At 35.7% G+C, this 119,174-nt stretch overlaps 8 protein-coding genes and 1 long non-coding RNA gene across 14 annotated transcripts; 7 read left to right on the top strand and 2 right to left on the bottom strand.

The window, feature by feature from the left end:
* The first annotated feature begins 15,299 nt into the window (after positions 1-15,299).
* On the top strand, positions 15,300-35,636 carry LOC135141492 (uncharacterized). Of its 3 annotated transcripts, XM_064072629.1 has the most exons (5): positions 15,300-15,505; positions 24,805-24,997; positions 32,482-32,918; positions 33,656-34,471; positions 34,530-35,636. In XM_064072629.1, exons 1-5 carry the CDS (start codon positions 15,410-15,412, stop codon positions 35,202-35,204), a joined length of 2,217 nt encoding a protein of 738 aa, XP_063928699.1. In that variant the 5' UTR covers positions 15,300-15,409; the 3' UTR covers positions 35,205-35,636. The 3 variants fall into 3 exon arrangements, with proteins under 3 accessions (XP_063928699.1, XP_063928700.1, XP_063928701.1); XM_064072630.1 differs by lacking the exon at positions 24,805-24,997 and having other exon boundaries at positions 15,431-15,505; XM_064072631.1 differs by lacking the exons at positions 15,300-15,505; positions 24,805-24,997 and adding an exon at positions 25,204-25,494.
* A 9,463-nt stretch (positions 35,637-45,099) lies between these two features.
* LOC135141661 (insulin-like growth factor-binding protein complex acid labile subunit) lies at positions 45,100-49,418 on the top strand. The gene is made up of 2 exons (XM_064072961.1): positions 45,100-45,437; positions 47,269-49,418. The coding sequence occupies exons 1-2, from the start codon at positions 45,276-45,278 to the stop codon at positions 49,138-49,140; spliced, it is 2,034 nt and encodes a 677-aa protein (XP_063929031.1). The 5' UTR covers positions 45,100-45,275; the 3' UTR covers positions 49,141-49,418.
* Positions 49,419-62,582: 13,164 nt separating this feature from the next.
* Positions 62,583-66,210, bottom strand: LOC135141663 (protein windpipe). Of its 2 annotated transcripts, none has more exons than XM_064072963.1 (2): positions 65,839-66,210; positions 62,583-64,902 (listed from the first exon to the last, which is right to left on the bottom strand). In XM_064072963.1, the coding sequence occupies exon 2, from the start codon at positions 64,887-64,889 to the stop codon at positions 63,276-63,278; it is 1,614 nt and encodes a 537-aa protein (XP_063929033.1). In that variant the 5' UTR covers positions 64,890-64,902; positions 65,839-66,210; the 3' UTR covers positions 62,583-63,275. The 2 variants fall into 2 exon arrangements, with proteins under 2 accessions (XP_063929033.1, XP_063929034.1); XM_064072964.1 differs by lacking the exon at positions 65,839-66,210 and adding an exon at positions 65,159-65,258.
* Positions 66,211-66,304: 94 nt separating this feature from the next.
* LOC135141662 (leucine-rich repeat-containing protein 15-like) lies at positions 66,305-68,965 on the top strand. The gene is made up of 2 exons (XM_064072962.1): positions 66,305-66,413; positions 66,725-68,965. Exon 2 carries the CDS (start codon positions 66,725-66,727, stop codon positions 68,747-68,749), a length of 2,025 nt encoding a protein of 674 aa, XP_063929032.1. The 5' UTR covers positions 66,305-66,413; the 3' UTR covers positions 68,750-68,965.
* A 245-nt stretch (positions 68,966-69,210) lies between these two features.
* LOC135141798 (uncharacterized) lies at positions 69,211-74,593 on the top strand. Its single transcript, XR_010282421.1, has 3 exons — positions 69,211-69,525; positions 69,579-69,672; positions 69,989-74,593. It is a non-coding gene; the product is annotated as an uncharacterized LOC135141798 (long non-coding RNA).
* Positions 74,594-74,888: 295 nt separating this feature from the next.
* LOC135141797 (probable hydroxyacid-oxoacid transhydrogenase, mitochondrial) lies at positions 74,889-77,581 on the top strand. Its single transcript, XM_064073249.1, has 7 exons — positions 74,889-75,435; positions 75,488-75,563; positions 75,790-76,195; positions 76,245-76,581; positions 76,626-76,784; positions 76,835-77,108; positions 77,336-77,581. The coding sequence occupies exons 1-7, from the start codon at positions 75,383-75,385 to the stop codon at positions 77,417-77,419; spliced, it is 1,389 nt and encodes a 462-aa protein (XP_063929319.1). The 5' UTR covers positions 74,889-75,382; the 3' UTR covers positions 77,420-77,581.
* On the bottom strand, positions 77,190-97,125 carry LOC135141796 (arfGAP with SH3 domain, ANK repeat and PH domain-containing protein). 3 transcript variants are annotated; one of them, XM_064073247.1, is made up of 15 exons: positions 96,744-97,125; positions 86,665-86,737; positions 83,750-84,141; positions 83,517-83,602; positions 83,309-83,468; positions 82,972-83,245; positions 82,694-82,921; positions 82,422-82,644; positions 82,191-82,371; positions 81,842-82,141; positions 79,840-79,959; positions 79,609-79,789; positions 79,350-79,556; positions 79,096-79,271; positions 77,190-78,674 (listed from the first exon to the last, which is right to left on the bottom strand). In XM_064073247.1, exons 1-15 carry the CDS (start codon positions 96,867-96,869, stop codon positions 78,366-78,368), a joined length of 3,036 nt encoding a protein of 1,011 aa, XP_063929317.1. In that variant the 5' UTR covers positions 96,870-97,125; the 3' UTR covers positions 77,190-78,365. The 3 variants fall into 3 exon arrangements, with proteins under 3 accessions (XP_063929317.1, XP_063929316.1, XP_063929318.1); XM_064073246.1 differs by having other exon boundaries at positions 79,096-79,295; XM_064073248.1 differs by lacking the exon at positions 96,744-97,125 and adding an exon at positions 87,247-87,269 and having other exon boundaries at positions 79,096-79,295.
* A 477-nt stretch (positions 97,126-97,602) lies between these two features.
* LOC135141536 (biogenesis of lysosome-related organelles complex 1 subunit 5) lies at positions 97,603-99,413 on the top strand. Its single transcript, XM_064072719.1, has 4 exons — positions 97,603-97,650; positions 97,703-97,785; positions 97,837-98,025; positions 99,252-99,413. Exons 1-4 carry the CDS (start codon positions 97,620-97,622, stop codon positions 99,411-99,413), a joined length of 465 nt encoding a protein of 154 aa, XP_063928789.1. The 5' UTR covers positions 97,603-97,619.
* Positions 99,414-99,417: 4 nt separating this feature from the next.
* LOC135141535 (uncharacterized protein) lies at positions 99,418-100,395 on the top strand. Its single transcript, XM_064072718.1, has 2 exons — positions 99,418-99,964; positions 100,014-100,395. Exons 1-2 carry the CDS (start codon positions 99,418-99,420, stop codon positions 100,265-100,267), a joined length of 801 nt encoding a protein of 266 aa, XP_063928788.1. The 3' UTR covers positions 100,268-100,395.
* Positions 100,396-119,174: the final 18,779 nt, after the last annotated feature.

Here is a 119,174-nt window from a genome sequence, read left to right on the forward strand (position 1 = left end):
ATACAAGCAAATCATCGAAGCATTACGACAGAGAAGATCAAATCATTAGTGTTGCAGCAGATCCCATTTTATTTGTGTGGTGTGCAAATAACGACCACATTTAATTTGTAACATTTAGTAACACAGTTCGGCCACATTCCACTTCCTCTGTTTACTTTACTGTTAAAAGGTATCTTAACTAATGATCTCATATTAATTTTCTAATACTCTTGCGACAGAAGAACAAAAATAGTCAAGGAAGTATGCGTAAACATGGTAATCCGGAAAATGTAAGACCACATTTCAGAAACATGTTGTCAGTAATCAAATAAAAAATGCCTCGCAGTTGGTCATGAAATTCTGAATTTGTATTCTAAATAAGGTAAATAAGGTAATATGAGGGGGGGGCTACATTCGTTGCCGTGTAGACTACTTTCGGGTAATCGCTTTATCGCCCAAGTGCTAATGGCAGCACATTTGGGCGGTTTGAGGTCCCTTATGTCCACTTGATTAAAAACTTGCGACCCTTCATAACTGGATTAGTAAGATATTAGTAGATACCGAGATATCGATATCAAAACTTGTGGAGGGTGTCGTCTTTTTTTGTAGCATTTCTGAGAGTGCAATCTATTTTGAGTTTCCGACGGACGACTGCCTTCCGTGTCTTTATTATTTGGTATTTATAATAAATTAATCTCCTTATATTTTAAGGTGGAAAGACGTAAGTGTAACTCAGTCATGTGGAAGCAACGTTGCGCAATGTCGGTTGAAAAGTGCTAAAAGTGTGACGGTATTTTACCGAGAGTTTTAATCCGGGATCAGGTGTTTTATAAATATCCGTGAGTGGCTTAGTACAAAATTGATGTACCTTTTACTCCTCCCGAATGATCAAATTGTGTAGAATTTTATTGGAAATGGAAGGATTAAAGCGGCCTAACTAGCTAACGCGCGTTGATCTGGTTAAGTATATTTTAATTTGGATACGTGATGAAGGTAAGCGGGGAGCTACATGTCTTTCTGGAATTAGCCAAATGTGTTTTCGCATATTAGACATAATACAACGCTGAGCCGAATTAATTCTCTCTCCCTTGCGGTGCCGAAGCATAGCAAAAGCATTAGCATGATCATACCTTGTCTCGAGATTCGATCTTAACCCGATGCGTGTCGCTCTACATCTTAGACGTGGTTCAAACGGCTGCCGCAAGAGGATTATCGGATGCAGATCAGGACCGAACCGCGAAGAAGTTGCAGTGCGCACCGCTATCCATCAGCGTCATCTTGGCACAATTATACAAATAATAAATATTTATCATGTCCTTTATCCTCTTACTTCTGTTCCGGTTCTTCCTTCCTGTTGCTTTTCCTCCTCATTACGCCTAATCCGGGCTTGCACTGCGTCGTCCGAAAGGTCCTTTAGGTCTGACCTAAAGACAGGCGGGCGTGGACCAGGAGCGCCGAGTTAGTAAGAATGCAGAGAATGTAGTTACTTATCTGAGATATGCGAGTGTAATATCGATTTTAGGTTAGGTAAACATCTGGATTTGTGCTGATGGAGGTGATGATGGCATTTGCCGGTTGATGGGGAATTGATGAGTTAATTGCGTCAAAGCGTTGGTCGCGTGGATAATTGTGGTAAACGGACGCCTCTGAGGGCGTATTTTCGACTTGGTGTATAGGAAGTGAGAAGGGTGTAGTAATTTATTAAATCGCGCGTATGAAATATCTGGTCGGAGGTTGGTTGGTGTTTTTGGTGGCTCAAGTCTTTATTCTGAGACGGCAAGCTTAAATATGGCAGCAATTATTCTAAATACAGTATTAAAACCTTTTAGATGGCTATTCTTTCCAGGCCACGACGCCAGTAATGCTGGCATGATGCTTGAAAATAGAGCAAATACAAAAGATTGGCTTTATTCTGTCGGACTGGAGGACGAAGTGGGTTGATGAGGATGAACGATAAAGGCTCCTCGTTGAACAGGTGGTGATTTGGGCCCGCGCCCGTTTTGCATAACAATTGCCGGTTAAGTAGACTCTATCATCACGTTTTCTTTTTAGGTTATTTACGAAGGAATATTAGAAAGCACTAAAGCTGTCACAATGAAAACGACATTTTAATCCTCTGAGTCGAGCCTAAATCTTACGACCGCAAAATAAATGAATTTTAAGAAATTACTTTCTCTTTCTTCTATCTCGAGGTTATTTCTCGTATACATTAAAGTTTTAAGCTTCAGAATAGCTTAAAATAAAGCCGGAATAAAAGCTAAGAGTCAAATAGCAAATGCCATAAATTACGACAGTGGAGCCGATGCAATGACCGAACTCGCAGCGGTAAATCCACCGCCTAATGAGGTCTAGTTGACTTTTACCGAGTGTTAAGGGAGTAGAGAATCTTGTGATTCTTGTCGTAAATCAAATTGTGCACAGTGACAGTCGATACCGCATGCATGATGCCAAACATAGTCGCCGATATGGAATATATATGAGCAGTTTATTTCAGAACGCGGATCCAGATAATCTGGAAGCAATACACATTTGCATTTTTGATATATTATTGTCCTCGTCCTCGCCATCGTCCGTCGTTGGCTCGTTGGCAGCAACCAGCAGACGCCGCACTTCCAGACTACACCGTTCCCTGAGGCATTCATTCGACTTGTGCTTTGAAGGGATTATTTAATTGCTACCACGCGAATTTCCTTAATACGATAGTTAGACATGCCGCATAAAGGAGTTCCTCTTACCCTTACTTTGGAACCATTAACATCTAATATTTCCGGAACAGAGGCGAATTAGTCGATCGATCTTCCTATTATAACGTCGAACCAATACCGATTCTTGACTCTTACAGTAAATCGACCACTTCGTGGTTTCAATCTCCTCCTATCACAACATAATACGTTCTTTAACTTCAAAGCAGTTCAAATAATCACTGATAAACCCTACTAATGATTTGCTTGCGTATCAGAAAAATCTCTGTCGCAAGGAGCAAAAAGCGTAAACGAAGATTCTTTCAAAGAACTAATTGCTAAGATTTCAGTTCACTGCACGTTATGTACAATCCGATTTTACTCGGCAAAAAAAATATATTCATACCTAAAAAGAAACCCTAATCCTCTGATTCGTTTTAATAATAAATAATTACCTATTTGATCTTTCACAGAACATTTTAAAACACCCTCCCTTCTTCGCTCATCACGACTAAGTTTAAAAAGAGTGAACTCCCATTTAACGGCTTACTAATTATCAAGATAAATATTCTCTGTATTGTCCCAATACTACCCTAAGCCCCTTTCCTTCGCATCAAAGCAATATCTTCGAACAAATATTCCCCAACGCAGGTGAATGCTACAAACGCTCCGACGCAAAATCATTCGCTTTCGCAAAAATCAACACCTTAACACAATATAAAACCTACAACTCCATTCAATACCAATATTTATACCTCACAAACAAACAATCACACATCTAACGAATCATTATTTTTGACCTTTCAGATGTTTACCGGAAACACAAATTTTGCGACGTTTTTATCAAAGTATTTTATTTATATTTTAGAAACTAACTAACTTCTTTCCATGTGTCTCCGTCATTCGCTTTCCTTCTCTCTCACACAAAATGTTATATATCATATCTCTAAGTCTTAAAAAAGTGTGTATTCAACCAAAAGGATTCTTGAACTACTACACACTCATGTCTCATGGATTATATGACCATCATAACATCCACTGTTTCCAGAACCATCATCAGGCGTGTATTTTCGAATGTTTAGCCAAAAGGTGGGTCGGAATCGGCATTATATATGTGGTTATTGAAACCTGAAATCAATGGATTTTGACATCAAGGACTCAACTGACGTCCGTAGGAAAGAATGGCACCGTGTTATTGTGTGACCGTTGCTCTCGTGTGTGTTTTATCATTCGATCTATCTCCTGCAATGCTAACCTAACTAATAACATTTCCAATTTTGTTATATCAATAATTCCACGATGTTAATATCGAACTGGAACAAATCAAGTTGTGCTATCTTCAAGCAACTTTGTAGGTGTTAAATTTGTTGATGACAGCAAGACTGTAGTGCTTAGCAACTTCAGTAAATCCACGATCTTACGTCTTCAGTCATTTAAACTGAACCCTAACTTAATGATACTTCGTTTCAATCTTGACTATCTAGTTCAGTTATTTTTTTAGTCCCAGTGAGCAAGTGGAGGTTATTACAGAATCTAATGCTTTAGTTATTGGAGGCACGTCCTCCCTAAATATCTTATTTGCAAGATGCCATAATACATTTTAGAGATACTGGGGAAGAGTACATTTGTTGGTCGAATTGTATCTTGTAACCTATAACAATATTTCAAACATTTAGCGGTTTGTACATTGTACGCCGTGGTAGATTTTGTGGGATCGATTTGATTTGTAGTTTTGAAATATTATTGCCTCTGTGTGGTTCTTGTAAGCCGCGGCTCGGCTATGCTCCCTACAACACACTTGTCTGCTCCCTGGATGTATTTATAATATTAAAGTAATATTTTTCGGGGCAAGCTTTTACCGCCACAAAGTTATATCTAGTATATTAATTATTTCAGTAAAAGCTTTAGTGATGCTTCCACTGAGACCTACACCTGGCCGTAGCTTGATATGGTCAATATCAATTTGTGGTAATTGAATTATGGTATATTTACGAGAACGTCGGATGATGAAAAGCGAAAGGGGTCGCGATATCCCTAAATACACAAACATGTATAAACATCGATTCGCTTCTTTGGAAGACATAAATCATTGAAATTGCCGTTTTCCAAATCCTAACGGTCTATTTACTTAAGACATCATCCAGTATAGATAATATATTTCATTTAATTGACTTCGTCTTTATAAATGCCCTTCATCCGCGCTGCCGCAATTATGAATCGATAGCGAATCGTGAATTTCGTCTTTTCACGTTCCCGTTTTTCCCTTTTTCTTTTACATGGGGTTCTGATTTCTACAACTATTATTTCTCGCGTGTAATGCGTATTGCATATGACCACGATCTATAAGTGGGACTAGTAATGACGACGACCCGACATTAAACGTTTAGCCTTTTTTTAGATCCCGTGAAGACAAGTCTTCGTATACGACTACTTTCAACAGTTTTTACACGATGGACACGTATTATCAGTATTACTTTTGTTCTTCTAACTTTATACAGGTATCATCAGTCCGTCAAGTATCTTAGAGATGGCGCTGGTAACTTTTTATATTCAAATATTTAGAAGTATGTCGCAAATTTAGATTCTGTTAACTAACGAAAGTACATTGATTTTGCATTAAACATTAAGATGGTCTTTAACATGAGTGATACTACAGAAATTTTTCAGTAAAATTCAGTTTGATGTCACTAGAACGTTTAGAATAAACAAGAATAAAATCACACATATACCTATGCATTATTTCTAGATACAGATATACAAGACGTCACATTTTTTTAAATAAAAGTCCTCAGCAAAAATAATCCACAGTGTGGCACCCTACATATGTGACACAAAGTTAAGATATATGAGTACAAGAGATCAAAGCTTGAGCTTCACAAGGGGTAGACAACGTTTGACGACTATAATAACGTCATCGATATTGTTTTTAATGGAAACACTAGTTTCTTATACTTAAGTATATTAAAAAAAACCTGGATTATCAAAATATCAGATGTTTACAACTTTGCGCAATCTAGCCATGCTCTAAAATCTGAAACACTTGGTATATTGTGTAAATAGAACAATTACAATCATCTTTACGGAAAGTTGTGTCTAGCTGTTCTGAGTTTGAGTTGACCTGAAATTAACTTGACAGTGCGTCAGTGAATTTAGCACAGACATACGATTTCCCGTTCACGGCTGACTAGATTACAATGTGTAATACTAATACGTGTCTTGATCACACTTTATTTCATCTGCATTGTTTAAATATTCGACATTAATAATTATCAATGATTTGAGATAATAAATGTGGCTACCAGAAAATTTGTAGTCGAGTCGGCTTATAAGTCACATTTGTTAAAAAAAATATTTCTTTTGTTATAATCCAGAACCATTTTCTTTTTTTAGTGATCTTATTTGATACTAAGTTTCTTATTAGGGAAACCATTTTACAATGTCGTAATCCGCTCCCAGCGCCTTGTTGGAGCAAATTTTTTGATGAATTTGAACGAGCGTTGCGCGATGGGGTTGCACACGCACAACAAATGAGTAAATTGAGTTTAGGAGTTTAAAGCCTTTAGGTAAGTAGTGGGTAATATACTTAGCCCACCCAGCTAATTGTTGCATAGCATATAGCGATAATAAGTCTCGCTACGGCTCTTAGACGGTCTGAATCGCTCTTTGTGAGACTTCGGACATTATTATTGAAGGCTAATGGATTTTAAGAAGGGTTGTGTCTTCGATACTCGGTGACGGAACGGCAAAGGCCAGTTAGATGCTTCCTCGTCTAACTTCCGTGTGTTATTGATATCGTCGTGATGAAAGGGCCTACCTATCGTCCCATCATCACTTTTCTATGAAGTTTATTGACATACATTTACATGTCGATAGAATGTTGAAACACGAAATGACGTACGTGTTTGTGATTAAAGTTGTACACAAAAACAGTAATCAGATATAAACGACGATAAAGACATTTAACATGACTTTACGATTAACTTAATCGCTGTCAAGTATTTAGCAAACCGAGTTCCAGATAGCTACCTGAATTATCTCGAGATGCATAGATAAAACCTAAATTCTTTTTTCATGAACAAATACTTTAATGTCGATTAAAGCCGGTTTTATTGGAGGAAATACCGCATTAACGATAGATGCATCTTAATTAATAACACTAGACACGTTTCAGGATGAAAAACGCTTTAATCGCTTTTAAATTTCTGTTGCACAATAAAATTTAATAAGATTTTAATTCAAAATAATAATAATAATAGTAATGTAACATTAAACTTAAATTATATATTTATTGTTACATTTCGGAGTCGAGAACTTAACCACTGAGCTAATAACCCAATTTTAATTTTTCATTCATCAGTAAATTATTTACTCTAGTTATTAATAACACAGATGAGATTGATCGGTGTTTGACACAATGTGTCGAGGCGTCATTATTGTTTTAGGAGATGATATTGTAGATTTCTGTCATACATTGCGACAGTTCGCATGTTATCTAGTGAGATATGGGAGGCGTGGCGATCGATAACAAAATACAGCTTATGCATATTGTAACAAACCACATAAGTGGAACAAACACCGATATCCACAACAAAAAAAGTTCAAACTATAGTCAGATCGCATGAGTGCGTCTGACGCGTATTCGCCTAGGGGACAATAACGTAGCTACACATAAAACGCAGGCAGTATCAATTTTGAAAGTAGACGCCCAAAACTGAAATGGAAATAAAAACTGACGACTTTGAGGATGATATGTATTGTACACACATAAAACAAAAGATGAGCTCAAACATAATCCCAATCTTTTTACCACATTTTTTCTTAGTCATAATCCGTTAAAGATAGCATAAGAAGATAACATTTTATGGTTTTTGTCTAGTATAAAACAAATGGTAATATTTATCAATATTTAACTTCATCTTAACTGTACATTGATCAACAAAAATATTGATACTGTTCTGTAGTTTGATAACTTTAATTTCATTCGCAATGGGAAACGTTTTATACCAATAGAATCATGATACAACTTTTTTTTCAATTTGATGCATATTTGATGCTTTTTTCGACGAATTTGACTTTTAAGGCATATTTTGTCCAAATGCCTGCCTTGCCGGCATGACAAATACTTACTAGTTAGCCGTAACGTTTCGTATGGATGCTACCTGTACTTTAGCATTGAAGGACACTTACTTAAGACCCTTTCTGTGAAAACGTTCCGGCCGTTTGGGTAATAAAATTTTATTATAGGAGTTGAAAAATACTCCGTAGATTTTATGAATTTAATCCTTATTTCCTTTACCAGACGTTCTTTTTCGGCATTTTGCGACAAAACCGCTGAAGATTTTCCAGAAAAAGGGATCATTGCACCCAACTACCTACCTTCAAATTTTTCTAATGGAAACTTTTGAGTAAAAGATCTCGCTTTTTCAAGAACCAGTTATCAATTCGTATGTGAGGTAAGAGAAGAGTTAGAAAACCCAACATGTTGTTAGTAGATGCCATAAACTTGGTGAAAGAATTTACAGAAACAAGCAAAGGCAGTAAGGGGTGATATTGGTAGCACAATGTCTCAAAAATTTGACGAAGTCTTAAATAAAAATGCAGATTTTAACCGCTTATTCTTAATTTTTTTGTGCTTATAAATCCGCTCTCCAATGATAAGCATGGTAAATTTTTGACCAAAATGTATTTGCTCATCCCCCCTAGAAAACTGATGACGTCGCCTCAAAATATTATCTTAAAAATGCGATCAGTCTAGACTTGTAATTTATCATTGCATTGATATTTTTGAAATTTGCTTAACCAAAGTGACTCAAAAAAATTAATGAATCAGTCTATTTATTTTATTGAATAAATCAACAATTGCAGAACTGAATACTTTGAAAGCTTGCAGACGTTTTAAAGTTATTGTGAACATGGTAAAGTGTTAATCAAAATCTGTTTATTCCCCCAAAAAATTGATGACGTCATCTCAAAATTTTGCCGAATAAATTCTACCAAAAGTCTGCAAAATATGATGAGTTTTTACTTGTGATTTATCACTGCATTAATATTTTTTAGATTTGTTTAAACAAAAAAATTAATAAATGAGTCAATTTATTTTATTGATTAAATCACTCCATTTTCTCAGAAAATGTTGGGAATACAATAATGTTATTTTTAGTATTACAGTGCATTAATATGATGTACATTATCCTTGTTTAATACGCTGTGACTACTTTTCTTTTGTGCTGTGACTAATATTTTCCATGTTGAAGACGTCATCACAAATTTTTTATTGGTCAAATTAAAAACGAGTCAGTTACCCCATTTTCTCGAAAATATGAAGAATACGCACGTCTTTATATAATAATGATAAAGTGAGGTCTCTAATATTCAGAAAATTTTGTTCGATTGTGTTTTGAGAAGACAAATTTATTCAAATCAAACCAATTTCTACGTGACATTCTTTCGATGCATAAACATAAATAAACGCTTGATAGTCAGATTGCTATTACCTAGTATTGAAGGATTGTTGGAGATGGGTTATTTTAAATTCAACATGGTGAGTCATCAGAATCTGACAACTGACTGTCAGTCAGTAGCGTAACATTAAATCATCATCCAATTGTTTTTGTGTTATATAACTTTAAAAAAACTTTTATTATTGTTTTTGTATTGATTTTCCTTTTTGTTTTCGTATTAAATTGTGGCTGAAGATATCGTAATCAGTCAAAATTTATAGACATTATTAATGTAAAGCAGCAGTCGTAGCTCAGTAGAGCTAGGATTATCCATTTTGTGGATACTGATAAAGTGGTGATAAAATGACGACTAGTCTGCTGCTTTCCATTACTAAACAACACGGATTAGTCTGTAACTGCGGATTATAGAAGCCATTTTAACGCTTCATTGATTCTATTGTTGTTTCCAGACGAGACTTTTAAAGAATGCACCAAAATTTTTAGGTTGTCTGAATTTTACAACTTTTGGATTAGTTTTTAATGGTTTGTTTTCTAGGTATGTTAATGTATTAAATATGACATTTCTTACCGACAAATAAAGGTGGGACTGAGATATTATGTTCATCTTATATAACCCTAAAATGTTGGGTATATCAGTTCATGTTTGTCAATAGATTCTTTATTAATTAAATTTGATATGCGGTAAAAGCTGAATTTAATGAAAATCGTAATATAAAACAGCACTGGTTTAAAGAAACAAAGAAAAAACAAAATTAACTAGCTTGTCAAAAATGATAATTTCCGTTTTGATAGTTTTGAAATTCCGAAATTGCGATTCAAAATATCACCCTGTATATATTAAAACAAAGGACGTAAAAAGAACGTGAATAAAGTATCTATAGAGTGTTATTGTCTAATTATGATTTAAAAATGTAAAAAATTAATGAATGAAATCACACACGAAACGCAAAGAGATGATAAATTCTTATATCTATTTATAGCGCAATCTAATGTATCTTCTATTTAACAAAGTAAATTATTAATATCTGAGGTAATTAAGTGTTCATTGCGAAGTATGAAGGAGGAAGATCGTACAACAGAGCTGATCATAATCCTACTTAACTGCTTTCCTTCCATATAAAATAAACGGTCTGAAAAAATGTTTAGTAACGAAGAAGATATTAAAACAGCGAAGGAGGCGATTTAAAGCGAAATCGAGTATATTTTCAGACGTGAAAGCTGAGCTTTATGTATATCGACCGATCTTCGGGCTGATTTGTGTCAAACAAACCTGTCTTTGTGGAATACGTGCAATAATAAAATTATATAGAAACGTCGGAGTTTAACGGTCCGAGGGAGGCGAAATTCGTAAAAAACACTTAAGAGTTAATCAAACATGAGGTTGCCAATGATATTGATTATCGTAAACTGTTATTGTATTAAAATGACGATTAAGCTATCAAAATACAGTTAAGGCCGATTATCGGCACTACTTCAAAAGGCTTCGTCGACAATTAAGGCTAAATCTGGAGTAGTTGTTTTGCTAATCAGTCGCTTATCTTAAATCAGATGAGGCCTAAGTAGCGAATTTACGGTTGTCTGATATAAAACACTCAAATATTTGCTTAAAGAAGATTAAGAAACGGCTGAATAAGAATCCAGTAAGATGTCAAAAAACGTATTTGTCTTCTAAATATTGGGATCTACCTGCCAAGTTAATACATTGTTTCGTAGCACGGTTTAGTTATGTAATTATTTTTGTATAAATTCCACTGTTTACTGCTCTTTATAAACATTAATCCTTATCACCAACTAAACTCACCATATTTAGTTTGGCCTTTGTTTTTTGTGAATTAAATTTATTGTAAGATTACTGATCTTATAAAAAGGTGTTAGCTCAACTGGGACTATTAATTTTGATGGATGGTTAAGGCCAGGTAAAATCTTCTAGTCCGAAACTATCTCTGGATAATCCGCTTACTGCGCCGTCGACAGGGAGGCACATTCTTGTTTCGAATCTAACCTGAACCTTGCATCCGAGCTTAAATTGATATGGCTTCAAATACGACTTCTAATAGTAGCACTCTTATAATATTTCACGTTTAATATTCAATAAAAACTTATCTGTCTACACAATTTCCAGTCAAAAATTTTAATTTAAACAACTTGAAGATAAAATATACAGCTTCACTAATATTTGTTGTACAAATAACTCGCAATCGTGGCAAGAATCAACTATTACATAAAAAAACTTGTCGCTTCTAATTTATATTCACTTCCCCGCGACACGGCACATTTACACTGCGAAACTATACATTCATTTAAAAGACCTGAATATTTTGACCAAATGATTTACTTCGTTTATCCGACATTCCTTTTACGCCTGATAGCAAAATATAACCAATTAGTTTCTTACGGCTCAGAAGCAAAAACTCGCTAAAGCAATATTTAATGTATTTTGACACAAGAACTTTAATGTGCTGCTCTAGAATATCCATCATATTTCAAATAATATTAACTACTGGGTCTTTTTACTCAGCTAACACAGAAAAATTATTAATAACGATTTGTCAGTGTTACGTGGAAAAAAATGGCTTCAGATTTAAATAAGTGAGTCTCTTGTGGCGTAAATAATCACAAAATTCCAGAAAAATTTGATACTAGTAGGTCAGGTGATATATATTGATATCGGTATCCTTGCGATAACAAATCTTGTAAGTAAAAATTTTCTTTTTTCTTCGTCCATTTTTTTAAGATCTGTCGTATTTTTTCTTCTTTGTTCTTCCTCACAAAACTTGATACACAAAAACCGTCACTCTACTTATACTAAGTACAACAAACTACACTTATTTGTAAGTGATAAAACAGATTTGAAGGGCATTTTCAGTTTTTAAAAACTTTATCGAAAGTAATCTTCTTTAATAAACAGTATGTTGACGATATCAACAACAGTGTAAGCTACCTTTACAAATTGTATTTGTGCTTCTGTTTATTGACTTTTAACAATTTCTAATTTTAGACACCAAACACTAAATACATAAATAAATCCAACAGAAGTAAAGCGACGAGCAAGGATATTTTGTCAGTGTGTTCTGATAATTTAAAAAAAAGTTATTTTGTTTCAAAAATTAAAAGAAACTTGTCACTGCATTGTTTAACCAACAAAATCTCAACTTCCGGCATAACCAACCTATCAGATACTTCGTACATCCTATATTAAAAAATACAATAAAAAATATGTACATAATTTATCATTTTACATGTGAAATGATTGTCACATTTGCATGGCATGGTGAAATTATACTTCAAAAAGTCTTACACATATTCACGAAATTATAAAACAAAATAACGAAAAAGCGAAAATAAATAATAAATAAAATAAATTTTGATAATTTCAATAACAGAAAGAAATTGGTGCATAGACGATGGACTTCGGACTCATTAAACATGGGCCGAAGATGCGGTCCGTGTCTTTAGTCACGTCTTCCGTGCGTTCGGCAGTTTTCGTTTTCATTAAATACGGTTAAGTAAGTCGCTCGTGCTAAATAAACTTGTGACTAAAAACCCGGTTATAAAACTTGTTAGTTAATATACTCTAAAAATTTTGTTGTGTGCTTGTAATCTCACCATGGCATGTTTTTAAATGGAATGACAAATTTTTTAACAACATTACTAAAGTCAATTCCTCAGTGATTTTCTGTTCATTTACACTAACCGTCATAAAAAATCATAAAAAAGTTTATTCTATTACACAGTGACTTTGATAAATAAGTTATCGATTTGAAAAAAAAAGCAAGTCAATCATTTCCACCATTCGAGCATTATTTTTACGCGAATGAAAACTTATTTTTTCTTAAAAATTTTGATAAACCAACAATGTTATTTCTTTCTCTTAGTAAAGTGGTTCTAGAAACAGGTGAAAATAGTGCAATTTCTTTTATTGCTCTAACAATGCTTTTGTAAGTGCATTTATGTCCCATTGTGAGAGCAATAAAATCAACCGTTTTTTCAAATATTTCTAGAACAACTTCAATACACAGTTTTACCACATGGGAGGTCGGAAACAAACTGACAGCGATATTGAGAAAAATTTTGTCGGTTTTGTGATGACTTGTCCGAAATTTTGAAAAGATATATAGACATAAAAAAAGAAAATAGTATCGCAGAGAATAACACCTAGCACAGAATAAAATTTAAAAAATCGTAACAATATTTACATGTATAGGAATTGGAAACTTCAAAAGATAATTATATTTACATTACATCGTAGTGTTAACATACGTATAGGGAATACCTGCACAAGCGTCAATTTATGAGTAACATAATTGACAACATTGCGTCTTCAGTGGATTATTTTGCATTAGCGTTTACCTCGAAAGTCAAGTTCAACAAAGAACGATAAAAATAGGAAAGTTTTAATTAGAACGCTAATAAACAAGACGAAACTTTTTTGAAAATTGTCAATTTCTCTCTTATAACCAAGAAGAATTTCCAAAAAATGTTTCTATATCTGAAAAAAAAATCCGTTTGTATGTATAAATCTTTTTGCTCTAGTTATTTAAGTGTTTATATGTTACCAATGCCTTTTTAAATTATTACAATAATATTTTCTCTGTTAACCTTCACTCAAAACACATTAGAAAAATATATTAGCAACAATGTTGTAAACTGTAAATTATCCAGACTGGATTAACTTGAAATACAGGAAAAATTCCTACATCTACTAGATCTACATAATTATAAACTGAACCATCATTCTATAAAAAAGGTAAATACAAATATGCAATGGTATGATTAAAATTAATAATTCCAGGTGTAATTTAATTTAATTATTATGGACTCCACGTGTTGTTATAGACAACGAAAGCGCTGGTACGCTGAACTATTACACCTAATTTACTTTAATAAGTTGCTTTTAAATTTTTATTACGAAAGACTTTTAGAGTTGTCACCTAATGTTGGGTTTTCATTACGAGTTAAGTCAGTCCGTTTCACCAAAATTCGTATGCAATTAATTAAGTTTGTTTAAATTAGCGAAATGTCAGTCTGTCAAAATAAACGAGTTATAGTTTGATGGCACCATTTTCAAAATTCGATAACACTGTGTTAATTGTTGGACGAGTTTCGTGTTCGTAAAAAAATACATTTTAGAAATCCTAAAAAGTGCGTTTAAACCGCTCGCTCTAGTAGAATTATACTTTCAATTTGGCTCGGAGACGTAATACCTTGGAGTCTAGTCAACATTTAAATTTCTTCCCATTTTGATGAAGTGTTTTCAATTTGTATTTTCTTTCTACGTTCGTGTTCTCCGAGCCGTTACCACGCTAGGTAGGTATATAGTAGTTTTTTCTTTTTTTAATATTGGTATGATTTAAACGGTCATGAATACATTATCGTTATACGATGCAGTTGGCGAATTTCGTAATGTGTCTAAGATCGGGGATTCGTATGAGCGATTTTGGAAGTGTAGGTACGTTCGAGTGGTTATCAATTTTTCAATATGCCGTGCATGTTCGTGGCATATGTAAATTGCGATTAGATAAAATTGGCACGATTGTATCTGTACGGTTGGAAGTACAGCACTCAAGTTATAAAATTATCATAGAAAAACCATAACGTTCCAAAAAGACGCAGTCCTCACATTCTCCGGAGCAGAATATTCCGGCGCATGTGGGACCCGTCGTGTGCATCACATTACAGCCGTTTATTTTATTTTATGCGGAAATCTGTAGGGATGAATAATTTGCTTGAACCCTTTGTTGCGGGTGGGACATACCTCCGTTCAGAACCGCCTATCCCGACGCTCGAACTCCGCCTACACACCTATTCATTTGAGCGTCTCGACGCTCCTCCGGCCGTGGGCGCAGGCGCCCGTCCGGCTGAAAGTTTCGAAGAAACCGGCATCCACGTCGTCGAAAAAGCGCGACGACCTGGACGCCGGGGCCGGCGGCGGGCGCCGCTTCCCGGACGTCCGCGTCGTCGAGGGCCCGTTCCGGCGCCTCGGCGCCGCGGCGGACTGGTTGGCCGGTGGGCCGGGCGCGTCATTAAGAAAAAGTGCGAGTTGATCGTTTTTTGAGGGCATAAGCCGTTTGCGCGGTGAGCGCATGCAAGGGGTGGCGCGTTTCTACCCCGTCTTAGTTCGCACCGCCGCCACTCGCGCCCGCCGACTCCGGAGCCAGTCGTTAGTCGTTGCCGGGCGTTCACGTCGACCGGCTGCCGCGTCGCTGCCGGCTCCGAGCGCTCAGTCACGTTGCCGCTCACGCTCGTCATGCTCACGCCGCTCTAATCGGTCCGCGAAAATTCGAACCTATGACGATGGACTTTCAGAGTGCCATGGAGACTTTCGCTGAAGCCTGGGTCGCCGCCAACGCCAAGGGTGCTCCACTAGCCGACGTCGCCACGCAGGTACATTCCGCCCGAGTCCAGCCGCTAATTAGCGAATTAGCGGGATCGCATGCCGACCGCCGAGGTGGATGCGTTGCCAATTAAGGGTTCTTGCGTGCACTTGCACGCGCGTAAAAACGATTATTTATTAACGTCGTTAAATTCGCGATCGCCCGCCGAATATTCGCCGCTCGTTAATCTGCCCATCCGCCGCTGAATAATCATTACGGCCCGGATTCGATCTGTTTCCCGGAATATCCCGTTAATCCCGGATTTAGCAAATGCCGGATTAGCCGAGCGGGATAAAAGTGCCGATCGGGAATCGATAAAATTGATGGCCCTCATCCTAGTACGCCCGTTTTGATGTTCGCGAAAATTACAAAAAAAAAAAAAAATTGTACCACGAGTCGGGAGCGAAATACGACTCGGGTCACTCAATATGTATCATAATTATTTTTACTTTGATTTTAATTAGGTGGTAATGGCAAACAAGTTAGAATAGGCTTAATTAAGACGTCATTGCTAGTTATTTATACATTACAATGTATGACCTGCATGTTGTATAATTTGTGAAGATATTATTCCTCATTTATTTATAATTACCAGTGCATTAACGTATTCTGCACGCTTTATTTAAAAACGATTTTTGTCAAAGCTGATTGGGAGTTATGCAAAGTGTGCGCTGTTGCGGATGGGATTTTAATTGGTTGCTGAGATACGTATGAACAAGGTTTTTTGTAATGATTATACGCTCCATTATCAGTTTGTTTTTAAATGTTTTATTAGATTATAAATCAAAAACTCGTAGGGATATATCACGAGATAAACTAACAAATTTCATACAGTAGAAGAAACTTGGCAAAAATATCACGACACTACGTACGTCCCAAATGGTGTAATAAAACTGTGATCACTACAAGTTTACAATCACATTGTTACAGCTAATCACATTAGAAATAACCTGCTCTTGCATTACCAATATCACTAACAGTATTAGGCGCCGACTAAAAAATGTTTTGTTTTGCTGTTATAATAGACATTCCCATTGTGAATTTTACCTGAATCAGGTACCTGGGAGGGACCGGACCCATAAGGTTGTCATTAAATAAAGCATTAACTTTATGACTAATAGGTTTACACTAATCGTTTTCTTTCCCTAATCTCGTAGAGCATCGGAGCCGGCGACTTCCACAATTTAAAAATACTTTACAACTGGTTTCTAAATGGTTTTCAAATAAAATTCGCCGTTATCTTCTATGGGCGATTGTAAATTTTATAATAGTAAACTTTTCCGGTTTTATTGCCTTCCTTCCTTTCCGAGGGCCGATAAGTTTCGTCCTTAATCCGGGTTGACCGGTAATGGGGATTACAGCTCACCTTGAAACTTTAAAGCTTCGACGTATACCTGCTTTTTAGATTTTTGTTTTACAACGTCTTGCATTAATTGGCAGTCAAAATACGAATCAAGTGGCCGCTTTTAAATAACTATTTATTCGATAAAGTTTACACGATAAATCCCTGCCGTGTTTGTTATCCAATATACAAAACCGTGATTTAGTAAATATTAACTGAGAGATAAAAATTGTTTTTAAGGGCCTAATCACCGCCGCGTTATTGATTATCGCGCTAATACGCTTTCGATGCGAATTTAATAACATTTTTTAACGCACCGCCCGATTTCCAGAAACACATAAGACGTGCTAGTGTCATCTTGGATGAATTCGTTACCAGCTGCTTAGATTAATAATAACTAAATCCACTTCGATAAGATAGTAAAGTACGCGCTCTGTTCGGCGCCGCGCACGAAATCGTCATAAATAAATAATAAAATTGTTCCCTGTAAGCAAACCGTTTTATTAGTATCGTGAAAGCGAGGGTGGTTTGAATAGGGTGCTACAGGTGGGAAACACAGGTAAAAACATCATGTCCTTCCGGGCGTTACACATGAAAGGTTGCACCGGTCCTCTCGTACCGGTCATTCCACGAAATTATATTTTAAAACAGGACTACCGTGTCAATTGCCTCATATTTATATCCCTTTAAACTGGTTGTACGTAGTTAATTTATTTGGGTACGTATAACGCATTAATTAGCACTGATACGTCGTCGAGACCCCGACAATAAAACACAATTGTCAGGTGTTAGCGTTGCGTTTCCGAAGCTTTCATGTCGCTTGCGACTTTTTATAAATAGCATAAACTACGAGCTTTCGTCTTCCGGTGCAGAACGATGTGAGGTCAGTTGCGGGAAGAACGGTCGTAATTTTGTGGCACATGAAAGGGTTATAGAAATGTTTTTAGTTTTTTGTTTAGAGTTTTCCTCGAAAACGGTTTTATTGTCGCCAGTCGTTTTTTTTTTAATTATTTAATATTGCAATTTGTGATCCTGCGACGTTGCATTCTCTCGGAGGAAGAATTTACGATTTTTCTTTGGGTCAATGTTGAAAACGAATAGCGCGAAAGCTATAAAAAGCTCACTGTGACAACGACTGATAATCCAGAATTTTTTTGAAATTGGAACGGATTTGTTAACATTGGTGTGGTAGTTTGAAATTATTTGTCCAAGCAATTGCGACAAACAAAGCGGCGGAAACATGAAACATGTGTTTTCGTAGTCTACGAGCTGTGAAGTGGCAAGAAAGCATGTATGTATGTAACGAGACGTTTATAAAAAGTCCCCATTACAAATACTCCTTTTAGCTATTTGGAAAGTAAACAGTGTGAAATTGTTCGTAATAGCCAAAATTTCAAAAATGTTAACAAAACAAAATTTACCTTTGAAATATTTTTTTATGAAAGTTGTGACGAAAGTCCGTACTGACAGAAGAACATCCAACAAAAAAATCTTTTAATAACTAAGTTAATTTTTTTAATTTTGAGCGGCATCTAGATCCCTTTATTCTATTAGATCGGATGCTGGCGTGTGCATAAATTACTTTCGTTTATTAAATTGCTGCAGTGGAGCCTACGTATTTTTTAATGAAGCAAATTACACTGTTTTAAATACAATGCGTGGAAAAAAATGTTTTTGCTAGAACTTCTGAATAAACTTATTTTTTGGAGTGATTTTAGTTTGGTTCGTTGCTTTTTCGATATTAAATTATTCATTTTAGTTTGTATGGGAAAATTAGAATAAAAAAATCGGATTCATTCAACACGCAAAACTGATGCCGTTTAATATGTAAGCTGTCCGTAATGCACCCATAACCGGATGTGTTAAAAAAATATAAAATTGGGCCTGGTCTCATTTTCCGTGCTTGCAACGGCGACAGACAGTGATATTTCAGTGCGCAGCACGTGCGTTTCCCCACTATTGCACTAATATTAAAAAGCAGAATTCTCAAAATTTTGATTGTTTTGTGGTAATTCTGTGTGTGCATCATTCAAAATGTCGCTAAAAAAAAATTGTATTACACGTTTCTACAGTTGCTTGTATCAAGTCAGCGTATAATTTGATTTCAGTAATCAAGAATACGAGTAATTTAATAAGTTAATTTTTCAACAAACTGATACTGTCTTCAATGTTTTGGAAAGTAAGTTCTTTTACAGATATTTTCAGAGCCAGTTGCAAACAATTTTAGGTAAATTACGCAAATTTATACGCAGTGAGCATCTTTTAACAAAATTTATGGAAAACTTGATATTGATACTTTACCGTCGAATTTGCCGAAATTCTTGATATTATATTTAATTAAATTCAAATTAGATTCATCACCTTCTCAAGTCATGAGCCACCCCGGAAACGGAACTGAATTAAAAAAATCCGTTTCTTTGAAAAATTATAAAATTGATTTTGCGATTTTTGTTTTGTGGTAACCTCTATAAAGTAAAAATCTAAAGGGAAAAAGTCCCCTCAGTAATAATAGCATGCTTAACTTCTAGTGTTTATGTTTATACTTCCAAAAACTCGACGATTAGCACGGTCAACGGATCAGAGACGACGGACAGCTCGGAAATCTTATTATTCTTTCCATTTTATTTATTTTCATAGTTATTGCCTTTTTCATTTATTTTTTACTTCATTTGTTGAAAATGTGCTATTAATTTCTCAAACTTCTGAAGCGATTACCTTCAATGTGGCTTGATATCACCATATAGGTGTTGGATGTTAATAAAAATTGGTCTATTAATTCCCTCCATGAAATCGATGACATCATTTTAATTAAACCTGGCCCCAAATGTACATAATCCTTGGCCTATTTTTAAATAATCCACCTTTGATTTTAACTATGTACTTTTCTAGAAAATTGGTTACATCACTTAGTAGTTAAATCTATTTTAAACCCATACTCTTAAATATTACTTTACTTATAATTTAATATTCCATCACCACTTACGCATATCTCAACAAAATTGATTAAAATATATTCTCACTCAAAAAATTAGGCACATCAAATATATAATTTCACGATTAGTTCATTCACTATATTCCGGAAAATGAAATAAATGTGTAAAGATTACGCCGACAGCTTGCAAAAGCCGGTATTGTTTGTGCTTCAACCGCAAGGAAGTTCGTTATAAATAACTTAGTATTTCTCTTTCTAAGCACTTTTTATTTCCCGAGCGGCAGCTAAGGAAGTATAGTACTCGAGTCCATCCAGTACGTTAAAAGTAGTCTCCCGTTTCCGTCTGTCTGTCTGGTGTTTGTATCCATTTTTATTAAACTAATCTCCGAAACTACTGGACCGATTGTTGTCAAATTTTTATCCATGTTGATGACTTCATTACAAATTTTTTATTGGTCAAATTAATAACGAGTCACCCCATTTCCTCGAAAGTGTGAAAAACACGTAATAATAATAATGATAAAATAAGAATTTTAATATTCAGAATATTTTGTTCGATTGTGGATTAATTAATAATTTTAGTTTTGTGTTTTGAGAAGACAAACGCATTTTTACGTAACGTTCTTTCGATGTATAAACATAAATAAATACTTCAGCGTCAGATTGCTCTTAGTGCTGAGGGGCAAGGGGGGTTATTTATGCCTCTCGTTTTTACTTTGTCAGCATGGTAAAGTGTTAATCAAAATTTCTCTGTTAAAAAAATTTATGACGTCATCTCAAAATTTTGCCGAATAAATTCTACCCAAAATGTGATGAGTTTTTACTTGTGACATTCATATTTTTTAATCAGGAACGGTTCACTCCATTTTCCCAGAAAATTTTAGTTTCATTGTACTTTAGGTGCGAGGACCAATTTTTTTGCTCGTATTTTAGTTTCACTTGTTGAATCTGTCGCTGCTCCTGAAAAACACTATCCTTAAACGCTGTATGTGTTTTTATATCAGAAATGCTTGTTCAAGCAATATTAGTTTTATAATGTGGAATATTATTGCAATATATTTGGTAATTAAAGTTGACCTCGACGTGCATAGGGATAATGCGCTAAATGAGACCACAAAACTATGATCTAGAGCTGTCACTATCATCAAATTATATTATTTCAGAAGTGGGCTTGCGTCAAGCTTATATTTTATAGTAATTGTTATTATATTTTCGGATAATACCTAATAATAACGCGTATTTTGGAATACAGCATCAATTTTAATCTATGTCGTTTGCAATTAATGTTGAATATTTTGCACAAATAATGTAATATTCTTCGATTATCTCAGTGCGTAATTACAATCTTTTAACCTTAGATTTTTTTTAAGTCTTAACTCTAAAACTAAACTGAACAATATTTACTTTCAAAAAAAAAATATATGGTGTGTCCATCGTATAAAAAATAAATAAAGAATTTACAAAGTTTTAAATACAACGTGAACATTTCCAATGTTCCAGAAAATTATTTTTTCAATACAGAAATACAAAATTTGAACAAGTTTTATACAAATAGATGTATGTATTTAAAAAAATTTTACATATTCAAAAAATTAAAATATAAGATAAATTTTATCGCAGATTCTTCGTTCATCGCCAACTTGTTTCCTATACAGACGACAATTTGCCAGTAGTTTTGAACAAACAATTGAAATAAAAGCATTTAGTGTTTATTCTTTCCCGCCAGAACTTTGATGACGTCATCTGATATAAATGATAATCTCTCTGAAACTGTTACAAACCTATACGTTGAGAAGTTATGATTAATATTTTTTTGAAAAATTTTTGATGTTTTTTTATTTTGAAAATATTTAGTTTGCAACCGTTGTCAAATTAGTTATGTATTTTCTATATCATTTCTAGTTTTCACGAACACATTTTTTCTGAAGTCATTAGATAGTAATTGATTCCGATTGTCAACAAACACGAATCCATTCTACAGTTCCAGTGGGCTTTGAATCTGATAGCAATTAACTAATAGAAACAAATAATCTCTATGGTATTTCACCGAACCAATAATACTCCTAATACATATTCGCTTGATTTTATCTTTTATCATCAACACAAAGCATTAAATCTGCACTTAAATCCGCTATAGTTTTTATTTTGTAGATATCATTCAGTGCATTTTATTATCATACAGATTATTGTTTGCATTACAAATAGCCACATTCTTGTAAAGTACATACATTATAGTCTAGAAAATAACATAAATTATACAAAAGAAATAAAACTTTTGTAAGGAGATGCATCTGTCGTCACAGTTCATAAACTTATGTCACTGACAAGTGGAAAGTCGAAAGTTATTGACAGCGTCGTCACGTAATTTTGCGATTTATTGACAGTTGATATGAAATCGTCCAGTTCCGAACATCACTTACATTTTTATCACAACTACGATAAAAGCTAAGTTTAATGTGAATTTGAGCGGTATCCGAAGATAGTCACATGTCACCGGCGCATAGAGTTTTGTGCATACATTTGTAAAGTTTTTAAAATTTTGATGTCTTGCTACCATTCAATAATGTTATAGAACAATATAAAACACAGAAATTGCATAAGTATGAATAATTAAGTAAGTTTTTCTCGCAACCACATTTTCTTGTTTCTTTGACGTTTCTCTCACTTTCCCGCATCCGTTTCACCAGAAGCAAGAGAAATTTTGAACGAATCCCGCCGATACAAAAATTTTCAGAATGATAGAATATTCTAGTACCACTTCCAGTTAGCCTAATTGGATAAGTATATTCCGGTCATGATGGGTATATCTTGAAGTAGAGCATTTAAGGGAGAAGTCAATTGTGATGAATGGATGGTGGTCGGCTGATGGCCGGTGCATTAATGCGGCTGAAGGCAGTGGCACATCGTTAAACTGGACGGCGCGGTGTAGTAGTAAGGAGAAGAGTGCAGGGTGCATCATAATGGGCTAGAAGATCGAAACATTGAGAGAGTACCATCACCATCGGCAGTAACCCTGTGCAGTTTCGGCAGCCACGATAGTCTGCCAGGTCGATGCTCCTATTCTGGCCCTGCATACTTACACAACTGCTGGCACTTTTTGCGCACTGTTTCGTAGAAGTTAAGCTATAGCCGTCCTGTCACTCACTCTTGTACCAAAAATGAACCAGATTCCTTACGTCTGCAATCTGATTTTCGCCACCACTACAGCGACTGTGCGCAGCAATTCTCACACCGATTCATGTATTATTTTCCAGTACAACTTTTGGTTAATATCGACTATGCAGAAAAATCATTTTTAGGTTAGAATTAGTCCGCCAACCGCGAGAATGTCTAGTTTTCCAGACTAATACACACATCGACGCTCCACCGATTAAAGGAATAATCCTAGTAATGCGATTTTCACACATACTACCGCTTAAGACGTTAGACGGTAAAGTTACACCGTCCCAATGTGGCCTGGCCTACTATGCCCGAAATTGTTATTCGTATCGATAGAATTTCATGCCACAAACTACAAACAATCGTCTTTTTTGTGTTTTCTTAGATTTTAATAACTTTCATCATAACTTCACAGACGGTTTATTCCATGATATTGTTTAATTTTTGTCCGCCAGAGAAACGTTAGGTCAGTAAAAAATTCTTTCAATTGGCAGTTAGTAGAAAAGGTCAATATCCAGACACTTCGCGTAGTCCTGACCCAAATCTAGTCAAGCATGTCGGGTGTGATTGAGGGAAAACACTGGCGTGTTGTTCAATTCCTTTTGACCTTGGCAAGGATAAAAAGATAAATGGTTTGATGGATTTTTTGGGGAAACGTGTGAGGCAAAAGTTGTTTTGTATCATAAGTGTGTGGGTTGGTTGTTTACGAGGGTCGTGTGTTCATGACTACTAATTCGGAGGAAATTAGGCTCAGGCTTGAATGCGAACCCTTCGCTGATTAATTCACTATTAGTTGCACCAATGCAGCCTGTATGCTCCCCGACGGTTGCGTATCTCGCGACATAAAACTGTCACCTTAATAACGCGTACACGTACGACACCTGTAGGTTTATAAACTGACGTTTATACAATTCTGATTCGCCGCACTAATTAAGTCTTATCTTCAACAAAAATTGTATTATTTAGGAAAGGTGAAGCGGAATAAGTTTACTATCACTATTATTATTGTTGGTTATCCACGACGGATTAGCGGATTCCATGGATTGAAGGCATTAAAACTGTTTTACTTTTTTGTGAACTGCAAAATTCTATTACCTTTTTCATTAATCTGTGGTTGATGATTCTGTTATTAAAATCTGTAACTTGTGTATATCAGATTACGTTTCTCATTTAAATTTATTTTAAGACTCGACAAGGAGACAGCACGAACTGACCCTTCACCTATTTAAAAAATACGTGGCTCAAATTGTAGTTAACGTAGGTGCAAGGTTTTCTCTTAATAATTTTGACACGGTAGAAAACAAAATGAATGTTAATTTTTTCCCAAAAATATATTGTTGCAGAAATTAAGAGAGATAGAACTGTGTTAGGCGATTACCATACCGATTGCAAGAAGTCTGATGGTTGTAATGTACATTAGAGCCGTAGAGGTTTTTGTTTTTAAATTAACGCGGATTAGAAATTGCAGGGGAGATTTATTTGAGCAAGTAATGATGGAGTGGTAGAAGTTCATGAGCTTATTTAATTCTGAAGACTGAGAATACGGCTTAAAAAACCGGCACACAAATGCTTGTTATATGCGGATTAAGGGAATTATGAGTCATGCAGATTTAGTTAGATCTTCTTAGATCTGAGTCGGCTGTTTTGTAGAAAGTGCATTGGTTAGGGGAGAAGAATGAGCGCGATAGGGTTATCGAGGCCCCTCATTTCTCTCCAGTGGTGGCTTGTCGAACGTCTGACAAATATAACGTTCAGGAATTCAGATGCTTTTTGACCCCACTTAACCCAGATTAAACGCGGTCGCAATAGACTAGTCAACCGGCCAGATTTGTACGTTGTTCATGCAAGAGTTAATCGTTTGATTTATTTGTTGTAGAGCCAGGCGTTAGCGCTGACGAGGACCTGCAAAACTCCGTCTCCTCCGAGCACGACTCCCGCCGCCACCGGCCGCTCCAGCCGGGAATCCGCGGAGCGCGTCGCCACCCCCACGCAGCCCCGCACGCCTCCGGAGAGCACCGTGTCCCCGCCGTCCGTCAAAGAGGAGTTCGACGCGGCCAAGACCTCGACAGGTAGGGGCACGCGAATTAAGCCGGACAGACGCGTACGGTGAGCATTTTCCCGTGAGACGAGTCAACGCTACCGTGGTTCGCAAAACGCAGGGACCAGCACGCGGTAGACGATCGCCAAAGGGTTCACTCGCGGGGTGGGAGAACCGTGTCTTTGATCCTGCACTTTTCTAACAGGTTGACGGTGTCTCGGCCGAAAATGTTCAGCGTACGTGGGCTAAGAATCGCCGCCGCGCTAGGCGGCTTATCCGCGCCCGGCGAGGTTACCGGCCGCCGCCCTTCGCCCCGCTCGTCGGTCGGATTGAAGCGGATTGTGCGGCGTTAAGCAGATTATCTGCTCATGATTGATGAAACGGCTGCAGCCCGGTACACCCCGACCCAAAAACATTCAGCGGTCGGATCAGGTATGCAGTCTGCCCATATGCCATACAGACACATCGACGGGATAGTAGCGAGCCGACTAGCAATGGTAGGCCAGTTAAAGCTGGATTAAGCTGAAGGTAGGGAATTAGAGGAAGCTGGGATTAGAGGGACTCTGGCCTCCTCCTGCTTCGAGACGGGAAGTAGGGGATTAAGCCCGCGCAGGATTAACATTCACGAGGGATCAAATATAAAAGAAAAATTGAAAACATAACACTCAAATTTATTACTAATGCTTCCATGCAACGTTCCATCTATTCACTCACCTACATTTACCTCACACAACGCATTTCAACACTTTTAAATCGTACGAACTCACGCTATTCATACACCACTACCTTCACAACAGTTCCTAAAACTTTACATTAGTTTACATGAATACAAACGCTCTTTCTCAATTCGCTTACGTTATTTACAAACAAAAAAATACTCCTTAAACACGACCAAAATCACCGCTGCTCGTAAAATTTTTCAACAAAATTCTTGCATCTCTTGATCACTTAAGATTACTTATAGAGCTTCCAAGCTGATTTCGTCATTGAAGTAATCCAATCTATGCGAAATGACATTACCAATCACACCATGACTATCGATAAGATAAAAATAAATAAGACCGCCTTAGTCAAACTAATCCACATTCTATAAATATAAAGTTAATCAGATTCAACTTCTTAACTTAATATAGTCAAAATGCAAAACTTGCCGAATTACCATCAAAATAAAATTACAATATTTAAATTCGAATTTTTCAATCTACAAAAATATAAATTAGAAAAAAGAAAAAATTGAGTAATATTTGAAGAAAACACAGTTGGTTGTAAGTACTACCAAGTAAATATTAATTTTTTAATTGTCAGAACTCGTTGACAATTTGAATAAAAAGCAATATACATCTATAAACGATCTAGACTGTTTCTCTCTGTCTTTTGGGGAAATATTTTCATAGCAAAGCAAGTTTCAAAACACAAACATAAGTCGGTTTTTTACGGTTATTACGGATTAAACAAGCTTAGCGTGTTGCCAATGCTTTAACAACACCTGCAAATGTCAAAAACCAATTCAGCTGCAACGTTTAGGGTATTTATTCAGCATAAAGCGGGTTTATCCCAAAATGCAGATTTAATATAGAAGAAACACAGTGATTTATCGCTGTAATGCTGAGTCGTATTTGCAATACGATAAATAATGGAGACATAGATTATTTATTACTTTATCCCATGAAAAAATCTTAACATTTCTGTACTGTCATTGTTTAAACCTCTTTATGTCACTAGAAAAGGTACAAGATTTATAACACACTTTTGATGCACATGACTCACACGTATCTTTGTTCTGGAATTTAATGTCATAATACACTAATAATAATAAAGCTTATCATTAGAATATTATTGATAATGCTAATGCGATATTCGGTTTAGTTTTGCTAATGATATAGGATATTTGTACTCAAAATGTTGAAAGCTCAGCAAACACGATTAATTGAATACACAAGATTTTTTAAGGTTCGTGTCAGAAACTGAAATTTTGACTTATACAAGTCGTCCAAGTCAAGTGCGCAAACGATTAACCATCACTGCAATTTTCAGTTGAGGAATACCCAATGATAACTAAAAATTCCAAAAACACACACATTTTCTTTACAAACTAACGACCTGTATGAGAAAAACCTGAACCCTCACTGAATAAAGAAATGTCATCGCTTACGGCAATGATAATTAATATTTCGCCAATTTAACTAATTTCCAAAGTCCGCTGCGGTTTCTCTCAGTTGTTCCAAGAATGAAACAGCGGCGTTCATTGAACACAACGGCAATCTTTTTCGGATTACGAGAAAAGCTGAAAAAGTGCGAGTGTAAAAAAGCTTTGTCTCTGTAAACACGAATGTGGTCTAATGAATAAAATTTAAGGAGCGAAGTCAGTGAAGCGTATGTTATATAAAACGTGCAGAAAGTAGTGCATTCCTGGAGAGCGACGATAACACGCACCAATGGCTAAACTTAATCCCTAGCCGAATTAATCCGTATATTATTGGGATTAGAGGAAGAAGCGAACAGGTTTGTAGTTGTATTCATAGTGGGCGCGTATGGCGTGCAGCCTCAACATATCGGCGGATTAGCGGTCCGTCTGATCCAGGCTTAGGTGTCGCCAAGGTGATCTGTCCTTTCTAGTCGCATCGCAATCTGCCAACCGGTATTATAACATCGAAACGAAATAATTAATCCCGGCTGTTGCAACGATCACATGAACGGGATATACAGGCTGAGGGACAGTGGCGGCCCGCCAGGGTAGGCAGAGCAGACCAGTAGGAGACCCTGCATACAGTTGATCTGGTTAATAGTTTGTTGTAAACAGCAACTCGGGCATTCATTGCATTTGTTAACAATAAGAAGGATACGTTAACTCCATCTTTTACGTGCGGGCCATGATCATCGTTATAGCAAAGCAAAAGCTGTAAGAATTAAGGACCATAAAGAGGATCATGCGCTTTCTATTTGGTGAAATTCCATCACAAGAAAAATTTTTGATAACTTGAGTTTGAAGCTTTTGCGAAAGCTCCGCTTTGATACCTGTTGTACAGTTTTATCCACAATAGCTAATACTGTTTCTTACGTTACCTTGTTAACTATTGTCGTACACATACTTGTATATTGTTTTCGAGCATATTCGGGCATTGTATGTTCCAGCATTGTCACGATTGTATTTTTTTAAACCCGGTGATTTTTCACAAAATGTTGGATTAAAGGCAGCAATGAAGGTCTAAATTCATTTGGCGACCCGTACACAACGCGAGCAGCCGCCACTGAGGGCTGTGGGAAGTGCACGTGGCCGGGTTTATCGGATCCAGCCTAATCCGGGCGAAAGCGATCTGCGATCGCCGGACTCGGCCGAAAGGAGACAGATGAGTGATTCGAGGAGATAAGCACGAGCCGGATTAGGACTGCATCGGCTGCATGTGCGTTGCATTCGCTCCGACTAAAACCAATGGATATTCGGCTCGAACACCGACTGGATTGAAGGGGATCAACAACGGAAACAGATAAACGTCCGGCGGGGAGCGCGGGCGGATTACCGACACTGTGATAGTGCACATCCGCCTTCGAAATGATATATTCATTAAGAATATTTCGTTGGCTTCGCCTCACATTTTCCTAAGTAGCCAATAAACGATCAAAGAAATAATTAACTTGCCTCACTTTACATTCGGTCGCGGTTGGGACGTTAACGTGATTATTAATTTATATGGCTTTTACCAAAAATCCGATTACGGACAGATTTTCTTTTGTTTCTCTTCATTTTTCAATGGGTTTCTTAAAATTAAATACCGCTGTAAGACGCTCTTCAAACGAACGCGAAGCAAAAAGCTGCCCCCAAATCTTTTATCCTAGACTTAAACCTCTCGGGAGGCAATGACTCCAAAAACTGCTTAAACAAAACTCGTATTTTAACAAGTCGAACATTTTTTATATACACATATAATGATTCCAAATTTACTGAAATCTTAACGACCAATAGACAGTAAAAATAATTCCGAATACTCATTGGAAAAATTTTTGGCGTTATCTGTAGATGGTGTGGTCTGAACTATGAATACAGTTAGTTGTCTTGTCATTATCTGCTATGTTCAAATCTCCACAGATGTTAATAATCTGTTCGATTTTCCTTTGAATAACATTTTTAGAAAAACCTATAATTTTACGCAGTTCTCAATCTCCGTGTTATCGTCGTCATTGAAATGAAAACTAAGCTAATTAATTAAATTGTTTTATTTCTTCCATTGTTTAATACTACAAATCTCAAGCATTTACATTGATTGTCCTTACATTTTTACTACATTCTTAGCTTAGACTTTGCTGCAGTTAGCATTATTTTCCTTGTTATGATGTCAACGTACACCACGAAATTGATTTTTGAAATGTAAATATTGGATACATATTTTTACTCCAATACTTGTTTTACTTTTTATGATTCTACACTCCTTTCTTAAATACGCATTGCACTTCAACTAAATTTAAATTTTGCAGCCCGCAGCGACCTTCTTCCGACACAATTTTATCGAATCTTCTACCTCTATCTGTTTCTTCATCTTCAATATCATTCATAAAATATTAATTTACTTATATTATTGCTCACATTTACTCTCGTCTTCACCATTTCATTATTAAACCCCATTGCCATACAGTTTCAGCATGTTTCTTTTATATCTTTATCCATGTTAATAATGATGTAATCCCACGTAACAGAGGAGGTCAAATAAACGTAAATTTTATGTCCATTTTGAACAAAATAAAGTCGACTCCATAGGACGCATCATTTTTGGTTCGGTATCCAGGTATTTGCAGAAAATATTCGCAAATATACTAAAGATGGATGTACAGTAGACGTACAGATGAATAGTGTAAGGACTGTGCGTCAGATGTACAGATTTATGCGGACTTTACTGGTCGTGAAATGGACGTCTGTGTACGTTGTACGTCCTTGTCACGTGGGTTCTTATTTTCCTTCTCTATTCTGTGTCATTTTACTTATTAAGATCCCGGAGAGACTCCGCCTGATGGTAGGGTTATTACTGATTTATTTTTCCCCTAAACAAAAAGATGTTTATCTAGACGAGCTTTGTACCAGACTATGGCGCTTTCGCTCAAAATAAATGATACGATTTCATGAACTCCGTAACAAGTGAAGTAGGTAACAAAGATTTTTTTTTACATAGGCGTTAACCTTTGTCTAACCAATTTCGTAAATCGTTTTTAGAGTGGTAGAGTTGCGCTCGGACGAGATTTTTTTTGACGTTTTCGTGACAGAATTATTGAAGATTTTACGCCCGATCCTAATTGATGTTTGATGGTCCACCATTCACCGCTGTGATGATTGTTCTAAAATATTCATTATACCGTTTTTTTTGCGTTTCGTATTATGACAGTTTGAAAGGTGAAAATGATTGGTGAATTTACACCTGTGCTGGCTGCGCTAGTGCGGAAATGCTATCGATAAAAGGAGTTCGTGCCATCAACAAGCGATAAACCTATATGACACTAGCGTCAGGATGCCACCTGTTGTTGATTAAAACAGGTCATGTGTCGCATGTATGTAGTTCAGTATTGGGCACGATAGACGGCAAGAGACGACGACCTAATTAATGTTATCAATGGTAGATTCTTTTTGAACTGGAGCGAATCTGTTTAAAACAGTGTGTGACTCTACTTCGAAGATGTTTCGCAATCCAAGTGGCTCCTTTAAATCCTTATCGCAAATCCAGCATGAAATCGTATTAGCGCGCTAGCAGAGCAGGGCAGAGGACTTATTGTAAACAGTATTGCGGGTTCGAAGACCCTTTCGCACTCTCTAAACTGAACTTTACAGCCCTTCCGCGCCTCCCACTGTCGACTCTTTACAAGTTGCGCGAATTAAAACTTTAGACTAACAAGACTTAAGCTAATAAGAAAATGGATAGAAATAAGCTGTTGTGTAAGACGCTTTGGCCTCAACGACGCGCGCTGTTCCGGACGTGTCGACGGACGTTAGCAGCACGTTAGGTAAATTCAGCGCTTGAGCCAGGTATGTAGAAAAAAAACACAACTTGCACAAAGGGAGTATAACAACGGATTAAAGTAAACAGTAAGAAACCTCAATCCGAAACAAGCCTGCTTTGTGAAAGCATTACGCGGAAGAAGATTTTTCGTAATCTCTAATGAGTGGCCGAACGAAATCCTGCGTGCTTGTAGGGAATATCACGTAAAAATGTGCTTATCTGAACAATAGACTAGTCGATTCTCTAGTTCACAGAGACGGAGTGAATACTTGTTGACATAATCCTGATTGCGGTGGCGGTAACTTGGCTAAACTTCGCGACAACAGCGCAATCACCGGTGCTGAAACTATATGTCGCGACGCGGCTTTCAATCGAATTTTTCAGTGCATTACTGAAGGCTGAAATGCAATTAGACAACTTGGTTAAATCTGGGCATACCGACGAAGGGTGGTTAGTGCGAGGCCTCGACGACGTTCCGTAACATAGTTATTAGAGTTGGCCTTATTATTTATAAGGTTGCATTATTGATCAGCCAGACTAGAACAAAGGACCGGAAGGCAATATGAACCCCAGTTAAGACGCTGGTCAGCCCGCCTGGATTAGAGCCGGTGGGATTAGCGACTAGTGGACTATACACAGCGCGGTAAGCCGACAGGATTAGGTCCGGGCCGGATCCTGCAGCCGGATCCCTGAGATTTAGAGCTGAGTCGTTCGCCGTTCGCCGCATCTGCATCGTAAGACCGACCAAAACACCGCCTTAATAAAACGAAAATAACACACCGACTTACAAATTAAGACCTTTAACTGTTTCATACTACCAACGTCATATAGTAGTAGCGTCCTTTGTGTGGCAGCCGTGTAAGTAAGCTCAAGTCGAGCCAACTAATCCTTAAGACGCGCGGCTAGGTCTAGGTTGCTCCAGTTAAAGCTCTGTAATATGCAGAAACCTTCTTAACCTAACAAGATTAGCATAGACAGGGCGACCAGCAGGCCTAATACCGCCTCATCTTGGTTTATTACTTGCTACCGGTGCCTTCTATTACCGCAACTTTAATTCTGACCCGGTCGATGATCACCTCTGCTAAGTGCGTTATCGAGACTTAACGCATTTCAAACGCGCACAGGAAAACCGAACAAACTTTGTCATCTTTTAAGGTGAAAAGGAAATGAAGAAATCTTTACTATACCGCTACATTAACTGTCATCTCTACCCTGCTATCAATTGATCTGTCTGTCTTTCTTATCACTGGATACTTTTCCGCTTTACACGTTCCCATTAAATTCGCTATGGCTGAGGAGATTCCGCCCTTCCAGTATCGCGCGATCATCTGCCGTGTTGCTCTGCACTCTAACTGCTTCTGCTTACGTATTTATCTCTCCATCACGCCGAACACTTTTTAACTTTGACACTGACAGCTAACGGATCATTTGCCAACTTCACCAAGATACGAATAACTTGGAAATTGTAGTCCCTATCTTCTTACACCCCGTAGTCGTTCTTTTCATTGTAAGTAATTAATTAATTATTGTGTTTCAGCTAAGTCGCTGCCCGTTCATTGTATCGTCGAAGCGATTTGTACCTTGGAAGAAAACCGTTCCTTGCAACATAATGCTTGGAGACGAAGACCTATGGTCGAAACCGATAGCTACGTTATAATTCCTGTTGGAACTCCCTTTCATAGCCTTGTGCAAGCCGCCCTGCTTCGATTAGGCTATTCCGCTGACAGTGCAGCTGCCGCGAAAGGTTCCGTTATTATCAAAAATTGGAAGGCACTTAATTTTGAGCAAATATCTGATGATCCTCTGGTAACAGTCGGTGACATATTAGGAGAATTAACCACGATAGCTACGCTCAGAATCCAAGTATTTCGAGGAAGACCTGGAACGATAACTGACATTAAGGATAAACTTCTACGTTTCCTGCTTCTGCAATCACACGGACTGCTAATCTCTTCTGGATGTCCTCTCGATGAGGTACGTATACACCGTTCGGATTTGTTTATACCTTGTTTTGCCTATGCTAAAACAGGAATCTTGCTTTTCGAAGGAGAGCGGTTATGAGGCGCGCGTCTTAAGAATTAAACGGGAATGAATGTATTAAGGGTGCAGAGAATAGCAGTAACCTCGCTTTTAATAAGATTATGTAGCATTATTTCATGGTATTAATGAGATCAAAAGCCTTCTACATCCTACAGCACAGAGTAGATCTGAGCCCCACCCTACCAACAATGTCGTTTCTCTTCTTCAATTGATAAAATACAACAAACACTTACGGTGGGGTGAGTCGTGTTTAGAACCCAGTTCTATTTATTAGGGACGGATTATAGACGTGCAGTGCTCATTCACTGAATTTAGTGGCTCCTGATCCTTGTCCACAAAGCGAGATTCTGATTCAAAAATAAGTACAACGCCAGAAAGCGCTCGGCTAACGACGGCTTATAAATCATAACACTTGCGCCTTTCATTTGAATGTAGCTGAACCTAAGATAAATCCGGGAAAACATGGCTTCGAACGTCTGCTGTTAAGTACCCTAATCTCACCCTAAAAACCCATATGCAAAGACTTGCTTAAATTTACATTTAATATAAACTCAAACATCGCTCATAATTATATCGTATTTCGTACTTACCCTTAAATCTACCACTAATATGACCAAATCTCACAATAACGACATCGTTCTTTATTTTTTTTTGCGTTTTTATTTTTTCAGATCATCCTCTCCCAAATATGTCGCACGTCACCAAATTGCCCACCGTTACCCGAAATATCCGAAGAAATTCGACGAAAATTCGACCAGTGGTGGGCAACTCAATTCAGTCCCCAATCTCCTGCGGGAAGGTCCCAGTTTGGAGGTCCGTTTCCCAGCCAATATTCTGTTCCTCCGCAGGCATCAAAAGCAACCGAACGGTCGTTGTCAGAATCTGGACACCCGGCCATGCAAACAGTTCATAATCAATTCCCCACTCAAAAAACTCGAATGCGCACTAGTTTTGATCCTGAGTTAGAATTACCTAAGCTACAACGTTGGTTTACGGAAAATCAACATCCCAGCCGCCAGCAAATACAGCAGTATGTAAAGGAGCTGAACGGTCTTGAATCTAGACGCGGCCGCAAACCTCTGGACGTCAACAATGTCGTTTATTGGTTTAAGAACGCAAGAGCTGCCCAAAAACGCGCAGAAATAAGAAACGTGACTCCCGGATTATCCTGTCACCTCGCTGTAAATGGTTACAGCAATCACAGCCCAACCAATGGCACGGGCTTTTTAATTTCTGATGGTTACTTAAACTCGGAAAGGTTGACCGATCACAGATTGAAAAATAATTTATCAGTTCGGAGGGGTCCGCAAGCTTCGCATACTTCGGACGAATTTTCGAACGCGGGATCTGATTTAGAAGATGAAGATATGAGCGAAGTTCAACCTTCTAGTCCTTCGGTGCCACTTTCGCTGACAACCACACGCAAACACGACTCCAGAGAGAACAGTCCTCGACCGTCGACTCCTCCACCTCCTCCCAACATCCAAGTCAGTATATGGATATCTTCACTAATATTTGCAATATTATTCTAGTAATTTGTTTCAGGGCGACTTATGTAAAGTCGAACCCAAAGAAGAACCGATCAACTACCACTCGCCCGGCGACCACATAAACAACAATAAAATCAACCTTTCTGATATGGAGGAGGACGATCTTGAAACAGAACATGATAATAAAAGTCATTTTGACGGGAGCAATTTGACTTCGCCGGCAAGTAGACAAATAACTCAGCGTTACTCCAATTCTCCTGATGTAGATACTTCCCTGCTGTCACGCACTCCAAGTGATGGTATAGAACGATTAGCGGCTGGTTTTCCTCTTGTGCCAAATTCTATGTTTAGTCATAGTATAATGTATATGAGTCATTATATCCCTGGTTTGTCTCACACTGCAACGTCACCTCCTGGTTCTAGCGCTTTAGGAATGTCAAATCTGACGGCAGACGAACGTCGAAAACGTAACCGTACCTTTATAGATCCTGTTACTGAAGTACCGAGATTAGAGCAGTGGTTCTCCCTCAACACCCACCCATCTCATAATTTGATATTAAAATATACTGAAGAGTTGAACTGTATGCCTTATCGCCAAAAATTTCCACGCTTAGAACCAAAGAACGTTCAGTTTTGGTTTAAAAATCGTAGAGCTAAATGCAAAAGGTTGAAGATGTCGCTTTTCGACAGTCAGACGACGGGACAATATCACCACAGCGAGCGAGATTAGAATTTTCTTTTCACTGATATTCATGGTGTGATTTCTAACCTGTACTTAGACTGGTATCCTGATTTTCGTTGAATAGGTAATCAATAAAATTTTTAATAGGGGTAAGGCAACTTGGTATAGACAATAAAACGTTTGCTCTCTTATTGTCTATCTGAAACAAGTGGACGGTCAGAAATTGACGAACCTCGTTCTTACCTGAATACTCGTTGGTTTTAAATTTTTCTTTATGTATGCAACCAGTATTACGTTGTTAGTATGCTTGTAATGGTACTTGCGCGAACGCGATTCAAAGCAGTTGCAGGTACGACCCTTTTTAAAAATTTTATAATATATGTTGAATGATAATAATTGTACCAAAGATTGTTAATAAATTTGTATTATTGTAAACGAGAAGATTCGTTTTGTTGATAATAAAGACATGATTGTACAACATGCCATGTTACTTCCTTTTCTGTATCTTAATAATTGTCGTGTTGTAGCCAGTGGCCATGTCTATGTGAACGCAGTGTATTAAAATAAATACTCCATAATGTTTTCTTTACGCAGTTTATGTTTTTTATTACCTATAAAATATGTATGTAAATAAAAATAAATTTTTCCCATAATGTGAGGTTTTATTTATTGTTATAACAATTTACCCGAAGATCGTTTTTACGCGAGGATCTAATTGAAGTTAGTTGCCGTTATCTATTTTCTATTAGATGTGAGTAGGAGATCCTGTGAAATGTGCTGTGCTATCAGAAGAGAAGCTAAAATAGAGAACAGGTTGGATGTCTTTCAGATGTTTCAATTCATTAGATCAGATAGGTGACAATGGTAGGGTGTATGACAATAAGCTCGTCATCGAGCAAGTTTCCAAGTCTCCAGGAAACTACAGGCAGCCAGTGATAATCTATGTCACAGTCTTCAGATAGCGTTGTCCGCGTACAGCCGCTGTTAGCCGGTGTAAATACCCGACCACCCCAACTTGGCATACATTCAGATTTATCTCAACATCCACACTAGCAAAGCCGTTCCGGATCAAAGTTTTCTTGACGTTGCTGTTATAATACAGGTATCAGACTACTTAACTCTAAGCATTTTTAATTGGGAAAATCGGATTGGCTTCATTATCCCTATTCAAAATATAAGACAATCTTTCGTAAGGTTGCTCAAAACGAGAAATACTGCAATAAAACAATGACACAAAGCATTATTTACTAATTCTGATTTTATGCACAAATGAATTCTTCGAGTTGTGTTCGGGTAGTACTTACATAGTATGCGAACAAATATAATTGGGATGACTTCAGGTAAGAGAGAGAATGGGTGTATCGGGATTGGCAAGCTTAAGAAGTCGTGTTTTGTGCTTGTTCTTCGCTTTGTGAGTTCACCGTAAAGCTGTAGCTGCTTTATTAAGTTGCTATAGAAACGATGAAAGAGAAAATATAAGAAAAAAATGGAAAAGTCTGAGTAACAATTATATTCTTTCGCGACGGTAAAGGGATGATCTCAGCGGGCACCATTTAAAACTCCTTTATCATGCGTTATAGTACTATTTCAACTTTCCGCCTCGGTTATGAATAATAAATACTGATATAGAGCGTAATCTCAGTCTGAGCGCCTTTAGCGAAATGCATATTCTCCAGCTCCGTCGGGGAGCAGCTACTTATCAGCTCGCTGCTAAATTAAAGATAAAAAATATACTGTCACGTCCATTCTGAGTTGGCTTATTCAATTTCCATCTCCTATCCGTGGGGCGCAAGGCGCAGGCCGGGAGATATGTGGGACTAAGATGAAGACAGGCGTACACAGCAAATCCTCGCCGCATCTCCTGATCACGTTCTTAAAGGCCCGACTTGTGATCCGATTAACTCCACGGCGCCACCGTCGCAATCTCAGTAATGATAAAAATGGCAATAAAAATTAGGGATAATGGGACGGCGAAGAGAGGGGATTCGATTCCGGCCACGATGTCACCGAGAAAGTACCAGATAAGCGGGAATAAAATTAGGCGGAGATGATCGATTATAGAAACAAGCCTCGATTTGAATTTAAAATCATTTAAGTATTGACTTTGGATAAAGCTTTTCTCGCTCTTAGAGGGCTTATCCTTGGTAAGTGGAAAGTGCGGTTCTCATCGAATCCACTTACTACTCATGCCGCGTTGTTGCGGCAAGGGCACTTCTTTATACACTATAAGTTTCTTACCCCATTACCTCGCCGCTCGGGCGCTAACTCCAAAAACGAATTTGTTTCTTCGGATTTCCACAACTGATGAAGACAAACAAAATCGTATGTGTGTGTGTGTGTGTAAATATATGTGTATATGCGAGTCTCGATGTCGTATCGTAGATGCAAGCACTGTTTGCCGCGATGCAACTGGGGTTCAATTCAAGTCCTTTACAATAGGTCGACGCTATTCAATCTGTTTAAATCACCGTGAACACCTTGGAGGTGCAAATTAATCCCGAACACGGAACAAAAATATCACTGTTTAAACTTGAATGATTTCATGTAAATGAGGCGATGAAGTTACATCAACTGGATGCGAGGGGAGTGATGACGTATCCGACGTATTTGTTCCCCATCCCTTAAACTCACGTAATGCAAGCATGTGTTAATTGAAGGTGGTAACTCTACACTCGAAACGTTTAAAAACACCCTCGCTCTCTTACAAAAGCATAAGCGCAATCAAACGTTAGTTTCGCAGCGCTGATAACCCATCCTGCACGGGCTTTATTAAATGAAATAAGACGAATGCGCCGTTATCATTGATGACTGCCGCTGAACGGACTACTTTGGCAGCTTTCATTTTTGAGAATTAATTTCCTGTCAGCATTCTTTAAAAAGGGGAGACAAGCACAGTGCATCTGAGCTAACCGCATATTGTTTGCTCTGTAGCTAATAAGAAAAACTGTAACTGCCGTTACGGGACGCAGGGATGCCTATCACAAGTATATCTGTGCCGAGAAATTTAATTAAAATTCAATCAGAACGTAACGCGCTGGCATTTATCAGAGTGTTATCTCATTGGAGCTCTGCCTAAGAAAACATTTTAAAATAGTGAATTGTCAGTATCTGCAATGCCGCCGATAAAATTATGTGTCTTAAATGGAACAAGTAAAGTATGTTTACGAGATAAAACTGCTCCTTTTGGACATTTAGTCGTTGATGTCGGGCGAATATTAGGCGCTTTCATAATTGTAACATTTTATTACCTTAATTTCCTAGCCATTGATAAGGACCATTTCAAATCACTTTGTGAGCATCCACCTGCTCGACCCACCAGACGGATTAATGTTTTTCAGGAAACGGCAAAAAGCTTCCACTTTTAAATCATTAACCTTCATTTCCGTAATCATCAGTTCAATTAAATTCTAACTATTATTATGCATGATAATTTTTAATTATCCGCTCAAGTAATTTGTCCGATCGATATCTAAATTTTAGAGACGATTTTTCTTTAAAAACTTATGACTTATAAGTAAACGTAGACGTGACGAGAGAGTAATAATTGTTGTTTCGTATTATTCGAGGTTTTGTCTGTCGTTAAGTATTAGGTTATTGGGGCAGATAGTGTGGATTTTTATGTGTATCTGTTTTCTTTGGGCAGAAGAAGTCGAGCGAAATGAAAACGGCTTGGTGCTCTTGCTTGGCACATAGGCAACTCAGATAACGTCGCGGTAGCATATAAAGCTCACATACAAAATGAAATATGCTTGTCTTTGTCGCGGGTTCGCGCTAAAAGTGATATATGCAGTGGAGTATTATTTGCGGGGAGGTTAGACTTAGCTCGGGGTATCTTTTGCTATGTTTAATGGTTATTGCCGATTGCGCACCGCCGTATATGAGAGATTAACGTAGATAGGAAATAAAATATGAGGATGCTTAGGTTGGTGGAGTCCCCGACCTAGTCTTGTGGACGGCAAAGGCAAGAGGTTGTTCGAAACGCACCTGGTTTCGGTTTTGCCTAACGTTCCTGTATCAATCCAAAGATGCATGGCCTATAGAATCTTAATTAATTTCGAAGGCGTAATCTCGACCAATTAAATGGCAATTTCTTGGCAAACATAAAGGATTTTTGCGAGGAACGGCGAGGAACGAAACGGAACCGGGAAATACCGCCATAACTCATCTATCCTATAAGATTACTGATCTTTAATCCCCTTCCTTTCCCGCTCTTCTCTCTTTAGCGAGCCGCGCACTCCTAAAAGTTGAGATTTACGGCGTTCTTGGAATTATATTGTTGGCTTGCACAGCAGCGCGCGAACGCTGAACGCCGTTGCAGTTAGCTAGGAATTATTATGATATATCTAGACGAAATCGCTACCACCTAGTAAAAGGCATCATTAGATAGAGAGCAGTGAGCAGTGCCGTGCGAGCTTATCTTAGCGCTCCGACGGGGCAGCCGGCTGGCTACGAAGAACGGCTCATGCGGCATTACGTTAGATAGGGAGGATATAAAATATGGCGTCCTTTCATGAATCTTATTAAGATATCCGTAACACCCGACGATACCGAGTTATGCGCGCCGGAGAGAGACACGCGCTCGCGAACTTATGAAGAAAGGAGTAGGTGTATAATCCTTATAGCTACACCGCTATATATCATGCCTAAGTCCTGTAAGGAAAACAGGATAGATATTTATAAGTTACGAGCCTCTCTCGCGGACTGTTTATTTAACTCAATAATCGTTTATCACAATGATCAGCGCATCCCTGTTCCATTGTGATCCGTAATCCTCACTATCGTGCGTTTGCCACACCACGCCGTTTTTAGAAAATCAAAACTTAGAGGTCACTCCAACCCAGTAGCCCGATAGATAAGGAGGCGAACCCGACGAGTTCTTCACCTCACGTATATACACCAAAGCACCAAAGCTCCCACGTCACTAATAAAACTAATTACTGTCTAATGAGGATTTATAGAAACGCTTAAGTACTAGATGTCCCATAAATCGATATAAGGCGTCTTGGAAGCGTAAGAGGCAGTCAGCTACCGATAATCCGGACATCGCATAAATATGATCAAGTGTGAAGCTGGGGCCGTAAGTAGTAAGCCCGGCTTAGAGTTTGGCGTGTCCCCGGTGAGCAGCTGAGACGACAGACGGGCGCGAAAAACGATCGCCCGCCTAACTTTACTAAGTGACTGGATATTATAAGGTATGGCAAATTAAATGACCGCCTTTTGGAAGAAAGGAATCGAGGCAACGTGTTAAAGAAAGATGAACTCTGCGCTTATTTCACTTCTGCTTTTCAATACAAGCGTTCGTTCCGTTTTTTTTTTACTCTTGAAATTCAATTTCTTTTAAAAAGTACCATATAGTGCGCATATTTTGCTTGTTATTTTTACGTCGGTTAATATTCAGTTAATGACAAAAAATTTCTCACTCTTGCTCAAATCTCGTCGAAATTCGCCTACTCTAACTAAAGCTTTAGCCACCGTTGGCGTTTCTTATTGATTGTGAATTAAGATTATGGTCTACCTAAAAAAATTAAGACGCCTGAAGACGGATGGAGGTAAATGACAAGATGATAACATGGAAGGAAAACTAAAGGAGCAGCTCGGGATTCTCGAGGAGAGGTTTTAAATTTGGATGAGCTGAGCAACAGGTTAGCTAGGGAGGCCCGGCTCAGGATCAGCACTGCGGAAAAGATTAATTTCACGAAACCGTCGCTAACGGATAGCGAGTAGTGGTCGCCGCTCTAAAGACATGTAATTGGCCATTAAGGGTTATTTTATGCTCGACACGCTGCTGAAAGTGGTGTGTATGTGGTCAGATAGGCACCCCCAACTCCTTTGCCACAACTTCTAAGTATCCGGACGTTACTCGCTACGGTTTAGACTTTGTCGGTTATAATTAGTTGAAAGCGTAGTTCTCTTTGGTGGACCTTAAGATGTATTGACGCACCAGTATTAATTCCTTCTAAGTCAACTTCTTGAATGACCACACAAACCGCTTGTGTAAATGCCGATGACGATACCAATTAGCAGTATCATTCCTTGGTTCCTCACCTGAAAGAGGTAATACAGTGCGGCCTTTTAGCATTAGATTCCCCAGAGACTCCGACGCCCTTTGCGATACGGACACACAAAGATAATACCTCCCGACCGCCGGGGTGAACTGTATCCGCCTATCCGCGCTGTTTGCGGTTCGATTGAAATCATTCGAAAGCCACTCCACTTGTCATCCGCGACGTCCCACTCCACCACGCCAGATCAGGCTCTAGATAAAGCCGTATCGAAACAAGAGATTACACGTGCACCCGCTCTGACGACGTTCGCTTAAGAGGCTCCCAGGGGCTGACATGGATCAAAATACACATAAGTATTAGACCACTGAATGAAACAATATTCTTAAGTGGACCAAACTCCCGCGTCTTCCAACTTCACCAACAATTCTCATACACCAAATCCTATAAGGCACCTCTAAAATATTCACTACCGTGACCACAGCCTCCACGCAAGCCTAATATACCGTATTGGATCGAGCTAGTAATGAAAATTGAATTGCTGTATTATCCGGCTGACTGAGTGACTCCGGCATTAAGAAAGGTCCGAGATTTAGCTCCGGTCAATATAGGATTTTAAGAATTTAAATTTGCTGATTCTGAAATACTGCAAATTGCTCCGAATATATGCTAAAACCATCTAACCAATAAATCTAAAAAATCCCTTTTCACTTCACTACACGACTTACCTACACACGTGCTAGATCAATTTTACCGAATCTTAACACATAATTAACGGCTTTGTAAACTTGCATCCCTAAAGTAGCCGAAATGACTATAATTAAATGACGTCGTTCAAGGTAACTGCCAAACAACATAAAATTAATGTTTGCTTTAATCGATGCACGTAAAAAACAAACATATCTCAGAGCAACGTCACGACATTTACTCAAACATTTTTTGTTCAAACTGAACAAAACCTTCATTGCTCTGTGACAGTTTTTACCACAATATTTATCATAAATTTTATGACGTACACCGTCTGTTTTACTCAATATATTCACAGCAGTAATGATCTTTGTAGTTGTCAAGGTAACTTTATTTTTATAAAAGCAAAAAGCGCACAAACAGAAATGACCCACTTACAGAAATGCAAAGAGTACACCTCTACTTGATATTTATTATACGTGTTACAAATGATTGCTAACAACTCGTAACCTGTTTTATAACTCGTATCAATTAAAACAAGCGATTATTTCACAAAGGTTCAAAAACTATCATTGTGAAGGTCAGTAATGTCATGACAGTAGGAGGTATACATTAAAATCAATAAATTTTAGTCAACCAGGATTGTATTGCTTTTTAGTTCAAAACCACCACTGATATGGAAAAGGAAAGTCTTAATGCTTTGTTTAGATAATTAAGCTTGATGTAGAGCAAAATCAATTGAAAAGAGAAGTACAGTACCGCACTACCATCACACCGCGTTTATCCAATTAATAATACCGTTGTTGTGCTAGAGGCTAAATGTAACCATTATTTTAATATCTTGTGGTAATGAATTATTTTATATTTCTTTTTCACAACACAACTATATATAAGACAAAAATTACCAAAAAAAAAAAAAACAAATTTCAATAGGTAGTTGGCAGGTTACGAAACGACCCCATATAAACTTCACTCAAATTAATGACCACTTTGTCATTACTTGCTATGCATGAATTAAAGAGAAATTCAAGGTTCTTTGATCAGGGTTTGCAACTATGCTATATTACGCTTAAATTAGACAAAGTGATTAATTCGTTTCACTGTTTGTTAACTGGTTTATTACCGACTATTTGCGGTGGGTAAAAAAATAGCAAAGCAGAATGTAACTATTATGTGAAATCTTTCCTAAATGAATTCATTTTCAACTATCATTTTTTATACAAATGCAAAGATCAACTATATTTTTCTTAAATGATACAGTCGTCAGAAGCTAAATTTGGTGTCTCCTGTTTTGTTCACCAGAAAACTCAGGCTTCTGATGCTTAATGTAGTCCAATGGAGAGGATACTTTGCATCCATACGTCATTACATTTTTTCCAGAAGCCAGTCGCTCAATAGTTAGAATGTCTCTTTTATGGCCACCCCAAAGCTACCGTATCATGAGCTACATCTTCACGGTGTCCAGGTATGCACTTACGTACCATGATATCTAGCATATATTTTAAGACCGACATTCTTTTGGCCAGGCTCATACTAACTTCTTATCAGCACCATTAGAAATGGCTACACACGATGATGACCCTTCGTGTCAGATTCAAAATTCGTCCTCAGTAGTAGACTATGTCTGACCGAACGACTAAGTTGCTGTCTCCAGTGATAATTATATCAGTTGTTATAATTACTGTAATTAATTACAACACCATCAATATCACTTTTTGAAAGCAATATTTTTTGTATTCATTAGTTATGGTTTCTACTCGTCGGCCACTATCTGTAATTAGTGGCAAAAACTTTGGTAATTAAACTATTTACACAAATAATTATTCGCAAAATCCATTGTTTTAATAAAACGAAAAATAACGACTCAATTTTGAGTCATATTCCATTAGTCACATCCTGGGTTGACCTTATCAGGTTTCAAGAAATTTAATTTTAGGTTGGTATCTGTGCTTGTAAATTTAATCTATTTGTTTAGATTAGATTTGTAATACAATACCAGGTGTATTGACCGCCATTAGTAATACAGCACACTACTATCAGTTTAAAAATAGCGTTCACATTTTTTATCAGATCCATTCTTTGTTTTTCTTTTATACCTAGGTGAAACAACATAATTTCTAAAATTTGCAAAAAAGTCAAAGTATGAAATCTGATCATGTTGGCAAAAACTTCTAGAATATGAAAATGTGGATCTCCCGTTACCGTTTGTTTGTCCTCTGTCCGTCGTATACCGTCTGTTGACGATTAATTTCTGAAAATTTAATGTGGAAAATACCAAACCAATTACTCTGAAATCTTGCCAATTCTTTAAGGTTATCGTAAATAGTAAATCGTTTTTAACTTTTCACACAAATGTAATAACCTTACAGCGTCGCAATAACAACTTATTTTAACATAATTAAACGAAACTGTAGGCTGGAAGTTGCTCTATAGGACTGGTTTCTCCTTTTGACATTAGCTTTATGAAGAAATATGTTTTTTATAACACACAGTCATCACTATTCATGTACACACTTCTAACGGAATTGAGGCAGTGGGTAATACTATAATATATAATAATAATATTAAAAATAATAATAATAATAATAGTTTGTGCAAATACACCTTTGTTTATGTTACATCATACACCAGTTTTTGTGTTGATAATGATCTAAACAAGTATTTTAGAATGAGAGTAATAAATAAACAACTAAAACATTCAAGTTGTAGTCCATCACATTAATTCTGCTGGGAAGACGAACGAGGCAGGAACAGCATCAATTTAGACATTTCACAAAGAAATCTCTACCAGTGCCCGATTTCAAACACATAATTTAAATCTGAATGCGCTGCATTATGCTACCTTGCAACAATTCTCGCTAAAGATGACTAACTTCAAATAAGTTACATAATAGTGAAACATAGCTTATTAAATTTTTGGAGAACGGGAATTCCATGCTTATGCAATAATATATGCTTGAAAAAAATCAAAGGAAGTTCTGCCTTACCTATAACTGATACGTTTTGAATTTGATTTTATCATGTGAGCTCACCTCCACTAATAACACAAAAATTTACCAACACTTATTTATTTATCAAAGAAGGGCCTACAGTGTTACAAATGAAAAATTGCGAAATTTATGATTGATAAAAGTTTAGTATAATAAATTGCCTAACACCTTGTAGTAACAACATTCTATGAAAAAGTAGCTTTTCCCTTATCTTTAAAACAATTCGTTATCACTGTAATCATGTTGACTCAGTTTAGATATGCTCTTCCAACCTTCATCCATACTAGAAACCTGGACTGTAGATATAGTAGAATGGTGATCAGTGCATTTAACATTTTAACAACACAAAAATTATGCATATAAACAATTAGTACTGACTTTGTGGTACCGAGCCGTAATGACTAGTGTAAAACTTAATTCCGTCTAAATTTTCCTTTAGTATGACGTTAAAGGGTGTAGTGTTGTGTACCATATATCTCCTGTCGGTTACCACCTGTTTTTACACAACTCCACAATGTGCAAGAGGATGCATTTGTTCACTAAATTTCACAGATTGTAAATATAACCACTTTGAGGAACTTCCCCAAGGACTTGATCCGAATGTAAGTACCCTCTTTTGAGTTTATTCAACCTTTTGTTCTATTTATCAAACACTAACGTTATATAAGCCATTTCGAAACGTCAAATTCAAAATAAAATTTATCTAATCACAAAAACTGAGACAGGTGAATCGTATTCTTCCTTAACCGTGTTTACAGTGTTCACAAAACTTCAACGACTTACCACTAGATGGCTTATCTGTCTTAATCTACTTTTATTAAGGATAACAGGTACTAGAACGCTGACGCAAAACTTAAATTGATGTATAAATTACTTGTATTAATGTGACTTGACGTTTTATAATAACAAAAAAATGATGTAAATTTCCTTATCAAAAATTAATAATTCACAACCTTAAAAACATTAACGTAACGATCAAGGTATAATTATTAAAAAAACTTGCAAATTAACACAAAGTCGCCAATTTAGTTTCAATAATTTTATTGAGAGTTATTAGTATGATTTTTTGTAGCAGGAAATCTTGGCATTTCGTTTCATAAATAAAACGAGATTAATTTGTTTTGATTTAGCAAAACTTAATAATAACATTGTTAACAGAACTAAGACGCCAAAATAGTAATTAATTTTTTTAGTACATACTGTATTCTACTACTATTAAACAAAAAAAAAAAACACTGTTAGAATACATTATAATAAGCATTTACGAGTAAAAACTTAATAATGACGCAAATTTTGTTTATAACTATTTTTAAACTTGAATTACGGTATCATGCAAATTTAATGAGTTACATAGTTTGGATTGTAACCTTAGTCTTACTTATCTAATTAAGAAAGATGAGTGACAAAAAGAGTTGCTTACATTACCAAATATTGTTTCCATCCTGTCAATTATATTTTGCGTGAATGATTCCCACTGGCAAACCTATTATGATGAATAGAGACGATCGTTTACAATAGATTTAACAAGGTTTTCGCTAGTAGGGCAGCCATATTTTTTTAAAAGAGTTTCAAAGTATTTAAATATAACAACAATAACACTGTGCTAACATTATACTTACTTACACTTTTGTTTTTAAAATTTATTGTATATAAGGTGTCCCTTTCTATAATCAAACTTTTTAACAAAAAAAAATGAATCATTGTTAAAGTACGTTCAATTGCTTTAAATTAAGATAATTTAAAAGCTCCACCACGCAACTGACACTTGTTGATAAAATTTAAAAACACTGCGACATAAAAATGGAATCAGAGTTGGCTACAATTTTATAACTGTCACTGGCACCGTAAATGTCATATCTAGCTAAAAAAACCAAATATAATTAAAAATAATGTTTCAATAAAAATGTAAAAACTATGAATTTTAGAAAACAAGAAAAACTCAAGGATCATTCCGGCAAAAAAAAACAGTTCTAATCTTACCTTTCGAAAATTTTTAGCAAAAACTTCAATAACAGTAAATATTTTCCGTAATTTATTTACAAATTATCTTGCTGCCAATTAACCTACACTTTTTTATGTCAAATAAAAACTGTACACATATTAATTAAAAGTTAATTTTGTTGACAACTATTTGATTAGGAATTCGAATTAATTATCATCTAAAACAGGATCTGCCATCCGAACGAAAGTTATCATCTGATATCAAGTTAATTTTTCGCCAGCTGCTTAAATGAAAGTCTCAAAATTTTCTGTGGGCTGACCAGTTTATAAATTACAATTAAAAGTAATTGTGCTTTTGCCAAAACCTCCTCACCAAGAGTGGTTTCACAATTTAATTTATCATTAATTTTTAAACTTTACGGACAAATTTATTGCGACTTTCACTCAGGCGAAATTATTTTAGGAATTATATTAATGAATTTATGTTTGCAGGTAACTGTTTTGGATCTGGCTTACAATGAATTCAAAGAGTCTCCCTCGCAGTTAAGGAATTATCCGACTCTAGTAAATTTAAATCTGTCGCATAACCAAATACAGACTCTTGGAGCAAGAGCTTTCTACAACCTAAGGAATTTGAAGCTACTGGATTTGACGCACAATATGCTCAGTAACTGGGGGGATATAGGATCAAATGCGTTTGCTTCGACGAAACAACTGACGTTTTTGGATTTTTCCCACAATCCGCTTCGAAGTTTACCCAGAGAGAAGAATCCACTACATATACCTTCTTTGGAAATACTTCGTTTGAACAATTGCTCCATCGAAAACTTAAACAGCAAAATTATCGAGAAGTTGCCAAATCTCCAAGAACTACATCTTTCGGAAAACCCCATCAAATTTCTACAAGCGGATTTTGTGTCGCACAGTTTGAAGTTCTTAGACTTGAGTAGGTGTAACCTCCAAGATATTAGCACGACAGTTTTTAGGAATCTATCGTCTTTGCAAACAATCTACATGCAGCAGAATATCAATTTGAAGAAATTTTATTGTGACTCTCCGAGTCTGCTCTATTTAGACTTGTCGGACTGCAACCTTGAGATAATTCCCAGTGGTAACCTCCCCAACGTGTACGAAGCTAACTTCCACGGAAACCACTTCCGAATGATCCCGAAATTCAGCTTCAAAAATTACACGAACCTAAAAATGTTGGACTTGTCGTACAACGCAATATCTTCAATTGAGGAAAACGCTTTCTATGGCCTCGACTACATACAGCGAATTGACTTGTCCCAAAACACTTTATCAGACCTAAATCGCGACTTATTTGATACAAACCGGGAGCTAAAATTTCTAAATATGTCTAGAAACTACTTCAGCGAACTAGAAAACCTGATCAGCGACTCGTTGGAGATTTTAGATCTGAGTTTGTGCGAAATCCACTCGATTGATTTCGACTCTTTGATCGACATGCCACGACTGAAAATCTTGAATTTGTCCAAAAACATAATTTCGCTTCTACCCAATGACTGGCAGGCTGGTAGTCTGTTAAGTCTGGACGTCAGCTTGTGTCGCATCAAAAACGTCAACAACCGTACTTTTGCGTCAATGCCGTCGCTCCGTCAGGTTAACCTCGCGGGTAACCGCCTCACCTCCGCAGCCCCCGAGGCTTTCGGGCAAGTGATTTCCATAGACATTTCGGACAACCCTTGGAGGTGCGACTGCCCCAGCCTCAAACCTCTGTACCAATGGTTGTCCAAAACCGGCAAACGCATGGACCGGCTGTACTGTCAGTCCCCCGAAATGCACGAAGGCAAGCCGTGGTTGTCAGCATGTCAGAAAGAGTGGCATCCTGAGCTAACCCGAAACGACTCGATATGGTGGTACACGACCGGCTTAATTGTCACCGTGTTTGTAATTTTATTTGTCATTCTCGCCATGCGGAGAATGTACTTGTTAAAAGAGAAACGCATCAGAGAGGCCGAAGCGGCCCGGAGGACCGAAGAGAGGGAGACCTTGCGTCGCATGCAACGCGTGCAAGCAGAAGCTCGCGAAGAAGCCAGCAGAAACGCTCCGGATCCCCGGGAACTGCAAACGCCGCCTTCGTACAATGAAGCCTTGTTATTGCCAAGATTGGACTCGTCGCATCCGAGTTTGTCGGGGAGCTTGCACAGCATCGTTTCCAAACATAGCATCACGGGCAGTAATCCTGACGTTTCGAAAAGAGGTAGACCTAGGCGAAAGCGGAGAAGAAGGAAATCGGATTCTTCCGAAGGTCAACGTGCGTCTCGGGTCGTCGTTGACTCTGACACTACTTCAGACCCTGAACGACCACAACCTCGCACAACGTTAGAAAGTGATTTTTAAATGCTCACTTGACTGATATTCAATTTATGTCTAATCGGAAAGTAGGACTTGACTGTCAGTCAAATTTAGCTAGTCTGAGTAACCGCACGCTTATCATTTCTAGCTGGGCAGGGATTATCATAATTTGTCACTTGATCGGAAAATGCGATCTTAGATGCGACTTTCAGGACAAACATCCTATATATTTATGACATAAGACAGTATTTTCTTCAACTAGACACTAACGTATCGAAAGTACAAGCTTGTAACGCAACCAATAAAAACGTTTTTAGGTTAAAGTCTACATTTTTACTTTCAATGCTGGTTACTTTTCAGAAGTCTGCAAGTTGATAGTGATCTGGGACAATTTGCTGCTTCACCTCTGCGCAATTTTTCAACATCAATCCTAACATTTCATGCCATGACTCATCGAGTTTCGTTTTCACATACGTCAGTTTCTACATCAAAATTACATATTTACCTTTTGTAACGATTTTGTAACTCAATAAAAACGCGCTTGATAAAAGTGAAACCGATCTTCAAGGAGAGCTAAGAAGCAAAGAAATCAAATATGTAAATGGGTTGATAAAAATTCCGAATAAATATTCCGCTGCCAGGTTTGACGTCACGTTCAATTGTAGGTTGTTCCCAACATTCAATATAAATAATTCCTGAAAAACAAACGCGAAAAAACTCGTTTTAAAAATCGCACGTGGGGTGTGACCGGCACGTCAGTGCTGACGAAAAAATAAAACAAATCACTAGATTCGCGAGAAACTGTTAGCAGTTAGATTAACGAAGCGTTAAATATGCAGGATAATATGGCAATCATTTTATTGATAAATCCGGAAACATAATCGTTTTACAGAAGCAAATCACTTCATTAGCCACGTGAAGTCTTGTTAGGTAAAAAGAGGAATTCGTATCAAGGTTTTTCACTGTAACGAATGGTAAAAACAATTTAGGAATTACCGCCAACTGATCAAGCGGAAAATTAGTAACGTATAGTCCACCCTTCATATTGCGGTACTAGTACTAGTTTTTAAATAACAATCGTAACAATAATAGTTGTTACTTTCAACGGAATATTTATCTACGCAGGTAATTATTTCAACGTCTGGCCATCATCATGATTATTTTGACAGAATTAAAAACAAACAATATTCACCTTCGTGAAAATGATAGTAGTTGCAATATTATTTACTAATGAATAAGCATGAATAAGCAAATTGATATCAAACGTTTTAGTACACTGGCATTCAAAATTTGTTTAAAAACGCATTTGTTATAATATTGTATACCAATGTTTTAAGCATACCAAACCAGAATGCGACATTAAAAATAAATTCAAGTTTAATTATATGGTACAATTCTCAAGAACGTCAGCCAGTTTCAATTTAATCACATTTATATATATGTATTCACGGTTCGTTAATTTTGATAGTTTCCGTTCGATATTTTTCAATCACGACTAATTAAAACAAAGTAAATAAATACATATTTGTTTTATTCTGAAATTATTAAAATACTGTTCATAATATTTTCACAATTATAATGTTGCAACAGTGCCGCCAATATATATTACCTCTACTGGGTTCGCGTCAAGTTTAATCGACTAGATAATCTTAGTTACCCAGCTGCAAAAACGTCATGATTCTACGAATATAATCACTACTAACAGTACAGGAATTGTGAATACTTCAAAAACGAGAATTAGTGTTTCAATTAAAACCCAAAAAGGACAAAATATAAAAACCACGCATACGACCAACATTCCCAATCAAACGTAAACAAATTGTTAAACGGAGACAATTATATTTAGCCATGATTTTTTTGTACCTAACCACATACTATTACTCCAACAGCTTTAACTCACTATATTGCAAACAATTACCAATCATGTTAATTTACACAATAATGTAATTAAATTAAATAGTACAATGTTGTCACCAATGAGCGGTGAAAAATATACCTTTTGAGTGAGAAACTCAGCGGTGCTTGGCATTTGACGGCGGAGCTTCAGCTATTTCCATTCAACCTTCAGTATATACTTGTTTCTTGACAAAGCCCAAGTGTTCATAACATTCCACTTTTCAGTAATTATTATTTGTGTAAGCCACGCGGATAGACTGCGACGTTTACCTGGGCGACTGCCCAACGTATATTGTGTGGCGATCACTAGTTAGTTATCACTGAAATAACTGTAGCAAAAAGCAGCCTGATTAATAATTTACGTCAACCCACCACGTATGCATACATAATTTCGGTCGCATTCGATGCTACCTAACAATGTCATTAATGCAATTTTTTAGATAACAACCCACAAATAAGTACTTATTGTTGCAGTTTTACAACGCTTTTGTGGCAAGTAAAAGTCAGTAAACCGAAAAACCGTTTCACTGCGATTATAACCTACAAGCTACGAATGTGCGTTTCTTTTATAATACTTCACTAACGCAGCAACCGACAACTTATTAGCTACAAGGTTTGGAATATCATTTTTAACAAAGTTAAAGTCACATTAATGCATACTTTTGGGGTATTTTCGTTGTCACATTTCTATTTTTCTCCACGTACGCCTTCCAAGTTAAGACTGCCTACAGTGAATTTAAATAAGACACGACGGTCGACGCAGATATGTCTGCAATTCCGGATTCCGTAATTGCACGTGAGGTACATCTGCGCAGTTTGCTATTACCCATGAAAACACGTTTCCAGTAAAATCATCCACCGGGAGACTCGGACGGTTGATGCGACCGGTGTCACTCGACTCTGGAAGCTCTTCGTAGCAAACGCGGGACTAAAAATAAACATTGCTTACGAAAATATAGTCAATAAAAATATTTTTCTTGGACAAATGGGCGTTTAACAAAAATGTCAACACAGAAATAAAAGTATGATGGATTGCCATGACGGCAAAGCAGAAACTTGTTCACATTCTTTAAATAACAATCGAGTAATTGCTTGTAAATCATTCTTCAAACACGATACAGTTGGAATCGAGAACACCAGAGCAGCGTAGTTTATCCTTTTGTTTTTTTTTTTTTTGCAGGACTGAGCTCTCATTATGCGTTATTACTTCATTTATGACATACCGCCATTAAAATCTTGCAATTCTAGGAAAACTCATCTTTCGTAAATGTCATTTTTTGTAATTCAGAGATGTGGAAGGGTCAATGTCTAGAAACTGCGGCCACATTAAAGACCTTCGTTAATATTCTGAGATTAGCTGCAAGTAGTCAGATAGAGGACAGAGCCCTTTAAATATTCAATACATAAAATCTCGATGTGCGCGTGATGTGCTTGTTATAGGAAGCACTAAATTTTTGTAATACAATATTTAAAAACGATTTTTTCGATTCAGTAATATATTCAAAAGAACAGTTGGAACGTGTTCGATGAACTTCCACAAATGGAACTAACACCAAAATAATTTCTACTTTCAAGGTCAATGCTAGAAGAAATTAAAAATATATTCAGGCAGTCTCACGACTTGGCTAAAAATAACTGCTCATGGCTACATACAAGTCGAAGATTTTAATTTATGCAAAATTATTATATAAGACGAAACTAGGCCAGAAAACTTGTTTTAGTCACGTATTGTTGTACGGTTATAAAACGGGCAATGCACTTAAAACGCCATTTTTGTAAAAAAATATCTTTTAGCCTATTTATGGTAATGTAGTTCCTACGCGATAGCATTAGTTTTATTACTTTTAAAACAGATACCGTTTTATGGTATATAAAACCCAAGCGAACAGATCCTGGTCTGTCTTTGCATTTTCTTTTCAGACTGATTAATGTCGGAACAATTAGAATTAATTAACTTACCCAGTCGGCTAATTAATTGAAGTTGATGAACCACTTTGACGAATTTTAATAACAGTTTCGCTTAACTCAAAGCAAATCTTTTCTAGATTGCAAAGTCGGACGGAACTTAATAGCTTAATCAGCGCGACGGGAACATAAAAAATACACTTAAAATATGTTTTACATGTTGATTTAGACACACAACACCAGGTTGTTTATTTTTTGTTTGAACAACTACATCGCGTCGTTTATTAGTTTTAATCCAGACTGCTTAATTAGGAAAAGGTTGTTGATACTCAGGAAACAGCTCGAACGTGGTATAGGTCAGGAGTCTTGAGCCTAATAATAATTATAACATTACGACATAAGCGTAACAATAGCGCAATGTAAATTAAATTAAATTTTGCTCACTTAGTGTGATCATATTCACAGTCAAGTCCAAGTCGATAAAAATAAATCATCGTGTAGTGAGTTTTCTTAACTAAGGTTGTCTAAAGGTTGCATTACAGCAATAGGAACCCAATTTTTGTAACTTTTTAATCAAATGAATCACAATTATTTTATCGACGGACGTTGTCGCTATCGCAAGGTCAAATGTATTAGGAGATTAGATTTTGCTTCAAGGTTCGAAGGTGTGCTATGTATAAACTGATTTCTTTAGAGAAAAACCATGTTGAGGAAATTTTGATTACTTTTTAACGTTAGTGTTCAAGGTATATTAAATAATGTTGTGGCTTTGTGTGGGCATCTATGTACAAACCGACCATGATCTACAAGCAGCATTGACATTTCTTTCACCCATAAATATTCTTGCGCAAAATTTGGGTGTTACTTTCGCGATGTTTCTCCTCTTATTTTGTTCTTTTTGACTTTGTACATTGTTAATGTTCAGCCGCTGTAAAGGCAATCCATTTTCACACTATTAACGAAAGCAAAACCTGTTTGAAAATCCAATAAAGCGGTACCTATTATGTCAGAGGTCAACAGCAAACCGTTAAATAAGATTGAAAATGAGATTTATTGTCACTCGGAGATTTTCTGTTAATAAATTTTAAATTAAAAATGCTGGATGGTTGTTATTTATAGCTTCCAAGTAGTGTTACGGTATTTTATTTACTTTATCCTGTATAGTATTACTCTGAATTGTCAGGTGCCTATTGGTATGCAAGTCAATCCTCCATGATTCACACACTGCATCAAAAAACTTTCCTGTCGACGTATTATATTACGCAATTTGTCACATTGTCATCTCGGAACATTCCGTCCATAAGCTACAATGTTCTCAAAAAATGTTGATTGTCCACTTCTCATCAATAACGTGTCAGAATAAGAAAATTTATAGACACATTCATAGCTGAGAATATAACCCAGACGTTCGCGAAGTGTAGAACTTTGACATTTGGGTTATCCAGCAGAAAATTTGCATTTTGCAAGGTGTAATCTGGGCTTTGCTAACACGAAAAAAATGCGATCGTCTGACATGAAACAGAACCCAATCATAAATATTGACTAGCACCTGGCACCACTGCATACTTTCAATAAGACACAGCAATTATTATTAATGATAATAGCCACTTAACTGACGCAATACTACTCCAAAAAACAAAAATCGATGGAAAAGTGGGACTTAAATCACGTTTATTTTTGACTGCTTTTAATGCAAATCAACTCCGAATAATGGGCCTTACGCCCACAAATAGACGTCGGTTACCATTTTTGTACACCGTTTCCAAGTGAATCACGGTTTCTTAAAAATCGCGCTCTAGTGTTGGCACAACTGATTTATGGGAAAATTATTTCGTCGTGAACTGATTCTAGTAATTAAGTCGATTTGTCTAATAAACAAGCGATAAACAGCTACTAATTAGATATTTAACACTATTTTATTAAAGTATGATTTTATTTTTACATCCGTCACGCTTTCGGTTGAGTTTAAAAAACAAATAACCCATATTTACACAAAATAAAATTTTCTGATTAATGTTAAGCGTTCGTTGTGTCTTAAAGACGACTATCGCTTAGCAAATAACCTCAAAATGGGCACAATCAACTTTCATTTCTCTGTATAACGTAAATTACAATGTTAATCTTCAAAGGAATCGTTGCGCTGAAGATTAAGCCACTTTTATAGTTGAATCACGTGCTGGAGATAACACACTTGAATAAATATTGTATTCACTTACTCGCATTTTTCGTTTTTGAGCGAGATCTCAAAATAAAATCTATTCAGGTGCTAATTAAAGCGCTCTGATCCTTCACATTTGATAATTAGATAACTTTCCTACGTGATAAAGCAACTTAAATGGTTGTAGTTAGTGACAGTCATGTGCTCGCGTTTTCGAAATTCTATGGATGAAATCCGACGTACGTCGGTGCTTTCTCCGACACATTTTGATGCAATTTTTTTGATAACGTTGTAAAGTATTGGAAGTGTCAAGGTTAACACTTTGTTATCGCAAACCCGGACCTTGTACGAAAATTTATTATAAATGCTTAAAATTACGACGGTTAAATTAGGAAATATAATTCTTTTCATTCCCCCATGTAATGACTGGAAATCGTGGGAGGCAAGCGTAAACAAGTTTTGCAAGATGCTGATACGATGCAGTTTCGAAGATTTTTGACTAATAGTTTACACAGGGTGACACATTTCCGACAATTTACTTATCAGTGTATGTACCTAGATAATTATACATGATGTGATTTAAATGGTTAAAATTAAACAGAATTTGTAAAATGGGTAACCCTTGTTATCACTTATCAGCATTACCCTATATTATCGCCAACTGGTGTATCGATAAATGTTTGATTGCACTCGTATTCTCATAACAACTTGTTCTAGATTATCTTTCTCTGCTCTTGTTAATAATCCTGTTGAATTTTGACATGTCACAATTAAATTTAAAACGAATTGTAACAATTCTCTACTTATACCAATACCAAAGTTTAATTGTGCAGATTTCAAAGAATCAAAGATAAACTGGACCTCTTAGAAATACTGCATGAGATTGTTATAATTTATCTAATCGTAAACCCAATAATAGTTAATGGCATTGAAGAAACAAGTTCAATTGCCATTAAAATATATCTGATTAAAAAATGTGACCATGTGATTTACATTGGAAAGTTTCATGACACGTAACTCAGTGCTTTTTGCTGTCAAGTACTTGGCCGAAGAGAGTGACGAAGATTCCCAAGAAAAGTGAGAAAGAAAGACCAAAAACGCCGGGCTTATTACTCAGTGCACAGCGCTGGCTTGAAATTACCCAGTAACCCATTATCACTCTCTTCTTATCAAGTTATAAATATATAGTTTATCTCGTAAAAGAATTAAAGTATAAAAATCTTAACACTAGCTTCCTATAAACGATAAAACGGTTGCTACAGTTAGAACCACATGTCAATACATTTACCCAACGAGAACGCTGTTGTAATTTAGACAATAAAGAAATTTTATAACAACCCATGGTCACTAGATAATCTCTTTTTTATAAAACGATAAAATGAAACAAAAGTGGGAGTCTTTTATATCGCCGTAATCAGAATTTACGCTTCATTAAAAAAAAGTTTGCATCATAACAATGACGTTAACAATCGTCGTATGTAGGTTGTGTATCAAATCAAACTTTTCGCTTTAAGCTAAAAACAGTGGTGTTTACTATTTTATAACAATAGGAAAAGATTAGTCGAAGGTTATTCGATAGAACTTCCCTCGCCCCCGAAGTATCCATCCACGAAAAATTATAAAATTGAATTTTGTTTTATTTAACATAAAAAGACGTTTGACCGACAAGTATCTCATACTACTATGATCCAGTCTGCTCCGAGCTAAGCGGTTGTCTCGATGCTTTTGTTGTTGTAATTGTGTTAAATTATTTGACACTACATGGAATGAGCCTTTTTGTAAATGTGCGTTTTTTGACAGAACGATGGCGAACCTATTGACTGTGAGTGTTATTTGGACCCAGTATAATTTTTAAGCGCTCCTTTCAAGCAGCAGTGCATATGTGTAACAGGGAGAGTAATCTATTGAATTAGATTTCATTTTGGTCACGCTGACATTTATTCACTTAGAGCCAGGTGACGAAATAATGTACAAAATCATTCCTAATTTATATTTACACAATCGTCGGGTTTTAGTCAGTCAAATCAAAATTTTGTCTTGTTCAAAGACGGCTGGTTCGATGATTAAAATACGCTAAAATACAAGGAAGTACAAGAGATAATTTAATGTAAACAAGCAAATACTTAACAAATATTCATTCAGAAAATCAATAAAACGGAGATAATATTTGAAATGAGAGAAGGATTAACAACAGTTACATCAAATATAACTTTTAACAAATCAAACATATGACGCAGTGGGGCTTTCTTTCCCTATGCATACTGCGTCATTCCCGTTTTCCGCTTTAGAGCGAATTTCCTTTTTAACGGTGTTTTTATTCGATTTACTGCAAGAGACAACACGTTACACACATCCGCGACACCGACAAAATTGAACGAAAATCTCAAGGCCTATTATGTTGGTTTCTGTTCAGATAGAAAAGTAAAATCAACTTTTGGTACATGAAGATGTCAAAGTAGGTGGCGAAACGTCAAATATTGGTAATAAAATTAACTTAATCACTGTGTCGTTTGATCAAGCGTTAATTTTTTACTTATAATTATGTCGTCATGTGTATTCAGTTATATACTTATAGTTCTTTTCTCACATTATCTTATTTTCCTTTTCTGAATGTTTATTTCTTAAGCATGTTAATATAGTTGGAGTTAAATCATCACGATTTCATTCCAATTCTCAACCATAGGCGCAGTAATTGAGGTGATATCACTGATAAGTGATAATGATAACACACGGGATTCGAATACGTAACGTTTTTTCCCTAAATTCATGGTAACGAAAAAATTCTTGAACTTTGTATTATTTAGTTTTAAAATATAAACCCCATTTTGACCTTGGCATTTTAAAATAATTACCATGTGATGGAAGAACTTTAGCCAAAATGCGCATAATCGAAAATTTGAACAAATATTTAAAATAAAACATTAATTTAAAAACGTTTCCGAATTAAACTGCATTGTATAACCTATTAGCAAACCGTGGAAATAAAAAAGAACTAATAATTTATTCATTCTACTTTTTCTAATTCTGTGACGCTTAATACTTCTGGTCCCAAATAAAATTATTCAGCCTTCTCTACCAAGAAAAGTATGCTAATGTAAGGTGACACAACCCATAGGCAACATAAGCACTTGCGTCAAGAACAATGCTATTGCTTGATTAAATTTAAATTATAAAGGAAGTTTATCACAATCATAATTATAACATAATTGTTACTTGGCCGTCACACGTAAAACGTAACGTCACGTTGTGTACGTTTCAACTACCAACAACAACAAAGTCAAGTTAAAAACCCTAGATTACAAACAAGAAAAATACGTTGTTTGTTCGATAAGAAAACATCTGCATTTCCGATAGAACACTGGACACGATAAATTTTCGAAGAAATGACAAAGCTACAAAGACACCGACGCTGACAGTTCACCCTAGAATCAAAACACTCGTATAAAGGATGACCTTGGGTCCTGTAAACTAAACCACAAAAAGATCTCCAGTCCGTCAAAACAATACCAAATCTCTGAAAGAAGTCTGCTTAAACCGGAAATGCCAACAACTTTTTATACTACTATTAAAAATTAGATCGAAGTTCGATGGTGACAGTCCGCTTTGAAATTTAAAACGATCAAGACAGTACGACACAGGTAATGGTAAATAGTACGTAGGTGAACCGATAAGAACGGCGATAAGAGTTATTATTTTGTGGGTTTTAACTTCTGTCGCCGAGCGATTCAATAACAGTTTACTCAAGCCCCGAAGTTTAAATCGGGTTAAAACTATGAGGAAGATATCACAGATTTTTATTTCTTGACAACACGTGATTTTTAATCAATCCGAAAGTGTTAAAAATTGCAGTCTTAATCTTATCAAACGTCAGTCGTGTCGTAGCTTAGTCTGCGCGCTCAAAATCATTACATAATACTTGAAATTGAAACTTCCTATTTAAAATTGAGTAAAGTATGTAGTTTGTGAAAAATATTTTTATCTCATTTAACAATATCTCAAGGCTACATAAACAACAGAATTTTGGAACGTAGCAGCGGAATGTTGTAATAATAGTAAAAGTGATGATACACTGGCGTCGATATTATCACTGATAATCCCAAGAAAAAGCATTAATACCATATAACACAAACTAATTACGAAAAACATGCCTCAGCGACATGACGACTGCTAAATTCGTGAAAACAAGTGCAATGTAATTTCACTACGTGTCGCATCATTGTTACAAAGAAGAATGCGCTGCAATAAAACTAATGCTTCAAATTTATGACGTCGCGTCTCAAAACCAATAGGTACGATTATCAGCTAGTGGTATCTACATTTTTCAGGGACTTACTTCTGGTCAAGGTCTAAGTGGTTTCTGTGGGTCCCGACACGTCTTACTTAGGTAAAAATTGCTCAGATTCTTTTTTTTACTAGACTCCTTCCGGTAAGCACAAGTGTCTTGTATTAATTAGTGGAGCTAATTTAGTCCATCCCACTACGGCCCATTTAAACCATACGATATGTAGGAACTGCATCACCTAATTTTAGTTTGAGTTAGAGTCGATAAAAATCCGTTGTAATTTAAAGCGACCAACAATATAAGGAGTAGCTGAAACGAATTAGTAACTTAATACTTTTAACGTAATAATTGCGTGCCGTTACGCCTCGGAGATAAAATTCTTCGTCGACAATGAACCCCAAGTACAAATTATGGTCAAATAAACAATTACAGCAACCTAAATGAAGTTTAATGATATGCCTAATTACTTCAGGGAAAGTTGTTAAAACTCCAGTCAGATAATTTTAATTATCCGGATTTTTCAATTCGCCAACATCTTGCGAATATTCCAAAAACTCGCCATCAAGCAATTACGGTGCATGAGAAGAAAGCTGTTAACTTACATGTTTTATGATTTTATAGGAATTCGCTATTAATTAAGCGGTAAATTATTTATCCTGTGGTCCATTTCGCTCAAACAAGTTATTAAATTAAATTAAACGATTAATCGGGGAAGTCTTTAACCGACCAAGATTGTAATACAGTTATCTAAAAAAGACAACATTTTCACACTATTGTTAAATATAGATACGATTTACGTAATTGTAATCACGTCATGCGATAATTCTTGTTTTACTTTTATCTGAACAACTTTCAAAATTTTATAGTAAATGTGCAGAAATGGTGTTAATCTATATATTTCTAAAATATAAATTATGTCGTGTTCGCAATGATGGATTGCTCTTTCATCAATTTAATCAGACTTTCCGTAGTAATACGATGTTTTAAGCCGTTATCTTACACGCTGACGACCATAACGTAACCTAATACACGACAGGCAAGGCAAATAAAATGCAATTTTGAATTTATACCTTGCTTTTTGCAAGGTTAGGCGAGATAACCTCTGTAAATTTCAATGAGGTCAGCAAATTATGTGTGCAGTCGTTTGAACTTCGAAAAGTGTTGACGTAAAATTTGAAATTGAAAATCAGTCTCAAGACAAATATTTAAATGCGTGCATAAAATTTGTGAAAATGTTATAACAAATAAGCAGAATGACTTCCTAATAGAAACGTCAAATATTACGTCAAGTGACTAACGATTAATGGAAGTTTTTCGAATAGTTCGCATATTTGTTGAGATGTAGTACCTATGGAGAGATTTAAAATACAAAGGTCGTTACGCCGAGGAGAGAGCTGTTACAATTATTAATAAGTATTTATAAAATATAATTAGTCACAAATCATGGTGACTCTTACTCACGTTATAAAGATCATTGAACACATTTTTAGCACAGCCTAACGTCAACTATGACCATATTTGTGCTGAAGTATTTGTGCAATTCGTAATGATTTTAATAATAATTTATTGATTCCAAATACCGTAGGAATTAAATATAATCTCTGGCATAATGAATTATTTACATACGCACATTAATGGTCAATTTACAAATATTTATAACGACGTGTAACCTAAATCCTTCTCCCTAAAACGCAACCCATTTGTCAAACGTCTACCTGACAACTTCATTTTTGCATTTACAGATTTAACTAATGTATACATTTCCGGAAATTTTTTCTACCTACGTTAATAGGTCGAGCTACAAAGTCACAACTTTCTAGTACTTAACGAGACATAACTTTTCTACCTGATCTGCTGACAGACTTACAATGTCATCCATAATACTTTAACGGTTTATGTTGTAAATTTTTGTAGCACACACTAAGCGAACCTGTGCTATAATCAATAGGATTGGTAATAATTCCCCCAATACAAATACAATTTATGGCGAAGCTTTTGATAATCACTTAGATTATGTATTATGTAAAGTGGAAAGTTCAACTTTTAAAAATGCACACTTTTTAACTTTGCGATTATGCCAGATTAATAAAACATGACGCTGCATTTGTATCGCACCGTGATCAAATTAGACTTTCAATTTTTGTAAAATTTCGTTGAAACTAAAACCAACAGGTTTTGGCAACTCGGACTACAGGTAAGTGTAATAACCACTATATTCCCTATGGAGGCCTATCACATCTGATTAAATGCAAATTATAACTCTACAACGATTAGAAAGGGTAATAAGTAGATACGCAGACAACATTCCTGTGATTTTTTTTAATAAACATTTGATTGCTACGTAGACAGAATACATTAGGGGCGATATTTTTATTGTTATCTGCGGGGTCTTCAGTTTCCTTGACGTTAGTAAACCGTAATATCAGGATCAACCCCTGCAAAGCTGTTTACAGAGGCATTTGCGAACCCCTCACTTCCTGGTATTCTTTGAGTAAATTCCGCTAGTTGCATTCATCATTACAAAACGGTATCTACGTGCGTGTTGGCCATTAACAAGAACAATCAGTGTAAATACGCTAGTCCGAGGAATAGCGATTCTGGGTACAGCTTACATAATTAGTATGATAATATATCGCGTGTGTAAATTTAAATAGACTTTGTCAATCTATCATTATATTTTTAAAATCTAAAGACAAGCAAGACCACACTGGACGCGATCTTCAAGTCCGCGATGACGGACGTATCATGAGTCAACGCACGTTCGTCTTGTTTCCTGTTTCCGAAACACTCCATTTTTCAAAACTAACATTAAGAACGAAACGTTACTAAATTTTACATTCGGGTACTGCATCGAATTGTTTAATGTCATATCTTATCTGAAAAGCTATTTGCGTCGCGTCACTCGAAACTCTAGCACTGAGTCAGCCATTGCTGTTTTATGTTCGTTGTAACCATTACTGGTACTCTTGTATGTACTACTTTAAAGGGCAAAAATTTACGACCAGACCTTGGACATCGTTAATTGAATTTATATGAGCAGTTTTTGATTATTTTAATAGGTACTAATTTTCCAAATGAAGAGAAATTGTGTCTATTGCATAAACAATGCATTAAAGGTTGTACTAAATGGAGACCTTGAAGATTATTTCTCTTATAAAGACCACAGCGTACTTGAAGATGCTTAGTGGAACACTCTTTAGTTATTCAATTACATAAATGGTGTAGGTAGCAGACTGCAAAACCCGATTTAATTTAAACGGATTTATTAAGTTGTAAAACATACAAAAACGAAATATTGTGAATATGAGTATGTTCACGCTAGACATAACATAACATAAAGATTTGATTGATTTTCTACCCTGTTCTCGATCCACGGTTTATTCGCGTAAACTAAAACAATTTCGTCAAGTGCGTCAATTTAACAAATGACAATTGTGGGTACTTTAAATTTCGCTGTTAGTTTCGACTTTTTACAATTCAAAATAAATAAGTAGAAAACAAATAAAATAAAATCACAAGTATTCGTAAACTAAACCCTAAATTAGACTAATTTAAGTTGCTAATTAAACCCAATTTCGTAACTTATCGAAACTAATGGCACTGGCAGAAAATAGAAACCTATACAGCAAAGGACCGAGTAATTACCACAAAAGTACTTTTATATTCTAGAGTAAAAGCACCAATCCTGCTACAAATGTATAATCTCTCTCCACATAAAAAATTACTTTGGTAACAATATAAATATATAAACATAAAAATAAGTAAATATACAATAGCCTATAAACAGTCGAACATGCAGTTTAAAAATCTGCGAACTCACGTAAGTATCGACTTCATGTCGAAGACTAAATAATAGGAACGACCGCGATATAAGATAATTTTTTTATCACAAACGTATTCTTCTATTAAATACTGAGGTATTCACATCACTAGTACCTTTCAATCGGAATTTACTGCAGTAGTGACAATTTCTCCATCACTGTTCACATGACGCTGCACAAGCAAAGGAGTCTTCGGAACCGAATCGGGAAGTTCTCCAGCTTTAATCGTAACTCTTTCAGGTTGCGGTGTCAACGACTCTTCTTTATCTGGTTTACGTAGTTCAACATTTTCTAAATCATCCTCGTCATTCTCGGGCGGTGATTTTACGTTGTTTTCGTCTGCGATCTTTCCATTTTGTCCATTCAACAACGGTGCGGATTCGGGTAGTTTCGAATTCAACTGCTCCACTGGTTTTTGGACTTCAGCTGACTTCCCAAGAGGTTTCATCTCCTCGCCGAAACCGTTCTCGTGCGACTTGTTGCGCTTACGATTATTCCGCTTCTTTTGATTCCTCTTCTTATTAATATAATAAACGAGCAAGAAAGATACAAACGCAATCAATAAACCGACTATAATATATACGGACTTGGAACTTGAGTTTTCAAAACTAGCCCTTTCCATTTCGCTTACGATGGTGTCGTTCGTTGGAACAGTCTCCACGTCGTTTGTTATTATGCGTTTATCCATCATTTCGTCTATCTCTACTGGTTCTTTTTCCTTTTGTGGCTCCGTTTCCGCTTCTGGTACTGGTGCTGGAGTGGTCGGTGTGGTCACTTGCTCCGGTAATATAACGTCTTCGAAGAGTATTTTCGCTTGTTCTTGCACCGAAGGTGGTGGCGAAGCGTTCTTTTCGTCGTCAAGTCCAATTGGACGAGGAGTCGAACAGTTAAAATGGCATGCTTTGGGTTTCTCTGGGATGGGTAAAATGGGTATGAAACCGCTTCCTTCGTCGCCACTGCCTTCTAGTTCGTCTTCGACATGTTCCGTGGACAACTGTTCAGCCTTAAAAAATTCTTCATCCTCTTCAGCCAGTTTGCTATATTCCTCGTGAGTATCAAAATCTTCTGCGCCGGAACCCAACTCTTGGTCACCTAGCATCGAATTCAACAAATTTTCCTTGATTAAGGAACAATTAACGGAATTTAACGATCGTCCGTGGAATTCTTTAGGAGAGTAACAAGTTAGACTCTCGGGTATAACAATGCCTCCTTTTAGCAGTTGTTCGTAGATTGCTAAATTGTCACAATCACAGTCAATGGGGTTGTCATGAAAGTGTAGGATTTCCAATTGCTTTAAACTTGACCAGTCCTTGGGGAAATTCGCGATTGAGTTGTGCGACAAATCAATGATTCGTAGGTTTTTCGGAAGCTGAGAGAAGGTGACATCTCGCAGTTGGTTGTTGCTTATGTTGAAATTCCTCAGTTTTGGCAAGTACGGGAATTGAGACGGTAGAGCAGGGATGGTGTTTCTCGACAAGTCCAAAGAATTTAGGTTTTTCAGATATTTTAACTTCAAGTCGACGTTAACTAACGAAGCATCGTTTATGTTTAAGCGCACTATTGTCGATTCTTGTTTCGGGATGAGTTTCTTGATGAATTCGTACGAAACACACGAAGTTTCCAAGTGTTCGTCTTGAATTTGGCAGGTGCACGTGTCCGGGCATGTTATGTCTACGATCGAGGCACCCCAGGCTAAATGCAATACGGTGGTGGCTATCACTATTAGCTTCATCTTGTTGGCGGTTCTGTAAGAGAAGACAATGAATTAGTTTACACGGTTTAATTATTTGCAATCAATATGTAGCACGCGCGGGTGTCATCCTACTTGTATAAAATGGTCGATAATGATGAGACAAACTTAAGTGACAATTGTCCACGGAATAATGCAGTACTTCCGCACTACTTGTCCACGCATCTTGATGAATGCACAAGGATACGAATCAAAGGCCAACAATAAAATTAAATATTGCGTAACGAAGTACTTTAGACCAAATTACGTACACAACGCAAAACCGAGACCAGCGAAGGGACGACAGCACACCGATGGTAGTTCGATATGATCGGAACGAGACCACCACCGCTTTCTAAACCAAGATTATTGGTTGCACGATGTCGTATGATTCACTCTCAAAAAGCGGGCGATATGTAGGTAGGTAGCCGCTGTAACGGTGTAATTCGCCGGTTTACTGTTTTACTACAATTTGTGGTGGTACCCTCAAGTAAAAGTAACACACCTTCAATTATATTTACCGACTATTATTTTTACACTGGAAATGTGCCATTACCTCGAATTTTAAAATACCCCGCACTTTCCAACTCAAAATAATTAATTACTACGAAAGAGAAAGTTTCATTCTTATTGCCAAATACAACTGGACGAATTGTATTATTCAAACGCCATTGTAGTGACATTCAATTCGAATAAAAAAATGCAAATTTTATCAATTGCGGACGCAAGAACTGCTCGCACTTCCAAAGTTAATTTTTTTTCTCAAAGGGAGCAGTCACTTAAAAAACAATCACGATCATAAACCATCCGAAATAAAATTTTAAAAACTTAATTTAATGGTACATTGCTTCAGCGAATTGTTTGACCTATCGGAAATAAGTTCAAGTACGATAATTGAAATTCATTTAGTCACACTACCGCGAATGAAAATTGTTTTTAAAAAAGAACTTACGCGAAATTGCAAGATGCACTCGGGAGCTGCACTAGCACTTGGTAAACTGTCTGTAACCGCTGTCCAGACCTCACTGCACTCACATGTTGGAACTTAACATAAATGTTCTTATCTTACTATCGAATTACAGTCAGTCATAAATTTAATAAATGCTTAATGAATTAGTAGTGTCTGTCTGTACTGGTCGTACGAAACTTCGTGAATGCTTAAAAATACGAGCGGCCGGATTTAAAGAGAGCGCGCGCTCAACTTTGAACGATGGTGAATACAGAGTGAGTTCACAACTAAAGAGTTCTGCGGTGGACGTGAAAATGCGTTACGCAATGACAAGTTCTGTACCCGAGTCTATAGTTAAAATTCGAAGCACTAGCACCATCTGTCAGTCAGTTCCAGTTCTAATCATAGCGATGGTGGGGATGCCTCTACCTGGTCGTTCGAAGGTACGTATGAACAGGTAGAAATTAAATCGTAAACGAAGTAGTACACTTCGATAAAGTGTTCGCTTCACAATTTCAGTGGTGGTCTCGCCCCGATTACAAGACTGAGTGACAGCGCTCGGTGCGATTACACAAAAAGTGAGTACTTTTAATAATTTTCGTTATTAACTAGATCAAATCGGAACTTCTTTGTCGTTCGCTAATTAGAAACTGTCTCAGTAAGATGCGCAACGAGAAGGTGCATCAAGGTTAGCTTAAGTTAAGTGACCAGACAACCGGGCAACATTGACAATTTTTGACTACACAATTGCTGAATTATTGTATTTCGCAGCAATTTAGTCAGCTTATCTACGTGTCAGCACAATGCATAAACGCGTTATCTTTGTTGATATAAGCGACACAGAAATACGTATTGCGAAATTGAGTCTAATTATCTTTTTTTAATTTAGATGCGAATACACCCCCTTTGTTTGCTACTAGTCGTCGCTGTCCCGGCGTTAGTGACGACTGCCACCCAAACCAGTTGCATTAGTGGTTGTAAATGTGACGTCTTGTACACAAGAAATCTGAAAATACGAGACTGTGATAGCCCACTTATTCTAACAAAAATCACCCTGAGTGATCTTCCCAAAGAGACTCCCGTGATCAGTTTTACTAACGTTAAAATCACACATATCGAAGACGATGCGTTTACTGGATTCGACGAAGTCAAAACTGTCGTTTTTGAAGATGCGAGCATCGAGTCCATTCGACCTAAAGCTTTCGAGTTGCTGCCCGAGTTGACTTCACTCACTTTTCTAAGAACTAAGTTCGCCGAAAAACCCAATTTGAGCTCACCATACTTGGAGGAACTCACTATCAACGATTGTAATTTATCGGAAGTACCAAACTTAGACAATATGCCAAATTTAAGGCTTCTGAATTTGGCAGACAACCTTATCAAAACTATCGATAAAGGTACCTTCAGTAAATCCATCAATTTGGAAAACCTGTCCTTGATAAACAATAGCATCACTGAATTGCCACAAAGTCTCTTTGTTGAAAATCCCAATTTCATCGTTCTGTACCTTGACCACAATCCTTTGACATCGTTGGATCTACTTTTCGAACCCAAATTAGAAATCTTGTCCCTCAAACACTGCAAATTAACAACATTAGATCGCCACACCACGCAAAATCTCTCTGTGCTTAACACCCTGTATTTAAGCGGGAACGAGATTTCAGTTTTACCGCTCGACGTGTTTGAACCCATGAAATACCTAAATAATCTAGATTTATCAAACAACAAAGTGGTGGAGTTGGACGATGATATCTTTTTGGAGAACTACGAACTGGATAGCTTAGTTCTAGACAACAACCAGTTTGAACGCTTGCCGAAGTTCCGCAGCAAAGAAAGCATATTCCACATTCGCACCTTTTCTTGCAAAAACTGTGGTTTGAAGTCCGTTAAAGGTTCATTTGAAGATATGGATCAACTTGTAACGCTTGACCTGTCTAACAACAAACTCAACGATATTGACGGAGTGTTCACAGAGATGAGCAACATTAAGGAAATCATTTTGTCCAATAATGAAATTACAAGCGTTGGAGTAAATTCGTTTGGAAATAATTCGGAACTGGAAACTCTTGATTTGTCTAATAATCCACTCTTGCCTCTGAACCCGGAAGTTTTCAAAGCTTTACCGTCGTTGAAGACGTTGAATGTTAGTAACTGCGGTTTGAATTTATTGTGGGCAAATCACAAAGCCGTATTTCCCTCGTTGGAGCAGTTATTCGTTGATAACAACCAACTAAATCAACTTACCGCCGATGACATGAAGATAATTCCAAAATACAAATCAATCGATGTGCAAGGTAATCCACTTCAGTGTCCAGACTTCTACAAACTGATTGAATATTTGACGGGGAACTTGATGTACCCTAAAGATACACAAATGAAAACACACGAAGACCTGCAACTTGATGCGGAAGTTATGTATAAAACTGAGCCCAAGTGGGGCAAAATTATATTGTCGGATTGTCCATTGCCAGACGATGACGAAGAAATAACCGACAACGATGATGTGGATTATGAAGACGAAGACGAAATTGATGAGAATTCAGCGTTTTATGACACCGAAAATGGTGAAGATGACGGTGTTGAAGCTTCAGTTTTGACAACTAATAGTTTGAATTTGGCAAAAGCATCCTACATTTTGTCTATTACGTCGGTATTTATTTTGACAGCACTTCTGGTTTTGTTTGTCGCTGTAGTAATCACGCTTTTGATTCTGAAGCGAAACAAGGCTTTCAACGTGCGTGGTGGCAACCTTCCACGGCTAAAGATACCGTTGTGGCATACTACACCAGGTCAAAAGAAGCACAGTGGTTCTATCTATCGACCACTATCAGAAGAACTTTCTGGCCCACGTACACCTGTCATAAATCGGTACGAATTTAAACAAACACCATCAGTTCATAATACACTACCATAATTTTACTGACTGCGATACTGTGTTTTTTAAATGTATTGTTTAGATAGTTGTTAATCTTATTGCGCTTATTGTTTATCCATACGTAGGTTTCCCGAACTACATAGATGAAAATACTATAATATACAGTCTCAGTTGCATTTAATTAACTTATGCCATACAAATCATATAATGCCCCAAATATGTAGATAATCAAACGACAATAAATTATTAAAAGGGTGTTTCTTGTTTGTAAAAGCCCCATGACTAGGTTTCCTGTAGCCAGAAAAGATAACAATTTTTGATCATCGGTGTTTCCCAATTAATGCGAAAACATTGTAGTTAAGCAAGTTTCTTAGATAGAAGTGTGTTTACCTTTTATCTATCGCATGTCATAATTACTTTATTTTTTTAAAGATAAAATTGACAGCAGACTATAAACAAAGATTGCATTAATATTTACTCTTTATAGTTTTGTTCAACTGTGTCGATCTTTTTTTATATAACAAAAAGTCGAAATTATATATAGATTTTTGACAACACTTGATGTTTTCGAATTTCAGAGTAGCCACAGGCGCCATCTTGGTTGTTGATACATCACTGTATTGCGATCAAATTTTTTATGTTTATCTTAATTATCGCCAAATTACTAGTCATTATTATGTAGATGCAAATTGCTAACATATTTAGTTTTTAACCGTGAAAAAGTATTGTCAAATTTTACTTTCACGATTCGAATATACGAAATTTGGCGCCGAAAACCAAACTCGAAATCCTCGATTGCACAACAATTTGGTCTAGTATTAAACATTACCCTTTTTACATCAAAAATTATTTATTATAAATTCCGCAGGTGTAAATTGGTGTGATAGGTTTTTTATTTCAAGAACTCAAGGAAACATCGATGACAGAATTGAATAGCGGATTTCCCAAAAAACAAATTCAAGGTAAGTGTTGCAATTTAAAGTCTGAAACTTATGTTTTATATTCGTAGTAAAATATTTAGCACGAATATATTAAATACAATGTGTATTAATTTTCCTTGTTTCCGATGTTTGCAAAAAGCGATAACATTAGTAATTCGTGATGACTCAAATACTTTCACTTTACATTGGGAAGTAATGTTCGGATTGCAGATAACTCAGTTTGTACTAAAATCAACTCTTTATGTAAAAATAAATGCAATATCATGGTTTGACATTGCACAATGATTTTATTTACAGATATATAACGAATAGCGAATTCTAATCTCACTTGTTTTAGATATAAATCAACTCATTCATCGGAAATTAACTTTATATTTAAGCGGCGCTTTAACACGTACAGGTGGGAATTGTTAATCTTGGCTGATCTAGAAAAATTAAATTTGTGGAAAGGGATGTCGGTTCGATATCCTGTATGACTAAATTTTTCATAATGGCGTAACTATCACATCGTTGCACGCCATACTATTGCTGTAAAATTTGATATTTTTAGGCAGAGTTGCACTATGCGGTTCTCGTGTGACAAACATGGTACAGATACATGTTTTATGAAAATGGCTATTCAACATATCATTAAATACGATTTTTATCACGTATCAGTATTTAGTAGTAAACCTGATACTACCTACCTGTTGAATGGAAACAGATACACCAATGTATGCACCGTACCATGAATGAAAGTAACATTATCATTCTTATTCTTGCATTAGACTTATTTGCTCTTTGATTAAGGTTACTTTTCAATAGTGATAATGATACCACAGTACCCATAACTTTTTTGACATATGCAATTGTCGCCAATATTCGTGCAAATACTTATTGCATTCTAAGCACAATGAACTTCATACAATTTTTGTCCATGGCCTTAATTAATAGAAAAGTCTTATAGGGCAACACGATAAAACTATTTATTTTGGTAGCCAATGCCCTTTACACTGATAAACAAAAGTGTAAACTTGTTTTTTAAGGGTAAACAAAAAATAAATTACGTCTGACGTTCATAAATTTCTTGTTCGTTGTAAATGTTCCTTGAGTCGAAATTCTGGGAATATTTTTCACGGGGTATATTTAAAGGTGCACCATAACAACACCATAATTGTTTGTAAGTGTAAATTATACTTATCGTACGACAATAGATAAGTACACCTTCTTTATTGGACAATATTGGCTGATATCGTAAGAGACATTGTTTTGAATCAAATTTAATCACTATTCAATTTCAAAGTTTAAGACAGCCTAGTTATGAATTTAGGGGGTGTATCTGTTAACATGTTAATACATTTATGTTCCTGTTTCCCTTTAGGTGTGAGTCTATTCAAACAGATATCTAGATCGCAATGACAAGTTCAGTTACAGGTAACAGGATAAGACAGGGATACGGAAAATTGCGTCTTGCGAGTTTTCCCGTAATCACAGAATCCAAACACGATCATGTAACACAATACGTCGCGATTAATTTTTAATCACAATAGTTGATCATGCGCTTGATCCTTTATCAGCGACACAATAGAATGAAGTGAGGAAAACAGGTAGTTAACCTAAATGGTCACGTAGCCCAAATATATCTGTAATTTTTTATGGAGTTTGACAGTTTATCGACGGCTATCTATCACATAGCTGTCATTGTATCTGGAGTTTGATCAGACAGGTTAGAATCAAAAAATATACATGCAAGAAACGATGACATTTGTTTGAACTTTTAGTCGTTCCGTATGGTCAAAACAGAGGTCAAGGATAGGTCAAACGATGCTCTTATTGTCATTCATGAAAATCTCACGATATTATCAATCTCAACAAATTTAGTGATGTATTCCGGAAGTAAAATCGAGATAATAAGTCTAAAACAAAGAAGGCGATAAATACTAATCTGTCTTCTTGGGGCATCGACTGTTTCAATAAAAATTACACATTTTAATGTCTTGTAATTGATTGAATTAATGAATAATTACTTTTACACAATAACTGCGTGAGGTGGTTTATCGTTTCACAAAAACAATTACTCTTTGATAAATTATAATAATAATAATAATAGTAATAAGTGTGCGAAATCTTTAACCTGTCTTTCTCACACACACAAATTATGTCGCATTCAAGAAACTATATCGCTTCATTATTTATTATTCAGTCAGCAACGAATTATTCCTTTTAAATTGTCTGGACGAGTGGACACATTATTAGAATAAACGAGTCCAAGGACCCGGGGCAGTCAACCTCCCAAAAATAACAAAATCGTTATCAGCAAGCAACGATTAAAAAACATTTAAATAACGGATTCCAAACAACAAATCATAAATCTACAACATAAAAAAAATCCAGTTTGGAGTGTGTTTTGCTGAAAGAACAATAATGACTCGTTAGATACAATCGTATTGTTTAATGCTTTCGTTGATATTATCAACTTTATCTTGGTTGTCTCCAGAGAAAATAATGAATTTTAAAGCCGAGTTTACGAGGATCACTTTGAGTCGTCAAGTGAAAATAATTTACCTTAAGAATTTTTGTTGCCATTGTTCGATTTTTTTCTTTTAAACGTAAATAACACAATTTATTTTTTGGCGCATTGTCATTCACAGAAATGTAAAGCAGACGAATTCTAAAGCGTATTGCTTCCAAGTAGAAAAAATATCTGTTGCTTATCTAAATCAATATGATTATAATCGAAATTTAACCGAAACTCTTATACATTGTTAAGACATACGTTTTAAGATGATTCGATGTACTCAGATCCCACGCAATACTTCTTGTATTAGTCGAAATATTGGAAAAAGCTATATTTAATGACTTTTATTTAGTACTCATATCGCAACAGTGTTTATATTAGGGACTAAATTATAAGTCACATGAGCATGACGTAAATTAATTATGATTATTTAGATAAAGTCTGACGTTGAACTATGTATATTTATTCGGCAATCTTTTTAAAAATTGTGTCTGTTAATTATCCGACTAGTAATTGTTACACTTTCTACATTCCACTTTCCCAGCCTTGCGTAGACAGAAGAGTACAAAAATACAGGTTTCCCAAACAACTACTTCAAAATTTTAAGTAATTCTTAAGACACACAATCTTTTTTATTCATTTCATACAATTGTCAAATAAATTTCACTTATAGTTTCATGATCTATCCCTATTTTAAATTTTGTATAGATGAGTTGTCAAACAAATATTTATCTAGGATCTACGTACAAATGCTAATCCAATTATCCAAAATTGATTTCATCATATTGCCAGGAATGTGGGTGACGCTATCTCGAAAAATTCTTAAATAAATCCTACTAAAACAGCTGATGGTGTTGTTTTTAAAAATTGTCACGCTTGAGAGACGAGGGAAGTTCAGTACAAATAACGTTGCAGATTAATCATGGATCGAAAGATACGATAAGACGAACATACATATTTATTTGGTGCAGCATGTCAATTCGGTCTCAAATGACGTTTGTTAATTATTAGACTATGTTGCGCTCATGCGACATCTAACTAAATTAAAAACGTAAAACCATAAAAGTGTAATTACGACATGCTTTTAGTCGGAACTTTATTATTGCTAATTAATATTTAATGCAATTTCTCACTTTGGACAAATATGCAATTACAGGTAAACGCTTCTAGTGTCTGTTTATAAATATATTCTTAGATGTAGGTATACAAGTTCTTGAATGTATTGGAATTTTAGCAGCACTGAGGAATACACCGCCATCTATACATGACAGGCGCAACTCATTTTATTTCGCGTTTTTTGAAACTGATTCGTATTCTCTCACAATTATTTGTATAAAAAAAAATACAAACGATACAGTAGCAGAAATATACCAACTTTAGTCTAAACAATTTCTTCAAAACAAGATATTTGTTAAAATTGATATTTGAAATTTATACCTATATCATGATAATCACTGTCCGGTTTTTAAATCAGAACAACTCGATTGTATAATTATCAGGTATTAGTTACAGTCAAAATAAAAGACACAGATTCGTCTCATTTCAGACAGTGTCTATCTTTAAAATGATTGTCATATCAACTTGGACGTTGTATCCTTTGTCACGTTGACGAATCTAAAGTAGATTTCCTCTCATAAATTGACGTGTCATTAATCATGAAAGTTTAAACCTTTAGCACCCTTAATCGTGGTACAGTATTAATTCTTGTGAGAGGTCTATTACTTTTCCACTACGAGTTTAAAAACTGAGTACTTATGTTTCTAAAAATAAATAAACTCTACACGATAAAGATATTCATTTATAAACATTTCAATGAACACAATGGAAATTTCGTTACATAGTTATATCCTCTAAAAGGTGAAAGTTTTGACATTTGAACAAAAAAAAAACGCAAGCAAAAATTTATGTTATTTATAATTTTCATTCTATTAGGTCTATTTTGTACATTATCCTGTGTAAGTATGAAGAGCTCTGTGTGTAACCACGATAAAGATATTTAACGCGGATCGTTGGATTGCCCTACATTGCGAATTACACTACGCCGATCTAGGGGCCCCCGAACACCCACAACCCGCATTTGCAAAAAGAAAAATACAAAAAAGCACCATATTTTCTGAGTTTCTAGTTATATCCGGCGACTTATTTATCAAAAGGGTAGAAATATTAATTTTCGCTAGTCCAGATATTTTAAGTAGAGTGTACACATTATGTAGCCATTATTTCGGCGTCTGCAATAAACAGGTATTTAAATTTTATCAAGTTGTTGGATAACATTTATAGATAATATATACAAACAAAATTAATCCTGCCAGTGTAAGTACCCTGTTTCAAAAATATTAATCGCTAAGTAATAACGTCATAAGTATTTAAATATAAATCCTGTTATGTTGTATATCGAAAAAATAGTTAATTATGTAAATCGATTTATATAAATTATATTATTGACGATTAAGTTTTTGATTTCTGCAGACTATTTTTTTTATTTAGGTATTTGACGTAGATGTCTCAATCAAATTATGTAAATGACGCATAGTTGTTAATTGTGTGTCGAGAAGGTATTCAACCACAAAAATGTTTATGCACTTCTTGCTTCCTTAAATTAAGTATCACCATGTACACATAGAACGCAATAAAACGTCTGGACAGGTAGGTACTTAGTCGACACGAATCTTATCTTTTGATACGATATGTATAGTATGGTTTCACTCAGTTTCCATTTTTAGTTTATGTGATTGAACGCTGCGATAAACAAATTGTGTTGTAAAGTCCGCATTAACGCAAATCTTTTGTTTGTAAACATTGTATTCGCAATTCTGAAACGACGTGACTCTAGAAATGTCTATTTACCAGAAGAAAAATCTGCGTGTCAAATGTTTCAACATCAGATTCAGCGGATTAAAGATCTTCTAAACAAATAAGATAATTTCGGAGCACTCAAAACATTCAAAACAATTTAAGACAATAATGATAATGTCTATGATCGTTACTCTAAATAGCAACATGTGCAATGTCACGTCATTGAATTTATTCATAAGGATGAGAACTCGGCATGGCTGGAAGAAACTGATTCCGAGATTCACAATTCAGAGTTATAAAAAATATCAACAAAGATATGAGTCCAAACTCGAGAATTATAATTAAACCTTTGGACTTGTTTATATCGTGTAGAATTGAAAGTAATTCCGAGCTGACACCATAGCGCGACGGTGTAGTGAACGATCGAACTTCCTAAAAATGGTCTCTCGACAAAAAGTTCTAAATCTGCTTTACTTAGTAACATCGAATTCGTAAGTAAAAACAACGACTAAATCCTAGGATACGACGTGGCATACTTTTCAGGTGCAAATGTCCTGCCCACGCCAACGTAGGTAGGGTACATACCGGCAGTTTGCCGTCCAAGGAGTATGCCTTCGAAGTAAGTATCCTTTATCCTTGTTAAAACAATTTAATCTCTCATGCATGAATCCAAATTATTTAATTAAAACTGACCTTCTAACGACAATTTAATAATTAATGAAGGCACACATTCACGCAAGCGGATGCAACATGCGTTGTCTAAATTTAGGCGCACGTTGCAACTCTACATCTTCGTCTACTTCAGGCGCTTAATTACCGTAATATAAACCTTTGTTTTCCGAAAGATGGTATCTAGTACTGTTCGTTACGGCGAAGGGGTCACCAGAGAAGTCGGAATGGACGTTGTCAACATGAATGCTAAAAACGTCTGCGTCATGACTGACTCCAATTTAGTTAAACTTCCTCCGGTACAAGCCACTCTAGATTCTCTAACCCGTAGTGGTGTTACGTTTCAAGTATATGACCAAAGTCGAGTCGAACCAACGGAAGAAAGTCTATTACATGCCATTGCATTTGCCAAAGGAAGCAATTTCGACGCTTACGTAGCAGTGGGAGGAGGATCTGTAATGGACACGTGTAAAGCAGCCAATTTATACGCTTCAAACCCTAACGCTGACTTTCTGGACTTCGTAAATGCACCCATAGGCAAAGCCAAACCTGTAGAAAACCCTCTCAAACCCTTAATAGCTAGTAAGTTTAATCAGTCACGCGGAATCGCGAACCTCATTGTCCATTCCAGTCCCGACAACATCAGGCACCGGTAGTGAAACAACAGGAGTTGTTATATTTGACTACAAACCCTTACATTGCAAAACTGGCATATCTTACAAAGCCCTAAGACCCACTTTAGGCATAATCGACCCACTACACACTCTAACGCTTCCAGAAAAAGTAGCCGCGTACGCGGGGTTTGATGTTTTCTGTCACGCGTTAGAATCTTTCACTGCTATTCCATTCAATGAAAGAACCCCGTGTCCGAGTAACCCTGCCGTACGACCCACCTACCAAGGCCAAAACCCCATATCAGACGTTTGGGCTCGCTTCGCACTAGACATCATCCGAAAATATTTCCAAAGGTTTGTGCCCCAGTTTTGTTGCGAAAATGACCACGTTCTTCCAGGGCTGTCTATCACCCCGACGATTTAGAAGCTAGGTCTGCAATGCATTTAGCGTCGACGATGGCCGGGGTAGGTTTTGGTAACGCTGGTGTACACTTATGCCACGGGTTGTCCTACCCCATATCAGGCAACGTCAAAACCTTCAAACCACAAGATTACAGGTATAGGCCACTATGTTTCCTCTGGTTTGCTTTAGTTTTGGTGGTTGTAGCCCTGATCACCCTATTATTCCCCACGGGTTATCAGTAGTGATGAGTGCCCCAGCGGTGTTCCAGTTCACAGCACCTGCATGTCCTGAAAGACATCTAGAAGCGGCTGAAATTCTAGGGACTGATACGCGAAACGCTAAAAGGGATGACGCCGGAAAAGTTCTTTCTGAGGTCTTGAGGGAGTATATGGACGTAATGAAAATAGAAAACGGGCTATCTGCGTTAGGTTTTGTGAAAGAAGACATTCCCGAGCTTGTGAAAGGGACATTACCACAGGTATCAGTTATAGAGACGTCATTAGTGTTCAGTAATGACTTCTTTTCCACGAAGATGCGATTACACTATAATTAAACCACAAATAATCTAATGTTTTATTCAGACAAGTAGTCTTTCTGGTGAACACTGGTTTTTTAACCTATTAAGTCTTATTCTATGTTATGCTTACTTATTAAAAAAAAGTACATTGTTACGAACTTATTAATTTAACAAAGTGACATTTTCAGAGTCGCATTACCAAGATGGCACCAAGGGAACAATCTGAAGAAGACCTGGCGAATTTATTTGAACAATCAATGATGGTATACTGAGTATTTAATAAAATTGTATTCAATACTTGACAGTATCTACAATACATTCTGGCTAATTATTAGTTACAGGAAATATATTACGTACATCAAAAGCCATTAAAATGTCAATAGCATGTTTGTGCCCAAACAATACTGTAAATAAAATACAGTTAATATAAAAAAGTAGTTTTGGTATTTTTACTAAACAATACAAAATAAAATTGTGCATAAATATTAAAATGGTAAATCAATTGAAAATGAATATTGTGCTTACCGCAAATTTGCGAAATAAATAAATATCTCATTTACCTAATAATACACATCTTAGTTATCTTATATGTACACTGGCAATTTATATATTCATAGCTATATATACTACATCTGCATAAGAACAATAGATTTTTCTTTGGTTTAAGAATTCTAACAGGCGATCACTTGTATAAATTAATTTTTCTACAAAAATATGACTTTATATACACAAACATGCTTTTATAATGTAATCAAGCAAGTGACAAATAGGTACATCAGTCAAATTTAATATTCTGAGGAACAAAACATTTCCAGGCTCACAACAATTATAAATTATATATACACTGAACCATGTAATGTCATTAAATAAATACAAATTTAATGATTAAAAAATAATAAATACAGAAATTATGGCAGAAACTAGATTGTAACTCTACACGACAAATATGGCTTACAAACAATTTTGATACAACCTTTAATACGTCGAGTCGAAACATACTCGGCCGCAAAAATTGTTTCAAGCAATTTTTACTCTTACATCAAACAGCTATAAGAGTAATTATCTCATCAAAAATCGCGGACACAAGTTTGTTATTCCGAGCCAACGTATATTAAAAAGAATCTTAAAGTTTCATAAAATATTCAACAAATTTTTGAAACACTTGTTAAACCATATACTCAATAAAATATCTTTTAAAATAATTCAAGTCAGCAACTACTAATCTGGTAGCCTGTGAACAAAACTTACAGGGAACATTCCCTTTCTTTCGGGTTCATTTTCGACCATTCCTTCCATCCAATTTTCGTCGTCAGTGTGTTCATTTATAACAATAATAATTTCTCCCTCACTAAAGGATAATTCATCGTCATTATCTGCACTGCAGTTATATAAAGCTCTACATCTCTTTAGTCCATTGCTCCCATTTGGTGTATATGGTAATCTTCCGGTCATCATTGAGCGTGGCGAGCAAAGAGATCCAGTAGAGATTGGACTAGACGATACTTTGTGAGGAGGAGAATCTGACGCCTGCAAATTTAATCAAACTTAGTTGAACTCGTCACAAAATAGGGAGTATTGTGATGGCACAAGTTAATAAAAAAGATGCAACAAAGCATAACTATGTTACGAAATTATAGTCAAACTGATTGGTTCCAGCAAATTCGTAAATCACGTTAACATAATATTAGTTCAAGCGTACAAAAAGTAATCAAAGCTAGAGAAATGTAGAGCGCACACTCAAACATGCTAGAACACGACAGCATGTTTACCATAATAGAAACATCATTCTCTTCAGCACAACTTTCCAAACGAAACTTGTATCTCCTCTGCAAACCAATCAGGCTCAAAAATATATACTCAATCGTTAGTTTTCAAGTCAAAAATACGTCATATCCCATTCTAACAGTGCACATTTACAATATTATGGTATAGGGAATATTTCACTCACCCTTCTTGGTGGCGGTATGGGATTATGACCCGACCCTGGTACATCAATATCAGACGCCATTGATGAAATACTTTCCGTTGAGCGACCGTTTGAAAGACGATTTGATGGATTAGGTGCTGGCGGTGGAGGATTCTGGGGCCTCCGCACCATTCCAAGTTTATCAGAACTCTTACAATCTGAAGATATGACTAGTTTATTTCCTAAAATCTCGCTTGAAATACAAAAACAACAAAAAGGGGACGACGAAAACTCACCTATAGGTATCACAGATCTACCTGAGCTTGAATCACTGCTCGGTGAACGCTTATGGGTATGACTTAAAGTGTGGTACCCTGCAGCTATAGGATCTGATGGTGTTCGACTATGACTACTTGGTAAAGTCCCATACTGCAGTTGCATGGAGTTTGGAGGTGGTGGTAAAGGAGCCACTCGTTTCTTTAAACTGGCATGGACTAACAATTCTTCAAAATGATCAGTCAGATTCACGAAAAATTAACCGATTTTATTTCCTACCTGGCTTTCGGGATTGTGGAGGTGGTGGAGGCGGCATTTGCCTATTGTTACTATTTGGACTACTTCCTAATTGTAGACTGTCACAAGTGGACGATCGCGAACGCAGCGTTACCGGGGAATCACCCCCGGTGTAACTCGGTGGGCGGGAACGGTTTTTCTTTTCTGGTGTTAAAGAACCATTCTAAAAACACAACACAATAAAATGCGCAAATGCACCATCGAGACACCTACTCTATCCTCTATTATTGTTTCGTCATCCGAAAAGTCTGTTGAACCATCATCATGGGACAAGTTCCAATCGATGTTGATGTTATCAAAAAAGCTTTTTTGCCTGTTGGCGGCGTTGACAAGCTGCACATAGCAAAAAAAAAAAACGAAAGTTAATGTTTCATCTGTCCTTTAATCAAGGATAGGGTAGTTTGACACATTTTCAACTAATTTACTGCATTGATGATACTAATTCGTGAATGATTTACACATCATGGGTAATCATTTGTGTCTACTCCAATTGGTCGCGCATAGTTTCTAATTTGATAGACAAATAAACAACTACAGACTTCCACGATAATTTATAACCAGTGACGAAAATTAGTATGTTTTGTTTTTGTTTTCTGCATTAATGAAACTTGTACAGTGAAAAGATGGCATTTTGAAGACGCCATTCGAATACTGTTGCCAGTATTAGTATTGTTTTGTTTTTCGTATCTAAGGCACAGGAGGTGTACCCCATACACCAGAAATGTTTACACTATAAATTCACCAACATTCATGATTAACGCGTCAGCTATCACTCCTATTGGTCAGAAAACAAGTGTCTTGAAGCTCAGTAGAGCTTCAGCGCAGGCTGTTCATGGGACTTTTAAATGATCGTTATGACCTCTATCTTCTAGTTGGTTCACAGAGCGAGTGTCCGGTGGTGGATATATCGGAAAGATCCACGGTGGTGACGCAGAACGACTGATATTCTTTGATTTGGAAACGCCGGAAGTTCAAGACGGTCCTCATGAAGGCCGAGTGGATGCTCGACCCCCACTTGAGGACCGAATTAACGCAGGAAGCCTTCAAATGACCAGGGATCCTCAACAGGTCTTCCGTCACCTGGTTGCATTGGGACCAGAAACCCTAACCCCCAGGATGAGCGGACAGAACCTGAAGCCCTTTCCTGGCCACCGTCGGGCTGCTGCCTCACGGATATTTTGCTGATCGTACACGCGACGTTTCAGGTCTCAGACTTCGGAAATTGTACGACTGCCCGACTCCCAACTGATTTGGACGTCCACCACCAGAATAACCCCCGCAGTGTGGATAACGAGATCGGGCTTATACAGGGTGCCGTCGCGGGTTCCCACTCGACGGTTAACCCTGATACCGCTACATAACGGGCTACTTTGTGACTTCGAATCCTCATCCCGTGCATCACAGGACATCCCTGTGGGACAAGGTTTCTATCCTCTGGCGACAACCCCTGCACTGCCTGGCCGGTTGGGGATTATAAGGCACCCGGACTACCGGTAGGGTTTCCGTGCGGAGCTGTACAGCTCGCACGAAGTCCTTACCGGAGCAGCCCTTAAGACCAGGTAGAATTTGCAGGATCACCAGAGGCGCTTCAGAGACCCGCCGTCATTTCACCCGCATGTAGCCTCTCCTTCCACACCTGGTCCGGGGGGACATCCACGCCGAAGCGTGGATGACCGCATCTGGGGTGTGGATGTTCAAATGTAGTCCTCACAAACTTGTTAATTAACCGGTCGGCTACTGTAAGCAAACCGCCTGTAACACTGGGGTTCTGGAACCCATAAAGGAGCCGAGGGATCAAGTACTGTCGGAGCAAGTAGTTCATTTAGTCAGGAAAAGGAGATCTCCCTGACTCTCGGGGATCAACTTTATCCCCAACGATCCGGCTACTTCTTTCAGGTCTTCAGGTAGTATAGGAGCAGTGAAACAGCTTCTAGGCTTCATACCTTAGCGGTAGAAGCCTTATGGTGGAAGGTTAGGTTGTCCGATACTTAGGAACAAATTGAAGTAACGTTCCTCAAGGTTCACATAGTAGATATGTATATGTCCAAAGTTTTCTTATGAGTGTCGCTTTTTGAATTTTAAGTCATATAACTTATGTTAAGACGTTTTTCTTATATACCATAATGGTCTACTAATTTTTTATATAATGAAAGTTCTAAAGGGACTGAATGATTCTTTTCAGGTCGCGCACCAAAAGAAATTGTAAAATAATTACCAGATCTTCGCACGTATGGTGGCCCAACTCTTGAGCAATATCCATAGGGGTTTTGTTCTGAGAATTTTTGAGGTTTGCATTAGCACCACTTCTCAAGAGAAGCTTCATACACTCTACTTTATCGTAAATGGCACAAAGATGCAAAGCCGTATTTGATCCACAATTTTCCAAACCTGGAGGGGGATTCGTTGTTTTATCAATTGCTGAACTGGACATATTCTGAATGAGAAAATCTACTATATGCAACGTCCTTCCCGCTTCGTTTAATATCGCTCGATGCAACGCCGTTTCGCCATTTTTCTATAGAAATGAAATTAATGCAAGTTTTTGACCCAACTTGAGTACCTACTGAAGAAGGTAACGGTGAGGTAAAATCGACGTTTTCCGCCCACGTTTGAAGAAGCGTCGCTAGATCACCTTTATTAACAGCTTCTTCCAATTCGTAAATTTTATCTAGTTCGTTTTCGTACATTTTTTCAGCGAATTGTTTGTCTACGTATTTTGCTCTAATAAAATTAAGTCTTTCTTCCCTGTAACCCAAAAACATGAAAAAATCCTCGTGAAGTCGCGTCATACGTACATAGAACTGGACGGTTCGAGTTTATCATTTGGTGATAACTGAGCTTCCATAATATCATTAAAACTATGATTTGTCATAAATCTGGCGAGTACCAATTGACTAGTTCCAACATTGTCGAGCGTTAAAGATTGAATCCTGGAAATATGTACACCCAAGTCCCTGTGTATGCCTGAGCACTCAATGCAAACAATAATACCGAAATTTGTTGATAACCATGTGGCGTCTAAAATGCATATTGATAAAGTTGTGATTGATTAGGGAAAATTTGTTACCATTTTGCGAGTTACAATCGCAACATCTGTCATTTCCTGGAATCTTCTGTATATAGCGTATGATAGCCTGTTGCAATTCGATTAAACTATGATTAACCTTATCACTCCCCGTTTTACCGCTATTATCAAAAGCTTTCATTAAAGCCATTTCTTTACAATTAATTAACACGGACATCCAGGCGTGTTGATCCGCTTCATCTTCCGCTTGAAAATGATAAGTCCGATTATCTAAAACAAAATTATCAAAAATACATATAATAACTTTCATTTCAACATACACGAAATTAAATCAAAGCCTCGTTTGTCGTCAGGCACTACTTTAATTTGGCAGGTGAGCAAGTTCACTTTGGTGGGTGGTTTACTTTCATCGGCGTGGCAGATTTCTAAATAACCTTCAGCTTGCACTCTACATTTTCTTTTTTGCCAAACTCGTCGCATTTTTCCTTCGGATTTCTTAAGGAGATGTCCACTTCGCGTAACCCCGTGATGCTTATCACCTTGGAGCTGGTGTAACGAATAACCTGCAGCTCCTTTATCAACCGGCAAACTTACCTAAGCGAGAACGAACCAGAAAAATAGAATAAACATCACCGCTACAGCACAGTACGCACTTACTTCCTTTTCAATACTCGGCGTTGACTTAATTAAATTTCTTAGGTCTGTCAATTTTCGTTTCTCGTCGTCCTGCACTTGCTTGATTTTCTGTAATTTAATACTAAGGTCCGCTACGTAAAATCCAAAATGTTCGATAGTTTTCAAGCCATCTTGAAAATAACTGGTGGTTGCATTAGTACCGAAAAGCGACTGTAATGTGAATACTCACTTGGTTTGAGCATGGTAATATTCGACTAAATTTTGGAGCAAATCTATACCCTTTTTTGTTTTAATTTCGTTATATTTGATTAGATACTAAAAATTCGGGGGTTAAACGTACGACGACACAGCAGATTAATGGAATCTTAAAGCTACTTAAATTAAGTAAGTCAAAGTTTTCATGCTGTCGTTCCAGTTGCTTTAAGATTCCACCTAACCTTAATACAGTTAGCCAAATCTTACTTCACACATTTGCAATTGAAATAGTCTTCGTTCTTTTTCCATTTCGTCGGCTATTTCTGCTGCTGTAATTTCTGATCTAATTAGACCCGCTTCTTTGGCTTGTTGCTTTTTCTCTTTTTCTATTTTGGCGTATTTACTATCATAATCCTTCGCCGCCTTATCAAACGGCCGCTTTAAATCACCTTTAATACCCCTCAAATCCCCCTTTAATAAATTATCTAAAGGAAACATAACAATATTATTCAAATTTTGCATCAACGTCTTCTTCAAAAGAGACAATTGATTAGTTACGACGGAAAATTTTTCGAAAGCTTCTCCGATTACATCTTCGTGATCCTTATTCCCCAATTTCTCCAGCGCTTTACTCAAATACATCTCGTTTTCTACGTGGGCTGTAACAAACGAAAGACAATAAACAAATTACGATTCAACGAACACAAGATACCTCGAAGTCTCGCGTCCAGTTATTGTTAATTGTTTATGAACACGATACTTTAATATTGATAAGCTACTACTATTGTTTTTCGTTCACCGAAAATTAGTTTTCTGGCCAATAATTTTCCTCATTACAACCCGACCACCAGCTACCTAATTGAATTATATGTCACAAGTTCAATTTAATTGTTCCTCGGTTTCGCCGGAAATGATTTCAACCTTCCAGCTTTAAATAAAGTATCCGGTTTTTGGTCATGCCGTTAATTTCTAATTTTAACTGAATTAGCTACACAAAAAATTATTGAATGGTCATTACCCCGGGCACAGCTCTGTATTATGTCGGTTACCAAGTAACCGAATTCGATATTAAAATTAAAATGAGCCGAAATAATTACTTCGTCTGGCGAAGTAAAATCTATAAAGAGATTCGCAAAATCAAACCCTACAGATTGAGGGTGCTACGTTTTAACGAACGATTTCCGGTCTATATTTGCCACAGGAACATGACAGCCGTAGTTTAGGTTAATGGCATCATAAACGTAATTGTAGACGATTTTCAAGAGAAAATCGATGAAAAGTACCAATACTGCACGAGGTCTGTGAACCACAAACCAATGACGGATTTTCCAATTTTGCAATACCCAACAATTACTTGCGGTTGCAGTTTAATGCAACGGCGTAATTATTGTGGTAATTGGGATATTCAACAGCACATAACAATCGAAGCATAATTAGATATAGGTGTGTTTGTTTACGAAGATGATCACATTCGAAGTCGGCCTTCTGGAACACTTCAGACACCGAGAATTCTATTGCGTTTTTGCTTCCAAAATCGATGAGACTGTTCTCCGCAATCAATACTACGTGAAAAGTACAATGCATTATAAATAATAAGAAGCCACGTAAGCTACCTTGAATAATGCTTGCTCATTTATATTTATGTTGTTCCAAGTATTTAGAAGAAATTATACCAACATTACATTTTCTTTTTAGCATCTACTATTTGCTAATTTCTGTTTATTTCTTCACATAGTTTACACATTTAAGCAACACGTAAATAATTAATGACCAGGTTCAAGAACGGACAAGGAGAAAATATTTCCACGAAACTATAGACGCAGGGGAAGACGGGTAAGCACGATGCGTGGAATCAAATGAAAATGGGTGAGATTTTTCTTTTTGTAGAAATATATGAATTTCCCTTCAGGGTTAAGCAGGTTCACTCAAATCTAATTCATTTTACTTATTGTATTATTTATTTAATATTGCAGTTCGTTGGTTTGGAAGATTTTTCAAGTATAAGTAATTTCCACCAGATTTCTATAGCCAAATAAATCCTGTAATGTCTTATCAAATGTTATTCAAAAAATAGTAACAGCTGCAAGACCTATAATGTCTAAAATTTTGTCGCCCCCGTGGAAATCACTTATTCCTGGAAATGTAATCTTGAATTCACCGCATAATTAAACGTGTCGGCATACTTTATCCCGTTTGAAACTGCTTCAAATCAAGGACATGGTCTTCATTCAATCTCACTGATTGATTTTTGTGCACTTTCTCTTCGTGCAATTTTTCCACTTGTACTTCCAATTCTATGTATGGCAAGAACCCATAATTTGATCGATATAAAACAAGAAACCGTTTACTTGATTGATTTTAAATGATTTGACATTTAACACATGTGTTCAGTGAGCTTACTTTATTAGACATGGCGATGGGAAATTAGATCCCATTTACTCAATTTGTTCCACTTCTTCACTATTTGCATATATTCTCATGCCCGTTTTGTGTTTCTTCCGATAACCAACCATAAACCGCAGCTGTTTATCCATCTGGCAAAAATAATGATTGTGGAATTTCATTTGCTTCTAAAAACGTCGATAGAACCGCGCTTTATACACTCGAAAAATAATTAAATGAACTGGGTTGGATTTTTTGCAATTTAACGTGGAAAAAACAAAGCTTTATTTTATATAATCGCTACTGACGTCTCATAAAAAAATGCAAAACAAAGATAATACGGTTAGTGCAGCTCGTGTTCCCATGATAAAGGGGAAAATTGATAAACACACACACTTCCTTTCAATCGAATGAGTGTGGCTCCCCAATTACATAACCAATTCTGGCACCCCGAATACCGAAATGGGATTCAAATCCTTTATTGAACGAACGTATTATTCTTTTTTGGTATGCCAAACCGGTAAGAAAACGATAAGAACAGTAAAAATAACATTTAAATCGAACAATAAATTAAGCACATTGTGTGGTTTATTCAGAATTTATAATAAACCTGTTCTGTGAATGAATATGGCGATTAACACAGCTGATTAGCTTGATATGCAATATGAACACTGTGACATTAACTCAGTTTTGTAGGACAGTGCAACGAGGACTCAAATACAAAGGTGTTGATGAACGATAATAAAATACATTGTTAGTAATAGCAAACCTGTACAAAATAAACAAACAAGTGTACTTACTGTTTCCAGATGTGTGGATGGCTTTAATAGCCTTTTTCATTTTTGTTAGTCCATCGCGGTCGTAATCCAAAGTCTGCAACACGAGAAAAACATTTTCAAAAAAATAAACGCAAAATTCATCCCACCGCTGACACCATTTTTATATTAACACATCAAAAAAAAAAAGTAAATATCACGTCGATTCTCGTTAGTACCGACGTATGAAATACAAAACGACGTTAAATGAGGCATTGTGCGAAGATTTTGGAAGACAAAGCGATCCTGTAATTAATTTATATAGACACACAAGATTTGGTAAAGCGAATTAGAACTTACTGTGGCGTACAATTACATCAATTATGTCAATCCATTTTCGAGTATCCAGTTTACAACAAGAACTTACTCTGGCACACAATTACATTAATGATATTACGTTATCCGAAGTGCCTTGTCTGCAATATATTACACGACATCCTTAATTAATCCAAAATTTTTCATTTCACACTTGGATAATGTACAAACTTTGTTATTTTCTAGTAAGCAACATTCGGAAAATTATTTTAAATTTGTAGTAAATAAGAGAAATCAATGCGAACTTCTCACCTGCTTCAATTAATACGTTCGAATTCCACTTAAACATTAAATAAACAAGCATGTTTTTGTGCTTCAAACAACACAGCATTGATAAGATTAATTTGATAAACAACAACGACGTCATCAAATTTCTGAAACGGATAAATAAATTCATTTTAGTTAATATCCTGTAATAGCGTTGCAAGATTTTTTAAAAATTTAAAACGTCGATCTCTCTGTCTGTCGTCTGTCGCAGTGTAAGAAGAAACATGTAGAACTTGTCTTTCTGAACTCAATGCGTCATACTTTGTTCACCCATACTCCGACATTGTCTTTGATAGTATTATGTTAATATAATAAGTAATAATTGCTACAAAAACATTAATGCACTGATAAAACGCAAGGTTATGTCACTGTTTCTATTGAGTTTTGCCATTGGAAAATGTTTTGATCAACATGTCAATTCCGACATGTGCAGCGTAATACTAATAATTTAAAAAAAATGGTCCAAAGTTATTTCGCTTCTGGTTTCACTTTCTTTAATAAATTGACTGGTAATTTTTTTTTGGTCACTCTGTATAAGCAAATCTAACAAATATGAATGCAATGATAAGTTACAAGTCTGCACATTTTCGAAAGAATTTTTTTAGCAAAATTTTGGGGCGGCGTCATCAATTTTTTAGGGGGGATGAGCAATTACATTTTGATCAAAAATTATTATTAATTAATTAATTATCATAACTGTAAACCATCTAGAAGATTTCAAACCAGTCGGTTTTGCATATTCCAAATTAAACTGCAAAATGTTCTTTCATAATTTTGATTTTTTTCCAAAAATCTGGATGTTTCGGGTAAAAACTCAATTCGGAGTCATAAACTACATGTAGGACTATCTTACTTTATACATTTTAAAACCCATTTACTATGTACAATTTTGAAGTGACGTCATTAAATTAGTGGTGGGGATGACTAGACAAATTTTGGTTTGCGTTTTACCATCTACATGATATTCCTAATATAAGTAGAAAATTTCACAACAATCGGTCCAGTACTTTCGGAGATTATCTGTCTAATAAAAATCCGGGACGGCAGACAGACAGACAGACAGACAGACAAATGGAAACAGGAACAGCTATTCGCCGGATGGACCCTGTTATATACAATACTCTACTGTAATTTTGACGTTTTAGTACATTTAGATGCATCAAATGATTAAAAATTTAGCGAACTTCCTTGGGTTTTGAAGCACCAGCAGTACTAAATCTCGGACATTTTCAATATTTACATTCTAGATAGTCATCTTTCCAGACGGGAATTATGAATACATGTCAGTTAATGCTCTGTTAATCCTGAACAGGTTACTGTTTTAGGAAAATTTGTACGTAACTGAGACAAATATAAATGTTTATCAATGGTTTATTATTCTGTAATAATCTGAAAACAGCTAATGTGGTTATATGAAGTCTTTAACAGATGTAAGTGGGAAACTAGTATTTTCGTGTTTTACAACGTGTGTTAAAAAAAACATACATCAATACTTCCCTTCGTTAGGGTCAATTTGGATATGAAAAACTCGACGTTTTGACTTACTATTTAATTTTTGATGTCACATGCTTGTCACGCGAGCAAAGCATGATGAAATAATATTTAAAAAATTGGTCTAAAGAGTTTAGACAGTACTTCCCTCGCTGTCGGGAACGTGACGACTGCAAGCCTATTATGTCTTTTTTGTATTACATTTTTATAATTCTTGATTTAATCAATAAAATCAATTGACTCAGTCATTAATTTTTTTCAGACACCCTGTATAAGCAAATCTAAAAAATATTATTGCAGTGATAAATCACATGTAGAGACTCATCATTCTTTACACATTTAAGCATTTTTTTAGCAAAATTTTGTGGTGGCGTCATCAAATTTTTAGGGGGATCATACATTTCGATTTAAAATTTTACCATGCTTATGATAAATTTAAAAGATCTCCAAGATTTCAAAACATTCGGTTTGGTAGTTCCTGATTAAATCAATAAAATGCATTCTCACTTTCATTAATTGTTTGAGTCACCCTGTATATGCAAATCCAAAAAATATGAATGGAGTGATATATCACAAGTACAGACGCATCATATTTTGTACATTTTAGATAGGATTTATTCGGCAAACTTTTGAGCTGACGTCATCAAGTTTTTGGAGGGGATAACCAAATATATTTTGACTAAAGATTTATGATGCTCTTTAGAGCCTTAAAACATCTGCAACATTTCAAAACATTCGGGTTAGCAGATTCAAAATTAAATTGCAAAATGTTGTTTTATAATTTTGGTTTTTGTTCCAAAAATCTGGACGTTTCGGGTAAAAACTGAATTCGGAGTCGTAAACTACATGTGTAGGACTACGTTATTTTATACAATTTAAGACCCATTTACTATGTACAATTTTGAAGTGACGTCATCGCATTAGTGGTGGGAATGATTAGACAAATTTTGGTTAGCGTTTTACCATCTACATGATATTCCTAATATAAGTACAAAATTTCACAACAATCGGTCCAGTACTTTCGGAGATTATCTGTCTAATAAAAATCCGGGACGGCAGACAGACAGACAGACAGACAGACAGACAGACAGACAAATGGAAACAGGAACAGCTATTCGCCGGATGGACCCTGTTATATACAATACTCTACTGTAATTTTGACGTTTTAGTACATTTAGATGCATCAAATGATCAAAAATTTAGCGAACTTCCTTCGGTTTTGAAGCACCAGCAGTACTAAATCTCGGACATTTTCAATATTTACATTCTAGATAGTCATCTTTCCATACGGGAATTATGAATACATGTCAGTTAATGCTCTGTTAATCCTGAACAGGTTACTGTTTTAGAAAAATTTGTAAAAAAAGTGTTACGTAACTGAGACAAATATAAATGCTTATCAATGGTTTATTATTCTGCAATAATCTGAAAATAGCTAATGTGGTTATATAAAGTCTTAAACAGATGTAAGTGGGAAACCAGTATTTTCGTGTTTTACAACTTGTGTTAAAAAAAACATACATCAATACTTCCCTTCGTCAGGTCAATTTGGATATGAAAAACTCGACGTTTTGATTTACTATTTAATTTTTGATGTCACATGCTTGTCACGCGGGCAAAGCATGATGGAATAATATTTAAAAAAAATGACGTTATTTAGAACGAACTTCCATCGCCTTTGAAGTACACTACAACACCAGACAATAGGCAGACAGACAAACAAACGGACGCAAATGCCTATAATAAATTATCATGGAAAATTTTTGAAAAATTCAAATCAATTTGGGGTGAATTCTCTGACTCGTTCTATACATGATTTGATGATATTCCATGTTAATTTTCCATAAGAATGGCCTAGAACCCCCATCATTAATTTGGTTGTACATTATTCAACAATTCGTTTATACTGCACGTTGTAAGTAAATGTTGACCGTTATCCATGATCTGCACCCGGCAGCAAATTTTGCAAAAAATTAATTACGGACCAATTATTTTTTAAGTGGACCACTAACAGTGAAAAACAACAGATGCAAAATGTTCAAATCAAAACACGGCTGAAAGTAAATCAGGTTTCTTCTTCACTTTCAGCCAGTTTTTTCCCACGACAGAAGAAATCATAGAACGTCTGTTGCAAAATATCAACATACGACATGAAAAAAAAATCAAAAACGTTCTAAAATAATACAATTTTTTGTGACGCGTTTCTTCAACTTTCTTAATTTTTTTGCGTGATTTTTCGAAGATAATAATATGTATCTATTCTACCGATCTAGTAATAAATTTTTAAAAGTAGAACACCTGTTAGAATTATAAAATCTTCAAGTTGTATCTTTTGCCTAAGCAGCTTTAGCACAACTAACCTTGACTTAAGTTCGATAAAAATAGTGCAATAAACTACGGTTAATTATTTAAATTGCGTAAACATGTTACTGGTAAAACACGAATCATTTTCATGGAAAAATGGTTGGAACGGGATGTAAAACCCGTCGAACAATACAAAACAAATTAGCGACAATTAAATCTAAATAACAGCGCATCAACGCTCCATAAACGGTTCAATAATGCAAACAATAATTAGATAGACGAACAATGCCATAAAACAACCCCTTTACGACAGTTTGTCAAATACAGTGTACAGACAAATGTCGAATTAACTCCGTAAAGGTGGGTCGCGTTCGCCTGTTTATCTAAAAATGTAAATATTCTCCACAAATATTTGTGCTATGATTCACGATTTGCCGAGAGTTCCAGCTCGAGAAAAAAATCGTGAATCAAACAGGTAATTTATGCGGGGTCTGAAAATGATCGCCTCTAATCCCGAAGAGCGGAAGTCGATGGATGAGTAGCGTCGAAAACTCGTTTTTATTGGCGTTTGAACAATTGAACCTAATTCGTTTACTTGTTAAATAGGTCGTGTCCAATAAAACGAACGTAGTTTTTATTTTCGTTGCATTTAATTAGGGTATTTGTGAATAAATTGCTCGTTAAGTTGGTTATCTTGATTGTATTTACACACCCAAAGAATTAACACCCAAGCACGGGTCGGGTTAGTTACATTTTCCAAAAAAAGAAACAGGTTCTATATGATTTCTTTCATATTTGTGGCCAATGTGGCACATCCGCATATATTAGGCTAGTAATGCAAAATTTCACCAAACACCTACACGCTGTGGAAAAATTTTCCAGGTCGTGTACTAGAGTGCAGTTTCTATTGTGCCAACTTACATAATCCGCACCTCCTTACGTTTACACAAGATCATTTTTCTTAAATATAACAACATCATAAATGAATTACATGACTATGGGAACTCTTTAATGACATTCTCAACAATAAAATTACTCAGTTAACACACCTCGTAAACTCTTATCTATAATTTGTAGCACATTTGAAGAACCAAAAAGCAACAAATTAAGCAAAAACGTCCATCCCACGATCGCTATAAATGACAAGTTGTAAACCTACTTTTTAATCACAGATGTTTGCATATCGAATATTTATGACTTTTAATACTAATAGCATCCAAAGTTAACCCAAAACGTTACTTTCTCTTCAATATTACTGGTTTTCCGAGAATGGAAAGACGACGACGTCATTCGATTTATTTTAAAACAATCATACGTCATTCGCTCACTAAAATACAACAACTAAATTCGACTTTTTCGAAAGTCATGTTTGAGTTAAAATGACACCTCTGCTGATTTCATTACTCTATTCGCGTACTTAGCATTGAAAAACACCTGAAATTAGCCACGGTGTTGACGCGGTCACAAATCTGCAAAATTCAAATTAAAAATGAAACGCACCCAACTTGAACTAAACGCTCTGTTGATCACGGATTTAACCGACGCTTAACGGGCGAATTTTCAGGTGCTTTTATTTAAAATTACCACATGAACAATACTCGAGACAAAGAGAATCCAAATTAACTGAACTGGGTACGTTTTATTCACCTGGATTATAAAACGGACAGATGAATATGTAGCATTGGGCAAAACATACAAATAATACAAATAATTGTGTAATATGGATGTCGCGAGCTGCGTTCTCTCAAACAGCTCACTGAGCACTATGTAATAAATCAATAGTAAATTCTATGCTTATATTATAAGTCTAGCATTAGTTAGACACCAAGCATAACATACTATTTTCCTTTTTACGTATGCTTTGCGATAAAAGAAAATAATAAATCATATGCCATGACTTCTTTTATAAACATCGTTTCTTTCCAATTTGTGGTCCCTGCTGATCTTTTCCACATTAAAAGGAGTATCAACAAATTAAAACAAATTAGATCCACCTTAACGGCAATAATCGATTAATTAATGAAGATACTTTCAATTTTCAAAAGCTATATTTCATATTTTATTGACATACTAACTATTACGACTCTATTCCCAGAATGTCAACTAGATAAGCCTTTTCTGAGATAATCGATAAAATAAATCGGTTAATACTAAAGTTTTTTAAACAATAGGGAAACAATATAGTAAGTTCAATAAAAATCATCAGTTTTTTGGAAGATAGTTGGTCTCAAAGTTCATTGCATCGTTTCTGCTAAAAATTGTAAACCGGGCTGTACCAACTTTATACGTGACAATTTTGAAATAATGTCATCAATTTTTTAATGGGTGGGTGGGCGGGGCTAGTGCTTGCTAAGATAATGCTGATTTTGGTAAATAACATACTCTCTAAGAAAATAAAGGGCGGATAGGCGGTGTTAGTATTAGCCAAAATAAGACTGAGTAATATTAAATTCAAAAGTGGCCCCGCCCACCCACCCTCGAGTGTGTGTGTGTGTTTTTTTTAATATGTGAAAGAATCTTAGAAGGCCCCTTGTCTTTCATTTGTTAGAAAATTTGAAAAAATGTCGAGGACCCCTGTTGTTTTATTTCTGGAAGAATTTTGAGAGCTCTGTGTCTCTTTAAATACTTGAAAAAACCTTAAAGATAACTTGTGTTCTGTTTTTGAAAGAGTTTGAAAAAACAGAATAGAGTTTTTTTAATAAAGGACATGAAAAAAGAACTTCCCGGGGCTCTACCATGTTATATGTATATAGGTCCGTAGTGTCTATTTTTTGATGCGAAAGAATCTTGGGGAGCTTAATATGTTTTATTTTTGAATAAGTTTGAAAAAATTTTGGGAGCCCCTTGTGTCGTTTAAGATATATTAAAAAACCTTAGGAGTCTCTTGTTTGTGTTTGAAAGAATTTGAAAGAATGATTTTGGCACATGACATATTCTCTAAGAAAATAAAGGGCGGGTGGGCGGGGCTAGTACTTGGTAAGATAAGACTGATTTTGGCAAATGACTTATTCTCCAACAAAACTGAGGGTGGGTGGGCGGGACTAATACTTGCTAAGATAATACTGATATTGGTGAACATACCCTCCAAGAAACTAGAGGGCGGGATTAGTATTTGCCAAGATAACACTGAATAATATTAAATTCAAAAGTGACCCCGCTCACCCACCCTCGAGTGTATTTTTTCTTTCATTTGTTAGAAAATTTGAAAAAATATCGGGGACTCGCATTTCGCATTTAAGAAGCCCTAATGTGTTTTTTTTTTAATTTGTGTAAAAATAATAAAATAAATCTAGTTGTCCTTTGTATTTCGGTTTTGAAATAATTTGAAAACATCTTTGTGGATCTTTGGGGTCCTTAAATTTTGGTTGTGAAAGAGTTCGAAAAAATCCTGGGGACACCTAGTCTCTTGTTTTTAAGAATGTGAAAAAACATTTGAGGCCGTTTATCTCGTTTTTGAAAGAATTTCAAAAAAAGGGACTCTTGGATTCTTTTCATACTAACTTAAAGAGTGTTTTATTGTCTGTGTTTCAAACCACGCAAGCATTTTTCAAAACAATAAACCTGGATTTTCTGGAGATTTTTTGTTATTACAAGTATGTACGCTGAAACATTTGAAGGAAAATTGTCTACAGTTCGCAAAATTTTAAATGACACTATGTGCTACACAGTACACAGTTTTCGAAGCATTTAAAGGTGTCATACCTTTATCTAATATCTAGTATTACAAAAGATCAAATTCTGTACATATTTGTCAAAAACAGAAGTAAGTAAATTATGAAACAAGCAGAAACAATCGTAAATTGCAGTCATGAGTATGTGGTTTCTAGGAATAATGCGTTTTTGTCAATGCAAAATCGAGTCCTCGATAGCAGAAAATCCGTTAACAATACACATGTTGAAATAACCTTCGACCATTTTTTCAGACACTGTAGGCATTTCTAAAGCATAAAATCATATTCGAAGAGTACGCAATATCGCACCTCAGGGTGAATTTTTCATGAAATACCTATTCATTTAAGCATTTTATGACATGAAGTCATCAATTGCCCGGCGGGGATGAAATAATACAATCGATTTTAGTTAATATCCTGGAAAATACGTTACGTTGGTGTTTCACCAAAATTTCTATGAAATCTGTTATACCGGATGATTCTATTAATTTCCGCTCTAGTTGGCCATGCAATTGAAACTGCTAAAATATTTTAAAACAATGTCACAATGTCCGAATTTTCGAAAATTATCCGTATGACAAAATCATCAACGGATTAATCCGTAAATATGGTTTCTTCTAAAGAAAAATTGTGAACAACAACAACTGTGTTATTCTAATAAATGCTTTAATAAATAGTCAAAAAAATTGTATATTTTTCACCGAGAAAAAATGCGGGTCAAAATTAAAAACAAACAACATAAAAAGACCCAGAAACTCAAGTAATGAAGAATAAACATGCGTGTGAAATTTATATTATATAACATTTGTAATGTCGTGAGAAGAAAAATCCAAAACAAACGCAGTAACAAATGAATGCGAACAGTGTTATTACTTTTTAATCATATGCTTGAGTAAAACACTAGTGTTTTCCCCGTTCATTTTTTTTTTATTTTGACTTTAATGGTACTACGTGGACAAAAATGATCTCTCCTTCGCTGTTGTTCTAAATAAACAGATGGTTTACGGTCATTCTAGCATCGAAAATGTGGTTTCCCGATTTAAATTTCGTGGAGTATCAACGTTTTAATTTAAAATCGACATCACAATTTACAGCTATATAAGTACACATGTTTACATGAGGTATCACAAAATCGAGTTTACTTATATTTACTTTAGCTGTTACGCACTCCAAAGCGACAAAGTATACAGAAATATTTACGGATTTCGACGAATGTCAATGCACATTTTACATAAATTCTTATAGAAAGTATGTTCAGCTCGACATTCACAAAAATGTATTTGTAAATATGTTACCAGATCGTACTACTGATTTCGGGGAAGTGAACGGTATGAACGATATTATATATTTCCTAATCGATTATAATCCGTCAACGTGAGATTTTGACACTCTTATAAATATTGACTGAGATAATCTGATTTAAAATTAAACGGAGTATGTGGTTAGATTAAAAAGATGTCGTAGATAGTCTGACACGAGTATCATTATGTCAACAATTTTTTGATGACTTGGGAATGTTAAAGAAACGAATTTCAAATCATCGTGCGTTAAATTAGTAGGTTCTAAAGAAACAAGTAGTTAGAAAAAACTGATGACAATGGTGAAATATTTAAATAATTATGAGTCATTAGTAATTGAATGTACAGGTATGCGGGAAGAGTGGGTACATCAAACAAAGATGAATTTTTACAAATTTACAAAATTGGGTCAAATTAGTACCGAGGTCATACAATATATGAAAAAACGTGTCGCGTGTTTCACTAATTTCCTGGTGGAAGTGCGATATCTGGTATATCCTGTGCAGAAAAAGTCTACAAGCAAACGGTCTAAAAATATGAAGTTACAAATAAGTAAACAGTATTTTGAGTGTTAGCCAAGACGAGTTAGTGGCAAACGCCGAAATGTATGTCATATAACCATTTAACAGACGACTATTTACACTATGCAGAAAAATAATGAAAAGTAATCTAAGTAAAAGGGAAAGTGTCTATTGATTGATGTAATCATTTTACGAACCTCTTCCAGTGTTGCAATGGTATTTTTGAATTGTGCCATTCTAGACACAAAACTTGAAGTAATTGGGGAATGATAATCATCTTTAGTTTCCTTTACAAATTCGGCAACTCCGACTAAAGTAGGCATGATGTATTCTAATAGAAATAAGTCAAAATAGCATCAGTTTTTCCACTTCAAACGCTCATACGAGCTTTACGCAACCAACACATCGTAAACAACATCACTACACTTCATTATTTTATTTCACTGCACAATTCTGTCCCGCACGTCCATCATTTTAAACAATTTATTGATATATTGCATTCATTGTTTCTGCTATTTCAGAGATTGTTGATCACTTTTATTACACACTTATGCCAACTGTTGTATACATGACAACACCACTGCTAGGGAATTTGTGGTTACACCAAACCAGAACATCGCTTCTGCACTCGCACCATCACAATAAAACTGTAACCACTTTCAAACATAATTAAATAACAACACAAATCTCTCCATTTATCTATCTACAAACCCAACCAAACTATCGATTTAAATAATTATGAAACATCTACATATTTTGTTAAAACTTGTAAACGAAAATTTAAAACAACGTCTTAATTAACGAGTAGATCTAGCAAGTGTTAACTGTGTTGCCTATGTATTTTTAAAAAATAATTCGTTATTGCACCTAAACATTACATATAACTCAATCAAAACAATGAATAGCCTACATTTCCAGTCTTAAGCAATTACTTTAAATTAAATCATACGTCCCGATGAACTTTGTTGTTACATTTACCCCAACTTGCTTGTGGCGTCACCTGCTCGGCCAAATTCAACACTGCGTGGTTTGCGCCTGCACTAAAATTTTTGACAATTTATGACAGATGTCACATGATATTGAAAATGTCTGATATTTGCAAGGGTGCGGTATAAACACTAGAAAATTTAAATACGAAATAATGCCGTAATTTTAGATATTGGAAATATATGGAGTAGACAGTTTGACCATAGGAGTTTTCTGAGTGGAGAGATTAACTCTATGTTACAAGAGTTTGAGGTGAAATTAGCTATTTTAAGGTTATATGTCCTACTTTTGTGCATATTTTAGCAAAAAAGAAAAGACACCGAAGTTGATAACTTATTCAAAACTATCGAAAACATTACCGATATTAAGGATACGGAAGTAGATCGGTTTAAGCAAGCTGTAGACCAGGTTTTGCCCGAAACTAACAACGAATTACAACAAGCTTTAACTGTGTGCAGTCGATTTTCTGACGTCGAGAACAAATACAAGGAGGTAGAGTAGTGGTTGTTTTATGCTAGACAACAGCAAATTGCTAAAATAAGGTCAGAGTAGTCAGCATTAGTTTGTTTGTTGATTTGAACTAATTTTGCCATCTTGTAAACTTATCTTCATTAGGGTTGACATTTAGTGACATTTTTGTAACCAAAACTAAGGCAGCTTCACACCACACAAAATTAACAACTGCTAGAGCCTTCTGATTGTTAATTGTGTGGAACTAAGTCTGAATGGGAGTTTACAACAAATCTAAACAGTACACACCAATTGTGGTGCAAATTTATAGCACCATACCATCAAAAGGAAGCACTTTTAGGAAAATTTTAATCGCATAAATTGGAACATAGATTTTGTCCTTTTTGTACACTTATTTGTTTCCATTAGTAGGGTGACAACATGTACAGTAGTGGAACTTGTCCTGCTTTAGTTTGTTGAGACCACAATACCTAAATTTATTTTTATAATCATTTTATAGAACTTTGTCAATAAAATTCGTTTCTTTAAAATAAGTGAAAGCTAATTTATGTACATGAATGCAAAACATGGCAGCGGTGCGCGATTTTACGCAGTTTCATGTTAAAAAATAACCAAAATGTGTCAAAAAAATTTAAATTTTGTTTTTGTAATTTTCAATTACATAACTTGAATATAGATAGAGTGTTACATACAATATGAAAGTATAGTCTTCCAGATAATCTCAAAATTTATCCAATATGTGGGTTTACCTTATTGCCGCTCCATTGTCGACTTTACAATAGCCATATAACCTTAGAAGAATCTGGAAGACTATACCTAACATTATCAGATTTAGTTCTAGTAGGTTGAAAGGAAATATACTACAGTTACCTTTATCTTCATTTAAAAGTTATTAGCCACTTATTTTAGCAGTTAATGAAATAAAGAACAAACATATCGACTTTTTGCGGACAGTTTATTATAAATAATGATGTCTTTAAAGTTGTGGTATTGGTAAGTGGAAAGAGAAACTAGGAATTAGTAACCGTGAATTCCAAAATAGAAATTAGTTCGCATAAATTTGACTTCCTAATAATTGTAGTAGAAGAAATAAATGTCAAACGTGACGTTGCGCTAGTTTCCCGAAAAGCCCGCATTACACTCATGAAAATTTTAATCAAAATTCGCAGCACAATATTAATACTTGTACTGTAATACTTTTCGTCAGTTTCTAGAGACTGGGTTATTAATTTCAAGCATTTTTTCAGAGTGACTATTTAGAAAGGGCTAGACAACAAAGAAAAACAGATTGGGACAATTTTATGGACTACATTACAACTTCTTATTCTGAGATAAATTCACTTACAGAGAGCAAAGAGGAAGGTTTGCAGAAGGTTTATTCAGAGTTAGCACAGAAACTAAAGATTTAGAGTGATGAATACTGGACAGATTTCAAACCCTTCTATTTACATAAAACCATCTAAGAAATTGTTTGATTACATTAGCACAGTGAAGGTTTCCTCTGATATTCCAGTAGGTATAGCAAATGTCATTTACAAAAACAAAAAGAACGCTACAAATAGCAAGCCAGCAGAACCACAGTACTTAATAACAGATGAAGATCGTCAATTTTTAAACACGTTGAAACTTAATTCTAAAGTTGACATAACAAAGTTGCCTTTATACAATGAAGCAATAATTTTAGATAGTGACAAGCTTTTGAATTTGCAAGATTTGCATTGGCTGTATAGCTACATGCAAAAAGACAATGAAGACAAATCAGAGAAGGTGTATCTTCACAATATTCTAGAAGGGTCAGAAATTGTGTTACCAAAGAATAGTGAAATACCTAGAAACGCAGAATTAGAAAAGCGTTGTGAACGTTTGAGAGCTTCACAGCAGAACAGAGAATACAACAGTATGACGAAAAACGTAGACAATGTTCGTAGGAAGCATCCTGAAGATACAATTTCATTCCAGAGTAAGTATGGTTTCATCAAATTCAAGATTACATCATTGTCTAATTTCAGTGAAACAGATAAACCGCCAACTAATTGCCATCAGTCAGTTCATCATGTCAGTACTTGCTGGTTTTGCTTTTGGGTTCATTGGCGTGGAATTGCTCATAGGAAGTCTGGACTTTGGTTTCAGACTTCTTTTAGGCATCATTTGTGCTCTAACTATAGCTCTTGCAGAATTATATTTCTTAGCTAAGAAACTTAATGAAGATTTGAAGTTTGAAACGGCATATGAGGTGAAGAAGAAAGGTACAAAACTGGACTAAGAAACAATATTGTGATACATGTAACTGTTTTATTTAAAATTGTATCTATATTCATCTTGATATCTATAAATAGTTAGGGGTATTGAAATACTTTTGTCCAATAAAGTGAGTTGTAATTCATGCATTAAGACATATTTTTTTGATTTGATAGTCTGCCTCTAGACTTGTATTATACGTTTTAGCATGCAATCATTGAGGTGGTCCAAGTTTGTAATTCCAAAAGACATGTATAGTTAGTATATAGAAAATAACGACTTCTGACGTTTGTTTTGAAGAGTACAGATGCATTGTGAATACAAATAAAAAATATTAAGCCTGCAGGTTGTTTCTATGAATGATTCATAACGATAATCGTTTCAACTCATAGATGGAGGTAGTTGAACTGATGTAATTAATTAGTATTTGTGCGGTTGTAAGAAACGGACATAGTTTTCTATTTCTTTTAATTATCGTATGCAATAAATCCCCACCACTTCTAAGAAAGAGTATACTTCAAGCTTTTTTTTGTATTGTTTTGCCGACATTCTTTTTGTATTATTAATTTTTCTGCAGGTGATGGTCTATATCCAGTTATTAATGGGACACCGCACTTTGCAATTCGCTTTCTCCTTTTTGTCTGTAGGTACTCAAAATAAGCAACGTTATAAATTTAAATTAACGTCATCACATAAATTATATTATATGGTAATTTGACAGATGCGGCCTACATTTTTTTAACTTGTTGAGAAAGAATAGTCTACAGTGCATGTTGTGGGTAAAATTTAAGTTTGCAACCTTGAGAAGGTCACTACTACTTGTGGAGGGGCAGCGACGTCATCTGCATTGGAAATTTCAAATTTGTCACTACCCTGTTACAAAAGATATAGTTGTCGATAAGTTTAAAAATGCCATTGTTATGAATCATGCTCGTCTAATCGAACGTTTTTCGTTTTCGCAATGTTTACAGATTTTATCAGTGATAATTTATTCGGTTTAATTTTTGAATTTCATACATGTGAATAGGTTTGTTGTCATGATTCCCCCAACGAGTAGCGGTGGATATTTAAAAATGGAATTCGCTAGAAATGTTTATTATTCCAAGCGTGAAATAGACGGCGACTGCTGTCGTATTACATTTCTGACATCGGATAAACTCCGAACGTACCTGATAAAAGGGTTGCCATAAAAACCACTCATTAAGTCGAGTGTATTAATAACTATACTACATGAAACATACTTAATTGCAGTTGTACTTAAGTCACTTGTAAGTCAAGTAACATACAGCGCACCTATAAGAATTACGATAGGTTGTGTAAATTTAAAAGCTTGTTACGAATGTCGTCAGAGTGGACAATAAAATGTTTTTAAAGGAAAGAATTTAGGGTCGCTTTCTATGACAAGATTCTTAAGTCGAATGACTCACTATGTAAACAGTAAATACGTTTAACTTTCAATGGTTTATCGTTAAAAATTCAAGCAGCCGAGCTTTCCGTTACTCTGTGTGTATCACAAACAATTTTCGACACAGCCCGTCATACCGATGTCATATTACACGACTTATGAAATCTTAATTAGTCATGACGTCACCGTGCCATAATATTTAATAATTTAACGGCACACTTTCATATCAACAGTCCGTGAACATTTATCAAATAATCATCATTCGCCCGCTTTACTACCACCGGTGAATTTTGTTATCCCTCGTCAAAGCTGACACACTATACCGACAAAAACACTATTGATTTACTGAAAACATGCCCACCACGTTTAATACAGTCAGTATAGCTAATGCAGTCGTCAAAAAGATTCGGGAATAAAGCAACGTGTTTGAAATTTTAATGCCCGAGGCTCGATTTTTACGGATGAATTTTAAAGGAGCTTCAGAGATGAAGTGTGAAATGTTAACAGCTCGGCCAGAGGCAATGACACGTTTAACCGAGTTACGTTAAAAAGCCGACAATAAAATACCACCAAACTAGTCCAAATGGGATTGTCTCGTTTTCGCTGAAGGGTTAATTCTTGCAATTTTACACCCTCATTCGCCCTTTTCCGCTTTAAAAAATTCGCAAACCGTGACGCGCCACGGAATATATATTCCAGCAAGAATAAATAACGAGATTTCTAAAAAATGGGGAACCACCCGAACACAAAATTACGTTACAGGAGGAATTAGATTTAAATTTTCACTGTAGGGGTTTGGTAGTTACATTTAGCGACGTCGCTATGATGCAACGTATATGCAAGGTTCAAGTTCAATAATACTCTAGAATGACACAGATTAAAACCTTTGATAAAAAATGTAACACCGTATAACTGAAATTGTAGTTCCTTTTTTCTAGGTTGCAAATTAATTTGAATTACCGCGTTTGTAAACATAATTATTAGTTGCAAAACTAGGTTATACAATTCACCCCATACATCCATACAAGTTGTTTCATTAAATCAGGCAAGCATAACATCGATCGTGGCTTCAGATGTGAAAAATACTAGTTCCGAAACTAAACTAATTTGTATAGATAATTTTATTTATCGCGCAAAATATCATAATGTAGAAAAACAATAAAACTAAACCTACATTGTCAAAATAATCAACAAATGAACCTACAGCAGCGTTAATATTTAATGCCAAAGCTGCAATATATCGGACTAGTTCTAAATTAACCAAAATTACACTACACCACTCCAACAATTTGAACATTTCTACGTGGAGTAAGTATTCCTCATGAATATTAAGTCGTAATAAGTTCCTAAACTAGTAAAAAACAAAAATCGGCTAACTGAGTTAACTATAATTTATGTATGTGATCTAACTTTAACCCTACTTTTTTGTTTCTTAACAAATGCCACCGTGCCGCGTTTACGAGTCGCTCAATCCAATCTCGTATAAAAAGAGATAAGTTTTTGCATACTTGAAGTTAACAATACATCATTCCAAACCTAACGTCCGAAATTATATGGCGCAATAAAAACGCACAAACCAGAAATCCCTTTGCGAGCAACTGCCGAGGTGAAATAAATCACTGTGTCATAAATTAGCTAAGCATCCGTTAAAATATGCTTTAACTCGATTTTTAATGTCTTTGTTTTGTGTTAACTGGATTCACGTCAATAATGTTGTTTTTTATTACAAGGAAAACAGTGTGTAGTAACTCTTTTGTAAGGTCAGGCTCACCTTGATATGCATCAGCAGAGGATGATGCTAACGACCCAATTCGTAGCTCATCCGTATTCCGACTGTCACAACTAGAAACATTATCAGTTTATGGTATTGACACTTTTCTAATTATAACAGATAGCAATAATAACGATACTGGTGAAAGTTAAACAGGTGACAATAGATACAGGTTGGAACAACACAGCTTTAGCTCAGAATCCCTCGCGCTAAGGTTATTGTGAGCGAGATTACTCATGGATGTCTCAAACGCGGAAGGAAATAATCCTTCGCTATCTCAACAAAATATCTGAATATATTTCTCGGTTCTATTCTGTGCATACCACCATTTTCTTTGCACTAAAACTAAAACATATTGTGTTATGTATGCGTCTTTGTAGTATTTGAATGCTATATTTCGGTTCGGTGATGCCTTCTGCTTAGATTACATAACGCAACACCAAACTCATATTTGTGAGCAATAATAAGTTACTTTGAGGGAATTGTGGCATGAAACAATGTCTTTAAATCAATAAAACTGAATGGAAGCATAAATACGTACGCAAATGGCAATTTGGAAAATGTATATAGTAGCTTCAAAAACATTCGTGCTTGTATTTCATAAATCACACTAAATCATACAATTTCGGCGCTACATGTGACGTTGTTACATCTGAGAAACGTTTATTCCTTCATGTTAAGCGGTTATGATGTATATTTTACGTCGTTAAACATATTATCTATTACAAATACATTACGCACTGAATGTAGGATGTATGTATACGACTTTAGCACCATAAATATTTTATCAATGTTGGAAATAGTCGAAGTATAGATGGTGCATTAAGATTTAGTTTCGGTAATAATGTACCTACATCACTTGTCGTTTTTTTTATTGACACTATTGACATTTTGTCCCTATTGTCATTTTTGTGTACACCAAATGAACCCAGAATTGTTCGTAAATGTCTTGAGACCCCCAATCAAATTTTTAAATCCGGAGATAGTGTCATTGTGGGTTCCCTACATTGCGAACCCTATGATATCGTTCTTTTGTACGTTCCCCTTACCCTTGTTGGTGCCCACGAACGAATTGAATTGCTAATATGACACGATCTGAGGCATTTTAAGTGTTCCAATTACTATATATTTACCGCAACGACTCAACATCTCAGCAGGTGGTTCTAATGCCTGTTCTGACATTTCCAGAGCGTTCAGAGTGACAAAAAGCTTTCCTGAAGATTACTTCTTATTAAGAGAACATCGAAGAACTTCAATAACTTTGGTTTGAATATGTTTTGTCTCATCGGTAACCTATAACCTTAATATTCACGTTTCTTTTATACTTCTAGTGGTGTCAGAGAACGTCGATAAACGTCAAAATCTGGTTTTCTGCCAACTCGGAAGTGATAACTTTTCGCTAGATCGTCAAAATTTCCACAAATTCGTATCTCTGGCACTCGTGATATGTTTGTTTTTACGTTTCTGCTTTAATACAACCGGTTACACCACCTCCCTCTGGCAGTAGGGTTACGTAATCAAGCTAAAAAAATAATGTTGCAATTATCGTTGTGGCAAATTTTGTTTATGAATACATCAGGATCATCCATTAGGTACGGACTAATTGTGTGTGGTGGGATTTGATACAGGTATTGTCAGGTGGGAGCGAAAACCTAATGAAACTTGAAAGAGAGGAGAGCTGTCTGAAACATTATAATTTTACAAATCACGAATATTTGTATTTCAGCTAATGCCGGGTAGTATTTAATATCAGGTACAGATTCTGCACCCTGCAGCGTATCAGCTTCAACGCTTTTAATTACAAATGATTAGCAGTGGTAGGGAAAATGAGCGGTGTTGTGCCCCTCATGACGGGGTTTGCGTGTAGAAAAACCGTCGTTGAGAATTAGATGAGTTGTTAAAATTTTAGCAAAACACAATGTCTTAATCAAACGCGACACAAACGAGCGTGTAAAAGAAAATAGACGAGCTTCTTATCTACTGTTTTACTCAACCCTTAATCCCTAATGAGTTCTAAGAAGAGTTTTTTGAGCGCAGACGTTAAAACGGGGTATCAAAGGCACAGTGGCAATATTATCGGGGCTGTTTCGGGGATAGAGAATACAGGATAATTTGCAAAATTAATAACCTTTAGATGTTGGCAACATGTACGTGTCATAGTCGACGGAAAACCCAATTAATTTTGCTGGGTTACTGAAATTTTGATCTCATTTAAAGAAGGTGAATATTTCACAACGCCTGAAATCTATCTAGATTAATAACTTTTATTATTATTACCTTGTTGTAAGTAATTCAGTTTATTGCTATTGGGGAAGTTTACTCAAATTAATATCACTATGAGTGGGTTTCAAAAGGTTGTTGTTTGCCATATAATTGATAGTGCACTTGTGGCCTCATTCAATTATGCATCTAATTATACAACAAACTGGTATTGACTACAACCAGCAATTGAGAAGTTGGTGTGGGATAAATTTCACAGAGTAATATCCTTATGCACTGTAATAATTTAACTTGATAAGATTTAACAATGTAGATATTTTTAATTTACTAAGTAAACTCCATCAAGGTAATCGACGAAATCTCACGTTAAATCAATGCAAAAACATCACGTGATAGCAAAAATAACTCACAATAAGACACAACTTTGACTTTTTATTACCGTTGCATACACAATTTAATAGCTTCCAAGCATCCAGAAGTGGTAAAAATCAATTCAAGGCATTTGCGCTTCTGGTGATCACCGGCAGCTCGTCAGTGGTGTACAGCTGAGCACCAATTTTCCTTCATGACACTTTCACTGTAGTGTCAAATCTGAACATGACACTGGACGCGCCTGGAACCAGTCCAACCAGATAGAACCGCTTTTCTCAACTAGGCAACTCATACATAAATATGACACTTTCTGGAAAATGCTACCGTAATTGTAAAACCTTGACTTCATACCTACCTAAGCGAGTAGCATCACGTGGGTGGTTTCAGAGATTAGATTAACGGATCCGAAGAATTTGAATTTGAATCTTGATTATTTAACACCCCTAAAAACTGTTATTAAGACTTGGAACCTGGACATAGATAATAGTTAGTTGGTCCCAAAACATCTAAATTCAAGATCTTTGGGTGTTAATTCATACACTTGCATTATCGGCGGAATCCCAATTGTGTTTATGGGTTACGCCGGACGTGGAGGGGCGGCAAGGCGACAATTTCTCCTTTAATGTGTTCCTTTTTTCAAGTTAATTATTAAACTAATTACGTATTTCCTGTGAGTTTCATCACGTACCGTTAAATTTTCAAAGATTTTTGTGTATGTTTTGTAACAATGCCCCGTTGCCTGCCCCTGTATATACAACAATGTAGTTTACTGCCTGACAGGTAACATCAGTTTGACGTTTTGATTACAATCCCTGTTTCGACAAAGCGGCAAAGTCGACGCCTACTTTTATTTGACAACGCTTTGCAAATATGCCATAAGTAAGGCATATAGAGATTAAGACAAAATGTAGAACTGTAATTTAAAGAGACTGTTCCTAATTTGAACGACTAAGTGCATTGTTTAAAATTCGTGTCGACATTTTTCATTGTACGATACTACTAGACATAAATTATACTACAATAAGCAGCAAGAAAACTAAATCAAGTGGTTGTGTCGAGTCTGCATTAATTTTTTGTAATGTAGATATTCTTTGTTGGGAAATCTGATAACTGTCATACTTAAGTAATAACATTTAAATGATGCAATACATAAAGACAAAAACGTACTTAATATTATAAAAGGAAATTGCAATACAACTGGTGAGAATCTTGATAAATTTTAATTAATTCCGTAGTAAGTAAGGCTTTTTATGTCAGTTTTGTGAGTTTTTGTGTTTTTGTTTTCTTATTAATGGAATCTGCACCATTAAAACAAGGGTATTAACAGTCCGCTACTTTCCAAGAATCACTAATTAAAGTCACTAAGTAAGCTTATGATATGACATTAATTAATACATTTTATGTTTAGAATTCATAACAGAAAAAAGTGGGATTTATTTATTATTCATCAATCCACCTTCAAGTTTGAATAAAAAGATAAATACCTAGTGATTTAGTCAAACTTCCTATCGACCGTTGAATCAGAAAATACACAATCCGGAACAATTTAATTGAAGCGATCACTCGTGACACAGAATATCACAGCATATGGTCAAGCCGAACGTGTTAATAATAAATGACAATATTTTTCCGATATTTAACCGTCACGCCGCGGGAAAAATTATTGATTTTTATCACTAATGAAATAACGAAATTAATCAGAATTTGGGATGTAGGTATGATTTATTACTTGTAACAGGATCGGCGAATAATTAATCACGTTCACAGAAACAACAAATCCGTTATAATCACTCTAATAAAATATGTGTACCGTCCAATTTGGGAGCTTTTGCTTGTTTAAATTTGTACAAGATGCACCAGTTAATGTAAAACGAATCCCCTGCTGAGATGCGGTACACAAAACGTGATGCTAAAAATAAAATTAATAACTTAAAAGAGCGATCATCTGATTAGGAGTCATCTGTCAAGTAATTCGGGTAATATCGATCGCCTCTGTGCGCTACAGACCTTCTTCTTATCTACAAACCTTTGTATAATTATTTATGCACCTAAAGCCTCGTGGAAAATATGTTCATTATAAATCACATGTCTGATAAGAATATTATCGTGGCGTTTGTATTTTAGGAACATGGTTTACGATTTCGGTAAATAATTTAGAACTCATTACTCCCCAAACAAAGCTTTTTCGAAAAAACTAATTTTTGTTAGGGCTCTTAATCCATTTACTCAAGAGATTTGTCGCTTAATTCTGTATCAGACGCGAAAAAAGTTGATTGTATTATCGACTGACGTCACAATATAGTAATCCTAATACGTTTACATAACCTACAAAAAAATCAAAATTGTTCGCTTTTAATATAAAAACCACGTGTACATAATAGCGATGATGAAACCCTAAATTGTGTCGTGATATTCTGGGACTGGAAATTTCTTCTAAAATTAAAGCAAAACGCAAATCGTGTCTTTATAATATCTTCATCTCGCTAATTTCGACGTCGTTGATGAAGTTCCCTAACCATATATCATACCCTAGTTGTAATTAGTGTCTACTGTTCTCCAAATATGTGGTTGTTGTGACAACATAGTAAATAAAATAATTATTTGAGTACATATATAGTATGTATAGAAAATTACATGCTCTTAAATTTAGTGGAGCCAGACATATAGCAGTACACAACTATAAAGGGAATAATACTGAATTTTTGTAATATTTAAAACAGTCGTAGGTATTTGAATCATCACAGTTTTTTTTATACTAAATCGTTTTATTGTCTGTCTGTTTCTTTCAATAGTTCCTTTGTCTAGTGGAACACGAGAAGTGCGATGAGTGGAATGCAGCAAATACAGCGAACGTCCGGATGCTGCGGTATCAGTATTATTGATTTTTTAAAATTTTATAATCAAATATTAAATACGCCTAATACTAACTGAGTTTGCTCGACACTTATCATAATATAATACACAGGAACCCTACACTACGTCTACCCGAACTTAGCTTAAACACGTAGATCTGAATTTAGTCCAACAAAAAAGTGTAACCTACACTTTGGGGAATTAGAGTCATCATGAAATAAATATGTGATAAAATGTGTGACCCGAAAATTTCATCGGTTCATTGCGTATTAATGTTTCTTTGTTTTACTCTCTTAATAAGTGTTTAAAATTTCTTCAGACTAGTGTGTCGTGAATAGGTTCATCTATTATGGAAAGTACCTAGACGCGTTACCGTAATGTCGTCTGGTCTGCAAGGCTGTCGCCTGCCGTTGGGGCGACATTTATAAGATTCTGTAACTTTCATATTCGTATGGACTAATTCATGACACACTTCACTTGTTTCATGGTCGCTTGCGACCCAAATTTAATTGACAAAACGGTATTGTTCCTTTTTTTAAGTATAAAGATATTAAATTGACGTCAGAGAAAGTTGTTGAAGTAGACAATCTTTCTTCTATTGTGTGTAATTTTTGAACAACAAACGTTAATTATTGTATAGGCCATTAGTCGCAGAAAACAATTTTGGCAAAACCAATAACCTTGTTGTTATAATCTATGTAATTGTTTGTTAATTGTTGGTTTATGGTTTGCCGATGATTGAACCTAAATATTTTCAATAATTAAATAAAATTGGAATTAGGTAATTGCGTTTTAAAGAACGAAGGTTAAGAATATTGTGAATGGAACTAGAGTGGAGGATTTCTATTTTAGAAAATGATTACGGGTAGGACAACCCGTGCACGATGAATAATGTAATGAATGTAATGTTCACATGAATAGATGCAATTTATTAAAGCCTTTTGTCGGTTCTACTGTCACTGTTGATAATTAAGGCCTAATGAATTATCGGATTTTGAATTAATATTTTGTTGGGTTAATTTCCTGGTGTAGTAACGAGAAGTAACGTACAAAAAAAGCTAGTCATGTAACAACTATGCTTTGGAATGAAATGCATTGATCGTAAATTAAGCACGTAACTGAATTCCGTACAGAATTTTGAACGTAGCTAATTTACCGACTATTGTATTGTACGGTTTATGATCGGAAATAGGACGTTGCATATTTGCAAAACCTTGTAATATTTTTAAGCGATATGTTATCGAGTGATTTGTTACATGTAATTTATAAAAAGTGTTTGTGGAAACAGAAGACACGACATTATAAACAACAATCAATAACGTTAATTAAAAGAAGTTTTCTTAAGTTTCAGATTCCAAATTAGGGAAAGGTCAGAATACTTGCATGTGACGCATATATGAGAAATTTCATTGAAAACTACACGGAACACAAGTTCGTTTGTTTGTTCAGAAAATGTAAAACATCGCTTTTATAAATAAAAAATACTCGCCCTGAAGTCCATGCGTGTGGAATCAAATTTATGCATAACGTGTCATATCGTATTTATAACTTTTCTGAAAATGAAACTTCCAATTTGTGATAAGTAGAATAAATTGCTGTCAGAGACATCGAACGTGGGCGTTAACGCGTGTCTATTTTGTAATGCACTCTAAAACAATTTACGAAATTTGAGCCCACATGAATTAATAATTTTTTACATAACATAAAGAAGTTGATAATGAGCTAGTTTCACCGAAGGTACTACAGCGGTAAATCCAATATAAACATATTTAACAATCCAACGCGTTCTGACACATTTCACGTTTACGTTTTTCCCACTTTGATCTTCCAACTGTTAATGTGTGTCATTACCAAAATTTCACTGTATTATATTTTTAGAAAGACTTGATGTGGTTACATAAAACGTCCCAAAATATTTATTATCAATTCTCAATTTTACCCGCAGTAATAACATTAGTGCTTGTCAAATTTTGGAACTAGTAGGCGGCATTAATTGTAGAAGGGAAAGTTTTGATGACTTTATAAACACGTTGAAGTTTAGTTTATTCATGAAGGGTCCGTGTGCTTTGAAAGAGACTTGATTATTGTCTCATCCCAATTTGCCTTAATTGTTAAAGTGAAATAGGTAGACACCTGTAGGAGTTAAGTTTCAATAATGACCAAATTCAAAGGAAGGGCGTTGAAACAAGCTGATTTTAAAGTCATTTAACCGGTTTTTAGCGCTAATGTGAGCGAGTGAAGTTCTGTCTACATTTTTTGCATACGAGTGTATGGATAAAGCGAGATACGACTGACTGAAAAAAGCCATATCAAAAGAAAGCTTATGTAAAAATAAATCTATACACACGATAAAATAGGAGGGCGTGAATGATGAAGTGAGATTTTCTATACAATATGTTTTATGTATAAAGATAGTTGACGACACTGTGCTCAGCCAGTAGCGGAATTACAAAATTCTAGATTTTTTTATGTTAATAAAGTGCGACGAAGCGTCAAAATTCATCAAAATTAGTGTGTTCGTTTACATTACCATTTGTGTACAACTAATAATAAAAAAGTAGAATTTTCTTCACCCTTCTTTCATTTTAGCCCCTAATCTCATTCCACTCCACCTTTCCCTAGCTCATGCCAAATCCGTATTTTCCCCTCGTTATTAGAAGCGAGATAAATTTCCAATAGCAATTTCCAGTGTATATATTTTTTATGTTATCTGAAAGACCAATTTTGAAGCGTTCGGGTGCTTTCCTAATAAATGAATTGTAAATATTATTATTTAAAGACATTATCCGGATAAGAGGGTTCGAATATAAAACAAAACATTCTTGAAAATGACTTATTTACTTTCAGAAATTGAAAGTAGAATTTTTATCAGACGCAACGACCTTGCAAAAAAGTCATTTCAGTGATAATTGATAACGAGTTCTTATCTACGCAAAGCCACAAATAACCGACGCGAATCTCAAATGCAGAATTTTCTTGATCTTGTTCTAGCTTCCATATTCTCGAAATCAGGTATGGTGGAACAAAACGTTAATAAATGTGTTATAAATATTCCCAACGGAGAGAATTTGTTTACCAATTTGAGAGAACGGAAGTGATAACAATATCAAATGCAGCTTGTGGAAATAGAATTATCATGGGGAAAATAATTGATAACTGTAATTACCTTCTCGAAAGTTTTTCTCGTAGCGAACTGAGATTGAAAATGGGAAATCCTTTCTGGTTTCAGGATCTGACAAAGATATGACCCTCGAGACAGTGATAATATGCATTCATATAGGATCAGCCATGTTTTTAAATTTAAATATTTCTCGCACGAGCATCTACATTTTTATTCGCATCCACGTCCTGTAAAATTTCGTACTGGCGTATTTGAACGCAATTTAAGGGAGTTTGCAGGTTTTAACGAATATGTGCTGATCCGCCCGAGTTTTATCAAGTCAGAAGAAAATAGAAAGAAAGTCGATAAACCGGTTCGGCCGGTTTCAAACAGGTTTCGCTTAACGAGCATTAAAATGAAAACATTTATTTTTTCAAGGAATTATAAATATTGGCTGTTTACTCCAGGGTGCATTTACTCAACTGTCAGTCCTGTGGGTATTTTGTGCATATTGAGTTGTCGAATTCTTTCATTCCTCCTTCGTAAATTTGGTGTTTATTTTATGTACATTCTCGTTTAATAACTCATTGTTTGTATCCTTACGAAGCGATTTGTGAGGGTATTAAGGGGCTTAAGGTGTAACAAAAACGTCGCAATTTCGTTGCACAAAAAGCCTCTTAAAATAAATCAAGATCAGCAAATAAAATGTGATCTTCTTACACAAGGACGAAGCGGAAGACCGCTTTAAAAGCTAAACATTGTGTTTCGTTCTTTGTGAATTATTTAGAGATCGTGTGTTTGTCTCCGGTTTCGGTTTATAGTTTAATTAATAAAGTTGATAAAATCTGGCGATTTTGCATATTGGTTTAATTATTGAGTTAAAGTTGCTCTAAACTGCAATACCGCCTTAACTGGAATCAAGACTATTGTGTAGGTAGAAGAGTTAGGTAACAGCGACTTAACCTTTAAATTTGTGAAGTAAAATGGTCAATTACATACAATTATCACTAATAAGAAAATATTTCTCCTTGTCGAAAACACATTAATAAGTGAATAAAAATCACTCAGAATTCGTGTTTCGTGCTTTCCAATATTACTAGGTCACATTATTATTAAAAGTTATAAAAAAAGTATCATAAAGTACGGTGTAAACGGTCAATGACGCTATCACATCGCGTTTGCATGAGCTCCAGTAGCGTACCCACTGTTAGCTCACTTAACGTTATAAAATCCACTTTATTGACTACCGGTAATCGCAAATAGCAAGGTGTGTTCGGTACCATCAGAACGCAACATGACACAACAGCCTAAGGCATCTCTTTTCCCATCTACTTACTTAAAACTGGGTTTTCACACAAAAAGTTACGTTACAAAATTTTTAATCAAACACTGAGTCATAACAATCGATCAAAATAACTGACACTGCTGCGAGAGATGAAACAAAATCAGGTGCGACTTAGCGTATGCATTAAGTTAATTTAAGTAATCAATATTCATTAAAATCAAACTCACGGGCGCAACTTGTAGCGTTGTAAATTCTATAACTTGATTAATTATTATAAATGAATTATGATAATACATGCTTACAAAACATGTGCGGCGAATTCCATCAACTTTATTGAAACGAGAAGGGATAATCGATAAGCGCCACGTCCGACAGTTTGTGCCAAATTTTCAAAAAGTAAGAACGACAGAGCATCAATAATAAATTAACGATAATTAATGATAATCAAGCCTAAACGTTTGACTTAAGTAACGATTATAGTCAGCTACGCCACTGTGCTAAAACAGTGGTTGACTGTACGCAGCCGTTTATTGCCATCCATAATAAAACCTTTCCTGCCTGTATCCATACAATAATAATAATAATATTGTTAATAAGTTTATTAGTCAGGGATGTGTAAATTGTGCCTTTTATAAAAACCGTCAATTGTACGAGTTTTAAATCGTTAAACAGAAGAGACTGCATTTGTAATGAGTCATATATATCAACATCATGAGTGCACTTCCTGTCTAGTTGCGGCTACTACGATTGTCGAGCTCATTTTTAAATCAAGTCGATAAATTTTTCACGAGGACCACTTTTGTGGTGCCACTGCACAAGCTATTGATTAGAGGGGTTCTGATAAAATGAACTTTATGCATAACGCGGAAACATTTTTAATAACGGATTTATATTAAAGATGACAGCCGCAGAAAATCATTTGTCAAGTTAAGTAGCTGAAAACGTCAGTCTTTCACTCGAAAATGAAAGTTATCGTAAATGGTGTTTACGTTCTGTTTATCTATTGTAATTTGTGCATTTCGCGTTTATTTTGTGGTTGAACCTGGCGGCCAGATGTGGCTCTTTCTTTAACAGTTATAAAACTAGGTCCAGATGTTACTACGTCAGGTAAAAAAATTGTGCGAAATTCTAATTACAACTTGCAATCGCTGTGGTTAATTACAGCTGTATTTGTGAGTAATAAGCACTTTTGACTTTGTGACATTCCACCACACTCAGGAGATGTGACTTAAGTCTGACTATATCGATTCATACTGGAGTGAAAGCACCTATTAACACTCTTTAATTTTCGAAAATGGGTTTCAGATCTTTTACTTGACACGAGATTTTGCTTTCTTTACTAATTCGACCTTTGGAAGGAATATGATTTTGATAAGGCTAATTCCATCACAGGCTTTAGACAGGTGAACTTTTCACATATGGGAATCAATAACAGAAACGTTGCATGATCAGATGATTGAATTATTCAGAAACACAGATAATCAAATTTCACGAACAGAAGAAATAAACGTAAACAAGCAAAAATTATCTTCCATTAAACTTGTACATTTTCTAGTAAACGATTTTCAAACGCACTAATTTTTCACAAGTGGCGCGAGAAGTTAAAATGAAGTTTCACTTGGTCAGAATCGACAACCAAACCGCATTCATTTAACTCTGTCGGTTGCGCACGCCGCTTTTACCCCATTAAAATCCCAGTTTTTGATCATTACATATTTACTATTTAATTTATTTCGTGTCGAAATTGTTGCAACTTTTAAGGTTAAATCTCGGTCACTGTAAATAATTCCTGATGCTTAAAGTGGTAACCAATCAGGTAACCTAAAAAAGTTCTACCAGTAATCAAACTTTGATTGACTATTATACAACCAAGATTATGTTTCTAGTGACAATGTCGTGGTGCTGTTGTCACTAGTGACTACTTTTCAAAATTTGTCGTTCCAACCTTTCGTCAAAAGTGACAGCCGCTATGGTCAATCGGCTGCTTCCGCCCTCTCAGATGTGTCGCGGCAATAGCGGTCGCTGGCCCGTTACCACTTCCGTCGATTTGTAATCTCCTTATTGAAAAAAAAAGACAGTCGTACTAACCTACAAAGATTATTGAGGTTATCAAGGAGTTTTCATTGCCCAAAAGGGTCATACCTATAGGGACAAGACCGTGGCGATATGGTCAACAACATAATTTTAAACCTGTCGGTAAGCGAAGAAAAATGTTGCTTCTCCGGTGGAAATCGAACCGCACGTTTACCGCTTGCCGGGCGGGTGTCCTTACCACTAGACTACGGAGGAGTTTATATTTCCTCACTACTACGTATTATTGTGCCGCCACAAACTGTTGTGATATAATTGAAAGACCAAGTCAAATTCGAAGGAACAGAAGACCAACAGGAACAGCAAAAGCTAGACCTGAATAGGAAATTGTATGAAAGGATACACCAGAATCAGTCAGCAAGAAAGAAAAATTAGAAACTAGATGACTAACTCAACAAGCCAGAAGTTGAATTTGTTCACTTGGATACTTTCCCAGACCAGAAGTAATTTTGACTGGAACAGGCGAATAAAAGAAAAAAATATGAGAGCCTCCCTTGCCTAACCATGGAGCATGAGTAATATACGCATTCAGGAGTGATAGATGATCGGTCGTCGTAGATATAAGGGCAAAGAAAGGACGCTCAAACAGTGTTAAAGTTAGGAACAGGGATTTTTTATGAGAGCATAAGTTTAACAGTTTGTGTGTGGCAAACAAGGTGGTGTATTTCAGTAATTGTTGTAATTTGTGTTTTTAGAATAAACGTCGTTAGGTTTTATCACGGTCGTATTTCAGAAACTTCGCTAACCCGTCAGACATAACCGTTTTCTTTTACGACACACCTTTTTTTCATTTTACAGTGCGCTTATACATGTGTACGTTAATGTGATAAATTTCGTAATTATTATTACAGTTAAGACAAAAAGTTCATCGCGGCGATATTGACATTTCCAGCTGATTTTTGTGTGTCACTTTATTAAAATAAAGTCGCATTTGTTTCGAAATCTATGATACACGTGCGCTGCGCGCACGTCATACACGTACACGATTATCGTTAAAAGGGCAGCAAAATTTAAATGTGCGCAGTATTTATCTCCTTTCCTGTCTCTTAATATATTTTTTAGACAGTGAAGTTGCTATTTTTACTATATAATCTTTTTATCATCTTCAAATGGATTATATGTGTTTTTATCACGGTCGTGATAATTCGCAAAAAAATAAACAAATGTGCATCCACTGTATGTCAAATTTATTGTTTCATTTATAGTACAATATAATAATAAATTTACACAATAGAATTAATAAGGAAATAACTCCTGTGTGCCAAGCTTTCTTTGAAATTTTCAATTTTACGCCACCTTCAATTAAAAACTTCAAAAGCTCTTTATTCTATCATTTTTAAGCATAGTAGTGCAATCATCCGTGCGGTGTTGTCAATAACAACATAATGCAGCATGCAAGACACAGGTGGGTGATTAATGAAAGGAGTAAATTCATTTTAAGCTTTCATAAATGAGCTTTGTTACTTTAATAAATTATTCATTCTTTCAAAAATAAAATGATACGAAACTGTTTATTAATAACTGCAGTACGAAGCTACATAGTTTCGTCTCAAAAAGCATAACTCTAAGAAAGGTGGAGAAAAGCGATGTTTTCCGACCGAGCTTCAAAGTTCATAAAATATTTTCATTTAGTGTATAATGCTTTGCGCTTTTCGACTAAAATCCAATTTTCTACAACCTCTCACAACCTACTCCACTTTGATGGAAAGCTAAAAAGGACAGTATATTAATAATACATAAAGTACGAAAAGCTGTTAAAAATAGAACTGTTACATCTTCCCCGTTTCATCAGATTATCAATTTTATCAACATAAAAGCAATTACTAAAATGATTTAACAATGGATATCGCCCCTTTTTGTAACAACGTTATCACATAAAGTATTCAACTTCTTTCATGGTTCAAGTGACATTATTACTATAATTGCTGCTATTCGTCGAGGATGACAAATCTTTCAACATTTTGTTGAAATTATTTCTCGGAACGATAAAAAACACGTCGATAAAAATATAATCAGTTGTAGTCTGTTTTCCGACGGACAGTGAAATAAATTTTTTAATCAGAGAAAGCGGATAATTTTTGAAGATACGTAAAATAAAACCAGCACATTTCATTAAAAACGTGTTATTGAAGGTGTAAATCTTCACCAATTTTTTTATTTTCAGTTTTCATTTTTATTTAGTTGACATTATCAAAAATAAACACCACACTGCGACAATCATTTTTTGTTTATATCCATCGCAATTTGCGTTAAACGATTCCACATTCTGAAATACAACGAAAAACATAAATAAATAAGTGTCAGAATAACAGCAGGCGCGTGTTGCAAATAAATTTTCTTCTCTACTTTTTGATATTTGATATGAAGTAGCACAGCTTATATCTGCAAATATAAATATTTAATGTAAATCTCGTATTGTTATGAAAACAACTAAGATAACGCAGTTTTATTGTATACGCAAAGAGAACATCGCTTGATTCCAACAAATCGCATCCGAACAGATATATTCCTTTGTCAATAAATTGCCCGAACTTATGCATATCTGCTGAACGCATTTTTTCAATAGTTATTTTAGAATTTGAAAAGCTATTTTTGTAATGTGGTCAAATTAAAATTAGAGATGATTGTGTGCGAAAAAGTGTTGTCGATAAAATTGCTTCTGTGTCTTTCTTCCAACTCTAAAACCCGTATTTTCAAATATATTTTTGTTTTTCGAGCGTTAGTTTCCACGAACTTTAACGTCATTTTGGGTTTTATTGGGGTTTTACGGAGATAATTAAAACATATCGATTTCCCGTTTCCGCCTGTCCGTCCTCTGTCATATCCGTTATCGATTTTATTAGACAGATATTCTTTCAAGCTGTCGAAGCGCTTATTTTAAAGTTTGTGAGTACTTTAAGCAAAATTTATCTGTTCATCCCTCCTCAAAATTAATGACGTCCTCTCAAAATATTGTGCTAAAGTGGTTCGTGAAATGTTTGAAAATACAGTTAATCTCTTTTATTACTCTCACAATGGGACATAAATATCCTCGAGGGGTATTTTAGATACTAAGTAACAAACTTCTTCGAAATTTTATAAGGCGCTGATTCACAGATTACATTTATTCATCCCTCCGGAAAACTGATGACGTCATATCAAGAAATTATTAAACAAATATTAAAAGGCTTACTTTAGAAATATGGATTTATATTTTGTAAAATCGCACAAAGAGTGGAGTGAATAAACTGAAGTTGTCGATTAAGTCATCAAATGCCCCTTGACTCTTTTTTTATTTTGAATGTAAGAGCTGTTACAAAAAAATAACGATCTGTATAAAAACCTTTGTACATCAATTCTAATTAAAATTTAATTAGTTAATTAATTAATGTAATCGTCTACATAACGGATGTTCAATTGAAAAGTCAAGTTGGCATTGTTTTTACTATACTTCCCGAGCGGTTGCCACTTTTATATTTTCTCGACGTGTTATGACCTCTAGAGTACGAAAAAAGTGGTCTCCCGTTTCCGTCCGTCTGTCTGTCTGTCTGTCTGTCTGTCTGTAGTACTGGACCGATTGTTGTCAGATTTTATATGTATATCATGTAGATGGTTAAATATTAACTAAAATTTAGTCAATCATCCCCACCAGCAATAAAATGACGTCATTTTCAAAATTTATAATATTTTTTTTTTAATTTCATAAAATAAGTTTATTGTAGGCATACCTACTTCACAATATTTGCAAAAAATCAAAGCCCACTTGATGACTTTTAATTGTACATTCGATATTTTGTCGATCTAATTTTTCGAAAATTTTGAATGTAATTTTCGTTTTATTTGTATTTTTGTGCCA

Source organism: Zophobas morio, unplaced genomic scaffold (assembly GCF_036711695.1).
Source record: "Zophobas morio isolate AGI-343-1 ecotype UQ-CSIRO unplaced genomic scaffold, CSIRO_AGI_Zmor_V1 ptg000044l, whole genome shotgun sequence".
In the NCBI taxonomy this organism is placed as follows: domain Eukaryota; kingdom Metazoa; phylum Arthropoda; class Insecta; order Coleoptera; family Tenebrionidae; genus Zophobas; species Zophobas morio.

Bases quoted from the DNA above. Each gene is read 5' to 3' on its own strand.
- LOC135141492 (XM_064072629.1), top strand. From the start codon at position 15,410: ATGACGATGGACTTTCAGAGTGCCATGGAGACTTTCGCTGAAGCCTGG. The intron at 15,506-24,804 runs GTACATTCCGCC...TATTTGTTGTAG, and splicing joins TAGCCGACGTCGCCACGCAG to AGCCAGGCGTTAGCGCTGAC. The intron at 24,998-32,481 runs GTAGGGGCACGC...ATTGTGTTTCAG, and splicing joins CGCGGCCAAGACCTCGACAG to CTAAGTCGCTGCCCGTTCAT.
- LOC135141661 (XM_064072961.1), top strand. From the start codon at position 45,276: ATGACGTTAAAGGGTGTAGTGTTGTGTACCATATATCTCCTGTCGGTT. The intron at 45,438-47,268 runs GTAAGTACCCTC...TTATGTTTGCAG, and splicing joins CCCAAGGACTTGATCCGAAT to GTAACTGTTTTGGATCTGGC.
- LOC135141663 (XM_064072963.1), bottom strand. From the start codon at position 64,889: ATGAAGCTAATAGTGATAGCCACCACCGTATTGCATTTAGCCTGGGGT.
- LOC135141662 (XM_064072962.1), top strand. From the start codon at position 66,725: ATGCGAATACACCCCCTTTGTTTGCTACTAGTCGTCGCTGTCCCGGCG.
- LOC135141797 (XM_064073249.1), top strand. From the start codon at position 75,383: ATGGTCTCTCGACAAAAAGTTCTAAATCTGCTTTACTTAGTAACATCG. The intron at 76,582-76,625 runs GTTTGTGCCCCA...ACGTTCTTCCAG, and splicing joins ATCCGAAAATATTTCCAAAG to GGCTGTCTATCACCCCGACG. The intron at 77,109-77,335 runs GTATCAGTTATA...TGACATTTTCAG, and splicing joins TGAAAGGGACATTACCACAG to AGTCGCATTACCAAGATGGC.
- LOC135141796 (XM_064073246.1), bottom strand. From the start codon at position 96,869: ATGCCTACTTTAGTCGGAGTTGCCGAATTTGTAAAGGAAACTAAAGAT. The intron at 83,603-83,749 runs GTAAGATTTGGC...CCGAATTTTTAG, and splicing joins TTCAATTGCAAATGTGTGAA to TATCTAATCAAATATAACGA. The intron at 83,246-83,308 runs GTAAGTGCGTAC...GTTCTCGCTTAG, and splicing joins CGCCGAGTATTGAAAAGGAA to GTAAGTTTGCCGGTTGATAA.
- LOC135141536 (XM_064072719.1), top strand. From the start codon at position 97,620: ATGATATTGAAAATGTCTGATATTTGCAAGG. The intron at 97,651-97,702 runs GTGCGGTATAAA...CCGTAATTTTAG, and splicing joins AATGTCTGATATTTGCAAGG to ATATTGGAAATATATGGAGT. The intron at 98,026-99,251 runs GTAGAGTAGTGG...GCATTTTTTCAG, and splicing joins TCGAGAACAAATACAAGGAG to AGTGACTATTTAGAAAGGGC.
- LOC135141535 (XM_064072718.1), top strand. From the start codon at position 99,418: ATGAATACTGGACAGATTTCAAACCCTTCTATTTACATAAAACCATCT. The intron at 99,965-100,013 runs GTAAGTATGGTT...GTCTAATTTCAG, and splicing joins AGATACAATTTCATTCCAGA to TGAAACAGATAAACCGCCAA.